The sequence below is a fragment of the Pogona vitticeps genome, chromosome 1, assembly GCF_051106095.1.
Source record: "Pogona vitticeps strain Pit_001003342236 chromosome 1, PviZW2.1, whole genome shotgun sequence".
NCBI classification, from domain to species: domain Eukaryota; kingdom Metazoa; phylum Chordata; class Lepidosauria; order Squamata; family Agamidae; genus Pogona; species Pogona vitticeps.
Genome location: NC_135783.1, coordinates 357,919,684 through 358,061,667, shown reverse-complemented (window position 1 = coordinate 358,061,667; position 141,984 = coordinate 357,919,684). Strand labels below are relative to the sequence as shown.

Genomic DNA, 141,984 nt, shown 5'->3' with positions numbered 1-141,984 from the left:
TTTCCTGGTCCCTGAGAGTACTTGCTGTAGGTTTCCTTGGGTTTTCCCACAGATTTCCCCTCACCTAAGGGCTTTCTTATCTGAGAAATAAAATCTGCGATTTCGGCCGCTTCGGCCACAGATTTCGGTTTCCTTTCCCTCACCTGGAACTTCAGTTCCCCATGCAGGACTGAATAAAACTGTTCCAGCGCTATCAGGTCTTTGAGCTGCTGGTAGGTCTCTGTCCCCTCCTGCGACAGCCATTTCTCTAGCAGCCTCACCAGTTGGGCCCCCACTTGGGTAAAAGTCTGCTCTGGTTTCTTGGTGAGTGACCTGAATCTCTGCCTCAGCTGTTCCGCATTTATCCCATGTCTGGCAAACACCAGTTTTTTAAACTCTGCAAAATCTTTCATCAGTTCCTCTGGCATCTCTGCATAGACTTCTGCCAGGCTGCCACTGATTAAAGATCGCATGATGGTCATCTTCTCAGTTTCCCTTACTGAGAAGTCCACAAACGCTCTTTCCACGAGGGAAAAGAACACCTCAGGGCAATCTCCCTTGTGGTATACAGGGAATTTCTTCAGGTCAGTTTTAGACAATTGGCCTCCCTCAGAATCCCTATTGTTATTGTTCTGATTCATCAGTTCCAATTTTCTTAACTCAAACGCCATTTTCTCTCTCTCCAATCTTTCTTCTCTTTCCATTCTCTCTCTCTGCAATTCCATTTCAAATTGTCTTTGTTTCTCTCTTTCCCTTTGCTCCATCTCCCTCACCCTCAGGTCATGCTGTTGGGCTATGAGCAATTTTCTGAGTTCTGGGTTCTGTTCTCCCGTGCTGTCACCCTGCACTGAGCCAAATTCATCCTCAGAACCATGGTCTACCTGGGGGTCTTTCACTTCACCCATTTCTGCCATTTGGCTTCGAGTCAAGGGCATAATCCCCCCCCATAACAGGCTGCTCTCAAAAGTCAAGCCTCAAAATAAAGCGACCACTTTTTTTTTCTTTTGCCTCAGAACCAGCCTTCGATAGATTGCTGCTGTTCTTCAGCACTAACTTGCAACTGTAGCCAGCCAGAGTCTACCCCCCTCTGCTAGGCCTCTCAGCAGGCAGGCTAGATCACTGCTACTTCACACAGTTTTGCCTCAGCCTTTTTCCCGCCAAAACAAGTTGCCTCAGAGCTCCCTAATCTAGTCTCCCCAGTTGGCACGTTCTTCCACTAGCGCACCTCCCCGTGAGGTACGCCTAGAAGATTACCTACGCGCCCTCAGATTGTCCCTGACTAGACCCCCCTTGCTCTGGGCACACTTGCCAAGGCTTTGCTGGACCACTGGACAACTGGACCAGTCGTATCCCACACGCTGGACACCAATCAATGTGACAAACCCAGACCTACTGGGATATGCCACAGTTTCACTAAGCTGCCACCAACCATTCCCTATAAGAAGTCACACAGACCAGGGATGGATTTTTAAACAAATAAAAGAACAAGGTTTATTTACATAACACACAGGGAAAATAAAATGATCAAGTGGATAAGATACAGTAACGTGGCTTAGTCTCAATCATACATACACACAGTTTGGTTCACACAGAACACTTAACTTGAAGCACAGACCCTGAACCTATCAGTTCTGGCTAACCATACAGACACCTGAACCTATCAGGTTGGTACTGACTGACACACAGTAGTACCCTGTCTGACACACAGACTCCCACACCAGCTTCTTCTTCCCAGCTGCTGCTTCTTCTAACTTCTCCACACAGGCTTCACATATATATACAGTACAGCCCCTCCTCCTGATGTCCCGCCTTCCACTCCCCATAGGCTGGAACTTTCCCTCCAAACCCATGACAGACAGGTAACATCAGTGCTGTATGTAACAGGAAGGAAGGAAGGAAGGAAGGAAGGAAGGAAGGAAGGAAGGAAGGAAGGAAGGAAGGAAGGAAGGAAGGAAGGAAGGAAGGAAGGAAGGAAGGAAGGAAGGAAGGAAGGAAGGAAGGAAGGAAGGAAGGAAGGAAGGAAGGAGCCAATGCTGGAAGGAAGGAAGGAAGGAAGGAAGGAAGGAAGGAAGGAAGGAAGGAAGGAAGGAAGGAAGGAAGGAAGGAAGGAAGGAAGGAAGGAAGGAAGGAAGGAAGGAAGGAAGGAAGGAAGGAAAAGAAAGGAAGGAAGGAAGGAAGGAAGGAAGGAAGGAGCCAATGCTGGAAGGAAGGAAGGAAGGAAGGAAGGAAGGAAGGAAGGAAAAGAAAGGAAGGAAGGAAGGAAGGAAGGAGAAAAGAAGAAGGGAAGGAGGGAAGGAAGGAGCTGATGATGGATAGACTGAAGGAAGGAAGGAAGAATTAAGAAAGAAAAAAGAGAAAGAAAGAAAGAAAGAAGGATGGATGGATGGATGGAAGGCAGGCAGGCAGGAAGGAAGAATTAAGAAAGAAAAAAGAGAAGAGAAGGAAGGAAGGAACCTGTTGGAGAACAGCTTTGCTGTTGATAGTTTTCTAACAAACCTTTCTAACAGAGAATGGACAAGTAAATAACCATTGATCTAGATGGGTGGGGTATAAATCTAGTTAAATAAATAAATAAATAAATAAATAAATAAATCCCTGATGTTGAGGCTGACATTGTTGGGCTCCTCAATAATCCTGGGGGGCCCCCGGATGGCACTGAGGTCTGTGGCAGGGCCTGGTTTGTGTTTCCGCCTCCCCGCGGCCCTTCCTGCCGCTTCTCCTCCACCAGAATGGCTGCTGTCCCTTCGTGGCCTGACCGGCAGCCCCCCCCCAACTCCTGGCAACCTGAGGTGGGCTTCACTGCCTGACTGATAAACGGGGAAATGATGGATGGCGGAGGCCCCTGCTCAGGGGCGGCCATCGGCAGATGGCCATCAGACGGGCAGGAAGCTTTTACGAATACCCTGGGATGATGATGATGATGATTAGGCTGTAAAGATTGAGGTGTATACATTTGGAAAAGAAAATGTATAATGTAAAATTAAAAAGACAGCCTCGGGGACTGTGGTTCTCCTCCTAAAGCCCCTTAGAGAGCAACAAGGTTTGCATGCCTCATCGCCTCCTCCCCCACCCCACCCCGGTCTCTTTGTGCGCTCAGTGGGGCAGATTCTGCCTACCCATTCATTCCCTTCCAGACGGTCCCCAGCCGGCCAGCTGCCTCCTGGGACGCAGGAAAAGGACGCAGCGGGCAAGACAAGGAAGAAGCAAGCAGCGCCTTGGGGGGCACCCCCCCCCCGAGGCTAAGCCTAGAAAGAGGCTCCAAATCACCGCAGGAGCTTCGAAGGGAACCTTCAGTCCAGGGAAAGGTCTCAAAGGAACAACTATGCTTAGGGTAATATCCCATCAGTGACTTTGCGGCCTCCCCCTCCCCTCCCTCTCCCCTCCCCTCTCCCTGGTGGGAAACTTGGCTCACCCCCCCCCACTTCCAGTGGCTCCCAGTGGCTGAAGAGCCTTTCATAAAAGTGGAAGAGCTGAACATGAAAGGAGACGGACAGGATCCCAGGGCACCTCATCTTGACTAAGACCCAGAGACTTTGTACATAATTGAAAATCTTTAATTAAAATCCACTTTTTAATTTTGGGCTTTTTCTTCAAGACTCCATTAACTGCACCGATTTGAGCGATGGCTGGAGAAGAAGCCTCATCAAAGCCAGAGAGAGGCCCCGCCGTGCTCAGCCACGCTCGTCCTCCTCCTCCTCCTCCATCGCTGCCGCAGCCGCTGCTCCGGTGCCGATTTCCCCCCCCAATGCCTTCTAACACCACCGATGCTGCTCCTCCTCCATTTTGCCAAATGGTTCCCTGGGAACATCCAGAGCCAATGGCCTGCATGTTATTCTTTGCAGGGGGGGGGAGATGGGGAAGGGTGGGAGGGATGACATCTGTTCAGGCAGGAGGTGGGAGGCTTCCTGGGGGCCATCGCAGGCCAGCAAAGGCCACCAGCCGATCCTGGGTCTGTCTGTGTAGCTGCGAAGAAGAGCAACTATTGCAAAGGGAAGGCCTCTTTTGGGGTGGGTGGTTGGGTGGGGGCCAAGCTGCAGGGATGGGATTCCCCTCTGGCGCACCTTTGCTGCACCAGAGGGGAATCCCATCCCTCCCTGGGGGGGGCCTCCCACCTCACCTGAGGGGAGAAGGGCCTAAGGGGGGAGGCCAACAGGCACCCCCTGCAGGCTACCTGGGACCCAGGAAGGAGCGAGAGAAACAGGCAGAGCAGCAAAGGACCTGGCTGGGGACGTGAAGCCTTTCTGGCCGCCCTGGACCTGGAAGGCCTTCAGACAGGAGCCCCCCCCGGGGGGGGAGCAGCAGACCCCTCCAGGGACCTGAAGCCGGCCAAAGGAGGACGGAGGCAGCCGCCCCCGCCCTGAGAGCACTCCATCCCCTGGTGCCGCCATTCACATGTGCCTCCATGGAGCCCCCTTGAGCGACCAGTGCGAGGGCTTTCCGAGGGCCAGGGGGCCCAAACTCGGCCTTGGATTCCGGACCCTGGGCCGGATGGAGGGAGGTCTGTCTCAGAGGTTGCTCAATCAGCACTTTCATTTTGAGGAGATGCTGGCTGTACCTTCCCCAGATTGCCGTACAAAAACCGAGCCAGCTTGAGGAGCGATCATCGCCACCGCTTGTGAAGCAGGGGCCCGTGAGTAAGAACTGACGAGAAGTGGGATTCCTCATGAGGCTCCTGAAGGGCCCACTTGACTGCTCACGCCCAAAGCCTCCCTTCAGTCTTGCAATTGGATTTTTACAAAGCAGACAAGCAAATAAAAGGCCAAGAAGAGCAAACAAGCCAAGGCAGCAGCCTCTCCTTGGGCCTACAAGGAGCGCTCAGCGGACGGACGCCCTGGGCCCAGCAGCAACAGTGCTTCCTTTCTGCTGGTGAAAAAGTGAAATTAATTGCATGCAAAAGGCAGTGCTTGACTTGGATGGAGAGACGGGGCCCTGAGAGGCAAGCCCTGCCTTGCCCAGGGACCAGGAGATGGCGGGACAGGAAATCAATTAATCTCCATCAACATTTTCTTCCTCTCGGTCTGAAAGTGGAGTTTTAATTATCTCTGTGTGAGTGGCTCACTGAAAAGGGGAGTGGGGGGCGGTGGCAGGGGGGAGAGAGAGAGGGAGGGAGAGAGAGAGAGAGAGAGAGAGAGAGAGAAGGAGAGATGGGGATGGGACGGGAGAACCTTTCTGCTGGTTTCCGACCTTTGCCCAAAGCTTTGCCTGCTTGTCCATTTTTTGAGCCAGAGGCATTTCTCAAAAGAGAGCATTCTTGGCAACTTGCCTATCCCTTGCCTATCCGTACCTGATGGAGGCAGGAGGAGGAGGAGGAGGAGGAGATATCACCTGACACCCCCCCCCTTTTCCCCTTGCTGGAGTCAAGTTTGGAAGGAGCCCTGCATTGATTCCACACCTGGAAAAACCACCCCCAGTTTCTGTGGTGTTTCAAGATGAGAGACATATTTAGCGGTGAGACAAGGTGACATGTTGACATGGCATGTTGACAACCACACTTCCATGCTAGATCCCCAAAATTAAAGCAGAAAGCAAATAAAATATCTTATGGAGATTTTACCAAAACCAGCATCCCCTTCCTTCGCCTTGCTGATGTGACATAAAAATTGTTGGATGGTCAAGCAATCTAGATGTAAATTTCAAAGGGGAAGGGCCTACAACACAAACTAACTTGTTTGCTTGTTTGTTTACATACTGACCAATTAGAGAGTTTGTTGTTGTGGGGCTAGGGTAGCTCCACCCCTGTTTCCGGCCCTCCTGGCCATGAGGTGATTCAACCACCATTGTTGGTAAGCATTCCTGCACACGCTCTTCACCTGGAAAGATGTAAAGGTTCCATGCCGGCCCACTGAGCCTGGAGACCTCTCCAGCCACGGGGGGCCAGACCAGAAGAACATTGTATTCGCTATTTTTATTCCTGTATCTACCTGAAACCTTCTAAATGCTTATCTTTGTGAGTACAATATAGATTTCTTTCTTTTATACAAAAAGGCCTCCTGAGTGTTATTCTTGAGTGCTAGTGTTTGGTGAGGGGTGGGTACAAAGGGAAACTTCTAGCTAAATTCTGCCTGAACCGGCTGGCACTTCTGCTGTGCATTTTGTACTGGAATTCAGTACAGTACCAGAACTCTCAACAGGTTATGGGCCCAGAGAGTGACTAAACAGCCAGCAAAAAAGGAAAAGATTAGCTAAGAAGTATTTTTCGGGCGTTTGTTGTTTTCCAAGTGCATCTTGCGCGTCTTGTTTCTCTCCCCCCCTCAATATACCAAACTAGCTGAAGAGAGTTTGCTATTGTTTGCTTGTTGATTTTGTGCTGAAAAGGAGGCAGGAATGGCAGAAAAGAAGGAAATTAAATTGCCAGCCTTAACCTCAGTTAATTTTGTAAGATGGAAACAAAGACTATTACTGGAATTTAAGGGCATGGAGCTCAATGATTGCTTAAATTCAGACAAACCAGAAGAAAGCAAAGCTAAAGTAGAATGGGAAAAGAAAGATATAACTGCACAAACAATAATTTTTCGCAACCTAACTGATGAACAATTGGCCTATGTTGCAAATTGTGAAACAGCAAAAGAAATGCTTAAAAATCTGGAGGAATCTTTTGGGATTGCAAGCCATCAAACTGAGGCAGCATTAATTAAGGATTTAACCAGGATCCGCTTAAATAATAAGAAGGATTGTGAAAAACACATATCTGAATTTTTAAATATTATAGATAATCTGATTGCATCTGGTCATCAAATGCCTGATAGGATGAAAAGGGGATTTCTGCTAGCATCCCTAGGAGAACGTTTTGATGCTTTTGCCTCAGTTGTAAATGCACAACAGTTGTCTTTTGATGCCAGTGTTAAGGCTCTGAGAGATGAATGCAGAAACCAGGCAGGAGGCTATTTCAGTTCCCAAGAGGCAAGTGGATCAAATTACCTGATTCAAAACAGGAGCCATAGAAAGGCTCCGCCCCACGACCAATCACGTATCAGCTGCTGGTCTTGTGGGAGGAGAGGACATAAATCAAGGGACTGTGACGCCCACAAGGAGGCTCCAGCCAATGGGAGCTCTCACCAAGTTGAACAAAGAGCTAGCAAAGGCAAGAATGCAGCTTCTGGTCACAAGAGGGACAGAGCTACAGAAAGGCCAAAGAAAGAAACTAAACAGAGTGCATTTATAGCTTATGAAGTTACACCGAGCTACCAGAGAAATAGAGGCTCATGGATTATTGACAGTGGATGTTCACAGCATGCTACTCATGACAAAACATTTTTTAAAACTTTTGATTCATCAGCCAATGGGCAAATTAAGGTGGCTGATGGGAACTGTGTGGAGGTGCAAGGCAAGGGGCCTGGGACTTTGATGTGTCTAACACCAAATGCAGTCTATGAAACTACTGTGAATGAAGTGGTCTATATTCCCAGCCTTGACTGCAATATGCTCAGCGTGTCAAGTCTTGCAAAAAAGGGTTTTGATGTACATTTTTATGGTGAAAAATGCACAGTTGAAAAGGACAATGAAATATATTTGGAAGCTTATGAATCTAATGGCATATATAAAGTCAGTCTCTTAGATGAACAGGTGCAGATCAACACAGCGCAGACGGTGCAAGAAGAAGTGAGCAGCCTGGACCTGTGGCATCGCAGATTTGCACATAGAGACACAAGTGCAATCCTGGAACTGCACAAAAGGAACCTGGTCAAAGGACTTGAGGTAAAGCCACATGACACAAACAAGACATCCAGGTGCGTAAGTTGCCTTACAGAAAAAGGGGTCAGACCCTAATTTCATTCAAGTACTGAACAAAGACGCACAAAAGTGTTAGACTTGATTCACACTGACTTATGTGGACCAATTAATGTACCATCGATGGGAGGCAACAGATATATTCTAATTTTTCTGGATGATTTTTCAAGGTACTGTGTCACCTACCTACTGAAGGACAAGAGTGAAACCCACAACCTTCTGAGGAAATACGTGGCCATGGTGAGCAACAAATTTGAAAGAAAACCTAAGGCATTTAAGTCAGATAATGGTGGTGAGTACATTTCAAACCACACACAGACATTCTTTGAGGAACAAGGTATCCTACACAGAAGGACTGTTCCATACACACCAGAACAAAATGGAGTAGCTGAGAGAATACTAAGGTCTCTTCTGGAGATGACTAGATGCATGCTTGCAGATGCTGAGCTACCCACCAGGCTGTGGGATGAAGGTATTATAACTGCTACGTACCTTCAGAACAGACTACCAACAAAAGCTACCACAAAAACACCATTTGAACTTTGGCATGGTAGAGTCCCAAACATCTCACACATTAGAGTTTTTGGAAGCATTGCATACTCTTACATTCCCAAAGAGAAAAGGCATAAGTTGGACTCTAGAACTGAACAAACAATTCTTATTGGGTATGCTTCAGGTGTCAAGGGTTACAGAGTCATGAATCTGAAAACTGGTGAGGTCAGTACGAGGCACGTGGTTCACTTTGATGAACAAAGGAAGGCTGACAAGAGAGGGACTGTGCTAGACAACTCTGATGAACAGAATCAATACAGCCAACCTCTCCTAGACATACCTATCCCAGTGCCCTCACAAAACGAACCAGAGGAAGAGGAAGATGAGGATGAGATGAAGAATGAGAGCAGTACACCAGAAGAAGGGGATACGGATGGAGCAGTCGACAACTCTGCAGAACCAGAGGATGGCACCACGCTGCCAGAGGTTCCAGAACCAGAGGTCAGACGCTCATCACGATCCAACAGAGGTGTGCCGCCGCTTCGCCTGTCCTACCTTGCAAGGTCGTCGCAGACAGACGAGCCAGCGACCTGGGAAGAAGTTGAACAAATGCCAGCACAAGAGGGCGCCAAATGGAAACAAGCTGCGAAAGAAGAGATAGAAGCCCTACACAAGAATGAAACATGGACATTGACAAAGTTACCAGCAGGAAAGAAAGCAATTGGATGCAAATGGGTATTCAAAGAGAAAAAGGGAGCAGATGGACAAGTGGAACGCTACAAAGCAAGATTAGTTGCCAAAGGATTTCTACAAAAGTATGGAGAAGACTCTGATGAAACCTTTGCTCCAGTTGTGAAACACAGCACTATAAGAATGCTCCTGAGTATTGCAGCATCCAGACAGATGCTAGTCAAGCATCTAGACGTCAAAACTGCATTTCTTCATGGAGAGATTGAAGAAGACCTCTACATGCGACAACCACCAGGCTTCATTGACAAGAAGCACCCCGACTTTGTCTGCAAACTGAAGAAAGGCCTTTATGGACTGAAACAGGCAGCCAGAGCCTGGAATGAGAAGTTGAACAAAATGCTACTTCAGCAAGGCTTCACGCAAGGAAGAGCAGATCAGTGCCTGTATACTAGGAACAGGAATGGACACTACACATATATTCTAGCCTATGTTGATGACCTCATAGTAGCAACCCATGAAGAAGGGGAGTACAGAGGTATAGTACAGAATCTGAGCAAAGAGGTAGAAATAAAGGAGTTGGGAAATGCAACATATTATTTGGGTATTCAAATTGAGAAAGCAGCAGATGGCTCATACTTATTGAATCAGAAACAAAAGATACTTGAACTGTTAGATATGCTAGGTATGCAGGATGCCCATGGTGCTGCTACACCAATGACTACAGATTTTTACAAAAGTAAAGAGAAAGGAGAACCTTTGCCCGACAATAACCAGTATAGAGCAGCTATAGGGAAGCTCTTATACTTGACAACTACTGCAAGACCTGATATTGCCACTGCAGTAGGAATATTGAGCAGAAAAGTCAGCTCACCGACACAGAGTGATTGGACAGCAGTAAAAAGAGTAGTTGGATACTTGAAAGGGACCATGGACTTTAAGCTAAGACTGCCAGCTAGTGACACTCCAAAACTTGTGGGAATGGTAGATTCGGACTGGGCTGAGGATCCAGAAGATCGTAAATCCACTAGTGGTTTCCTCTTTATGTATGGGGATGGTCCTATCTCATGGGGCAGTCGTAAACAGGATGTTGTAGCTTTGTCTTCCACAGAAGCAGAGTTCATTGCAGCGGCAGAAGCATGCAGAGAACTGCTATGGCTGGAGAAGCTGCTGACGGACTTCGAGATAAAAGGAGGAACACCGTTCCAGATGATGGAGGACAATCAAAGCTGCATTAAATTGGCGCACGGACAGAAGGCGAATGCTTGCACCAAGCACATTAGTGTGAGACATGAGCTAGCGCGAGACCTGGTCCAGAGGGGTACCATTCAGATGACCTACTGTCCATCCACGGAGATGACAGCAGACATCCTGACCAAACCTCTACCAAGAGATCGCTTCCAGAACCTGCGAAGCTTGATGGGACTTGTTGAAATTTAGCATGCTAGATTGAGAAGGGGTGTTGGATGGTCAAGCAATCTGGATGTAAATTTCAAAGGGGAAGGGCCTACAACACAAACTAACTTGTTTGCCTTTTTGTTTACATACTGACCAATTAGAGAGTTTGTTGTTGTGGGGCTAGGGTAGCTCCACCCCTGTTTCCGGCCCTCCTGGCCATGAGGTGATTCAACCACCATTGTTGGTGAGCATTCCTGCACACACCTTTCACCTGGAAAGATGTAAAGGTTCCATGCCGGCCCACTGAGCCTGGAGACCCCTCCAGCCACGGGGGGCCAGACCAGAAGAACATTGTATTCGCTATTTTTATTCCTGTATCTACCTGAAACCTTCTAAATGCTTATCTTCGTGAGTACAATATAGATTTCTTTCTTTTATACAAAATAAGGCCTCCTGAGTGTTATTCTTGAGTGCTAGTGTTTGGTGAGGGGTGGGTACAAAGGGAAACTTCTAGCTAAATTCTGCCTGAACCGCTGGCACTTCTGCTGTGCATTTTGTACTGGAATTCAGTACAGTACCAGAACTCTCAACAAAAATCATATCCCATATCCTTTACCAGCACAGATGGAAACAACTGTGGATGAAAAATAATCATCATAGGCCTTCCATAAGGACGTTCCATTAGCCTTATGGTAAGAAAGTTTATCAGATCTATTAGAAAATAATAATTGAAACTAATAACCACAATGGAACAACAGCAAATCAATCTATTGTTGCACAATTTGTTACAGGAATCTGAACATAAACTTACATGTACAACAGATCAAAACACTCAGTGGCAAAAAAACATGAGGCCACATGTACACAGACAATTAACAGAATAGATCTTCAGACCCTGACCTATGCAATTCTTGCCAAAATGCAGAGAGGCATCTTGCAAACCGTGAGGCCAAGGGCAGGGGGTCGGTGGCCTTCTCACCTGGCTTCCCTTTGTGGGACTCACCCCTTTTTAAGGAGGCATGGCCCTCCACGCAGGGATGTGTGCTCCTGGGCAGACCCACGTCACAGGCCCCTGCCCCCCTGGCTTGCCCAGGCCCTTGTGCTGTGCCCCACTGTGTTGCACCGTGTTCCTTGCAGCAGCAGGCAGCCCCTCATCTCGTGGGGCGGGTCCAGCAGCTGAGGCTGGATGCTACTGCTTTGGAGAGCCCTGGGGTGGGGGGGGCCCATAAGCCAAGCTGGAAGGCAATGGAAGCCGGCCCCTCCTGTGCTGCTCCAGCCTCTGGGCTCTTTCTGTTCTGGCAACAGGCTTGAGCCCTCCGAAAATTACAAAAGCAAAAGGCAAAAAAAAGCAAAGCAAATGGAAACACCTGAAGAAATGAACAAGCAGCTCCCCCCAGCATCCGCATGGAAGGGAAGACCCTGTATCTGCGTGTGTGTGACGGCCAGGGTGTGGGACCTTGGCTGGTGTCTCTGCCCAGGCTGTGCCTCAGCCCCTTCTTCTCTCACGCAGGTTGGCTGGTGGGGGGCAGGGTGAGGGCACGAGGGCACTTGAAGCTCCCGAGGAGGAAGCCTGTTCACCAGGGCAGCCCCTTGAGAGGGACGGGGATGGAGTGTCCAGAGAGGCCCTTCTGGAAGGGGCCGGGTGGCTGTGGAGAGAGGACTCTCTCTCTCTCTCTCTCTGTTTGTGTCAAAGACTCTCGGCTGCTGCATGGTGGGCAGAGAAAGCAGGCAGGTGATGCCTCCCCATGCCACGTGGCTGCATCCTCACGTGACCCGTCAGCCCACAGAATCCACGGCTGGGTGCCTTTGAGGCTCAGGGCCCTGGTTCCTGGCTCCGGGGCCCGGGCCTGTCTCATCCGGCTGGCTGATGGGCCAGCGATGCCTGGCAGTTGCAGCGGCTGTCAGTCCTAATGAAAGATCCGGCACCAGCCAACCATTCATTACCCGCAGAAGCAGTGGCCCTGAAGTCAGGATGGAAGTTTAGCATCTCCAGGACAAAACAAGGCTTAATTACTCATAAAATTATGCAGCGCTTGTGGGAAAACCATCTTGGCATCCATACCGATCAGAAACAAGGTGGCATCGTGAGCCTGGGGGTGGGGGGGGAGGTTTGAGAGGGAAAGCCTTCTGTGGTGGTTGGGGGCAGGGAGACAGCTCTGTTGGCGGTGTCTTAACTTGACCCCAACCCCCCCCCCCCAGAGAACGTTGAAGAATCAGAGGATTTCAGGAAAGGGATCCTGTTTTCATCCCAACCCTCCGACACCACCCTGTTGCTGGCGCTCCTCTGGTTCTCTGCTGCAGGCAGACAGTGTGGGTTAGGCATGAGACTTCTGTGTTTTAAAAAAAGGGGGGGAAAGGAAAGGAACTCTCTTTTTTTTGTTTTTGTGTTCTTTTGTTGATGTCCCACCACCACCACCAAAGAGCCTTTTAAACACAAATGCTTTGGGTTAACAAAAGAGGTGGACACAGCAGTTTCAGAGGGTGGTTTGTGTCTGTTTCCCTCTTTCATTTAACCTTTCCTTCACCACTTCTCTGTCAAATTACCTCGGAAATTCTTCCGTCACAACCAGGCAGATCGCAAGAATGTTGGGACATTAGTTTTTGAGTTGTCAAAGGGCTGAGATTGGCTGGAACTCAGTGGTGAGAGTGCTGGAGCCTAAATCTCAGATATCTCCTTGACTGCAGACCTCACTGCAACTCTTCTCTCCCCCTCCCTTGGCTGAAGATTTTGTAGTATGAAGACCTGGGAGAGATATGTGTGTGTGTGTGCATGCGTGCATGCACGTGTGTGCAACTAAATTTGAACTTGTTATCCTTTATGTTGCAAGCCGGCTAGAGTGGTCAAAATGACTAGATAGGTGGGGTATAAATACAATCAGTCAATCAATCAATCAATCAATCAATCAATCAACTTGAGGGCTGAGATTTAGGAAAGTGTAAAGGAGGGCAAAGAGGTCCAGCCTGGGAGGGAAGGGGATGAAGAAAATCAAGAGCAAGGATGGAACGGCTGGCGCATGTGTTGCCCTTTGCAAAGAGTTCCAGAGCCAGGAGCACCAGCAGCCTGTAGAAACGGGAAGAATTTTCCACGACACCTTCTTTATTTCAGTTTTCTCAACAAAACTTTCTTTCTTTCTTTAATGGATAGGATACTAAGTGGCATGGGTTGGAGGGGGAAGAAAGGAAGTGTGGTATGATGTGTTTGCATATATTCATATGATTAACAATGTTTAAGGCTCTGACACCAGAAGCTGCTGTCTGCTTGTAATATTTTGGCCATGTAGGTCTGTGAGCAATGTCTTGGCTCCCTCCCTTTTGTGCTCCCTTTCTGTCTGCCTGGGCCTCTGTTGTTGCTGATCATACTGTTCCCTGTCTTTACAGTAGATTGATCTCCATTGCCTTGCCTCTGCTCTTTTAGGGTAGTTTTTATGGGTTCTTGTGCGGAGGGGGTTTGGATTACTAGCAACAGAAAAACAAATGGGGAAAAATGAAATAAAGTTATCCCAAAGAGGTGCTCCCCCCTTTTTTTAACAAAGTGACTGGGTCATGAAAGTGATAAAAATGACAGAGGAAGCTCTCCTCAAAGAACCCAAAATGAAACAAAAATCAAAGACTTTGCCGTGCATGTGTGAGAAATGAAAAGTAGCACCACTGTAAAATTAAACTGTATTTTCCACAGTCACAGTGCAGAATGATCAGGACAACCCAAACAGTGACAACATCTGGAACGTATTATTTCTGCATGATCAAAATTAATGTCAAGGGAATAAGCTGAAATAATAACTATCAAAATTATAATAATCAGGGTAATCAAAGAGTGAGTCAGCAGCATTGCCTTTTCTAGATATAAAAAAATCTTGTCAGGGTAATCAAAATAAGAGTACCAACAGCCACAAATATATCCAGAATAATCAAAGAGAATGTCAACTTCATTTTTGTGATTTCTTTGCTGGTGGGAAAGAAAAAAAACCTGTTTTGGTTTCTTGCAAACCTTGGGTAACTTTAGAGGATCTGTTCTGGGTAGCCCATGCGCTGGAAGCCAGAAGGCTGAGAGTGGAGAAGGGGGGGGCACCGGGGTGGAGGGAAGGGTGGGTGGGTATGAGGAGGTCACATGGGGACGGTTTTGCTTATCAGTTTATTTGTTTAAAACATCTCTACCCCAGCATTCTCCTTAAAAGGATCCAAGGTGGCTTACATCATTCAAGGACAATATGGAAAGCAAAAAACAATAAGTACACAAATACTAAAAGGATCAACTATGCTAACCCCCCCCCCCGCAGTAAACAAAAGCAACACCAAAACACATTCAAAGCAACTAAGCACAATCATGCATTTAAAACCTTCCTCTTGTCAGTTATTAAGGAAAGCTTCCTTGAAGAGAAAGGTCTCTGCCTGCTTGCAGAAGGACAGCCAAGATGGGGCCAGTCTGATCTCCTGTGGGAGGGAGTTCCAACATCTGGGAGCAGCAGCGGCAGAGAAGGCCCCTCTCCTGTGTCCCCATCAAAGGCACCTGTGAAGGTGGCAAGACCAAGAGAAAGGTCCCTCCGATGAGCTGCATTCTGCACACTCGAGCAGGCTCACGAAGGGAGAGGCAGCCCTTGAGACAGCTTGGGCCAAAACACATTTAGGGCTTCATCACAAACACACGCAGACCCTGCCCTCCCCACCCTTCCTGAGAGGGAGACTTTAGGGGTGCAAATATGGCATGGGGTGGTGGTGGTGGGGGGCCATCAGGTGGAGAGACGGGGGCCTGTCCCCCCGCAACCAGATGCCCTCTTCCGAGTGTCAGTGGAGACAGGAAAGGGCTCAGGGCTGAGCGGAAGCCGCATCCCTGAATGACAGAGATCAGAATGGGGAAGCCATCGGGAAGGGCAGGAATCTTGTGGAAAGGGTAAGAACTTATTAATAATGCAAATTCCAATTGCCTCTGAATAAATCAGAGCAGCTTCATCTGCCCCTACAATTTGGCAGTTTCCTTTCGGGAGGCTGTGAAGGGTTAGGACCACAACCCTCCCTCCCTCCCTCCCTCCCTCCTTCCTTCCTTCCTTCCTTCCTTCCTTCCTTCCTTCCTTCCTTCCTTCCTTCCTTCCTTCCTTCCTTCCTTCCTTCCTTCCTTCCTTCCTTCCTTCCTTCCTCCCTCCCTCCCTCCCTCCTTCCTTCCTTCCTTCCTTCCTTCCTTCCTTCCTTCCCCCCTCCCTCCCTCCCTCCTCCCTCCCTCCCTCCCTCCCTCCCTCCCTCCCTCCCTTCCTTCCTTCCTTCCTTCCTTCCTCCCTCCCTCCTTCCTCCCTCCTTCCTTCCTCCCTCCCTCCTTCCTCCCTCCCTCCCTCCCTCCTTCCTTCCTTCCTTCCTTCCTTCCTTCCTCCCTCCCTCCCCCCCTCCCCTCCCCTCCCTCCTCCCTCCCTCCCTCCCTCCCTCTGTCAGTCCCTCCCCCCTCCCTCCCTCCCTCCCTCCCTCCTTCCTTCCTTCCTTCCTTCCTTCCTTCCTTCCTTCCTTCCTCCCTCCCTCCCTCCCTCCTCCCTCCCTCCCTCCCTCCGTCAGTCCCTCCCCCCTCCCTCCCTCCCTCCCTCCCTCCTTCCTTCCTTCCTTCCTTCCTTCCTTCCTTCCTTCCTTCCTTCCTTCCTTCCTTCCTTCCTTCCTTCCTCCCTCCCTCCCTCCCTCCCTCCTTCCTTCCTTCCTTCCTCCCTCCCTCCCTCCCTCCCTCCCTTCGGCCATGCAGGCTGATCCTTGCTCACCTCCTGCCCTTTCGTGAATTCACTCTGCCTGACCAAGCAGCAGTCACTGAAAAACACACACACGCACCCATGCTAAGCACAGTGGGGCTTTGGTACAATTGCCTTTTTAGAGTACAGTATATATTTTATTTGTTTTTTAATTGTCTTATTTTTTTTATTGTGTTTTAATTGTAAGCTGCCCAGATACCTTTGGGTAGTATGGGCAGCATATAAGTTAAATAAATACATAAATAAAAGGAAAAGGAATCAATTCTAAAGTGTTGCCCGTGTAATAAAAGAGGCTGCCGCCGCCTCCCTTTGGCCATCCCTGGGATGGCGGTGGCGGCACCAGCCACATGGCTGCTCAGTCGGTTGGAGGGCAAGAGACGGAGGGCAGGCCAAGCCCTCTCCAGAAGGAGCTCAGCAGCCGGGGTTTGCCAAGGCGGTGGCCCCGGCTTTGCCTCTCTTGGGGGCCTCCAGGTGTGTCCGCCTCCTTGGGCTCCTTGGGCATGTTGCTCTCTGGCTACAGCATCGGGTGGCAAGTCCCCCCCTCCTGCCCAGTTTCAGCATTTTAAACTCCCCCCCCCACAAATGCTGGTGATTTGTAGAGGCAGGCAAACCAGTTCCATGGCGACCAGGGACACCTGGGAGCGAGTGCCCTGAACCTAATCTGGAAGTGCCCAGATAACCCCTAGAGCGGGTGCAAATCCCACGTTAAACGTTCTGGGGATGTTCAGTGTAGAAAAAAGGGCCGGTCAAAGCGGGCCTTGGTGGGGGAGAGTGTACCAAACTATTCACCATGTGGAGAGGAGGTGATCCCCTTTCCTCGCCCTACGCCCACAGCCTCTCCGGCCCACCCACTGCGGTGGAATGGCAGGGGCATCGGGCCCTTTCTTCGTCTTCTTCATGCAGGGCATCGTGGTGTAATTTTTCTGAATTATTCCACACCACCCGTAGTGAGGGCTGCCAATCTGGACGGCGGCCGAAGGGGACGAATGTGTGGGGAAGAAGGACGTCAGGGTCTCCTTGCTGTCAGGACCAGGTCGGCCCTCCAGCCCCAGAGGCAGGAGGAGCGGGGCTGATGCCCTTCAGGCCTGTTGGCTCCTTCCCTGGGAGCTACCGTTGGTCACAGTGGGAACCAATGGCTGGAGGCATAAAATTAGGGCAGGGGATGGATCAAGTGGAAAGAGGGAAGCTCTTTTCCCTCCCACTCTCCCCACAATGGAGTGTGAGGAGAGTGAGAATGGACTAAATCAAACATTTCTTGACCCAGTGTGTGGTTAGTCTGTGGAACTCCTGGCCACAGGATGTGGGGATGGTCTCTGGCATCTAGATGCCTTTCAAAGGGTATCGGACAGATTCCTGGAGGAAAAGTCCATCGCAGGTGACAAGCCACGATGGGGATGGGGTAACCTACAGGCTTCGAAAGAAGGTCCCTCTGAAGGCCAGAGGCAGGGGAGGGGGATCAGGAGACAGGGATCTATCTGTCTCTCCTGGTCTCCCAGAGGCATCTGGTGGGGGCCCCCGTGAGATACAGGAAGCTGGACTAGAGGGGCCCTGGGCCCGATCCAGCGCAGGGCTCTTCTTCTTAGGTTCTTATGTTCTTATGATGACAGAAGCCTTGGGTCTGATGGTGAACGACTGATGGGAATCAAGGTGTTTCCAGGTGGAGGGTGCCGAGGACTGCCAGTCAAAAGATCCGGCCCGAGCCACTCCCACCTTTCTCTCCCTAACAGTGGGGCTCAGTGTGGGCGTGTGGGTGTGGGTGGATAGGGCAAGAAGGGCGAGAGAGGAGGCAGTGGCAAAGCTCCAGAGTCCTTCATCCCACGCAAGCTGGCACCTCAAAGCGCCCAAAGTCAGCCAACCCATGGCCACCCGTTGTGGGTAAGCTGCCGACCCAACCGAGCAAAGTCTGCCTGACTTTTTGCCTTTTCCAGTGGGCAGACGTTCTCTCTCCCGCTTTCAAGCTCAGGGAGAGGCTCGGGCCTGGCAACGCGGTGTTGACTGCCCAGGAGGCCAGGACTTGGTAGACGCTTCCGGGAAAGCAGTGGGCGTCTCCTGGAGGAAGACTGGCAGGAGACCCGAAAGGGCTGTCTCGAAAGGGCTGCCTCCTCGGCGACTGGCCCAAGACGTCATCGATTTTCAAGTTGTACAGCGGCGTCTCCTGGGATCTGGCCCAGGTTCTCTTCTTGCCTGTCCCCCAGATGCTCTCGCCCTCCTCCTCCCTCAACCCAGACAGAGAGAAGGGGGAAAGCTTCTCTCTCCAGGTCTTAAGAGGATCCAGACAAGGCGCCGTTTTGATCTAGCCTTTCCTCTCCGTTGGTTTTGCATCTTGGGGAGCTCAGCTCTTTTATTTGTAGATGAGTTCCACGATGTCTTGTGATTAATTCCTTGAATGAATGGGATGAGCTTCATTAGGCATGTCATGGGATGTGGTGATGAGAATAAGGAGGACCCAGACCTTCATCTGGTACTTTGGGAATGAAAATCATGGTGGGAAGGGAGGTGGGTCCTTCCCAAAACCACGGGCACCTCAGCCAACATGGTCTTCTGTGACAGCCTGGGGAAGGTTGGGTGCCACAGGCGTCCCTCCCCCTCTTTCCCTTTGTAGAGGCACTTCGCATTCTCCTCAACCAAGCACGGATTTTATCCCTTTAATGAAAACACAGTCCAGGTATTGGAAGTGCCCTCTGTTGTTGTTGTTGTTGTTGTTGTTGTTGTTGTTGTTGTTGTTGTTGTTGTTCTTCTTCTTCTTCTTCTTCTTCTTCTTCTTCTTCTTCTTCTTCTTCTTCTTCTTCTTCTTCTTCTTCTACTACTACTACTACTACTACTTCTACTTCTACTTCTTCTTCTTCTACTTCTTCTTCTTCTTCTACTTCTACTTCTTGTTCTTCTTCTTCTACTACTTCTACTTCTTGTTCTTCTTCTTCTTGTTCTTCTTCTTCTTGTTCTTCTTCTTCTTCTTCTACTTCTACTTCTTGTTCTTCTTCTTCTTCTTCTTCTTCTTCTTCTTCTTCTTCTACTTCTTCTTCTTCTTCTTCTTCTTCTTCTTCTTCTTCTTCTACTTCTACTTCTACTTCTTGTTCTTCTTCTTGATATGTGTTGTCAAGTCATCCCTAGTCCTTGGCAAATCTATGAAGCTGTGACTTTCCAGATGTCCTGTCCTGCCAGCCGCCTGGCTCAGCTCTTGCTGGCCCAAAGCTGTGGCTTCCTTTATTAAGGCAGAGGCCCCCTCGACATCTTGACAATCTTCTCTTTGCCAATGGAATCCTGATCCCGCCTTTCAATTTCCCTGTTAGTCCAGTAGGAAGTGAAGGGAATCAGCTTTCTGGAGGCCAGAGAAGGTGAGCTAATGTGGGGGTGGGGGTGGGGGTGGGAGGAAATCCCACCGAATAGAAAACCCCACAAAGAGCTGCTCTCCAAAGCAGGCATTTTATTTGAGAGGTATACAAAAACGGCTCTGTGCCATAGCTATTGCCTTTCCTCAAATCACAGGTTTTTATACCCTTAACAGCTGTCCATTGGTCTGTGTGTATATTAACAAATTGAGTTGTGGGATTTACAGATTGGGATTTTCCAATTTGAGTAGCAAATATATTTTGTAGTTTGCGTTTAACATCCCAGTTCCCAACAGCTGTTAGCAGTTCCATGTCTTCATGAATTTGTTTAATAAACATCGTAATTTCTCATAGTAACGGCCAAGGTTCCTTGGAGGGGAGAGGCTAGCCGACCGTTGGCCATCGCGACGGGGTGTGTGTGAAATGGCCATGATGACTCAGGCACCAGATGGGTTAGAATCACATAGAAATCATTTGATTTCAAGTGAAGTTGGAGGGGGCCTCCAAGGGTCCAACCTCGAGTCCAAACCACTGGCTCAATGCAGGAATACAAATCAAAGCAGACCTGCCAGGTGATGATCGGAGTCTTTCTTGAAGGCTTGGGTTCTTATTTTTCTGTCCACTAAACCATGTTGGTTCTCTTTCACTGCCCCCCAGCCCAACGAAGCAATAGATCCAGCCAGCGGGCAATGGCAAAACCAACCTGGAGCCTAGGGGCGCTTTCAAAGGCTAGCAAGGGTTGTTTGGCACGCGCAGTTGTGGACAGCAGCCACCACTTTTCTCAGATCTGGGGATCACAGAAAAAAAAAGCTTTACTCCTGCATGGCTGTTGAAATCCATGAGGTTGATAGAAAGGGGGGGGGAGGGAAGCTTCAGTCCCCTGTTGCCCCCTTCCAAGCTGTGGAGGAGACACTGGCGCTTTCCCGCCCCCCCAGGGAAGCTTCGGTCGGACCAAATGCCTCTGGAAACAGAGGCTCTTGCTCCTGCTGCTGCTGCTGTTTGTGAACGAGACTTACATGTTCATGGAGCACGGCTTAAAGCATGAGAACCTTGGCTGCGAAACGGCTTGATGCCCGGAATTTTAAGATCGTAGCCCTGGAACTGCTGCCAAGCATCCTTTCAGGTCAAGCCACTCTGTGACTCTGAGCGACTGTTGCTGTCTCTCAGCTGTAGACGCGGTGCTGAGGCACACCTCAGTCTCTGCAGCTGGACCGGGTGGCTTGTGTGGCGCCTCTTGGCTCTCCAACGGACTTGGACAAGGAACATCCCCAATGTGACGCCTGTATTTTTAAAAAGGCATTATTTATTAAGGGAAGTGGAGCGTAAGGAAGGAGGGATTTCACAAGGGAAATCACAAACCCTGGTTGATATTCACGGCGCCCTTTTGAAGCATTGCTGGGATCTAAGTCCATCTAAATCAGCAAGTGTCAGTGGAAAGACTCTTCCCAAGACACTGCGCTACCCACTCCTGCTTTCTCTCCCACCCACCCCCCACCCCCAGTTGCACATCTCCCCCAGGATATGATCCGTATTTAGCCCTCAGAGCTCACCTTCCTCTCTGCTCTGCACGCGGCCACCTGCTCTTTGCTCCTCGGTTCCAGACCTGTCAGGTCCGTAGATGTTCCACCCCAAGCTGCTCTCTGCAGCCTCCATGGTGACTTAGGGGGTGGAGGAGCTCCCCATGGCCGCCTCAGCTCTACCTTCCTTGGCCTCTCTCTTTATCTCTTCTGGCAGAGCAAGAGAATTACCCTATCACGGAAGTGTAGAAGTAGAAGGCACCCTAAGGGTCATCTAGTCCAACCTACTGCCAAGGAACGCGACAGCTCGAGCATCTGTGGCACAGAGGCCACCTCGCTTCTGCTTAAAAACCTACAAGGAAGAAGAGCCCACCACCTCCTGAGGCAGCCCCTTGCCTTGCGGAATAACTGATCCCATCAACACACTGTCCTTTATGTCCAGTCAAGATCTCCTTTCTTGTAATTTGGACCCCATTCTTTCAGGTTGCAATTCTCTGGAGCTGCAGAAAACAAGCTTACTCCACCTCCCATATGACAGCCCTTCCTTTGGATATTGGAAGATGGTTCTCTTATACAGTGGACCCTTGACTTACAGACGGCTTGACTTACAGACTTTTTGAGTTACAGACTTCTCTGGCCGCAAAATTTAGGTTTGACTTGCAGACTGAGATTTGACTTACAGACCAGAAAAAAACCAAAATGGAACAAAAACGGCCTGTTACGGGATTAATCGGTTTTCAATGCACTGTAGGTCAATGGAGACTTGACTTACAGACTTTTTGACTTGAGAACCGCCTTCCAATACAGATTAAGTTCTCAAGTCAAGACCCCACTGTACCTTTGCAGCCTTGCTTTCTCCAGGCTAAACATTCTCACTGTTCCTCACAGGGCTTGGTTTCCTGGACAGAACAAATTCCCTTCGCTTCCCATCACATTGCCTCGCATGGCATCAAGACAATCATAGAATCACAGAAAAGTAAAGTTGGAGGGGGGCCTACAAGGCCATCAAGTCCAACCCCCTGCTCAGCGCAGGAATTCAATCAGAGCAGATCTGCCAGGTGATGATCTTAAGTTTCTCTTGAATGCCTCCAGGGTTGGAGCGCTCACCAACCGCCGAAGGTCACTGGTTCCACTGTCATTTGGCTCTAACAGTTGGGAGGTTTTTCCTGAGATTCAACCGACATCCGGCTTCCTTTAACTTGGGCCCATTGTTGCCTGTCCTGCCCTCTGGGATGACTGAGAACAGATCTTGCCCCTCCTCTGTAGGGCAGCCTTTTGAGTCTTTGAAAGATATGCTATCATATCACCCCTCAAGTCTTCAGTCAAAATCCCCTGGGTGCTGTGTGCCCCCAAGTCATTTTAATATCCTTAAACTATGGCAGGCAAAAATGGACACAGTATTTTGGACGAGGTCTGACCAAAGCAGAGAGGTGCTGCGCATTGTCTTGATCTGGATACTAAATATCTGTGGATGCAGCCCTGAACTGCATTAACGTGTTTGTGTGTGTGTGTGTCTGTGTGTGTGTGTCTGTGCGCGTGTGCATCATATTGTGTTCTGCGACAGTTCCAAGAGCCTTCTCGCTTCTAGTATTACTGAGCCAAATATTGCTCAGCTTGTAACTGTGCATTTGGGTCCCCCTTCCCGCTTCCCCAGGTACCAAACTTTGCACTTCTCCCTGTTCAGTGCCAGTGCCGTTCTGTGATTCGGAGCCCAGTGCTTGAGCCTTTCAAGATGCTTTCGAATTTTGTTCCTTTCTTCCAAGGAATTAGCGATTCCACTCAATTTTGTGCCGTCCACAAATCGGACTAGCCTTCCGTGCACCCCCTGATCCAAGGCCTTAATAAACACGCTGAAGAGCACAGGGCCCGGGACTGAGCCCTGGGGGACCCCACTTGTGACCTCCTCCCAGTTTGAAAGCGGCTGGGGAAGAGGGGCCGTTGTGGAGGCTGGGACCCTCGATGCCAAGTTTGTGTGTGTGTGTGTGTGTGTGTGTGTGTGTGTGTGTGTGTGTGTGTGTGTGTGTGTGTGTGTGTGTGTGTGTGTGTGTGTGTGTGTGTGTGTGAGAGAGAGAGAGAGAGAGAGAGAGAGAGAGAGAGAGAGAGAGAGAGGCGGTACCTCTTGCTCTCAGTGCCAGAGGCAGCCTGTGTCAGGGTCTTGGTTGCTGAGTGTGTGTGTCCGTGAGAGACAATGCACAGCGAGTGGCTACGCCTCAAGCAGGTTTTTGAGATGGGGGAGGGGGAGGGGGAGGGGGAATTGCTGCAGAGCCTCCCCCCCCCCGGCCCCAAGTGTGTCTTGTGTGACATCCAGCCCGTTCTTCGGGCGGGGCTGCTGTACAACCATGACCGCCGCGGGGCCTGGAAGGGCAGGCGGTGCAGCTGCCCCCCCCGCCTTCCCTCCGGGCACACACACACACCCGTCCCCTCCCTCGGCTCCCAAACCAAGCCATAGGGCTTCAGGCAGGGGTCCATGAGGCCCCCCCAAGGGAGGGGAGGTGGGGTTAAAATGCGTTAAATTAAATGAATTAATAAAATTTAGAGATGACTAGTAGTTGATCCACTTGTTTTGAACTGTGGCGCTGGAGGAGGCTCTTGAGAAGGGTGGCCACCTGACACGCCCCCCCTCTCTCAGTCCTCCTCCCCCCGCCCCCGCCAAGCCTCAGGCAGCTGCTGACTCCGCCCCTCCAGTCCTCTCATAGGTTCATGCAAATCAGCTCTTGAATATATGAATATGACCCTGAGGAGCATGGGAAATCTCCGCACTCATGAAATTTGGAAGCCCTCTTAGGGTCACTGGAGGTAAAAACAACCACAACCACAAGAACAACCACAACCACAACAGAAGAGAAGCTCTGACTTGCTTCGTTTGTGCCACTGAAAACCCTCATCATAACTTGAGGAGCACCCGCTCTTTGCCAGGTCCTGCCTTGGATTTTTTCTTGTTTATTATGAACCATTGGGTCTCTTGAGGCTCCTTCTGGGCTGTCGGCTTCGGTAGTGTTGGGGATTTTGCTTTCTTACATACAGAAGCTCCTTTCATTTTTTATAAGCCCCCCAGTCACCTAAGTTCTTTTTTTCCCCTTTTTTCTGGTTCTTTATGTTGCCATCTTGGATAATATTTATTATAATAATTGCATTATGGTAGTTATTTTTCTACATTGTTTTAATGTGTTTTAATTTTTGTAAGCCGCCCTGAGTAGATGTTGTCTAGAGGGGTGGGGTAAAAATTAAATAAGTAAAACCTCCTTCACACCCATTAAGTGTGGCCTCTTAAGCCATCTCCAAGGAGGGCCCTTGTTTCCAACCCTAAGGCCCAACCCTGTTCAAGGAGTAGGAAAATCAGGCTGGCCTCTGACAGGGCAGAGAGAGTGGCTGGTATCAACATGTCAAGTCCCTCCATTCTTCCTCGGGGACTCTGAAAAGAGGGCCCCAGCCTATTGTAAAAAAGCAGATCTTTCTTACCCACAGAGGGTGACAGGTCAAAGATGATGGATCCTTTCCTCATTGGTTGTGCTCTGCAGCTACCAGCTGACTGGGTCACGTCTCAAGCTGATTTGTCCATGTTTGCATTCTGTACAGCAAATCTAGCACCTTCAGCGTACCTAGGGGGACCCAAAAGAAGTGGAAAGGAGGAAGAACAAGAAGAAATGTGATCAGGCATTTTGAACTTGCCCATTCCCACTCAGAAGCACCAGCACAGCAACGTCCAGCACCAAGCAAGCACATCCCTCACTTGCTCATAGTTTTCCCTAGTCAATCTATGGATTATAAAAATCATTCCCAATTTTGCCTCTCTTACATGCAAATCCACACATGGAATTTCCTGTAAGGCTGGAAAATTTTTATGGCTTTCTCTTTGGCCATCCATGGCTTCCTTTTTGGTGATGTGGAATGGCTTGCCTGAGGGTATTGTGGTGAAGAGCTCCATTCATTTCCAGCAGCCATGCTAGGAGGAGCTATCATTCAAAGAGAGCTCCTCCTTCGACCTCCAGGGTCAGTGGCACCAGGATGTGTGCAGGACCATTGGAATAGTTCAGCTAACATTTTTTAAAGGCTCAGCATCGGTCGTGCTGACCATTAGTCACATTCTTTCCCCACCTACAAAAAGGCAGGGCCACCTCTGGAGTCTGGAGTGTGTGTATTTCAAAGTATGGAAATCAAGCTCTCCACAGAGGAGATGGTGCTCCGTTTTTGACTTATCAAGAGACAAATCAAGGGGCACAGCTTTGGCCTGAGGACGCCAGGGGGCTACAAATGGCTCGGATTTGGCTACTTGCATCCTGTGTTTTCTTCTCTCACACATGAGGAGGTGAGTCCCACCACATGAACAACCAGGCTGGACCTGGTATTCCCCTCTCATCATCACCACCACCACCACCACCACCACCACCACTCTTTCCCTGTATAAACGAGATTTTTGCCCACATTTGTTACAATCTAAGCTGGTCAGTTAAATGGAACAAAATGGTTGTTTTATTAGATGTGTATCTATTGAAGTCACAATATCAGTTATGAAGGAGAATTTTGCTTCATCCAAATTATGGAGTGACATGACTTGATTGACTCTTCTGTTTACATTTTCTGTAAAGTCTGGTTAGTAACCTCTGAATAGGCCTTATCTCTTATCCTGATGTCCCTCACAGGGTGTTGAGAGGATAAAATTGGGAAGTATGGCTAGGATTGCCTAGAATTATCTAATGGGTCTTGTTTAACAATGCGTTGTTTCAGACCTGGCCTGTCCAATATTTTTGTAGGCTGGCCAGGATATGAACCTGAATACAGTATATGGTTGTGCAGACCCATAAAAGTCTTCATGTGTAGATGTTACCGTTCTGTCTCCTGTGTTTATTAAGTTCTGGCCTTTTAAGCAAAATGAGAGCTGTTCCACACCCACCCCACCCCACCCCACCACTTTTTTTGTGCTTCCTTGGTTTCAAAGGTACATATCTTTATGCGCATGTTTTCAGCTGTACATATTGCTTAAATGGACTGTTGCAACCAAAACATGTTTCAGTAGTGTGCTGTGTACATTTGAAAGCTGCGTATTTTGCTGTGGACATTTCCCACATATGTACAGGGTTTGGGGTTCAACCCAACGAGGATGCATCGTGAAGGCAGCTTCTGCCTTCCTACAGACAGTCTAGGCATGGAGCAGGGTCAGGCTGCTTCACAATTTCTTGTACAGTATGTCACCTAATTCTCATCTAGTTCTCATTGGACGGTGCCACAAGCAGCCCAAAATGTGAGCTATATCTTCATCTGATTACATCCCAAGTTACATTTTGATTGTTACTCAACGAGGAATGCTCCCCCCCCCCTTTGTAGTGCATCCGCTGCTTTTAAGCTAAGTTTTTTATAGTTATGGAAATGGTTTCATCAAGAGAAGGGTCATCATCAAAGAACTGCAACACTGGAAGGGGCCGATCGACCTGTCAAGGAGGCGCAAGTGGGGAATCGAACTCCCAACCTCTGGCTCCACAGCCAGATACCTAGACCACTGAGCAATCCAGCAGCTCTCGCATAGTTCATCTACCAGGTCATGCTGCTGCCTCCTGCCCACTTAATGGATGTTGAGATGACATGGGAAGGAAGCATGTCTTGCATCACAATCCAATGGCTTGAAGCATTCAGAAACCTTTGTTAAGTGACTAAAACTAATTACTCTAGCTGCTTTTAAGCAAAAGGATAAGAGAAGAGTTACCTTTAAAACAGTAACTATAATGGTAACCACTACTTTTAGTTTTATAGAACCATGATTGCAACTAATTATTTTTAAAAGTAGTTTTCTCAAATCTGGTTGTCATTTATAAGGAAAGTCCCACTCTCTTTTCATGCCAGATGCTGTGCTCTGTCGACAGTGTTTCACACTGAGGCCATGGATTCCATGCACCCACAATAAAGGAACATGTGCTGCTATAACAAATGAAATGCTTTGTAAGAACCTGAAAGGTAGCTGGGAGGCTACCTACTATATTTGTTGCATATTTTATTGTGCAGTACAACTGACATCCGACTGAGTGTGTACTCCAAAACCTATTCATTTCCTTTGCATCTGGTGTGCGGTCCCACCACCGCCCCTTGTTGTCGTTCAGCTCCCTTACTTTTTTAAACAATGGTTTTCAAACAGGAATTTCGGTGTGTTGGTATGCTTCTGTCAAAAAGGCTGTGGGTTTTCCGCCATTGAGGGTAACACAGTGCAGAAATAGGAAAAAATGCCCCAGATCAGTATGCGGCCAGCAAGGGCATTTTGCCAACACATTGATGTACCCACACAATTTTTTTAAAAAAAAAGTGGGGCAAGGGGGAGGAGAAATGCACAAAAAGTGGAAGGGGTATCTCCCGCTGCAGGGGTGTAGACAAACATGCTGCATCTAATTTAACTTAAAAATGCAGAACAGTTAAAAACTGTATGAACCGCTATCACAGGGTATATGTCACAGTACTGCAACATATGACTCTACAGGGAGCAGAAGATGTGGAAAGACAGATGGGCATCTCTCTAGTGTGACTACAGGCATGTGTCACTGTAGCCAGAGGAAAAGGTGCAGTTGGCGCACATGTTTTAACTGTGCAAATGCACTCCTGGCCACTGCTGAAACCTGGGCATCCAGGCTCAGAGACGATCATGTTGACTAAGCATGGAGTGGAAGGGCAATCGCCTAAAGATGGTTAATGCTAGGGCATGAACGGGGATGAGGCAAGGAACCTCCCAAGAGCTGGGGTGAGGAGGGGGCTGAAGTTTGAGCCTTTCCTTTCCTTTCTGCCTGTAGGCATCGTGATACTGGGGAACATGATGTCATGGGGGCAAAGGACCCAGCCTAGGGATGGGTGAGTGGGTGTAGTTCTCCTTTCATCCAAATTTGCCCAAACGTGCATGATCTGAATGCGGAGAAACCACCTCATCGCCAGCACCTGATCATTTCCACCTCCTGCCCCTCCTGCTTCTCTCTGAGCGAGGACATCTGCCAGTTCTTCCCAAAGTGGCAACCGGATGCCAGGCCCTCCCAGTTGCCTGAACAGCATGTGGGCTGAAGGGGCGGATGCCAAGTGGGAGTGATCTCCTTCTTGAAAGTAAAGGGGTGAGGGCTGGCCTCGGAGCCCTTTCTGCAGCTTCTCTAACCTCCTCCAGGATTCTGGCGGAGCTGAACAGCATCAGTCCACTCTCCACCAGATGGCCACACCTTTGAAGACAGATTTCCAAGGGAGACGGACGAACCCTGTTATTTGAGAGGTCCATTCCCCTCTCTCCTAGGCACGGGATAAGGACAAGGGCTCGCCATCTCCCTGGGCTTGTTAATGGGCTCATCTCTCCTGTTGACACCCATTTCAGAGGATTCTCCAGTTTTTAAACCGATGAGCCCAAGGGGTTCTGCCTCCTCTGTTCTCTGAATCAGCCGAGACTGACTTGGAGCCACTTAGAGCCCTTGTATGAATGGACGAGGGAGGATCAAGACACTTCCATCCCTGCAGTTTCCCCCTTCTCTCATTTGCTCTCTCCATGGAAAATGTCAGGTAAAGCAGTTTGGACTGTTAAAGGCATTTAAAGTGTATTGATTTTTCATATGAGGAATATATGTACAGTACTCATGTTCGTACCACTGAGAATTTAGCTTCGTTAGGCCAATCCAGCCTCCAGGGTCACATCAGCCAAGCCAGAATGAAAGGAAGTCAGTACAAACACACTGCCTCACTCACTCCTCCTCCTGTCTCAGCTTTCCAGAGACCCGTTTTTTCTGTCTGCTTCTCTTACAGAATTCTAACCGTAGAGTCAGGAAGCAGCTCCACATTCCGGCTATTCCCCTGTTCGCAGTGCTTCTGTTCCGTCAACTTCCTTCCCTCCGTGGCTTCCCCCACCCAGCGAACCCACCTGGGGATATTGAATGGCGCAGGTGCCATTTCTGTGTGAAAGGTAGGGCCTATGGGGTCTCCCAGGAAGATCGCAGAAGACCTCCATGCAGGATAGGGGTCAGGCGTGAGGCTCCCTCCCTGCCCTCACCAGGCCTCCCATCTCTTCTTCTTCGTGACACGGACCCTGTGAGGCAATTCGCTCTGCGTGTGGTTCGCTCTGCCCTTGTGGGTTCCGATCTCTCTCAGCCGCGAGAGTTCAGTCCAACTTGCCCTCCTTGGCTAGGATGGAGAGAGACCTTTTAGCCACCACCTACAGGCGGGTGAATCTGCGCGTGTGGACCAGGATGTCCTCCCTCCCCCCCCCCAGTCCCTCAAGGTCCACCATCCTTCTGCAATTGATCTGTGCCATACCTTTTGCCTTCCTCCTCCTCCTCCTCCTCTTCTCTCTCCCACTTCCACATGTGGAAAATGGATCAAAGGAGTTATGTGGGAGCTTCTGCCCAATAAGCCTTGTTTAGTGCGGAAGGCACTCTGTCACACCGAGGAAGTGGCTGTGTGTCCACCCCCCGCCGACACCCAGAGCCTGGGCCACGTTCTCTGGGCTCTTTGGAAGAGATCCCCCCCCACCCGCCTGCTGCCTGCCCAACCTGGTTGGCACCTCCTATGTTTGGTGCCTCGGGGCAGAGCGCAGTGCTCCTTCCCCCCCCATAGGGCTCCATCTGCTGGGTGCTTTGCAGGCTGGCCTTGGCTGTTTGGGGCTCTGGCCTCTCCTGGCATCCTCTTAGGAGAGGCCAGAGATGTTCCCTCCATCCGTCTAATGGCCCCTTCTGCCTCCTGGGGTGACCCCTGGCAACCGAAGCTCTCCGAGAGCCCCACGCGTCGTCGAATCGGTCTCATAGTCCAGGCATTGAGGCCAAGACATCTTCTTAAGCAGGAAAAGGGATTTCCTTTCTGAGGACCTGAAAGCAGGGACCTCCCCTCTTTTAATTCATGGTTTCTGTAATTGAGATTGAATCTGCTTTGTTTGCCAAGAAACAAACATTTACCATTCCCCATAAATTCCACTTGAATGACTGCATGCAAAGTGTTGATTTCTACATCTGCAATTATGCCGTCACATGAGAAAAATACCAAATAATCACCCTCAGCGTGAAAGTGAGCTACTACACACACATACTCTCTCTCTCTCTCTCTCTCTCAAAAGAGCCTCCCAAAATTCCAGAGGAGCTGGAAAACTCTCTAGAGGGGAACGGCCTCCTTTCCAGCGCGTGAAGCTGCCATGGGGTTGTTTCAGGGCCCGGTGGCCTTTCCTGGCCAAGATGCCGCCGCCGCCCTGGGCAGGTAGGGCTGTGCCTCCTAGGGTGCGATTCTGCTGCCCATGGAGCCCTTTTCATCCCTTCCTGATGGCTGCAAACCGGGGCTGGAAACAGGTAGACCTCTGTCAGAAGGTGATGGGGGAGAGAGACGGAGTCGGGGAGGGATGCGGACACCTCCCAACCGTGCCCGTCTCCTGGGTGAGGGAACACTGGGACCTTCCTTCCCATCCAGGCAAACCTGGCATGGCCACCACCGCCCTCCGCCCCCCCCCCCGAAAGCCCGTAGGAAGCATCGAGCGCATGGCAAGTTATGCACCCTTGCTTCCCAGCCAACCCCGTTCCCAGTCAGGGCTGAGCGGCCCGGCTCCTGCCTCGGGGACCTCCTGGCCACCAACAGGCCTGCCCTCAGTACGTAGGAGGGAAAGGCCAAGGGACGACGGGCACCATCCTTGCTGGAAAGGAGGCCGTTCCCCTCTAGAGAGTTTGGGGCTCCCTGTTGGCAGAGCAGGCTGGGGGGGGGGCTGGTTCCTCGTGGGGAAGCCCACAGAAAAGGCAAGTCCTACCAACCTTCCCCCACCCCCCACCCCCAGTGGGGCCTGGAGAACTCCCTGCAGAAGGCTGGACCCCCAGAGCTCATCGACTGGGCGGGCTGTGCCACCCAAGAGCAGGTGCGCAGGAGGGGGAGGCAAGAGCACCTGCGGGGGGGGGCGTGTTTCAGAAGGGGCCACCTGCCCGGAGACCCAGCCGGTGCCTCTCATGCCAGGCAACAAAGGCTGACTGGGAGGGCAGCCAACCTGGAGGGGGGGCGGGTGGGGGGGGAAGATGCTGTTCCAAGAGCATTCCAGGAGTAGTAGTTTCTTCCTGCCTGCCTGCCTGCCTGCCTTTCTGCAGACATTCTGTATGGGGAGCCCCCCCCCACCAACGTCATCGGCCCTTCCCTCCTTCAGCTGACCAGCCTCCCCACTGACTGCTCCATCTGGGGGCCAGGCCAGGGCACAGGGCACTTCCCAAAGCGGGGGGTAGGGGGGTAGGGTAGGGCTCCTCTGTGTGCTTGTGTGAGGGAAAGCATGGCGGCCCCTGCCAACGCCATTGCAGACCAACCCCACCCCCACCCCTACCGGTGTGTCTTGCCTGCACGTTTTCAAAGCCAAAAGTGACTCTGGAATTGTTTATTTATTTATTACATTTATATCCCACCCATCTAGACTGTGTCTACTCTGGGCGGCTTACAATAAAATATCATAAGGACTGTTAAACAAAAATTTTAATCAATAATATTAGTACTCATTCAAGATGGGGAAAGAATAAAGCAAGATTAAAACAGAAAAATGAAAATCAAGTATTTACAGGATTGTCTTTAACTCTGGATTGGCTTTAGCGGGCAACAACCTCCTGGCCTCTGAGACGCCCAAGCTGCAAATCTGTTGTCTTTTTAGGGTGAGGATTTCCATTGCAGACTGAATTCCTATTTCCCAAAATGCCTTTTTGGTGGCTAGGAAGCAACATTTCTGTTTGTTTGTTCTCCTTTACCTATTACTGACATCATATAATAAAAGAGGGGTCCAAGGACGACCTTGGGTCCATCACCCGAGGGCCTGCTCGACCTCACAGGGCTGTTGTTGTAAAAAGACCAAGTGGAAAAACAGGAAAGCCCCACGAAGGCGGGACAGAACTAAGGGATAATAAGGAGGACGAATAAACAAAATCTGCCAAAGCAACATCCCTGAGAAGGCGAAGGGTGTATAAAAGAGCTGGTGCTCACACATAGCTTCTCTCTCACACACACCCCGACCCACATAAGCCCCCCTCACTCACACACACACACACACACACACAAACACACACACACACACGGGGAAGGCGAGCGTGCACGGCCCAGCCTCGCGCACCACCAGCAGCCGGGAGCCGCGTGGGCGCGCGCTCGCCCTTCCCTCCATCCCAACCGCCGCCACCACCGCTGGTCCCTTTCCCCCAGGCGGCCCCCTGACCACCACTCCGCTAAGGTGCGCCTGAAACCAACGGTCAGGGTGGCATTTGGCCCACGAACCCTGACCGGAGGCTTTTCACCTTGGGGACAAGAAGGGAGGGAGGAAGGGTTGACTTGCCATTTTGGAAACAAAAAAGCAGGCTTCCCCACTCTAAAGCCAGGCCTCCTTCCAGGGCCGGATCCGTGCTCCTGGAGACTCCCAGGACAGGGGCATTTCCATCTTCTGTCAGGAAATAGCTTTTGGGAGTGATGGGTGTGGGGGCAGCCTGGAAGCCAGAGAAAGGGCCCCAAACACAACACAGTCCCCCCCCGGCACCCGACATCCCTGCCCTGGCATTCGGCCCCTGCCTTAAAAGTGCTCCAGCTTCCACAAGAGAGCAGAACAGTCAGGATCCCTGAGGGCAAAGAGCCTCCTCCCTCCCTCCCTCCCTCCCTCCCTCGCCAAGGCGGGCACAGCCAGCCAGAGTCAGCAGGACTGATTCCTCACCTTGCCAAAGCCATCGTGCCTAAGCAGCGTCCTGCAGTTGGATGCCAGGCTCTTGGAGACACCCAGAGTGGACAAGGGATGCCAGACAATATGGGCCTTAAAATATCTTAAATGATAGGGTTTATACATCATGCATTTCTGTGGAGCACTTTGTGTTGCTACAGGTTTGTTCCCTTGTGGGTTATAAATTGAACATAAAAACCGAATCAATAAATAATGGAGGAAGATGGTCTCTCTGTTTCAGAGACTCTGATGCCATCCTTCCCTGAACGTTTAATCAAAACCTCTTTAAAACCCAAAGATGAGGCTCTTTGTATGCCTTCCTAGAAAGAGTCTGTGGTGGAACGAAGGGCGATGCTTGTAGGAGGAGATCAAACTTCCATGGGGGCTGAAGACACAGGGGAGGAGGGCCGTGGTTCAGCGGGACTGGGAGAACCCCTTCCTCACTCATCTCCCACTCCCCATATTCCACCCACACCCACACCCGCCCCTCTCCCTGTGCCCACAACCCAGGTCTGGAATTTCCATAATTCCCATTAGGCATCAATTCGATGGCTGCTGCTGGCCTCTATTTTTAGAAGCCATCTGTTTTTGTCAGAGGCCTGGCTCCTATTCAACGCCAGCTTTCTGTCTCTCACCCGTGCCAAGATCATGAGGAGAGCAGCTCTACCATCTAGCAATGGGCAAGTGGGCTGAGAGAGCGCATGGCGACTGGAAGAATCCACTGCAGCGGCCGCCAGCATTTCATCCCAAGCTGGCTGGACTGACTCAGGTATGGGGAAGGCTTGCCCGTCAAGATCCCTCTTCTCTTCATTCCTGGGTCCTTCCCGTTGGATGGGCAAAGGTGCCTCCTTTCTCTCCACAGAGCCGCTCCTTGGATGGGTGGGGAGAGAAATGGGGTGTGTGTGTGAAGGGGAGCGAGCGAAAAACTCTGCCTTTTGGGACTTCCAAGAATTTGAATAGCATGGGAAGGAGAGAGCTTGTCAGAACATGCAAACCTCGGCAACCTGAGCTTGTCCAAGTTTTCCAGCTGCCACCCGGAAGATCCTTTGGGTTCATGCCTGAATCGGGTTGTGAGGCTGATTCTTCCCACATAAAAGTGGCAGGCGGCACTGAACAGTCAGGTCCCCGATGGAGGTGGCTGTGGGCCCAGTGGCTGTTGACTGGGAGGCTGCCGCCTCACAATGGGTGGCCCCCGCACTCAAACACAGGCCAGCTGGCGTGGTTTGCAAGGCTGGTTTGGCTGGGTGGCCCACCGGCCCCTCTTCCCAGCTGCTGGAGACCTGGCCCATCCTGGGTGTCATCAGACGGACTCTAGAAGAGTGGAGAAGGCACAGAGGCGCCACCAAGCACACACCCAGCCACTTTCAAGAAGCAACCTCGTGACCCAACCACGCCTGGCCTTCGGAGGGAGGAGGCACGGCCAGGTGTCTCTGAGCTGGCCAGTGGGCGGATCTCCTTTCCCGGAAGGACCCGCAAGCGATCCATCAGTCCCTCTGGAGAGCTCAGCATCACCCCAAGACCCATGCTCCACATGCAGCACCCGACAGGTGTGTCACTTCCGCAACAGTGGGGGAGGGGAGGGGACCCCCTGTCACGCTTTGAGATGTGAGAGGGGGTTCCGAGACAAGTCAGTCTTCCAGCTTGACAGCGAGGAGACTCACAGAGAGAGTAGGTTCCTTCCCCAGCAGTGTATTTGCCGATGATGATGAGCAACAGAACTACGAACATCAGTCAACAGACTCCATGATACACTTTCAGCAAATGAATGGACAGCACTTTGTGCACCAACTCTCCAACACAAGACTCCACACTTCTGTAGTTTGATCAGCCCATCCCTGGGCACATCACCGGATGTCTTCTCCCAGACATTACCTCGTGTCCAACAGACATTTCATGGATTGCACCTGTGATGAGATGGGTTTTGGAGTTAAAATCTTTTAAGTCATATGGGTTTTGTAATTAAGAAATAAGCCAGAGAGGTTCCATCTTGTTTCTTTGTATAAAGTATCTTTGCTATGCTGACAAGTGTTTTCCAGGCGAGCCGAGAGAATGTTATTCTGAGAGCCTGAGAAAGGACTCTGTGTGATTAGATAGATGGGAATTGTTGTGACTCTTTGGGAAACCACCGTAACCCAAATAACATCTGCTGTGTATGAGAAAGAAGTCATGTGGTGCAACAGGACTGTTTGCCTAGTAACGAACTCTGATTGGATGACATCGTGGGAAGGTGCATTAGGCCCTTGCCAGTTACTCTTGAAAAAGGAACTTTTTGCCTATAGACATTGTCTTTCCAAGACCGACCTTTCATTCATTCGTGGCCTACCTACATGGACTGGTTCCTATGCTTTGCTGGATTACTTTTGGACTTATGGGATTTTTCCTAAGGACTGTGCATGGACTATTTCCTATGGACTGTTCTATGGAATATTCTTTATGAACTTCTTTTCTTGGAATACTCCATATGGACTATGCTCTTGTAATGTTGTAAGGGACTATGGTATATTTACTGGATTTTTCTTTTCTAAGGACTATGGGACATATAAGGGATTTTTACTTTTGTTTAGGGGTTTTTATTCTATAGGATCACTGAGGACTATAGCCTTTTGATAACCTACTTGGATTATTTTGTTTTACTAATGATTTCCTGGACTGGAACTGTTTTGATTCTTTTTAATGTCTTTTTGTATTTTTAATAAGGTTTTGGAACTCTTTTATATCTTTCATGTTTTCTTTGCCTCACTACATCTTTGTAACTAAACAGCACAATGCTAGATTATTTGTTTTAGTTTAATTTGGCTTAGTAACATGCTTTTTCTTTAATAAAATAAAGATTATAAAACTCAATTGGTTTCTTGAACAGTACACTTGTCATAGGGTCATCTGAGAGTGCTGCCTCGGCCTAGCTTACTTAGAGTCCTGTCAGTGGTGCAAGTAAAGTCTAAGGACTACAAAGCCCACTTGACCTTTTCACAATAATATCTGAGAGTACCAGGGTGTTCTTATGTGGGCAGACCTGCGAGAAGGAGTGTTGTATCATGGCTAGCTGAATTTGGACTCTTCAGCCCATTTTAGCATGTGCAAACTCCTGATTGCTCTCTGTCCAAGCTTACACGTGTGTTTTCAAAGCCGTGTTCGCCACAGCACCAACTTCCTGTGCTGACTCTGTGGCTGCACACCTGTTTCAAGATGAATGGACGTCGGCAAACTTGGGTTCTTGGACAAAAGAGTAAATTCTATATTGCGGGTCACGATATCCTGGCACGCCCTGTCCACAGCCTTCCCAGGCCTGGAACCACCATGTACTCCCCCAAACCTGGCAACGAGCAAGCCAGTCCCCAGGGAGACAGAGCTCTCTATCCTGACCCACTTTTAGCCACCTTGTGTGGCTGCCATGGTAGTGATGCCCCCAGGTGGCGGACCTTGCCTTCGATGCCCTCCCTACACAACGGCCTTGGTAGGGCAGGCGGGGGAGGGTTTGCAGAGCCTCTCTGGACGGGGTGGGGTCGGGGGGGGGGAGCCTCACCGCCTCTGCCGATGCCAAAGTTGAGAAGAGGACATGAGAGCAGCCGCTTCTCCGAAGAGTCACACCATGGCGTGTACAGAGCGGCAGTTAGCAAAAATGGAGGCAGGAGGCAGAAGATGTATTATTTGTTTTTTTAATCCTAACTTTAATGAATAAAACTTGTCCATAGTGTAGTTCTAGCTGTAGAGACAAAAAACTCTTTTCCACCTGCAGAAAGGGGAGGAGGGGAGGGAAGAGAGACAAATCTTGCAGAAAAGATGGGCATTAGGAATGCTTAGAGCTTGCTTACGCTGAAGGTCAAGCTAGAGCTCTCTTCTTCCATTTTATAACGCCTATGACCTGCATCTACTCTTGTGCTTGAAAACAACTTACTATATTACGGGAAAGTCTATAAACCACAAAATGTAAACACAGAAAGAAAAATTATGAAAGGGAGGCTGTTCCAAGTTGGGCTGTCGGATCCTGATAAGGGAGCCTGGCTCCCTCGGGATGCCTTGACCTCTCCGGGCAAGGAAACGAAGCCTGGGACTGGTCACAGCTGACACTGTGCTAGCAAAGGATGAATCCAAGAATGAACCCAGACAGTCAATGACAAATGTCCAAACTCATCAGGGTGTCCCATTATGTGACGCCATTGTGGCCTTGTTATCTTATCAGTAGCTTTGCTCCAAAACAGAATGTACTTATTTTGTAAACAATGAAAATCAAGCCATGCTTGTGCCTTACTTTCACTTTCTCAGCTACCCTGTGAGTCACTTTTTTTTAAAAAAAATCACACTTTTCATTTTTAGGGCAAGACCTCCACCCCATAAACTCTTTTTTTAAAAAATTTATTGTCAGGGCACATCATGAAGAGACAAGACTGACTGGAAAATACAGTGATGTTGCGGAAAGTTTCAGGGAGCAGGAAAAGAGGAAGAGCCAATAATACAAGATGGATTGACTCCCTAAAGGAAGCCATGGATTTAGGTTTGCAAGAGCTGAGCAGGGCCGTGGAGGACAGGACCTCTTGGAAGCAGATGATATGTTGGAGGGACAGCAACAGAAAAACGGGAGGATTTGAAAGACGGAAACCCTCTCCTGGTCTTATGCAGTTCTTCCCACCTTGTCTTCATCTGGGTTCTTTTCTCTCTCTCTCTCAGATTCATTTTTCTCATCTAGCGGTAAAAAAGTGGATGTGGAAGCCTTGGGTTTTCTTGGATTGATGTTCTCACTTTGCATCTCCAGGGTGGGTGGTGGGAGAACCGAAATAGAAGAGGAGGGGGAAAGCTTCAGGTCCCCCTTGTTGGCCTCCCAGACCGGCTGGTCTGAACTGCCCCCGGGGGGGGGGCGAGGAGATGATGAGGGGGTTTCGGTCCCCATGTTCTCCTTCCACTCACCCACTGAGAGGAGACCGGCTGTCATTTCTAGATTTTTTTTCCCTCTCTTAGCATTCGATGGCAAAAGGTTAAATAGTTACACTAACTCCTCCTTAATTATTCAAAATACAGATAATTATATGAGTCATTTACATGAAATTAACTCAGAAGATGTGCCACCATTCTCATTAATTGTCAAATATCTCTGTTTCCCCTAATTAATGGCTGTTCCTCATAGAACATCACAACTTAATCTGGCAAGAGAAATCTCTGTCTCTGAAACAGCTCCAGTTCGTTTCTCAGCCCCTGTGAAGGCAGCGGGTCTTCTTTCCGCTGTAAGGCTGGCAGGAAAGTGGGGAGGAGGAGGAGGAGGAGGAGATGAAGAAGATGAAGAAGGAGATGAAGGAGGAGGAGGAGGACAAGGAGGAGGAGGAGGAGGAGGAGACGAAGAAGATGAAGGAGATGAAGGAGGAGGAGGAGAACAAGGAGGAGGAGGAGGAGGAGATGAAGAAGATGAAGAAGGAGATGAAGGAGGAGGAGGAGGAGGAGGAGGAGGAGACGAAGAAGATGAAGAAGGAGATGAAGGAGGAGGAGGAGGAGGACAAGGAGGAGGAGGAGGAGGAGGAGGAGATGAAGAAGATGAAGAAGGAGATGAAGGAGGAGGAGGAGGACAAGGAGGAGGAGGAGGAGGAGGAGGAGGAGATGAAGAAGATGAAGAAGGAGATGAAGGAGGAGGAGGAGGACAAGGAGGAGGAGGAGGAGGAGGAGGAGGAGACGAAGAAGATGAAGGAGATGAAGGAGGAGGAGGAGAACAAGGAGGAGGAGGAGGAGGAGGAGGAGGAGATGAAGAAGATGAAGAAGGAGATGAAGGAGGAGGAGGAGGAGGAGGAGGAGGAGGAGACGAAGAAGATGAAGAAGGAGATGAAGGAGGAGGAGGAGGAGGACAAGGAGGAGGAGGAGGAGGAGGAGGAGATGAAGAAGATGAAGAAGGAGATGAAGGAGGAGGAGGAGGACAAGGAGGAGGAGGAGGAGGAGGAGGAGGAGATGAAGAAGATGAAGAAGGAGATGAAGGAGGAGGAGGAGGACAAGGAGGAGGAGGAGGAGGAGGAGGAGGAGGAGGAGGAGACGAAGAAGATGAAGAAGGAGATGAAGGAGGAGGAGGAGGAGGACAAGGAGGAGGAGGAGGAGGAGGAGGAGGAGACGAAGAAGATGAAGAAGGAGATGAAGGAGGAGGAGGAGGAGGACAAGGAGGAGGAGGAGGAGGAGGAGGAGGAGGAGGAGATGAAGAAGATGAAGAAGGAGATGAAGGAGGAGGAGGAGGACAAGGAGGAGGAGGAGGAGGAGGAGGAGATGAAGAAGATGAAGAAGGAGATGAAGGAGGAGGAGGAGGACAAGGAGGAGGAGGAGGAGGAGGAGGAGGAGATGAAGAAGATGAAGAAGGAGATGAAGGAGGAGGAGGAGGACAAGGAGGAGGAGGAGGAGGAGGAGGAGACGAAGAAGATGAAGGAGATGAAGGAGGAGGAGGAGAACAAGGAGGAGGAGGAGGAGGAGGAGGAGGAGATGAAGAAGATGAAGAAGGAGATGAAGGAGGAGGAGGAGGAGGAGGAGGAGGAGGAGGAGACGAAGAAGATGAAGAAGGAGATGAAGGAGGAGGAGGAGGAGGACAAGGAGGAGGAGGAGGAGGAGGAGGAGATGAAGAAGATGAAGAAGGAGATGAAGGAGGAGGAGGAGGACAAGGAGGAGGAGGAGGAGGAGGAGATGAAGAAGATGAAGAAGGAGATGAAGGAGGAGGAGGAGGACAAGGAGGAGGAGGAGGAGGAGGAGACGAAGAAGATGAAGAAGGAGATGAAGGAGGAGGAGGAGGAGGAGGAGACGAAGAAGATGAAGAAGGAGATGAAGAAGGAGGAGGAGAACAAGGAGGAGGAGGAGGAGGAGGAGACGAAGAAGATGAAGAAGGAGATGAAGGAGGAGGAGGAGGACAAGGAGGAGGAGGAGGAGGAGGAGGAGACGAAGAAGATGAAGAAGGAGATGAAGAAGGAGGAGAAACAAGGAGGAGGAGGAGGAGGAGGAGACGAAGAAGATGAAGAAGGAGATGAAGGAGGAGGAGGAGGAGGAGGAGACGAAGAAGATGAAGAAGGAGATGAAGAAGGAGGAGGAGAACAAGGAGGAGGAAGAGGAGGAGGAGGAGGAGGAGACGACGAAGAAGATGAAGGAGATGAAGGAGGAGGAGGAGGAGGAGGAAGAGGAGGAGGGGGCTGTGCAAAGGATGTCACCGGCACACACAAGCTCAGTGAACGGGTCAACCTAGCAGGAGGTGGCAGTGAAGAAGGCCAGTTCCATGCCAGGTCTCACAAAAAAAGGGGCTGGAAAATAAAGCCACCAACATTATATTGCCCTTGGAGCATCGCATATAGTTCTGGTTGCCACACCTCAAAAAAGACAGAGTGGAATTGGAAAAGGTGCAGAAGAGAGAGACTCAAATGAGGGCACCTCCCTGAGGAGGAAAGGCTACAGCATTTGGGGCTCTTGAGTCTAGAGAAAAGGCGCCTGGGGGGGGGGACATGACTGAGATGTATATAATTACGCAGGCGATGGATCAAGTGAAGAAAGGGAAGCTCTTTTCCCTCTCACACAATACTAGATAGAGACTTAGGCATATGTGTGTATATATATGTCTATGTATGGATATGTGTATATATATAAAAAAAATTTAAAAAGGAAAAAAAAATACTAGAACCAGGGGACATACACCCCAATGGAGGGTTGGGAGAGTGAGAACAGACCAAAGAAAATCATTCTTGACCCAGCGTGTGGTTACTCCTTGCCACAGGATGTGGTGATGGCATCAGGCCTAGATGCCTTTAAAAGGGGATTGGACAGATTCCTGGAGGAAAAGTCCATCATAGGTGACAAATCATGATGTGGATTTACCCTTTCCCCCCGAAAATAGGACCTAACCTGAAAATAAGCCCTATTATGATTTTTCAGGATGCTCGTCATATAAACCCTACCCCCAAAATAAGTCCCAGTTAAGTGAAACCCTGCCCTCCGCCATTGTGCTGGAACCAGAAGATGACATGACTGTATTTGAATAAATGTATATTGTTGTACATTAAAAATAAATAAATAAATAAAACCTCCCTTGAAAATGAGTCCTAATTTGTTTTTTTGAGCAAAAATTAATATAAGACCCTGTCTTATTTTCGGGGAAACGCGGTGCAATCTCCAGGCTTGGAAGGAAGGGACCTCCAAAGGCCAGAGGCAGGGGAGGGGGGTCAGGTGACCGGGATCTCGTGGTCTCTCGTGGGCTCCCAGAGGCATCAGGTGGGGCCACGGTGAGATACAGGAAGCTGGACTAGAGGGGCCCTTGGCCTGATCCAGCACAGGGCTTTTCTTCTTAGGTTCTTAGGTTCTTACGCATGTAGGCATCCTTCCGTCTCGAGAGATGATGGTCATGTGCTCTGAATAGAGGTCTTGGAACAGCGTCTAGTGTTCCTGAGAAGGCCAATTCGAGAGTGACCATCCCTTCTTATGTAAGCACCTGCCATTCCCGAAACAGAAGGAGGACAAACCCCTCTCCTGGGCCGTGGTGCGGCTCTACAGGGAGGGGCCTGAGACAAGGCAGGAGCTGTACCTGTGCCTGTGCCTGTGCCTGTGCCTGTGCCTGTGTGCGTGCGTGCGTGCGTGCGTGCGTGCGTGCGTGCGTGCGTGTGTGTGTGCACCGGACACACAAACCCCTGCAGGGGCCACGACCTGCACGATGGGCTGGGCAACGTGGGAGGAGGGGCAAGAAGCCAATGAGGACCTAGAAAAGAAACCACAGACCTTGCACTTCTCCAAAAACCACAGGTTCTGGGCCGCTTGAGCAAAATAAAATGTAGAGTTTGAGAGAGAGAGAGAGAGAGAGAGAAATCAGAAGACATGTTGAAGTTCAGTTGGCAGAAAGTTACGAGAAAATGGCCGGCCAGTGCCATGAAGTTGGAAGAAAAAAGGGCACCTGCCATGTGTGGCAGGCAATGGTGGGCAGGCGGGGGTCTGCCTTCATTGTTTTGGGCAGGGGTGGGGGTGGGGGGTTAGGGTTGGCAAGAGCACACTGACCATCAGCGTGTGAGAGCAGGAGGGTCCTCCAGGGACCATCAAGTCCAGCCCCATCCTGAAGCTGAAAAACCCACACCTGCAGCATCCCACAGCGGTGGCTGCCCAGCCTCTGCTCAAAGGCTTCCACCACCTTCCCGGGGAATCCGTTCAGTTTTCAAAGTGCTCTGAGTCTGTCAGGAGGTTCTTGCTCCTGTTTATTTAAAACCTTGCCTACTGCAATTTCCATCCGCTGGCCCCAGTCCTGCCTCCCGGAGCTGCAGAAGATGCCTTTGAGCCATCTTCCACACGACTGCCTTCAACTACTTAAAGATTGCTAAAAATGGAGTGTTAAGTGCCCAGACGCCTTCTTTTTCCAAGTCTAGACATACCTGCCTCCCTCAATGGCCCTTCAGAGACAATTGGTTTCTAGGCCTTCCACCATCTTAGTCGCCCCTTCTTCAGCTTGTGGATACATATCTTTCTTAAACTGTGGTGCTCAAAACTGGATGCAGTGCTCCAGACGAGGCTTAAACAGAGCTGGATAAAATGATGCTGCACATGCCCTTCGGCAAGACACGGTATTTCTTTGGATGTAGCCCTCTATCACATGTGCTCTCCCCCCCCCCCACCCGCCGGCTGCATCACACCGTTAACTCACATCTACTTTCAGGTCTCGGAAGGCACTTGCTGCTACCAAGCCCCGCTGTCAGCTGTCGTAAGAGTGGAGCCTCATATTTTCCTCCCTAAATGGAAGGCTTTACATGATTCCTGTCAATATTCATCTTGTCTGCTTTGGCTCAGTTTCCCAATACGCGAGGGTCGTCTGGAATCCTGATTCCATCTTTTGACATCTTAGCTATCCCTCCCGGTTTGGTGTCATCAGCAGATTTGACAAGTGTCGCCTCTTCTCTTTTATCCAAGTCATCTGTAAAGATAGTGAATAACCCCTGGCTCAGAACCACACGATCCACCCATGGATCAGTTCCCTCCAGGAAGTCAGGGAGCCGAGGGGAGCCCTCTTTGGGGGGCAGCCCTCTGCCTGGCTACAAGTCTGCCTAAAGGCATCATGATCAAACCCAGCTTGGCCACAGGAATACGTATTATGGGGGAACCGGCCAAAAGTCTTCCTGAGGTCAAGATGCACTCCATCCACGGTGTTTCTCTCAGGCACAGGTGGACTGTTTCTGGTTTTATTCTAGGAATGATCTAGGTGTCCGTGTCAAGTTTAATTGTTGTAAGCCGCCCAGAGACCTTTGGGTAGAGTGGGCGGCATATAAATTAAATAAATAAATAAAAATTAAATAAATAAATAAATAAAGTTGACGGGTTGGTTGTTGCCCAACTGCTCTCCGCACCCGGACATTTGAAGGTCATTTGCCCAGTTTCCACGGAACTCTTATGTCCTGGGATACCTTTTCAAGGATCCATGTCCAAGGATCCAGCACAGCTGGACTTAACGAGAGGCTGGCCCCTGCGGCTGACCTGCCCACTCATGTGTCCGGTGGGGGCAGCTGCCTCGCTCCTCCTTCCCATCGCTCCGGAGCTCCGTTCTCTTTCTGATTGGCTAGTGACTCAGCAGCAACGCAGGGAGACTGGTCCTCCTTCCCACTGCCTGGCTGGGGGAGCAGGAAGAGAGCAGAGCTCCGGGAAGGATGGGAAGGAGGACCAGTGAACACGGGAGTGGATGGGCCAACGGCAGGGGCTGGACCCTCATTAAGTCCAGCTGCTGTGAATATCCCCATCTCTAATGTCCAAATTATCTTATTTAGCACATTTTGTGTATTTGCCCTCTTTACATTAGTTCCTAGACCTTTAACATTCCAAGTAGTTAATTTCATCCGTTTAACCTTTATTCATTATACTTCTTCCTAGTCCCAAGTATCCTGTGCACACTTCAAATCTCCCTATAAACAACATTAAGTGACCTAATATTGCTACCCCTAAGTTCCCTCCCTTTCACCACCCCCACCTACAGTTATTGCCTTTGACTCCCCCTCTTCTGAATCAGATTCTACTGGCCTATTGGCCTGGGGGTGGTGGGGTGGTGGCAGGGGCTGCTCCATTTGCTCGGCTCCCTCCCCTTGCTCTTGCCTTGCTTAACCTGTTTTGAAGCCTGATCCCTTTGCTTCTTCTACCTGCTTTGCAAGCTATACAAATCCTAAATCTAGTATATTGTATTTTTAATACTGATAACCCACATTTTAAGCCCAGTTCTCTTTTTCCCTTATATTAGTCGGTCCTTACCACAATATGTATACCAGAAACCCTCAAGCTTCTATATTATATTAAACAAGCCTTAACAGAATAATTTTTTTACCATTAACCCCAAAGTTTCTATATTTTGTTACCTCATTACTGGTATTTCCCCTTGCAAAATTTTATTATTTTTCCCTTCTGGATCTTGTTTGCTTTTATTACTTTTATCTGGACTTCACCTTATTAAACCCTGTTGTGGCCCATGTTCGAACTCTAATCCCCTGATCTTCCTTTGCCGTCTCCTCCTCTTCCTCCCTCCGTTGCTCTGACTCCTGCTCTTGGATCTCCAGCTTAATTATTTGTTCACCCCATTCTTCTTTAGTTATAAGTCCAGTATTCATCAAAAAACCCAAAGCTGCTATTACCGAAGTAACGTTGTAATATTTCCCATTATGAGGAATTTTCATATTAACTGGGTGACCCCATATATACTTGATGCCCTTTGCAATTAAAATAGCTGTGATAAACTTGCATTTTCCTTCTGTATGTCATTGTTTCATTACAATAATCATGGAAAACTGTAATGTCATCACCTTCAATTTTAAAATTCCCCTGGTTTATTTCTTAGTTTCTTCATAAGACCTTTTTTCCTGTAATTTGCAAATCTGATCTCTGACCTTCTTCGAAACTTGATACACTTCTTCCAAATCATACAGAGTCCAAGCCATTTCCAGAGATATCTTGTTTAGCCAATCTAGTGTTAATTTTGGTAATTCTTTTTCTTTTTGGCCATTTTCAGATAATCCTTTAATACATATGTTCAGTCTTTGTGAAAAGTCCTGTTGCGTAATTAACTGGGTCTTCAGATCCACTATGTCTCTTTCTTCTTCCATAAGTCTAAAAGTTTTCCACTCCACTGATGCTTTTACCCCCACAATCTGGTCATCAATACATTTTACTTGAGTCCCGAGTTTATCAGTTTCTTGTAATCCTCCTGCATTTTAACAACTTTCTTGTCAAGATCTAAAATATTTTCACTAACTTTTGCTATGGCTTTCAGTATTTTCTTTGTATCCATATATTCTATGTCTGCTCTGGGAGCCTCTTCTAGTGGTTTTTGTGATTTCCGTGACATAATTGTTTCAAATGAGGCTTCTGACAACCTCTTTAAATTATGATCAGAGGGTTTAGAAAGTTTAGATCCAGACCCAGATGCTGATCTTGGTTCAGAGTCTTCTCTTTTCCAAACAACTCTACCTACTCTTATATTTTTAATTGCTTTCCCTCTGTTCCGATCTTCTTTGTCTCATTAATATTCTTCTTTAGTCCAATCTTGTACCCAATTGTTTAGGAAGAGCCCCCAGCAGAATACTTGAATCAAAAGAGTAGATTGAGGAGAAAACCAAACCAAACCAAACCAAACATCCCAGGGTGAAATTGCACAAATCACCAACAGATGGAGCTTAAGAGCACTTTATCAGTCCTGCATAGCAAAGCATTACGAAACTTTGCTGCCCATCTCGAGGTTTCGCTACTTTTGCTTTGGCTTTGGCTTATTAATCTAGTTCGTTTTGTTCTATTAATTCACTGTTTTCAAACACTGAGCTGGGCTCAGGAAGCAGGCAGCAATCATTTTAGGGAGATCATCTAAACATCATGATTTTTTTTGGTCCATTACTCTATCAATTTCCCAGTGTTGGTAAATAGAGTAATTTATTACATTCCATTCAGCTTAATCAGTGCTGATCAGGTAGCCGGATAGTTCTCTTTTCACCTGGCATCCAGCAATCAGGGGGCAGGGGGATGGTTCCTCTCCCTTCCCTCATTTTTCCACTTTGTCACTAGGGCTCCACCTTCCCCTTATTCCGACTACTGCTGCAGGTGATCCACTTCACTTTAATTCACTCCTTCTTCACTCCTACTCCCCCAGGATTGTACACTTCATACAGAATAAGAATTTACTTATCCATGAGTCACCAGAGCCTTCTTTTCTCTGCCTTCTATTAGGACAGGGCAGGAACGCTCGGGAAGTTCACCATATTGTTCCAGGTTGGGTTTCAAGCAAGCTCCTGAAACTGACTGGGACCTCTCTGTTCTCCCCCCCCCCAAACTGGGGGAAGAAAGGTTCCGGTAGGAGAACTGACGTCTGAAGCAGCAGAGATGACAAAAGGGTGGAATGGGATCAGCAAAGGCTGGTTCCCCTCCGAAGTCACATCTGAGTGCATGGAAACGAGGAGAAAGCCATCTTGGTAAAGATCTGGGAACCACCCAAGCAGAGAGTGAGAGAGTGCAAAAGGATGTTGGAAATATCTCAACCAGAGACTTAAAATATCTGTTCATGTAAGGAAAGGCTCCAAGGACCCAAATAACTACACAGAAAAGAGATCTTATGGCAGAAGTGAGCCCCCCTCAGCCTGAAACAGGAGAAGAGAGAAAGGGAGAAGGGGGAGAAAACGACCTTGTCGGAAAAGGACATCAATCTAAGATAAAAGCTTCACTCCTGTGACTATCTGAAATATTGACATCAAATCCTATTTACTTCAAAGCATTGCGGATCTTTTAAAATTTTTATTGTTGTGACTTGGTAACTGAGAATGTTTAATTCTGAGGAAAGCTCCACCTGCCCTCTTGGATTGGGCATGTAAATAAGACTAAGAAAGAAAAGTAAGGTTGCAGCAACATCTGCTGACAGAAGACTTAAACAGCGCCCCTTGAAGAAAAATGAAACAGCTGCTGACGGAAGACTTAAACAGCATTCCTTATTTATTTAACTTAAGAAGAAGGGGAAAAATCAATATGGTGACAAAAGGTGGAAAAGAGAGAACTCAAAGAGGCTCACTGGCACAGGAACAGAATCTCAGTGAAATACTGGGGCAAGAGTCATTTAAGGACTGGCAACAGAGCATTCAAGAGATGTTATCAACAGGGCTACAGCAACTACAAGGAGGGATGGCTCAGCTATGTGTACTAATGAAAGATTTAGGGATGCAAATGACTGATATTAAAAACCAAATTACAGAAAATAAAAAACAAATAGCCAGAATAGATGGGACATCAAAAAGAACAGACGAAAGACTGGAGACCCTGCATACAGAGATGGGAGAGCTAAATTAGAAAAGAAAGCAAGATGAAATTACTCTGTTAAATCTATAAATGGAAAGAGCCAATGCCATACTTAGATTCCAGAATCTACCTAAAAAAAAAAAGACATTGTGGAAATGGAAAGGGTGCAGAACAACTAAAATGATGACTGGGGCACATCCCTTATGAAGAAAGGCTACAGCATTTGGGTCTCTTGGGTCTAGAGAAAAGGCACCTGAGGGGGGGACATGACTGAGACCTATAAAATGATGCAGGGGATGGATCCAGTGGAGAGAGGCAAGCTTTTCCCCTTCTCACGCAATACAAGAACTGGGAGACATCCCTTCCAATGGAGTGCTGGGAGAGTGAGAACAGACCAAAGAAAATCTTTCTTGACCCAGCATGTTGTTAGTCTGTGGAACCCCTTGCCACAGGATGTGGTGAGGGCATCTGGCCTGCATAGGCATCCTTCAGTCTCGAGAGACTATGGTAACATGCTCTGAATTGAGGAGTGTCCTCTCCAGAGCATGAAGCCCGGGTAAGGTAATATGGAGGATAGGCTGTTACACAAGCAGCAGATCCCCCCTCTCCACATTGCCGAAATGGTCCAATGGAAAGGCAAGAGCCAATACAACTGGTTCCAGCAATGTCGCAGGAGTTGGCAGAACGACACATGCTGCCTTCGGGACTCCAGCTCCGGATTTTGCCTTGAGGTTAACTCCTGAAGCCTTTTCCATGAGTGGATATAGCCACAAGGCAGTGGAGGTTTGAAATCGGAGTTTTGCTTCTCCTAGATGGGCTGCCAAGTTGAGTCATAGCAACTGGACTTTCTTGTTAGGTTGAAACGTTTCATTCCTCATCCAAAGAGCCTCTTCAGTCTGAGGGCATCTGGCCTAGAGGCTTTTAAAAGGGGATTGGACAGATTCCTGGAGGAAGAGTCCATCGCAGGTGACATGCCACAATGGGGATGTACAATCTCCAGGCTTAGAAGGAAGGGACCTCCAAAGGCCAGAGGCAGGAACAGAGGGGGATCAGGAGACAGGGATCTAGCTGTCTCTCCTGGTCTCCCAGAGGCATCTGGTGGGGGCCCCTGTGAGATACAGGAAGCTGGATTAGAGGGGCCCTTGGCATGATCCAGCAGGGCACTTTTTAGGTTCTTATGTAGAGGCAGAAAGTAGCTCGACTAAAGCAGAAGAGCAAGCAAGAAGTTCTAAAGGAAAGCGCTCTATAGAAACAAGAGGAGGAGGAAAGAAAACCTCAACAATAAAAATGGACTAAATGAAGCAAGACGAGAAGGGGCCGACAGAGGATGAGACAGTTAGACAGTGTCATTGAACCTACCAATATGAATTTGACCCAACTCCGGAAGGCAATGGAAGACAGGAGGGCCTGGCATGCTCTGGTCCATGGGGGATCACGAAGAGTCGGACACGACCTAACGACTAAACAACAACAAATTAAAAAAAAATGCAGATAAGATGTTTTATAGATTATATATGATTTACTGCTGGCACACAATGCCAGCAATGTTTTTTTTAAAAAGAAAGATATAAAATGTTTTTAAATAGTGTGGGAAACATAAAACACAGGAGGAGACTATTATGTTTGGTGGATATATAGGTGGAAGTTTCATAATTAGACTCAAAAGATAGCCTGGAAAGAATACAGTGGGGTCTCTACTTAAGAACGTCCCTAATTAAGAACAAACCAACTTAAGAACAGCTCTATTTGCTAAATTTTGCTTCTACTTGAGAACAGAAATCCAAGATAAGAACAGGAAAAAAAAACCTTTCCTGCTCTTTTTTTAACCTTAGGTCATCTTAGGTTAAAAAAAATTCTCCCCCTAGTGGTAGAGTACGTATTAACCAGCTTTGCATTAGTTCCTATGGGAACTAATGCTTCAATGTACGAACGCACCTCTACATAACAAAAAAAACAGCCAGAACGGATTAACTGGTTTTCAGTCCATTCCTATGGGAAATTTTGCTTCAACTTAAGAATGTTTCAACTTAAGAACACCATTCCAAAACGGATTAAGTTCTTAAGTAGGGGTTCCACTGTAGATTAAAGAAGAATGTGAAGGTCCAATCAGTGAACAGATAAACTAGTAACTATAATAATACTGGACAATCTGCTATTTTTCTTTTTATCTGTCTTTTTAGTATAATTGTACAAGTTGATGTAAATGTACTATCTCACCCTATGGAATTTTGTTTGTTCAGTTGTTTAGTCGTGTCCGACTCTTCGTGACCCCATGGACCAGAGCACGCCAGGCCCTCCTATCTTCCACCGCCTCCCGGAGTTGTGTCAAGTTCATGTTGGTTGCTTCGATGACACTGTCCAACCATCTCATCCTCGGTCGTCCCCTTCTCCTCTTGCCTTCACACTTTCCCAACATCAAAGTCTTTTCCAAGGAGTCTTCTCTTCTCATGAGATGGCCAAAGGATTGGAGCCTCAGCTTCAGGATCGGTCCTTCCTTTTTATTTATTTATTTATTTATTTATTTTTTATTTGGATCTGTCCTTCCAATGAGCACTCGGGGTTGATTTCCTTTAGAATTGATAGGTTTGTTCTCTTTGCAGTCCAGGGAACTCTCAAGAGTCTCCTCCAGCACCACAATTCAAAGGCATCAATTCTTCGGCGGTCAGCTTTCTTTATGGTCCAACTCTCACTTCCATACAACATGGAATTTTATGGAATTTTATGGAATTTTACCCTTTCCCTATCTATAACTCCCTCCCTAACCCTAAATTCCTTTCCCCATAATCTTACTCCCATTGAAAACAATAAAAAATTGAGAAAAAAGTAATGTCTTTGATGGAACAGTCTCCATGCAATGAAAGAAATCAGAACTTGATCTCATTAGGTGCCAGAGGGAGATGTGTGTCAAATTCAGACAAATCCAGCTAACTTTAAGAGGTTTGGAATTTATCCAAAGTGAAGTGATGACCTCAAAATCATTGTAGAGTAGGTAGTATAAATATATATATTTATATAAACTCTGATTCTCACCTATTTGCCATGACAAAGAAAACCCACACTGAGGGTCCCCTACAAAACATAAACATTTCCCGTGTCCAACTCTTGAGAGGGTGTTAGACTTCCCCAGGGATTCTACATAGCTATATAGACGTCCTGGGCAAGGATCAGAAACCCATGATCATCATAGCTGGCAATTAAAGTGTTAATCTCAGAATGAAAGCAGGCAATCAGTGAAAAGCATTTCCAAATTCATCTGGGTATCTCATTATAAGCCTTTCCTTTGTGGTAACGAGACCAAACAGTTCCAGCTTTACCATTATTATATGCTTTTATTTCTACATTACTTCTAGGTTTCATATTTCAAAAGTACCAAGTTCAAATTTATTGAGGATAGTCTTACAGTTGTGGGGGAAACTACAGGCACAAATACTTAAAACCCTTCCTTGTAACATATGAGAGGTTACAGCTGTTCAGTGGAGGGCATGACAAAGTATTTAAACCTTTAAAAGTAAAAATGTATAAAGTAAACAAAACATTATTTAGCTCTAAGGAAGTTAAAACACATTTAGGAAAACATTTCTATAAAGAAAAAAGCTCACCCATCCAGTTAAAAGTCTATGTGAAGGCCATTGTTGTTTGATGTGATAAAGGTGCCAGGTTTTGATGAGATGTCTTCTGGAAGTGTGTGATTTATTCCTCATATTTATACTCTCTGCTCTCAATAAAACCCAAACAATTTCCCTCTCTTACCTGGCTAGTAACGCGGACGGCTGTGAGATGTATCAGCTGTCTGGGCTGATAAGTAATTACACTAGCCATCAAATGTACCAGCAACCAACTAGAGTAGCTGGCTCCCAGCAATCCATTTTAATGTCACTGGATGATGCTACAGAGTTCTATATAAATTGTATACTTTCACAATATAATGTTATTCTCACCTGTCAAATGTTTACTATATTCATATCTCTGTTTACAAATTGAAAAACAAAACAAACAGGCAGTTGCCAAGAAATATTATGATTTCAGTGACCTCATTCTGCCGGAACTGGTTCACTGTTTTAGAACACTTAAGGTTCATGCTGCAAGTTTAAAAGTGCTGTAACTTAAGGGAAGGTTTTTTTTTTTGCATGCACACACTCTCCAATAATCTCTCAAATACTCTTAAATAGACAAGGCACTAAACGATGTGTCAGTGTGATTTCCTGGTCTTGTTCCTTCCTTGGTTTATTTCCTTTTCAGCTTTTGGACTACCAAATCCAAGCAGTCCCTACAGGGAAAAATGCCTATGGGGAACATGGGGTTGCAAATTTAATCCACCCTAAATAATAATAATAATAATAATAATAATAATAATAATAATAATAATAATAATAATAATAATAACAATAACAATAACAACAACAACAACAACAAAACAACAAAACAACAACAACAACAACAACAACAACAACAACAATAACAATAATAATAATAATAATAATAATAATAATAATAAGAAGAAGAAGAAGAAGAAGAAGAAGAAGAAGAAGAAGAAGAAGAAGAAGAAGAAAACAGCTGCCATTCTCTGAGAGGTCCCTTTTCAGAGTCAAAGTAGAAAGACCTTGTGGTCACCCACTACAAATCTAGTAGGTGTTATCTGCTGGAACTGGTTTTCTTGCTGGTTCCATTCAATTCTCTCATCAAAGAACAACGTTACAACTATATTCGCGAAGGCTTTCACGGCCGGGATCTAATGGTTGTTGTGGGTTTTTCGGGCTCTTTGTCTCTTTGTTCTGAAGGCTGTTCTTCCTAATGTTTCGCCAGTCTCTGTGGCCATGGGCATCTTCAGAGGACAGCACTCTGAAGGACCAGAGCACAGGTTGCTGTCCTCTGAAGATGCCCATGGCCACAGAGACTGGTGAAACGTTAGGAAGAACAACCTTCGGAACACGGCCAAAGAGCCCGAAAAAACCCACAACAAGCAATGTTACAACTGTTTGTGGGTTTCCTAATCAAGAGAGGCACAAGGCTTTGCATCCCCCAAAGTGAGGTTCTGGTATGGGCCTGAATGGAATTGTATGGCTTCCAAGAAGTCTCACCTCAACTGGGCTGTTCACCAAATGAATGCCCAAGGTGTATTTATTCCCATTAGGTCTATCCTGGCCTGACCCTGCCAAGTCTCTCTGTGTGCAGGGCCTCAAGCCCTCTCTTCTTCCCCTCTTTGCAGCTGCAAGTGCAGCTGTCCATTGGCACACACCTGCCACCCTGGGATCTCCTGAATCTTGGCATGCGCCCGTCTGTAAAAGGCCTGGTTTGTGCCACTTGGAAGCGCTGGGCTGCGGTGCATTTCCTCTGTGGCACTGCAGCTACATCCTGAGTGTCACACAACACTGGGGTGGATTCTGCATCACCAGGAAAGTCTCTCCATCGGGGAAGGACGGAGCAGCTTCTCAGGACGCTTGGGTGGCGCCCTGAAACCCTGCCCATCGCATCCACTTCTGGAACTGATCTGGTAGCATGACATACCTCAGTGGGAACTCCTCTCTGGAAGGTGTTCCGACAGGGGTGTCCTCTGTCCTGGAAGAAGACGAAGGAGGAGCAGCCAAAAGGCTGGTGAGAGGCACCAACAGGGTTGCCTCAGAACCCCAAGTGTTTGCTCTCTCTCTCTCTCTCTCTCTCTCTCTCTCTCTCTCTCTCTCTGTGAGATAAGTCCCACAGGGACCCTCTTCATGCTATCCAAGTTTCTGCTCCTTGTTGGTGCCCCTGCAAAAGACGTGGCCTTCCTGCCCCCCCTTCACTCAGCCTCTAGAGAGGCCTTCTCTCCCCACGTCTCTCCCGCCCCCTCCCATGAGAAGGTGCTGGGAGACGAGGTGCAGGGGGAGGGCTGGGGGCCAGACGGTCCTTTCTGGTGAAAATGGGGAGGTTTCTAAGCCCCCAGGGAGTGTCCGAGAAAGGCAAGGGGGTGGAGGGAGGCCTTCTCCAGGTGGCCCTTGCCTGTTGCTGCTGCTGCTGCAGACCCTCCAGCTCCACCTGTCCTGAGGACCATCACCACGTCTGCATCGCTTCCTGAACTCTCCTTGTGCAGGTGCTTCAGAGCATCGGAGAAACACGCCCTGGGAGTGACCTTCTCCTTGGATGGTGGCCAGATGCAGCTGCTGTGGGTCCGGTGGGAGGGCAGAATCCACCTCCCTCCCTCCCTCCCTCCCTTCCAGATCCCCACAGGTCTTGGTCCCATCCCAAGGTCCTTTTCCCTGGCACCAAAGCGGCTGCCAGTGCCTCAGTTTCCCTGGCAGGTTGGAGCCCCTTCTCTGCCTGGGCAGCCGTGTTTCAAGGGTTCCTCCACCTGCACCAGCGGCAACTTCTGTCCCCTTCCTGCCTGGTCTGTGGGCCTCCCAAAGAAAGGTTTTAGTCAAAAGTGTTGGGAATTGCCTTATCCTTTTGCGACTCTTCAGCCAGAGGGGCTTCGGATGGAGCCCCCCCCCCCGACCGGGGGATTGGCGGGAGGCTGTGGGAAGACAGGACAGATCTAGGCCAAAATTGTGGCCTGGCTCTCCTGGCTTCGTAAGGTGATGGCTTTGATGCTTCCCACCCCCCCACCCCCCACCCCCTCATCCTGGACTGGCATTCCTTGGGAATGAAGAGTAGACAGACGAAGGAACAAGCGCCTAGAGAGCCTTATTCTCCCTAAAGAAGGACCGCCCTCCCTCCCTCCCTCCCTCCCTCCCTCCCGTGCTCTTTTTTGGTCTTTTGGAAGAACGAGGCCCCTCCTGCGAGTCCAGGCGCCGCTCTCACCCACAGAGAGCGGAAGGAGGGCAGGAGGCTCCGGGAAGTGAGGAGATCCGCCAGGCCCTGCGCTCAGCCCTAACCGCGGGCAGGATCGAAAACAGCCCCCTACCCGCACGGACGACGGTCGGATGCAGCCCAAGGCGCCCTCTCCCCCCCCCCCGCTTGGGCCTTCTAACACAAGAGCCGCGCCCCTCCCTCGGGAAGGAGCGGCCCCAGCCAGGCCTGCAAACGTGTCCTCTCTGCTAGCCAAAGAAAGGCTGGATCCGGCTCCTGCAGGAGGGCGAAGGGGAACAGTGGAAGGGGGTAAAATCCTTCCCCACACGCACTTCTCTCTTTCCCTCCCCCCTCCCCGCTCTCCTCTGATGGGGGAACGTCTTGGGTGCCTGAAAGCCTTCAAATATGTTTTTATTTGGACAAAACGCGCCCACAATGAGCCACGTGGAGGAAAGAGAAGGGGGACGAGCCGCGGGGGGGAGGGGGGGAAGAGAGAGGGCTGCTATGCACGCCGGCCTCCGAGGGGGGGCGCTCTTGCCCGCACCGGCCGGGGAAGTCCCCGCGCGAGAGGCCAGCCGGCCCACAATCGAAGCGACCCACTTCGGCCGCCGCTGCTCGGGCCCCTCCGGCCTCTTGAGTGTCGGGCGAGGGGGGGGGCAAGGCTGCGGGCGGGGGGGGGGGGTTGGTGACTTCCTTCCCAGGCAAGGCCTGAGCGCAGGCCTCTCTCTCTGGGCACCGCCTGGCCAGGGTCTGCGGACAGGTGGAGGGGTCCGCCGGTGTCCTCTCGGGGCCAGGTGGAAACCTGGAAGGGCTCGGTGTTTGGATCGGGGCCCTGTGCAGCTCCTTGCCTTCTGGCCCCCTCGCTCTTCCAAGGGCGGCGCCCCCTCCAGCTGCCCCGCGTCCTTGGCTGAGCGGTGGGGAGCAGAGGGGCCGCACTCGGCCCTTGATTCCCGGGCAGGAGCACCGCTGTCTTTCCCGCTCCTCCCTTCATAATCTTGGGGCCAGGCGGTTTCTCTCTCCCCCCCCAATTCCAACGCGCGCAACAGGCTTCCCCGCTGGCCCAACCCAGCACCGGTTCAGACGATCCCCCTCGGGCGGCGGCGACCTTGGGGTTTCCACGAGTTTCTCCCCAGGACGATCGGCAGCCGGCGCGACTTTTGCCGAGGGCCCGGCGGAGAGACTCGGCCCGCGAGAGGCCGGGAGGCCCCGGGCGCAAGGGGGCTGGCGACCCTTTGAGAGCCAGAGTTGCCTGGAAAACAGGGGGGGGGCTCGGACCCTCCCCCCGCCCCGAAGTTTCCTGCCGCTCCGAGAGAGGCTCACCCCCCGGCGTGTGTGTGGGCGAGCGAGAAAGAAAGGGGTGGTGGTGGTGGGGTGTGTGTGTGTGGAGGGGGTGCGAGGCTGGAGGCGGAGGCGACGCCCGGTTCAGCACCTCGGAGAGCGGCGGCCCCGGCGGGACAGCAGCAGCTGCCGAGGCGCTTGTCCCGGCCCTGCCCGGCCGGCGGCCGCTGGTCCTCTCCAGGCGCCCTGGGCTGGGCTTGAAAGCAACCGGCCCGCCCGGCGCGCTTCTTCCCCGCTGACTTGCCGGTCTCCTGCCGCACCCCCGGGGGAGCGGGCTCTCCTGCCAGGCTCCCAGGAGCATCTCCGGGCTAGAGACGCCGGCAGCTGCCTCCCGCCCTCCGATCGTCCCCAGGGCGCTTTCCGAGAACAGGCGCCCGGGAAGCGATCGTGCAGCTCCGGCGCACCCCTGGCGGGCGGCCTCCCGGAGCAGAGCAACCCCGCAGGCGGTCCCCTCCCGAAGGGCCGGGCCGGGCAGGCAACGCGCTCGCTCGCGGGTCCAAACCCTCATCTCCGGAGAGGCGGAGGGCGGGAAGGCGCTGCTGGACAACAGCCCGAGGAGGTCCGAGACTCCTCCTGAGCCAGACCTTGGCAGCCTCTCCGGCAGGATCCTGCCCTCCTGCGCTTCCTGGAGACCGTCCCCCCCCCCCCGCGGGCGGGCTGGGATCTCCGGGCCGCCTTGCGCGCGCCCTTGGGCTCCCCCCAGCCCACCCCCACCCCAACCCCCGCCGCTCCCCTGCCAGGCAGACCAATTCGCTCCCGCCCGGCTCCGCGGCTTGAGTCTCCCGGATGCCTCCTCGGGAAGGGCTGTCCCGTCGGGGCCACCCGGTCTCTTCCCGACTCGCTCCTACCCCCGACGCCGCCGGAGAGGAACCGTTTCCGGCCACCCCACCGGAGGGCCTGTGGCTCCCGCCCCGCCGGAGACGCTGCCCCGAGAGCTCGCTCGGTCCTGCTGCCCTTCGTTCTCCCATCGGGGCGAGGAACCCCGACGGGGCGGCGGGCTGTGGCTCGCTTGCGGCGGAGAATGCCCGCGCTCGGTGCGCGGAGGAGGAGGAGGAGGAGGAGGGCGCCCTTCCCGGCCCCACCCCTCCGCCCTTCAGGCTCAGCTCCAGTCCGACGCCACTCCGGCTGCTGGTGGCGAACTGGAGAGGCCGGCGGGCGCCCCTTCGGCGGCTCCGGCAACCTTGAGCGGAGGCCGGCCAGACTCAGCCAGCGGGCGAGGGGCGGGCGGAGGGAGGGGCGGGCGGAGCGTCCCCCCCTCCCTCGTCTTTCGGGTTCCGCGCCCCGCCCTCCAATGCCGCCGCCGCCGCCGCCGCTTCCCCATTCGGCCACTCGGGTGCGCTTCTGACTGCGCAGGAGGAGGAGGAGGAGGAGGGAACGCTGCCGCCGCCGCGCAGGGCTGGATGCGGCTGGGCTCGGCCGGGCGGCAGCCGCCTCCTCGTCCCGCTCCCGCTCGCCTTCCTCCCGCGCCCGGGGCGCCGGCGATGGGGCTGCCCACGGCGGGGGGCTCTTCCTCCTCCCGCTGGTGCTGCTGCCGGTGCCGGTGCTGCTGCGAGGCTGGGCGGAGGGCGGCCGGGGCCCCGTCGGAGAGCGCCGCCCAAGGTTCGGGGCTGCAGTGCCGCCGCCTCGGCTCCGCCTGCCGTAGCTGCGCCCTCCGCCTGCGCTGAGGACCCGGACGAGGAGGAGGAGGAGGAGGACGAGGCGGCGCCGGCGCCTGGCTGCTGCTTGGCCGGCCGAGCGAGCGAGCGAGCGACCGGCGGAGGCTTCGAGGCTCGCGCCCGCGACCGGCGGGGAGGATGTGAGCGCGGCCGGAGGCGCTCCCGTCCCGCCGAGGGGCTGCGTCGGTGGCGCAGGAGCCGCGCGCCCGCGGCCGGCATTGAGGCGGACCCCCGACGGACGGACGGGCGGACGGACGAAGGGAAGGCGGGCGGGCGGCGGGAGCGGGCAGGGGCCGGGCGGCAAGGTCACCGCCGCCGCCGCCGCCCCCGCTCCCCACCCCCCACCCCCGGGCTTCGGCCCTCGCCGGCCGGCCCGCCCGTCCGCCCGCCGCCCCCGCGCTTTCCATGGGGCGAGCGGGGCGGCTGGAGCTGGAGCGCCCGGGCCCTGAGCCGAGCCGCCGCCGCCGCTGCCGCCTCTCGCCTCTAGGATGCGGCTCCGGCTCCGGCCGCCGCCGCCGCTCCTGCTGCTGCTGCTGCTGCTGCTCTCGCTGGGGCTGGGGCTGCTGAGGACCGCGACGCCGGAGGAGCGGGCAGGGACCGGGCGCGGAGAAGGAGCGGCGGCTGAAGGCGCCCGAGAAGGCGGCGGCGGCGGCGAAGAGGAGGCGGCGGCGGCGGCGAGGGAGCGCCCCGGGCGGGCGGGCGGGCGGATTCCCCGGGAGGCGGCAGGTAAGGCAGGGCCTGCCTCGGCGCCCGGCAATCTCTCTGCATTGCAGCCCCCGCGCAGAGGGGGGGAGGGAGGAAAGAAAGAAAGCGGGGGGGGGGGGGCTCCGAAAGGCCGGGCGGCGGCCAGGGGGAGGGGGAGGGGGAGGGAGGCGGCGATGCCTGCGGCACGGGGGAGGGGCGCCTCCCGGCGGGGGCGGGCGGGCGGGCGTGTGTGTGTGTGTGTGTGGGGGGGGGGGTGTCTGCTTCCTTCCCACCGCCGCTTGCGGGGAGGGGGTCAGAGAGGAAGCGGCTCCGGTCCGTGGGCGTCGTTGTTGTGGGGGGGGGTCGGGGGAGCTCGCCCGGGGGCGGATGCTGCGACTGGCGGGCGGTCAAGCGGAGGCGGACGAGGGACCGGGACCCCCCCCGCGCCCCAACCCCCCCACTCCTCCTGGGGCGGGCGAGGGGCGAGGAGGCCTGGCTCGGTCCCGGTCTCGGCGCTCCGGATTCTCTCCCTCTTCCCCCCCCCCCAGTTTGTCTGCCTTGTCGTCGCTGCTGCTGCTGCTGCTGCTTTTCCGGCAGGTTGGGGGAGCTCCAGGGCCGCTTTTGGAAGGGACGGCGGGGTGGGGGGGGGAGAAGGCGGAGACCAGCCCTCCTCTCCCCCTCCCCATCTGGCTGGCGCGGGGCGGGGGGGCGCGGGGCGGGGGGTGGGGGGGAGGCGACCCGGCCGGGGAAGCTCTGCCTCGCTCCCACCCCCACCCAGGCGGCTCTCTTTGCCGGCGCGGGGGGGGGGGGTTTCTTTGCCCGGAGGGGAGGCGGGGTCCCTCGGGGCTCTCCCCCTCCCGTCTCTCCCGACGCCCCCACTCCACACCGCCCGGGGTCTGCGCGGGGGGCTCTCTGGAGGCCCCCGCCCTCCCCGGCCCGCCCCCGCCCCGGCTGCCTCCTCCGAGTCCCGGGCACCTGCCGGGGCGGGAGCGCTTGGCACGGGAGCCCCTCGGGGAGCGCCTGGGGGCGGAGGAGGCTTCGGAGGCTCTGGCGGTGCTTGCCTGCCCGGGGGGGGGGGGGAGCAGAAGGGACGTTTTCCCCCCACCCCCACCCCGCCGGCCGCGGCCTCCGTCGCCTTCAGGCTCCCCCTCCCGCTGCGCCGCTCCCCCCCCCCCCGCCGACATTTGGCCTCGTTTTGCTGCATCTCGCTTTCCCTCGGGGTGTCGATTTAAGGTCGGTTTAAGCCCCTTTGTTGGGGTTTCCCCCGGGAGGCGAAAGGGGGCGCCCTGGGGTTGGGGTCTCTCCCCCACTCCCTGACTTAGGGGGAGAGCTCTGCCCCAAGGAAAGGGATGTGGGGCTTCCCCCAGACCCACTTGGGGTCGCCTCCCCTTTCCTTGGGTGGCCTGAGGGGTGGCAGGTGGGCTTCTGGGGCTGCTGCTGCTGCTCTGCCTGTTGCACCAGGTGGGGGGGGGCTGCCTCTTGGAGAAGGCGGGGGGGGGGTCTCTCGCTTGGTCCCCCCACGGGCACTGCCTTCCTTTAAGCCTTCTCCAGGTGGGCTCCTTGGCAGTGGGCACGCTCCGGGCCTCCGCTGACATAAACAAGGAGGAGCAGCTGCAGATTGGCTTCCCAGCAGGAGAATCCCAAGGCCCTCCAGGGCCGGATCCTGACCTCAGTGATGCTGGGGCTCCTGGGGTGGATCTTCTGAAGCGCTCTGCCTACCTCGCAAGAGTCTTAGGAAGGCTGCTGGTGAAGGAGGAGGAGGAGGAGGAGGAGGAGGAAGAAGAAGAGGGCCCCTGCAGGTGAGGGCAGGGACACCCGTCCTCATTCCCAGCCTTGGCTTGCTTGGACTGCAGCTCCCAGAAGCCCTAGGCCAGCACAGTGGACAGTGAAGGCTTCTGGGAAGTGCAGTCCGGGACACCTGGGTGGCCCCCGGCTGGGAAGCATTTGCTGTAGGGAGGAGGTACTGGTTGAGGAGGTGGGGGCTGCTTGGGGCCAGTCGGGAAGCTGAAGCAGCTGGAGGAGAGGAACGGGGACGGGCCTGAGGCCCTGGTCTCGGCCCCTCTGGCCAGGGAAGCCCCCCCCCCCCCGGCTGCCCAGCGGGCTCAGGGACCAGCCTCTTTTGGGGACCCAGATCACCTCTGCGGGAGGAGCTGACTGCTCATTGATTTGTTTATTCATTTCAAATATTTTAAGCTGCCTTTCTTAAGAAGGACCCAAGACAGCTTAGAATGATTACAAGGCAACGTTTAAGGAAGTCACAAGGAGTATACGGTGCTAAAAGGATCCATGAGAACAGAATGGATAATCATAAGCAACTCCCAAAAGCAGCAAGGCACAACCCTCCATTAAACAACCCCCCCCCCCCGTCAGGCAGCCAGTCACTGAGGGAAAGCTTGCCTGAAGAGAAAGGTCATTGGCTGCGTGGAGAAGGGGCCGTGAAGATGGGGTCAGCCGGGTCTCCAGTGGGAGGGAGTTCCAGAGTCTCTGGGAGCAGCCACAGAGAAGGATTCATTTTATGGGAAAGTTTTTGGGGGAAAAATGGGAATAAATGGCCTGATCAGAAGATTGTTAGAACTCCGCCTCGGCAGAGCCAAGCAGACCTGTCAAGGCTGGAGGGTCCGCCCCCCCCCCCCCACCTTCCCTTCGCTGCCTTCCTTCTGGATGCATGTGTTGTGTTCCCAGAGCCAGGGGCTTGGCTGCATTCAGGCCTGGCAGGTTTGAGCTGTTCTTGAGCAGCCTCCCCACATCCAGGCCTTCCCTGGTTGGGGGGGGGGGCGGCAGGGCCTGTGCCCTTGGAGGACCAAGGGGGGGGGCTTCAGTAGGGCCTCTGCTGGGCTGCCCCACATTTCTGGATGAGGCCACTCCATGGGAGCTGCTTTGTACTTGAGAGAAGGGCTTCTTTTTTGTGGGGGAGGGGTGCAGGGGGGAGGCACCAGGTTTTCTTCCACCCGTGGCTGTTGGTTGGCCTCCTCCGCCTCCTGCAAAGCTGAAATAGATACTGCTTCGATGCAAAACCTCCGCGCCCCCCCCCCCTCCCCGGGCATGGACTGCTGATGCAGTGCTGGAGCAGGTGGCTGTGGGCAGGAGGGGAGGGGAGGGGAGGGGGTGTGGGTGAATGGCTTGGGGTTCTCTGGGACCCTTGAGCCTGCTCAGTGCTCCCCCTGCCCACCTCTGTCTGCGGTAGTAACACCTCCCCCCCCATGGGTGACAGACCCCTTGAGTGGGGAGGTGAGCCCTTGCCCGGCCCTGACGCTTTCAAGGGTCAGCGGTGGGAAGAAGTTGGCCCCGGAAGGAGCCCAGCCTGGCCCGAGGAAGGAGCAAGGAAGTGCAGGAGTTCTGGAACAGCCCCCTCGCCCGCGCCCCCCCCCAGTGCTTCACCCCTTCCCACGACCCTCCTCAGCAGAGCATCTCTATACCTTTTGGAGCAGAGGGGGCAGCTCCTGTTTCCTGGAGGGTCAGGAAGGCTGGCTGGAGAGAGGCTCGGCCCAGGCCTTGCCGGGCAACGGTCCGGGCAGCTGAATTCCCGAAGTGGGACGGAATCCAAGCGCCAAGGGCCCGTGGCCTTCAGGACTGATTTCCGTCACCACCTTGCGCAGCTGACCTGATCTTTTTTGGGTTTGCCTCTTAATAATGGGTGCACTGACACGAAGTTGCCCACCTCTTCTTTCTCTTTTCTTTTCCCTGCAGACTGGAGGGGTGGGGGGGCCCCTGCTAGACTATGTAGCTTCTGGCCGATTAGGGCATAATGGATCCCCACCAGGGGTGGAAGGCCGTTGAGCACCACCTCCTTGGAAGGGACCTGCCTTCTAAGGTCGCCACCCCCTCCCACCCTGGAACAGAAGAGCCAAGAGCTTGCGGGGCCTTCGGGGGGCGGCGGTGGGAGGGGGGAACCACCTCATTCTGTCCCCCCCCCCGCACGACACATGCCTGCACATGGGATCAGGGCTGCCCTGGGACAGATTTGGCTTAAGGTGCATTCCTCTTAAGCAGGGGTAGGCAATTAATTTCTATAGGGGGGGGGGTCACATGAAAAATCTGAACTGTGTTTGGGGGGGCCGAACCAACTTTACTTAAAAATAAAATGAAACAGTGATGTTATGATTGTTTTTATTTTAAACTTGTTAATCTTCACAAATACTAAAGAGGTTTTTTTGCGGTATGTTAAAGATCAGCAACTGATCAACTTTAGACAAAAAGCTATAAATGGTTTTGATGTTCAAAACTGTCCGCGGGCTGGACGGGGCGGCTCGCGGGACCGTATGTGGCCCTCGGGCCGCACTCTGCCCAGGTCTGGTCTTAAGGTTCGTTCAGTCGAGGAGGGCAGCTGGTATGCAGGTCATGCGTCAGTCAGAGCTCGGCCTGCTTTGCTTTTGATGTCATGTGCATAATTCATCTCGACAGCTGAAAGAGGACTGTGCAAAATGTTATTGGGCAGGACGGAGAATTTGACTCTCCCAGGCCAGTACTGTGTTGAAGGCTGGTGTGACTCTGGCGGCTGTGGCGCTCCGGGTTGAAGTTGCGCCTGAAAGCTCCCCCCCCGCCCCGCCCCCTCCGGCAGTGTGTTCAGGGGAGGGGAGGAGGTAGAGGGAGGAGCAGGCCTCCACTGGCCAGACCCTAGCCCTCGTTTCTTGCTTTCATGGTGTAGAGAAGGGATGCGCTTGGAGTGGGGTCAGCCTCCAGATGTGTGGATGTTGTCTGGGGGGGGGGCGCAGAGGGCTGGGCCCTTACTTGGCACAGAGGCCTGTCCTTCTATGCCTGTTTTACCAGCATTTTCCATTTTCCAAAGGGAAAAGGGATTGAGGGCTTCTAGACAAGTAGCAGGGAGTTTGCCACGGACAAGGAAATAACATGTTTCTCTCTCGGCAGGAGGCAGGGAATATTTTTTTTTTAACTTTATTTTTGTTAATAAAAGGGAAATTACAAAGAACACAATTAAAGCTAAAACACAAACTCAGTGGTGACTACACACAATACACATTGAACTTTCCCCTCCTGTGCCACCTTCATCCTTGGGTCCAAGTGACCAATAATATCAATGTATGCCCCCTTTTCACCCCATTTTTCTCCAAATGTACATTGATTCTTTGGCTGGCCTATAACTTTCTCCTTCAAAAAGACATATTCCAAGTTTAAAATGCATACATTTTTGAAATTGTTAGAGTTTACCCTTCCTCTTCTTATTTTCATTTCACATGTTCATTAGTTGCTAAACTGCACATTCCTTTAAATCAGTCTTCAAAATTGATTTGTTTGTCACTTTTCCAATTCTTTGCAAATACTGTATCAATCTTTCTACTGTAGCCATTGTAGCAGCTAAGTCTTTATGATCTTTTTTCAAATGATCATTCTTAATTTTGTTCAGGAGGGCATATAATATGTCACCTCTGAATATTGGTGACATCTGAATATTGCATCCAATAATTTCTCTAATTTCCTCAAAAACCAGGGCCTATTCTTTCTTTCTTATTTCACAACTCCCCCACATATGCTTAGGGGTCCCTTTTCCCTTTTTGCATCTCCAGCATTGAGACGGTATGTTTTTATTCTTTATGGAGGCAGGGAATTTTACAGAGCCACAACGTTCCCTGTGGAGGGGTCTCTCCTAAGGAGAGGGCCTGAATCCGTGGGAAGCGTTTTTTCATCCTTAGGATCTATTCAGTGGCCCATGTCTGAGCAATGAGTATCTGTCTAGCGCAAGAGCAGCAAAATGACCCTCCTAGGACTGGCAGAAGGCCACCCTCTTCAACCCTGCTGCTCCCACGGTGGCCAGCCAGGGGCTCAAGGGAGGAGGGCTGTGGTTCACCAGCCACTGCGTTCGGGAGGCACCCAGCCTCAGGTACAGAAGGAAGGAGACCATCGCCAGGAGAGTGTAACCCTCTGAAGCTTAACATCTTCCTCCATGTGTTGGTCTGGATCAGTCCACCTTGGTGCCAGCAGGCTCCCGAGCTTAACTGTGCACTGTGTGAAGAAAGACGTCCGCCCTGCCATTCCCACTGTGGGTTCTAATTTTTATTTGTTTGTTTATTGATTTATTTGGCTTCTATACCACCCATCTGGCTACTAGGCCACTCTAGGCGGTTTACATATTAAACAAATAAAACATACACAATTCCAAACAATGTTCATAATATAAAATCAAAATAAAGATGAAACAACCAACAATTTAAATAATTATGGATCAACAGGGCTGATTGTATAAATGTTGAGACCACTCACTATAATTAGGCATTGTAATTAAGTTGTTGTACGGTCCGGGAAGGCCTGTCAGAAAAGCCACATTTTTAAGTGTTGCTTAAAAATTCCCAGGGAAGGGACCAGGTGGCCTCTGAGCAGGAGGTTGTGTCAAAGCTGAGGAGTGACTGCCGACTTCTGGGGTGGGGGTGGGGGTGGGGTGGGGGGGAATGGTTTCCATCCCTCAGGCCTTTGGGCTGCCCCCCTTTTGCATCTCCTCCTCCTCCTCCTCCTCCTCTTCCTCGTTCTCCTCTGAGAGGTGTGATTGTGGGAAGTGTGCAGAGTGTTCTGAGGGCTGGTTCCAGCCACAGCTTCAGAGGAGGAATGAAGGTGCCCGTTTCTTCATGCACTCTCCTTGGAAACCAGCCTTGGTGACAGCAGCCAGAAATCAGGTCAGATTTTTGGCCAAGGGCAGGTTTGTTGCTTTTGTGGGACTTCTGGGTGGCTTTGAGGAGAACTCCCTGGCGGATCTGTCCAGAATTCTCGGCCACTGGGGGACCCGGAGGCGCTGTGTTCTGGTCCTCCTTCTTTGGTTGAGTGTTGGCAAAAGGTGGTTTTGGAAGGCAGGCGGGACGCTGCTGATTCTTTAGGCTGTGGAGTCCTTAGAGCTCTGCCCCCTTTCCCCCCACAAAGCTGTTTAATGCCAACATAGGGAGCTGTGGGGAGAGGCCGCCCAGACTTTGTTGGCTACGTAGGCTTCCCACGACCGACGGCTCTGTCTTTCTCATCCAGCTGGTGTCAAGGAGGCGGCAGAAGTCTTGGGCTGCTGTCTGGATTGGATGTAACAGGGAACTGAGTGCGGGCAACTAAACCGAGGCTCCATTCAGACCAGGTGAAGGTCCTGGGAGTCGAAAGGATCACCCCTGGGGCTGGGATTGTAGGCCTGTTGGGGGTTAGAGTGCCTTCCTTCCAGAAGGGACTGGGCGTCGTCCGGGATCTCGGGACAGCTCCCAAGGGCCCAGGTTTGACCAGAGGTGGCCAGAACGTCGCTGGCAGGCCTTTTCAGTGAAGGTGGATCTGGTTGTGCCCTAATTGGTCTCACATCGAGGTTATCATTAGGGACTAGAGATGGGCACGAATTAAAAAAAATTAATGGCAAGATTAGTCAAAAATCACAAATTCATAGATTGATCTTTGTCCAAAGTGATGCCCCCGATGAATACGAATTAACGGATTTTTAGTGATTTTTGATTTGCCAATTCGTTGGGATATAAAACACCTGCTCCAAGCGCCTGGAGGCACCAACATTGCCAAAAAAGGCTTCCCCCAACTCTCCTCTGCAATCCCTCTAAGTTTGGGAAGGATTGAATTTCTGGCGTCCCCCAAAGAGGCCCCCCTGGTTCACCCCACCCCCGGCATCATGGAGAGCCCGACTCTCTTTTACTATCCCTCCAAGTTCCATGAAGGTGGGGGTTTTCCCAAGCCAGCTGCTAAAGGGCGCTTTCCTGGGGCATCCCATTTCGTGCCTGTGTAATTCAGATGTCCAAAACCCGTCGCCCTTCACCAAACCTCCCTGTGGTGCCCTCTCAGATTCCCACCTGGAGTGGGTGTCAGGTGGAGGGGCTTTGGTCTTCGTTCCAAGCAGTGGTGCCACTGGACTAAGGCACGCCGGGTCGAAGCCTTGGACTTTTCTGGAGGGGGGGCAGGGGGGAGGGCCCTCCGCGTTTCCCTTTCCCTCCCTTGTGGTTTCCTTCAGGAATCCTCTGTTGGGCTCATAGTAGCTGGGAGAGGGAGAGAAGGAGGGAGGGATTCCCCAGGGAAAGAGGGGTTAATTCTGAGATATACCCATCAGTGTGTGCAAGGTTATCTTGAGGGTCGTTTGGTCTTGGGCTGGGGAGTGGTCCTCTCAGGTTGGTCACCAGCACCACCCTTTTGGATTGGGGCCAGTGGCACACAACCCTTCTTCCATCTGCCCATGGGTGGGGAAGGCAGCAGCAGGGTGTGTGTGTGGGGGGAGGTGGCCTAGCTGTTTCCCAGAATCCTTGATGAGGAAGGGATGTTGGAGGAAGCAACGTCTTTGGCTTGTCTGTCTGTCCACTCCTCACGTCTTTTGTTCTTAAAGTTGCTCTTCAGGCAGTCCTGGAGGGTGACAACTGCCCCCCCACACACACACACCTTGTACTGTATATCTGTGAAGATTCTCAGTCTTCTAGGGGAGGTTATCTGGAAGTGGAGTCATGGCAACTGGACGTCTTTCCTATGAGCTTGAGACGTTTCGTTTCCCACCCAAGTAGTGCTCATCAGTCTGAGGAGAGTTGGTAGGAGACCCCGGATAGATCCTCCACCTTGGTTTCGCTTCCCCCTGGTCTGAATAGGCTTGTCAGAGGGGCATGAATTTAAAAATGAAATTAGCTTCCCCCCCCCCGGATCTGTTTTCGACTCCATCGTCATATTTTAGGGATGTGTCAACTATTTCCCTTAAGTTACTATTCCAGTTAAAGAAACCAACTCCTCCCCCCCCCCCCAATATAACAGAAAGTAAGTTCTACGGTGTAGTCCAAATTTTAAAGCAGTGGGTTTTTGTTTTTGTTTGAAGGCAGCCAGTTTTTGAGATGGCTCAGCAGCAGATATTGGCCACTGTTGGAAATTTCTAACTTAGCGCTAATCTACTGAAGCAAAAGGGAGGGAAGAAGAACCCATCTCAAAGGATTGTTGGCAGGGCTTTAAAGCCTTTTCTTCAGAAGTTTTGAAAGTTTTTTGACTCATTTCTTTGTTGTTGTTTAGTTGTTAAGTCGTGTCCGACTCTTCGTGACCTCATGGACTAGAGCACTCCAGACCCTCCTGTCTTCCACTGCTGCCTCCCAGAGTTGGGTCAGATTCATGTTGGTCGCTTTGGTGACCGTGTCCAACCATCTCGTCCTCTGTCGTCCCCTTCTCTCCTCTTGCCTTCACACTTTCCCAACATCAGGGTCTTTTCCAGGGAGTCTTCTCTTCTCATGAAAAGTATTGGAGCCTCAGCTTCAGGATCTGTCCTTCCATTTCTTAGACATGGCAATTTCTTAAAGGAGAAGAGACCTCGGGTTTAGGGTGGGCAGAAATCCTGGTAAGATCTGCACTTAAGTGTCACTTAGCAGCTCCTGCAGTGAGGAAGAAATGCTCCATCTGGGCAAAATCGAAGACAAATGGTTGAGGACTAGACAGGCCATCAGGTTTACAGTGGGGTCTTGACTTGAGAACTTAATCCGTATTGGAAGGCGGTTCTCAAGTCAAAAAGTCTGTAAGTCAAGTCTCCATTGACCTACAGTGCATTGAAAACCAATTAATCCCATAACAGGCTGTTTTTGTTCCATTTTGGTTTTTTTCTGGTCTGTAAGTCAAATCTCAGTCTGCAAGTCAAACCTAATTTTTGCGGCCAGAGAAGTCTGTAAGTCAAGCTGTCTGTAAGTCAAGGGTCCACTGTATTAACACAAAGCAGGTGGACCAGGGCTCGGTGATTCTGGTAGGTTCGCTTCCCGGTCGGATCGTTTTTCGAGAGCTCAGGCCTAAGGTCCTGCAAACAACCGTGGCTGTGGTCTCAGTGGCTGGACTCACCGACTGCTGGCTGATGATTAAAATGGAGTGTGGAATGCCATGCTCTCCGGCCTGCACGGTGCATGAGGTGTGAGTTCTCCTATTGGTTTCTCTCTCTCTCTCTCTCTCTCTCTCTCTCTCTGTGTGTGTGTGTGTGTGTGTGTGTGTGTGTGTACAACATGTGAGTGCTGTTTCGGAGGAATATGTAAAGGGTAAAGGCATTGTAGCTGGTTCTTCAGAGTTGATTCAAAAGAAAGAAGAAACCAATCCAAATGTAAATTCAAACGAAACCATTGGTGGGCGACGTAGAAGAGCTCAAACCCAGTTTAGGCTTAAAACCACCCAGTTGTTCGACACAGCAGAGAGGGCAAGGCCGGGCAGGGCATTCTCACCCCAGGAGCTGCTTGCTTTTAGGTCAACAGGGAAGGTGAGCGCTTCCAGTCACAAAGTCCAGGAACTTTAGCGTAGATGGATCTCCTGGAGAGAGCCTCTCTAGAACCTGGGGAGGATAAGGCCGTCTCTCTCTCTCTCTCTCTCTCTCTCTCTCTCTCTGAAAAGTAGGGCAGGAAGGCCTTCTCAGTGGTAGCACTCAGTCCCCCTTTTTCTCCCCCTGGAACATTTGGGACCAGCTTAGCTTCAGCACCAGCAAAGCTAACACATTCTGATTGAAAGGAAACTGCAATGAGATGGTGTTGCTCATCAGATGCCAAATCCTGCAGGCTTCCAATATTAAATTGCCGTGGAGTCCTAGAAACATGGAATGGGAAGGGGACTCTAAAGCCCTTGAATCCATTGCCCTGCTTAATGCAGGAATACAAATCAAAGGAGATCTGCCAGGTGGTTGCCTGGGTTCCTCTTGGATGCCTCCAGGGTTGGAGCCCTGCTCACCACCTCGGTTCTGTTGTCCTGCTGCTCTAACAGTTGGGGAGTTTTTCCTGGTATTCAACAGAAATCTGGCTTCCTAGAACTAAGAGTTCATTATTACATGTTTTGCACTCCAGGATGAGTGAGAACAGATCTTGCCCCTCCTCTGTATGGTAAAGGTAAAGGTTCCCCTTGACAATTTTTGTCCAGTCGTGTTCAACTCTGGGGGGGGGGGCGGTGCTCATCCCCGTTTCCAAGCCATAGAGCCAGCGTTTTGTCCGAAGACAATCTTCCGTGGTCACACGGCCCGTGCGACTTAGACACGGAATGCTGTTACCTTTCCACCGAGGTGGTCCCTATTGATCTACTCGCATTTTAACATGCTTTCGAACCGCTAGGTTGGCGGGAGCTGGGGCAAAGTGACGGGCGCTCACTCCGTCGCGTGGATTCGATCTTACGACTGCTGGCCTTCTGACCTTGCAGCACAGAGGCTTCTGCAGTTTAGCCCGCAGCGCCACCACGTCCTCTGTATGGACTACCTATCAAATCTTTGAAAAGTGCTGTCCTATCTCCTCTCAGTCTTCTTTTCTCAAGGCTTAACATGTCCTTTTCTTTCAGTCTTTCCTCCTCAGAGGGCTTGGTTTCCAGCTCCCTGGTCGTCCTTGTTGCCCTTCTCTGAATTTGCTCCAGTTTGTTGGCATCCTTCTTGAAGTCCGATGTCCAGAACTGGACACAGTGCTCTAGAGGAGGCCTATTTGAAGCATGCATTTGCAATAAACACATTGTTGGCTTCACAGAATCCTACAAGTCATTCTCCTGCTTCATTTCTGTCCCCAAGGCCAAATTTTCCAACAGCATTTCGTTCTGTTTTGTTTCCTTCTTTTGTGTTCCACTTTCCTATGATGATATGCCTGCCTTGTATTGGTGTGTGATCAGTTTCTTCCTGGATACTTGCATAAACGCTTTCCATTTCATCTTCAGCATCAATAGCTGGAGCACAGACAGAAATCAGGATTATGTCGATGGGTTTTTTCCTGGAGTTTGGTGAATATTATTTGGCCAGACCTTATGTTCTAGCTCCTAAGTACTTCATGCCTCAGTATGAGAGCCACTCCATTTTTTCCTCAATTTGTCATTTCCAAAGTAAAACACATTTTGGAATTGTCTCACTGAGATGGTCCCACAGCAGCATCTAAATCTGGATTTTGCTTTCTGCAAGGGTAAACCAGGGCCAAGCAAAATTAAAAGACCATGGGGTTGGGGTTGGGGGTGAGGAGAAGGGACTTTGCTGGGGTTGTGTGCATGTGCGGAGTTTTCTCGAATGCTTTTGGATTAAACAACCACCACCACCCCTGGATTGGCGCCCAGGAAGCACTTCTGCTGTGACACCTGACTCACAGGTCAAGGTGGGCTCCTTATCAGTCCTGACCAGGAGGCAAGCTCCTTCCATGAAAACTGCCACGGTTTGATCCAAACTGCAGGCTAGAGGTAGGCAGACCCTCAGGGTGGGGGGGGGGACGGGGGAGCTTGCTTCCCCTGGGAGGTGGCACTTTCTGGAATCTGGGCAAAGTCCAGGGTCTGTCTGGGAAGGTCTGGATCCAGCCCCCTTCCACTGTACCTGTTCCCCGTGGTGGGTTGCCACAGGTGGCAGCCGGCACACTTCTAGGGGTCCAGGGAGGGACTGTCCTGGAATTTGCTTTGGCCCTGCTGGTGTGGGTTGCTTGCCCCCCCCAGCCATCTCTCCCCCCCCCCCGGAGTATGTGCAGAAGAGTGTGTGCTGCTGAGCCCCCCCCCCGTGCGTCAGCTGCACGTGGGCTGCCGTCCCCACCAAAGCCTGTGCCGAACACAATGTGCTAATTTGTAAGACACTCTAAAGGGGCTTGGTTGTCGGGCTGCAGTTGCTGCCATCCACACACACACACACACACACACAAAACACACACGTGCCCACACACAAAAAGCCATAATGGGGTGGTGGTGTTCAAATTCCCACAGGCTTGGCCCAGTGGCTTCCTTTCACTGGCTTGTCTTTATTTTCAACGTGATCTCCAGAACACAAGGAGGCGGAGGCGGGAGAGAAGGAGGCAGGCAGGCAGGCAGGCAGGCAGGCAGGCAGGCAGGCAGGCGAGCGAACCAGGGAGTCTTAGTCAGAAACCGCACTCTTTTCCCAAAGACCTCGAAAGTGGCACAACAGGCTTTGCACCACGGAAGGCACAGACATGTTTGGAAGAGTAAAACGTATGTCTGGAGAGGAACCAGGGCTGGCTGCGCGGATGTGGGGAGGCAGGAGAGTGGAGAGCATCAGCCACCCCACACACACACACCCACTGGGACACCCCAGAGGCTTGGTGGTGGTGGCGGCAGCAACGGCAGCAGCAGCTACGAGGGATGCGAGTGTGGAGGCATCGCAGAGCAGGGGCCAGTCCGTGATTCAGTCTCCATCCTCCCACTGTGCTGGTTGTGTGTGTGTGTGTGTGTGAATGTTCCTATGGTATGTGACCCCTGGGATAGCAGAGATTCCTACAGCCTGCCGGGGGGGGGCTGCTCTCCTGGGTTGCCCCCTCCCCTTTAACCTGATTCAAAGGTTGTTACCTGGAGTGCTCTTTCGGGAGTCGGGACTCTGCACACCGTTGGCAACCAGCACCCGGCCCCACCCCCAGGAATCCATGGCTACCTGGTGTGGCAGTTGTTTGCCCAGCTCAGAGAAAGACCTTCCTTGCCCGATGGCCAACCTCTGGTTGTCTGGTTCCCAGACCGCTCCGGCTCCGTTCAGAGCCGAAGGTCTCACTGGTCGTTGTTGTTGTTGTTGTTGTGGGTCTTTCGGGCGCGTTGGCCGTGTCCTGAAGGGCCTATTTGCCGAGGGGCTCAAATGGCTTCCCTTCTCCCTGAGCCTTTGCCCCCCCCCAGTTCTCCCCCGGGGAGGGGGCTCCTGCTCCAGCCGCCTTGCAAGCAGCCGCATTGTTGGCGATGCCAGGTGGCGAGGGAGGGCTCCTCTCGGGCCCAGGAAGCTTCTGGTGGCAACTCTGGGACAGACTCCCAAGGGAGGGAAGGTGGGTGTTCATGGGGAGGGCAGGCCAGGGACGGGGCAGCCTCCAAGCCTTCCCCTTGTGGGGAAGGGCAGGCAGCTGCAGGTCAGTGTTGTGGGTGGATGGGCTTGGCCCTCTACTGCCGCAGAGGATGTGCGCCTGTGTGTGCGTGTGTGCGTGCTAATAGGCCCACGTGCTGGAAGAGCTACTTAAGACATGCCATTAGCCTGAGCCAAGATTACGCTTGTGTAAGTTACCGCAGAGATAGATCAAGGAACTGGGCCGCTCCTTGGCTCCTTCGCCTGCCCCCTCCTTTGGGCCACCCTGCCTTCTGGCTACAGAAGGAGCCTGGAGGGAAGCAAGAGGAGCGACCTGGGCTGCGTCTTGCCCTCCTCCTCCTCCTCCTCCTCCTCCTCCTCCTCCTCAGGGCTCATTCGGAAGGGCAGTGGCACTCCCCCCTGGCTGTGGGTGCCCCTCCTGCTCATGGTGGTGAGGGACTGATTCTTTCCCTCCCTCCAGGCCCCTTGAGTGTGACTGGGAAGGTCCGCCTCTGCTTTGGAGGGAGACGGTCAGCCCCCCCCCAGTGGGCTCGCCCTCTCTCTGCCGCCCCCCATCACCGCCAAGACCACCTGCGGCCCTGAGGGTGGATCAGGTGGGAGAGGCCGGGCATGGCCGAGCCGCTGGTTCAGCTCCGAAGGGTGCTTGCTTTTGACCCACTTGGGTCGCTGCCCTGAACTGGCGCCTCTCCCTCCAGGCTAAGCGGCCGAGAAGGCAGCCCTTGGCACGGGGACTCTGCCCTGGCCGGCCTCTTCAGCCCTTCCTAGGGCAGCCCTTCGTAAAAGTGTTGGCACACGGCATCCACTGCCCACCGCCCACCCGCCCTTATGGGCCTCTTTCCCGAGACGGTTCTGTGTGGCTCTGAGGACATTCCAGGAGACTTTTGGACCACAAAAGGAGATCATCTGGGGAAGTCCTACCATGTGATGAGGGGTGGAAGTCGGTGCTGCCGTTCCAGAACTGGAGATCCGTGGTCCCTGCTTTTACGAAGCTGGCTTCATAAAAAGACAGGCTCTTGGGGATCCTGACCTATTTTTCCTCCAGGAGTGGCCGACACCTTTAGCCTCCTTGCATGACATGGGGCAGTTTATTTATTTATCTCTTTATGTATTTATGGCTTATTTCCGTCAATGAGCAACAAGGTTGCCTTGTTCCACCTCTGGTTGAGACATTGTAGCCTCCAAGGGCTTGCCTTGTGCACTTGCCTCCCATCCGGCCCCTCCTTTTACTCGCCCTGAAGGTGCGCTTAGCCGCCCGAAGGGAAAAGGCGGCCTGGAGACACTTCGGACAAATTGCAGGAAATACCTGGGAAGAGGGTGCTTGGTGCCAGGCCTTTGCCCGGCAGGTGGGTCTCCAGTGGCTTTCTTGCCATGTTGAGGTGGCCCAATTTGGCTGAACGCTCACCAACCGCGGGGCCCTTTCCTGACCCAAATGGATCCCTCCTTCCCTCCCTCCCTCCTCTGCTTCCAGGGCTCAGGAGAGGAAAAAAGCTTCCTGAACCAAAGAGGCCATGGGTCTTTGCCTCAGCTTTCTTCTTCATCTATTTTTTATGGGACAATTCAAGACAAGGAGGAACTTTTGTGCTCCAGGGCCAGTAAATGTGGTTCTTATCTCAAAGCAGAGAATGCTGAGCTACGGACCTTTGGACAGAGAGATACCTGCAAAGACCTGCATCGCGCTGCGGCTGGTGTTGCACAGAGAAAAGTGCCACCATCCCCTTCTCCCTTGGGCGGCTGAATCTCTGGCAAGAAGCGGAGGCCGAGGTCCTCCCTCGCCCCCCGGGGAGCCTTACTGTGTTCCGGGAGTGTGTGGGGCGTGTGTGAATGAACCAAGAAGGGTGTGTGGAGTCATAAAATCATGGAGTTAGAATGGGCCTATAAGGCCATTCCCTTGCTCTGCGCAGGAATAAAAATCAAAGGATATCTAACTGTTGGTTGTCTCTTGAAGGCCTCCAGCGTTGGGGCACTCACCACCTCCCAAAGTCATGGGTTCCAATCTTGTATACCTGTAACAGTTATCTGGAAGCTGAATCATGGCAACTGGACTTCTTTCTTATTTTCTCCTTAAAAAGATGTTAGAAAACTGGAAAGGTTTAGCGGTACAGTGGTGCCCCGCTTGATGATTACCCCGCTTCACGACGAAATCGCTTCATGATGAGGTTGTTGCGATCGCTATTGCGATTGTAAAACGATGATTGAATGGGGAAAATCCGCTTTACTACGATCAGTTCCCTGCTTCGGGAACCGATTCTTCGCATTACAATGATCAAAAACAGCTGATCGTCGAGTTTTCAAAATGGCTGCCCGCTGTTTTCCGGACCTATTTCTGGAAGACAGCGACCGAAAATGGCTTCCCCTATGGAGGATCTTCGCTGGACGATGAGGTATTTTGCCCATTGGAACGCATTGAACAGGTTTTCAGTGCATTTCAATGGTTTTTTTTTCTTTCGCGTAATGACAATATCACTTAACAGCGATTTTAACAGAATGGATTATCATCGTCAAGCGGGGCACCACTGTATATTGAGCCCACCAACCTCTCCTTTATCCCAGGTGGTGGATTTAAAGAATTTCCCAGAAAATCTTTTTAAAAAACTCTTAAGAATATATTAAAAGATAAAGGGATAAATAGGATAAAAGACTGGGTGGAGAAGAAGAGAGATAAAGGAAATATAAAAGAGATTTTGGGGGGAGAGGAGCTTTCTTGGTTTAATATCATTCAAATAGAAAGGTGGGCAAGGGAATGGAATAGTAAGGAAGGGAAAAGTAGAAAAATGACAAAATTCAAAGAGATTTTTGAAAAAAGATTGAAATTAGAGGAAAATACAGAAAGAAAGGGAACTGTAAGTCAAATATATAAATTATTAATTCAGGCCGAACAGGATACACAAGGATTAAAAACCCAGTGGCAGTATGATTTGGATAAAGAAGTAATAGGAGAAAAAATGGGATAAAATGTAGGACCTAAGAATTATGAAGAACATGTCTATCAGGATAAAAGAAAATTGTTATAAGGTAATATGCAGGTGGCATTTACTGCCAGTAATGCTGAATATAATAAATAAAAATGTATCATCACTAAGCTGGAGGTGTAAAAAGGAGAAGGGGATTGTTGCATGCCCTGCACTCTGGGAGGATTGAGAACAGATCCTGCTCCTCCTCTGTGTGGCTACCTTTCAGGTATTTGATCATTTTTCTTGTCCTGCTCTGAACTTCCTCCAATTTAGGGTTAGGATAAAAGGGAGAGGGGGCACCCTGATCTCCCGAGGGGGAGCGTCCCATGAACTGGGAGTGGCCACGGAGAAGGCTGTGGCTTGTGTCCCCACCCGCCTTGCCTGTGCTGGCCGTGGGGCCAATAAGAGGACCTCCTCCGAGGACCTTAAATGCTGCAAAGGCTCATATAGGGAGATCCGGTCCTTCAGAGGTTTGTCGGCATCCTTCTTAAAGTGCGGTGTCGAGAACTGGAAACAGTAAATGAGATGAGACCTAACCAGTGTTCGTCTCTTGTGGGAGACCAATATAAAGCCTGCCGGCACCAATGTCGCGGCAGTCCTTCTTCACCCCACAGAACCAGTCCAGTCCACTTACTGGGCTCCTCAGTGTATGCGTGCCTGGCAGTGGCGACATCGCATCAATCATTGTAGGCGTCCTTCAGTCTCGAGAGACAACGGTCACGTGCTCTGTAAGGAGAACGTGGAACAGCGCCTAGTGTGGCTGAGGAGGCCAATTCGAGAGTGACAGTCCTTTCTACACTGAAGACAAATCCAATCTGTCCCCTGTCCAGCTCCCTGGTTTTGCTGCTTTTGTGACTTCCTCTTTGCCTCAGCCTGCTGAACGAGTGTCTCTTCAAATTGGGAGAGGCCGTGATGCAACGCCTGCCTCCAGGCTGAACGGTCAGAGGTCAGGGTTTCCCATCTGTTGAGGTCCATTCCTAAGGCCTTCACATCCCGCTTGCAGATGTCCTTGTATCGCAGCTGTGGTCTCCCTCTGGGGCGATTTCCCTGCACTAATTCTCCATACAGGAGATCCTTTGGAATCCGACCATCAGCCATTCTCACGACAACCAATTATCTTGTAACTATGTATGTGGTCTCTTTTTCCTAGGTGCAGTACTTTACACTTATTTCTGTTAAATTTCATGTTGTTTTCAGCCCAGTGCTTGAGCTTATCAATATACTTTTGAATTTTGTTCATATCTTCCAAAAAATTAGCTATTCCACCCAATGTTGTGTCATCACAGTTTTTATAGTATTCCCTGCACTCCCTCATCCAAGTCATTAATAAAAATGTTGAACAGCACTGGACGCAGGACTGAGCCCTGGGGTACCCCACTTGTTACCTTCTTCTAGTTTGTAGGAGGAGCCACTGATAAGCACACTTGGAGTATGATTCTATAACCAACTATGTATCCGCCTGACAGTTGTTCTATCCAGCCTACCCCTAGTTAGCTTGCTAATCAGAATTTCATGGGGCACTTTATCAAAAGCTTTGCTGAAGTCAAGATATATTACATCTACAACATTCCCACTGTCTACTAGGGATGTTGTCCTATCAAAAAAAGGAGATCAACAAATCCTGGCAGGGTTTGTTTGCCAAACCAGTGTCAGCTTCTAATTATTGCTGCATTGTTTTCAAGGTGCTTGCAGAGTGACCCCTTTATAACCTGTTACAGAATTTTCCCTGGGAGTGATGTCAAGCTGACTGGTCTGTAGTTCCTTCTCCCCCCCCTTTTTTTTTGGAAGATTGGGACAATTGTAGCTTTTAGTAACCAAGTAATAAGGTGTTCCTTGAGTGTTTGTTCATCAATCTGAAGCTAATTAATAATTAGTAACTAATAATTTCCTGGGAGGATTTTGCCTTGAGAACAGAGGGAAGGAGAGCGGGCTTTTCCCTCTGTGGTGCAGCTTTGTTCCTGCCTCGTTGTCAAGGCGGCTTCGTTTTAAGGCTCTTTCTGGCTTCACGGCTAAGATGCTTGATGTGGCTCTTTGAAAAAGGACATGAGGAGATAAAGTCCTTCAGGGCTCTGGGATTAATTAAAGTGAATCTAGTAATAATTAGATTCAATCATAATTTGTTTTAAAATGTAATTGAATATGTGATTCATGTTCTCAGCGAGCCCCCGTCCTCTCTTCTCAGGGGATGGGCCAGTCTCTGCCTGGATGGCTTTCGGGGGGGGGGCATTGGGGAGACCAGTGTTGCCTTCAGTGGGGAAGTGGGGACCCTCAGCAGATCAATCCTCCCCACCACCCTCCAGGCTAATGCTGGCGACAGGCACCCGTTGTGTGGGGAGGATGTTTCAGAAGGCCTTGCCTAATGGCCCCTATTTTGGCTCATTTGAGGCGAGGGAGCAGGGTTTGTGATTCACACCTCCTTGTGTGACCGTTTTACTGCCCCCCCGCCCACCAGATGTGGCCGGAGAGAAGGATGGAGAAGGGGGGGGCAGAGCAGAAAGGCTGCTGCTCTCAGTCCGCCCTCCCTCCACTCTTGCCCTGGGGAGTGAAACAGCATCGCCTCCCCCCCCCCACGGAGTCAGCCTCTGGGTCCATCCAGCCTGGTGCTGGGGCGAGTGGCATGTCCCAGCCTGTCACCCAGAGAGAGGCATTGCCTTCCCTTTCTCTCATTGTTGGGACACTCTCGAGGCCCCCCCCCCGAGCTGTCGTGGTCAAAGGGGCTAGAGTTGGGGGATCTTTGGCCAGGTGGCCGACAGCACAGCTGGGCAGCTGGCTTTGCTGCGGCGAAGCCCCGAGGAAGCTGTGTGCCTGTGTGTCTGTGTGTCTGTGTCTGTGTGTCTGTGTGTGTGTGCGTGTGCGTGTGTGTGTGTGTATGAGAGAGAGAGAGAGAGAGAGGGACGAGGTCAGTTTCTCGCTCTGCTGGAGCCCGAGACGGCCCGCCTGTCTTGGTAGCTAAGAAAGTCCTTTTCTTTAACAGATTTTTCTTTTAAAGAACATTAATATTGTAAGATATGTATTCCTATTAAACTGTAAGCGCTTACGCATTTAGAATGTAGTTGAAAGATTCTCATGATTCATTTTTATTCTTAAAGGTTTATATTTTAACTGTATTTTGGATTAGATTCTGGCTTAAGTATTTGTCTACAACTTGAGGCCTGGGTCCTCTTTAACGAGAAAGGCGGGACAGAAATATTTTAAATAAATAAATAAATAAAATAAAAAGTAGTGTTCATATATTTTAAAGCCCGTATTTTGCCCATTGTTTTCTCCACTGCTGTAAGGCTTCTGGATATCTTTAGAACAACTTGTGCATATACGGAACAGAGAAGCGATGCAGATAAACAAAAATTGTAGACGGTGATAAAAGCTGATGTTGCCTGGAATCATCGCAACAATGAAAAGACTTGGAGAGCACACAAGACTTGATTGTTGTCATTTAGTCGTTCAGTCGTGTCCGACTCTTCTTCGTGACCCCATGGACCAGAGTACGCCAGGCCCTCCTGCCTTCCACTGCCTCCCGGAGTTTGGTACCAAATTCATTCTGGTAGCTTTGATGACCCTGTCCAACCACCTCGCCCACTGTCGTCCCCTTCTCCTCTTGCCTTCACACTTTCCCAACATCAAGGTTTTTTCCAAGGAGTCTTCTCTTCTCATCAGATGGCCAAAGTATTGGAGCCTCAGCTTCAGGATCTGTCCTTCCAGGGAGCACTCAGGGTTGATTTCCTTCAGAATTGATAGGTTGGTTCTCCTTGCAGTCCAGGGGACTCTCAAGAAGCAGGCGTCTTTTAATTTCTGGGAGTTCTCGGTCCACATATTGCTGAAGCCTAACTTTTGAGCATAATGTTGCTAGCGTGTGAAATGAGTGCAATTGTACGGTAGTTGGAGCATTCTTTGTCACTGCCCTTCTTTGGGATTGGGATGTTGACTGATCTTTTCCAATTCTGTGGCCACTTCTGAGTTTTCCAAACTTTCTGGCATATTGAATGTAGCATCTTAACAGCGTCATCTTTTAAGATTTTAAATAGTTCAACTGGAATGCCATCATCTCCACTGGCCTTGTTGTTAGCCAGGCTTTCTAAGACCCACTTGACTTCACTCTCCAGGATGTCTGGCTCAAGGTTAGCAACCACACTATCTGGGTTGTCTTGGATATCCAAATCTTTCTGGTATAATTCCTCTGTGTATTCTTGCCACCTCTTCTTGTTGTCTTTTGCCTCTGTGAGGTCCCTACCATTTTTGTCCTTTATCATGTCCATCTTTGCACAAAATGATCCTTTAATATCTCCAGATTTCTTGAACAGATCTCTGTTTTTTTCCTTTCTATTATTTTCCTCTATTTCTTTGGCCTGTTCATTTAAGAAGGCCCTCTTGTCTCTCCTTGCAATTCTTTGGAAGTCTGCATTCCATTTTCTGTAGCTTTCCCTATCTCCCATGCATTTTGTTTCCCTTCTCCTCTCTGCTATTTCTAAGGCCTCGTTGGACAGCCACTTTGCTTTCTTGCGTTTTCTTTGGGATGGTTTTTGCTACTGCCTCCTGTTCAGTATTACAGGCCTCCATCCATAGTTCTTCAGGCACTTTGTCCACCAAATCTAGTTCCTTAAATCTGTTCTTCACTTCCACTCTGTATTCATAAGGGATTTGTTTTATATTATACCTGAGTGGCCCAGTGGTTTTTCCTACTCTCTTCAGTCTAAGCTTGAATTTTGCTATGAGAAGCTGATGATCAGAACCGCAGTCAGCTCCAGGCCTTGTTTTTGCTGACTGTATAGAGCTTCTCCATCTTTGGCTGCAGAGAATATAATCAATTTGATTTTGGTATTGCCCATCTGGTGATGCCCATGTGTAGAGTCGCCTCTTGTGTTGTTGGAAAATGTACCTTGATACCAAGATGAATTTTGGTACGATTGCGAATAGTGGCCTGGCTTCATTCTGGGATGAACCCTTTCTTGGGATAAATGCCAGCTGTGAAACCAACAGAGGCTTCTGATTTCCCCCTGGAGTTCTATAGAGGGAGAGGTTCAGGCCTCAGTTGACCTGACCTGCCCTTGACCGCCTCGGGAGCTCTTTGCACACAGGCAGGTGGGCTGGTTGGGCAGCTGGATGGCCGGCCGGAAGTGCATCAGGGCGGTGCCAGGACAGAAGTGCCTGGAGGCTGGACAGGCTGGAATTCAGCACAGAGGTTCTCCTGTATCTCAGGGTGCAAGAAATGGGAGAAGGTGCTCCAGGCCAGCTACGGCTCAAACTGGGGTCACGGATCCTGCTTGCTTTTCCTGGTTTCTTTGAGAGTCACACTGACCTGCCCTAGTGCTGACCGTCTCTGATGGTAACGTGATACTCAGTCCGGGCCCGAAGGAAGGAGCAGGTGATGAGCTTCAGAAGAGGAAGGCTCTTTGGCCGGTCCTGAGGAAGGCTCTCGAGGGGGCTCCGGGGCAGTGGCCAGAGTGGGACCCTCGGTCTGCCTTGCTTATTATCTTAGCAGTGACTCTCCTGCCTTGTGCTTTCTTTTTTTGCGGGGGGGGGGGGCTGGCTTTCCACCCCTAGCTGGAGATGTCCCCAGAAACGGGAGCAATCTTCTTCCCCTCCGCCCTCCGCCCCCTGCACCGCACTGGGCCCTTATTTCCTTTTGCATCTTTTAAATGCAACATTGAGGCTCTTGCGTGACTTGGAGGTTGAGAAGCTGGGCTTTGAATAATGAACGCGATCACTTAACTCTGCCTAAGGAACTGGGAGTGGCTTGGCTTCATTCATTTACTTCACAGAGGAGTATACAGTAATGCCTTTTCCTGCAAATACGTCTAAGGTGGCTGTCAGAACAGGAAGAGCCACGAGACCGCTCACAAACACAGCCGCCTGGGTGCCCTGTGCATGTGTGGGTCTCTGGCCCTGCTGGCTGGCGCTGGCACTGGGGAGAGGGCTTGGGGCCGGGGAACGCAAGGGCCCAGCTGGGGCAGGGGTACAGCAGCACCTTCCCTGCGAGGAGAGCCCCCCCCTTCTCTTGTCAAGCAGGGAGCAGAGGCTTGGGACTTCAGGGCGCCCTCCTCCACGGAGGACACCTACCACAATGCCCCCTTTCCATGGGCTGAGCTGGCCCAGGCTTGTGGGAATGGATCTCGAGCCTTGGGGGGGGGCAAAGCCAAGGTCCCACTTGCCCTGTTCAGGAGAAGAAGCCCCAGAACTTTCCTGGCTTGGGACCTCAGTGCTTCTTTGCCCCTAAAAACATCTGCCCGCACCACCCGATCCTCTGGGTTGCTCCTCCGAGGGAGGCCAGGAAGTCCTCAGCCAGAAACGGGGCCTTCTGGGTCATGGCCCCCCACTCCTTTGGAATGGGCTCCCAGTGCGGCTGCGCCTTCGAAAGGATGCTCAAAGCAAGGCTCTTAACCGGAGCCTTTGAGAGCCTCCATTCTTCAGGTTGGATGGACTGGCCGTCTTCACCTTTCCTGTTTGCCATTGTTTGATTTTCGTTCGATTTATCAGCAAACCATCCCTTCATTTGTTTTGACTGGTGTTTATTTCTCAGTCGATTACTAAGGATCTATTTTATTTTATGTTTGTTTTACTTTGGAGGTTAACCACCCGGAGTAGTGCCTATCACTAATTGGGCAGTTTAGTTAGTTAGTTAGTTAGTTAGTTAGTTAGTTAGTTAGTTAGTAAGAAAGAAAGAAAGAAAGAAAGAAAGAAAGAAAGAAAGAAAGAAAGAAAGAAAGAAAGAAAGAAAGTGGCTCACCTTTGCTGGTGGCGTCTTGTGTCCCAGATCAGGTTCAAGGTTCTCACACGCGCCTAATAAGCCGTCCACAGTTTGGGGCCACCCTACTTGTCGGGGTGGGTGTCTCTCCCCAAGGCCATCTGCCCACCTCACCAGATCCTCCCAGGGAAGGCTTCTCCAGGTAGCCCAGTGGAAGGAAGCCTGGACCTCCTCCAGAAGGGGGCTGCGCCTTCTTCACTGCGCCTGGCGCCCCCTCCCTGCGAATGTTTAGAGGACAAGTCAAAATGTTGTTTTTCAAGGGAGGCCTGGCCCAACGACCCTGCTTGACTTAATGCCTCATGTCCTGCTTGTCACAGAGATAATATGCTTTTTGGCTTCATTTGTGTTTATTTATTTGACTATTTATAAGTTTATTGTTCTATGTCTGTTTATTTTATCATGTTGTAAATCATTCAGAATATACATTAAACCAATGGGGTATGGCCACACTACCAGCAGGGAGTGAGGTAGGGTGAGCCACTTTGAGACATTTGGACTGGATTAAATTTATCTAACCAAGCCTGACTGTTCACGTGGGAATGGCGCCTGACAGTATGGGGAAGTGGCTTGATAAGAGAGCCACATCAGGATATTGGCAAATGGGTCACTTCCCCTGCTCCACAGAGGCAAGGGGAAGTGGAAAAAAATTATTTGACTGTATATAGACTATTGCTGATGCACTGGATCAGTTATTTAAAAAATTTTTTAAAAATATTTGGCTTTTCTTAAAGGACTACTCAAGAAATTGTTTGCAGGTGAAGCCACCACTGTAGAGTCGACTGTGGGTGTTTTTAAGTTGAGGCAAAGAAAATATTTTTAAAATAACTGATGTAATGCTTCAGTGATCGTCTACATACAGTCAATAACATTTTTTTTTTGGCCTTCTGTTGAGTCAGGGAAGGGATTAATTTTCCAGTTACCCTGAGGTGTCTCTCTCATTAAGCCACCTCAGAAAATTAGCAAACTGAAAGAAGAAGACTTGCTTTGGATCAGTTCCAGTGATCACATGCGCTGGAACCTGTCGAAAGCAATGCAATTCTGCCTACACCAGAGTAACAGAAGCCCCTTGACAGGGCCCAGAAAGGTAGAGATGGAAGTGTTCTGCGGGGAAACTGGCCCACCCCAGCAGAGACGTTGTTTGGTCGCCATCTTTAAGAGCACGCCAGCCCATAAGCAGCCCGTGCCGTCAGCCTCTTTATCTCTTCTGGGGGAAAAGATCCAGTGGTGAAGGGCCGTGTTTTTGTGTCGGGCTCCCTATGGAAGGCCAGAGCATGCCACCTGGATTTCACAGGTCTCCTTGCAAGCACATTGTCCACATGTAGGCCTCAGTCTGCTGGTTTTCTTTGGCTTTGATCTTAATCTGCTGCCCCGTGGAGAAGAAACGGGGTGGTGGCAGTTTGCCTTAGGGTTGCTATTGTGGGCGATGCCTTTGTTCAACAGGCCTTCTGCCAAGTCCAAAAGCCTCAGACTGCATTTCGCCCTGCAGGTGCGGGTGTGGGTACGGTTCAATGAGGGGCTGCCCCTCTCCAGTGCATCAAGCTGGGCCTCCTGGGGTGAGCCAGGCCACCCATCCAAGGGAGAGTTTGTCTTTAAAGGGCAGGATGTTCTTACTGTCGTGTTTCCACCCTATGCCCCTGCTGCGCTGCCTCTTGGTTTACATGGCACACCTTGCCGGACTTGCTGGCGCTTACCTGTGGATTTATCCAGCTGTTCATCCGGGATTAAATGGCTTTAATTGAGCGACAGCTCAATTGACATGATCCCAGAAGACGGCCATGTCACCCGTGATTCTGCCCTGCTTCCACGTTGTCAGATTTCAAGGCTCCTGTGAGTTAACCAAATCCTTGATCTGAGCAGAGAGTGCCATCGGAATGGAGGCCACAGCTCCTCAAGGGCCTCACCACGCCGTGTCTGTAGCAAGGAGCAGAAAACTGTGGTTGGCTGTATTTGCGAAAGCTTTCACGGCTGGGATCTAATGGTTGTTGTGGGTTTTTCAGGCTCTTTGGCTCTTTGTTCTGAAGGTTGTTCTTCCTAATGTTTCGCCAGTCTCTGTGGCCATGGGCATCTTCAGAGGACAGCAACCTGTGCTCTGGTGTAGCTGGCCTGTCCTCTGAAGATGCCCACGGCCACAGAGACTGGTGGAACAATAGGAAGAACAACCTTCAGAACAAAGAGCCAAAGAGCCCGAAAAACCCACAACAACCACTGTGGTTGACCTTGGCCTCACGGAAGCACCATGCTGGCTGGCCATCGTGGTGGTGGTTCCTCTTGCACCTCATCTTCAATACAGATAGTGCTTCTCTGTTGCTTTCACAGATTGGTGTGGCCAAGAACGGTACCTGTCAGGTGACTGTCCACAGCAAAATAATTTGGAATTCCATGAATTTATTCTCCAGAGAGGTGTGTTGTTTTCAGGAATCCCAAGGGCCAGCTATGGGACTTGCAAGAAAAATCAGTTGCAGAAATAGACATGAGGTGCAGCTGGCTTAGGAAGAATACCTGTGAAAAGGACCTGCTTTTTTTGGGGGGGGGGCAACCCTTTGATCCTGATCCAGCCGTGGGATTTGTTAGGAAAAGAAAAAGAAAGCAATACTCAGTTGTACCACCAGATTTATAGTGCGACACCACTTTCCTTTTGATGAGGCCTCACTTCGTATCCTGTGTCCAATTTGCATACGAGAATATAAGAAGGAGAAAAGACTTGAGAGAAAAAGACAGAGGGGATAGATGATAGCACTTTTCAAATAAGAACATCAGAAGCCCCCTGCTGGATCAGGCCAAAGGCCCCTCTTGTCCAGCTCCCTGTCTCTCCCAGTGGCCCCCATCAGATGCCTCTGGGAGCCCAGGAGAGACCATGAGATTCCGGTCTCCTGACCCCCCCCTCTTTTCCTGCCTCTGGCCTTTGGAGGTGCCTTCCTTCGAAGCCTGGAGATTGTACATCCCCATCATGGCTTGTCACCTGCGATGGACTTTTCCTCCAGGAATCTGTCCAACCCTCTTTTATTTTTTTGTTAAAGAAAAATAACAACACTAACAAAATGTGGGTACATACATATCATACAGTACTACTAAATTCCCCCCCCCCCATGCCACCAACACCCTCAGGACTGGATAACCAAATATATTATTTTAATTTCTTTTCACCCCATTCTATTCCAAAAATACATCTGCTGGCTTATGACCTCTCCCTTTTACACAAGGCATCTGGGCCAGTTGCCATCACCACATCCTCTGGCAAGGAGTTCTATAGACTAACAACATGCTGGGTCAAGAATACTTGAAAGGCTGTCCTACAGAGGAGGAGCAAGATCTGTTCTTGGTCATCCTAAAGTGCAGGACACCATCATCATCATAGGCATCCTTCAGTCTCGAAAGACTATGGTAACATGCTCTGAATTGAGGAGTGTCCCCTCCAGAGCACGAAGCCTGGGTAAAGTAATATGGAGGATAGGCTGTTACCCAAGCAGCAGATCCCCCCTCTCCACATTGCTGAAATGGTCCAATGGAAAGGCAAGAGTCAATACAACTGGTTCCGGCAATGTCGCAGGAGTTGGCAGAACGACACATGCTGCCTTCGGGACTCCAGCTCCGGATTTTGCCTCGAGGTTAACTCCTGAAGCCTTTTCCATGAGTGGATATAGCCACAAGGCAGTGGAGGTTTGAGATCGGAGTTTTCCTTCTCCTAGATGAGCTGCCTTCCATGGCTGACGAGCCCCACCTACCCGGCAGGACACACAACCATGGGCTCAAGCAACCGGAAGCCAGATTTCGACTGAATATCAGGAAAAGGGTCCTAACTGTTAGAGCAGCAGTAGGACAATGGGACCCATGACCTCGAAGAGGTGGTGAGTGCTCCAAGACTGGAGGCCTTCAAGATAAACTTAAGACAATCACCTGGCAGATTTCTATTCCTGCCTTGAGCCAGCGGGGTTGGACTTGATGGCTTTATAGGCCCCTTCACTATTCTGTGATTCTATCTTGATAGGTTGGATTATGTCCAGATGAGGCTAACAAGGTCCCGTGAGGAGCAGTGCGGGGGGGGGGAGTTTGGGAGATAGGGTAGCCCACTAGCCATCTTTATACATTATTCATTTTTCTTATTTCATTTACATGCCATTCTTCTCTTCCCCAATAAATTTATTTATTTATTTTATTATTTATTTATATTATATATAATATTATATGTTTACCCCGCCCCCCTAGACAGCATCTACTCGGGGTGGCTTACAAATATCAAAAAAAATCATAAAATATAATAAAACATTGTAATCATTAAACAGTTATGTGGAACAGTGCACAATACGAAGGCTCTCATCACGTGGAAGATGGCACAAGTCCGTTTTTTGTAGCTGCAAAGGGTTGGGACTGAACCGGTGGATTCAAATACCAAGAAAAGAGATCTTCGTGATGGCAAGAGTTGATCCAGAGTGGAAAGGAGGGTGGTGGGGCTCTCCCCCGTTGAAGGTTTTTGGATAGAGGCTGGAATGGCTGCCTGAGAGAAGCACTTTAGATGCAGATTTCCTGCATCATAATGGGGCTGGACTTGATGATCCCTGGGGGTCCCTTCCCACTCTGTAATTCTCTGGTTCTGTTCTAGGATTTCCTACAACTCTGCCAACATTGATGGTTGTTGTAGGTTTTTCGGGCTGTTTGGCCATGTGCTGGAGAGTTTTCTTCCTAATGTTTCACCAGTCTCTGTGGTTGACGTCTTCAGAGGACAGGAGTTAGAACTCTCTCTGTGTTCTGGCCAGGATCATTGACTGTGTGGTATTGAGATGACAACTCCTATTGTATTGGTACACATCCCGTCGCTTGTCCCAACTCCTGCCAACCTAGCAGTTCGAAAGCATGTAAAAATGCAAGTAGGAAGGGAAGGTAACGGCATTCCATGTCTAGTCACACTGGCCACATGATCATGGAAACTGTCTTCGGACAAACACTGGCTCTACAGCTTGGAGACAGGGATGAGCACCGTGCCCTAGAGTATATGTTAAATATCGGCGCAGTATATACTTAGATACCTATCTGTTAAATATCGGCGCAGTATGTATGCTGTTCCAAATATTGCCATTTTTGTAGCTCTGATGGTGTGAATTCTGAGATCTCTAACTGCTTGTAGCACTGTGTGAAGTTTCTTGATATTGTTCCCAAAAGCCCCAATGACTCCAGGGACCACTGAAGTATGTTTCATCCACAAGCAAGGTGTTTGGATTGCCAGGTCTCTGTACTTTCTAAATTTTTCCAGTTCTTTATTTTCAACTCTGGCATCCCCTGGAATTGTAACATCAATGATCCAGACATTTCTTTGTTCTATTACTACTATGTCTGGTGTGTTATGTTCAAGTGTATATCCGCTTGGATCCAGAAATCCCACAAGATCCTGACTTCCTCATTTTCTGACACCTTCTCTACCTGATGTTCCCATGGGTTTTTGGAGGCTGGCAAGTTATATTTTTTGCATAACGACCAGTGCACTAACTTCGCCACTCTATCATGTCTAAATTTGTAATCTGTTCAATCTTTGGACATTCACAGATGAGGTGTAATATGGTTTCATCTTTTTCTTGGCAGAGAAAAAGATGCTGTTAGCACTAATGTTAGTGTTAACATTTGCTGTTAGCGCTAATTCCTTGGATCTTAGCTTTCATCACATTGGTTTGGAGGGCTTGATCTCATGCAGCAAAAATCAAGCCTTTGGTTAATTTCTTAAGGATCCCTAGTTTTAGCCATGGCCATGTTGAATTATGATCATACTTTCCATCAATATTTCTCAGGTGTTGTCCATGTAGTGGTTTATTTTTCCAGCTGTTTAATTTCTTTTCAAATTTTTGTTTCTTATATTGAGTCTTTGTTTCTGTTGTTTTCAAAATATATTCCATTTTCACTGCTTTCAGTAAATTTTCTCTGCTTGTACTGATGTAATCATTTAGGCTTCTTTTTTCTTCCTCTATTACCTGCTGTATTTGCAGTAATCCACGGCCTCTGGTTTTTTTCATGGTAAATATCAACTATCTGCATTGCTTTTTGGATGTAGTCTGTGATGCATGTTAATTAGTTTCTGTGTTTTTTGACCCAATTCTTCTAATTTGTTTTGAGTCCAATATATTATTTCAGCTGTGTATCTAATTACTGGAATGGCCAATGTGTTTATGGCTTTGATTGTATTTCTCCCATTTAATATTGATTTTAAAGGTTTTCCACAGTCTTTTTATAATATATTTCTTTCTAGCGATTCTTTAACTTTTGTGTGCATGATATTGTCTGCTTCTAGTATTCCAAGGTATTTATAATTTTCATCACTTGATAGTGATTTTATATTATTACAATTTTTAATCTCTATTCCATCAGGTTTTGGGATCTTGCCACAGTGTATAGAAAGAGCTGCACATTTGTCAATTCCAAATTTCATTTGGATATCTTCACTAAATATTTGCACTGTGTTTCGCAGTGATTCTATCCCTGTGGAACTTTTTGTACTACAACAACAATCGTGGCTTCCTATTTCTATTCTCTCTCTCTAGCTTTTTCTTCTTCTTTTTACCTCCTGTTCCTTTTTTCCCCTTTCTGTTTACTTGAAAAAATGCCAGATTAATGAAAACAATTCTGGAGCCCTGGAAATCTCAAGGGCCTTTCAAAACTAACGATTTGAGTAACAAATTGATAATACTACTTCAGTGGCTTAAACATTTCCTCTTTTAAATATTAATATCAAATATTAATATCAATTAGTTTCCCAACACCTAACAAGAAAACAGTTAACTTCCAAACGAAGCATTCCAGCAACCACTGGTCTCCCGAGAGGCCTCTGGCCGTCGTCTCCCGAGTGGCATCAAGAAGCTTTTCTGTTCTGGGTGGATCCTTGACTGGGTTCGGCTCAGCCGTTCTCAGGAGCCTCCGTGGCGCGGGGGGGGGTGGATGTGTGGGTTGCAGTGGAACCCACACCGAGAGGTGCTTCTGAATTGGCGCCCTCCCAGGGGGAAGGTGCAGCTCTTCCACTTCTGCTGACAGGTGCAATCTGCCCCTAAGACAGGGAGTTTATTAAAACTCTTCTCTGTTTGCTTGATTAATTTTTCATGTCTCTCGGATGAATTGAACAGTACCCAAAAAATAAATTAGAAAAAAGCCCCACTTACAAATCACTTACCGTTCTTGGCTTCTGCAAGAACTGTTTCTCTTACAGTGGGAACCCGTTTGTTTGTTTGTTTGTTTGTTTGTTTGTTTGTTTGTTTGTTTGTTTGTTTGTTTAGAGCCATTCTTATTCTCTGACTTTTGCTGTAAACATTCCTTAGGACGTCAATGATAAGAATACGATGTCTCTGAGAGATCCCAATTGCTTGCAGAAAGATTTGTCAACTCTGCAGCATCCCAGTCCGTATTGAATTAACCTCTTTATGGAGTGAATTCGTTGCTTCAGGATTATGGATGAGCGATTCTTTAGTAGAAAATGCTCTGCATTTGTTTGTAGCCGAAAGCTCCTTGTTCTTCTCTTGCCAGAGGTTGGGTGTCACAGTCATGATGTGGCAGCTCTAAAGAGGGATGTTGTGTTGCGCCCAAACCTGTTCCCTGCCTTCTTCAGCCAATCCCTCCTCCTTCTCTTCTTATTTATTTTATCCAGAAGGGTCAGCTGTAACAACCTGTACCTTTTCTTTCTTATTATGTGACCAAAGTATTCACGTTTTCTGCATTTTATGTGTCGTGAATTCTTTGTCTTTAGTCTTTTGCTCTAATGCTTTATTGATCCCTCTCTTTTTTGCATTCTTTGGTTGACCCACACTCCAAACATTTACATTTCACCCTCAGGTTTCCATAATTAAAAGTCCTCCATAGAATTGAGAAAGCATAGCATAGCATCCCTTCCCTGCACAGTTCTAAAGCCAATTTAGAGTTTTTGTTGTATCTTAGTTAGGTTCATCATCTTCACGCCAGCTGCTAGAGGCTATCTCTGTCGGGAAACTTTATTGTGTGGCTGGGGTCTCAAAAGTTCATCCCACCAAATGAAAAAAAAAAATGAAAATATCTGAATCCACATGCTCCACAATTTTCTTTTGGATATTTAACTGCATTTCCTGCAGCATTTGCTTGCTGTCTGCTGTCAACTCGATTTCCTTAACATTCCTTTGCCGGCTTTTGCCTACTTGACTTTGCTGAGTCACCCTTGCAGACCATCTAATTCCTCTCCCCCCCCCCTTCCCGGTCTTTGTTATAAAGATTTTCATTGACATTGAAACACCAGTTTGAATTGGCAAGGGCTTCTCTAAAGCTATGCTGGCATTATAAACTGGAACATCAAATCATTCTTCTGGCTGTGTCCTCCTCTGTCATCTGATGGGTGACTTTGCTGTACCTTTATGTTGCCTGTTTCAACATCTCTTTGTTATAGTTAAGGAAGCCAACATATGCCTCTCCCACACTTATATGAAGGACAGCGTCCTTCCTGAAGGGACACGTGGGTGGAGTGAATTCGTTGCTTGTTCCAGGTCATCCCCTGAATTCAAGTGGCATGAACTCCAGCCCTTCATTCATGGTTCTTGCAAATTCGCTATTCTCTTTTTGAAAGCCTTTAGCAAATGGACAGAGTTCCTACTCCAGTCCTCTGAAGATGCCGGCCGCAGAGACTGGCAAAACGTCAGGAAGAACAACCTTCAGAAAACTGCTAAAGAGCCCGAAAAACCCACAACAATCTTTAGCAAATGTTTTATTAAGCTTATTATGGTTCTGTAGTAGGCATCCTTCAGTCTTGAGAGATGATGGTCACGTGCTCTGTATGGAGGACTTGGAACAGCATCTAGTGTGGCTGAGGAGGCCAATTCGAGAGTGACAATCTCTTCCACACTGAAGACTAATCGGTCCCCTGTCCAGCTCCCTGGTTTTGCTGCTTTTGTGACTTCCTCTTTGCCTCGGCCTGCTGGGCAAGGGTCTCTTCAAATTGGGAGAGGCCGTGATGCACCGCCTGCCTCCAGGCTGAGCGCACAGATGTCAGGGTTTCCCATGTGTTGAGGTCTATTCCTAAGGCCTTCAGATCCCACTTGCAGATATCCTTATATCGCAGCTGTGGTCTCCCTCTGGGGCGATTTCCCTGCACTAATTCTCCATACAGGAGATCCTTTGGAATCTGACCATCAGCCATTCTCACGATGTGCCCAAGCCAACGTAGACATCGCTGTTTCAGTAATGTATATATGCTAAAAATTCCAGCTCGTTCTAGGACTACTCTATTTGAAACTTTGTCCTGCCAGGTGATACCAAAAATGTGTCTGAGGCAACGTATATGGAACGTGTCCAGCTTCCTCTCCTGCCGTGCACAAAGGGTCCAGGACTCACTGCAGGACAGGAGTGTGCTCAGGACACAGGCTCTATAGACCTGGATCTTGGTATATGCTGTCAGTTTCTTATTAAGTCATACTCTCTTTGTGAGTCATAGGTTATGGGTTAAAATAGAAATTTCCAATAGATATCCTGCAACGGCAGATGTAATCAAAGGACAAAAATCACTCAGGAAAAAAGCTAGGGAGTTGGGAAAGAAAGAAAGCCACGGTTCAAGGCAAAGCTTTCTCAGGGAAGAATGAGCCAGGCAGTGAAATAAAATATGATCCAGGGAATCTGGTAGAGTATGACAGAAAAAACAGAGCCTATTTGCACGGGGAATCTTGGAGAAACGGCCTACATGAGTCTAGAGAACATGGTAGTTGCTTTGCCAATGCGTTTATCCAGCTCCACATCTAGCGAGAGGGTGTCAGAGATCATTGAGCCAAGGTACCAAGTCATGAACCTCCAATTCTTTTGTGATTATGGTTCTGAAGTTACTACAAATGTCAGCATTTCCTTTTTTGAGTAATGCAGTGAAGATTGACATCTGAATTTGAAAAATTATTAGTGTTCTGTAGATTTGATTTAGAAGATTCATTAAAATATCTGCATCACCATCCTCTGTGAAAACATTTGTGTCCAGGAGCGAGGCCGTAGGGGTGTCTGTCTGTCTGTCTGTGTGTGTGTGATTGTGTAGCAGTTTGCATTCTTCTGATATGGTACTGACATCTGGTACAATAAATTCTGTTGGTGTGTTATCTTTAAACATCTTGTTGACGTGCTCACTTCAGACTAAGATTTTATCCTTGGTGTCGAGTATCAGACAGTTACTACTATCCATCAGGAGTGAGCATTGCCATTTTCTAAATACGCCTCTGACACCTTCTTGATCTTTTTGCAGACATTAGAGCAGTCCTGGCCCATCTCTCGGTTTTCACTTTCTGTACATTGTTTGTACTCTTGTTTTCTTTTTCCTTTTGTGGCTTCCAAATTGTGCTCTGACGCTTTTCTGTCATTCTCTGCATTTGATGTCATCTTTATTTTCCCACGTTTGTCTGTCTTCTGTTAGCTTTAACATTTCTTTCTGTCATCTACTTCCTTTCACACACACACACACACACACACACACACACACACACACACACACACACACACACACACACACACACACACACACACACACACACACACACACACACACACACACACAGAGTTACATTGAGGCTGCCCGTCACATCTACTAATCCTTCTGTCAGTTTGGAGCGAGTAGCACTGTGAGTGTGTGATTTTATCGATGCCTTCTTGAATTCCTTCCTTACCAACAGTGTACATACACGGTCGGCTCGCTTACTTGTTTGATTCTCATGCTGCTTCTATTTTTACTTGTGTGTGCGCGGTTTTTAAATTTATTTAAATTTAAATACATTTTAAATTTATTTTCTTTGATTCAAGGTATACTGAAGAGATGACGGGATTACGATCTGACTTTATGTCAGTTCTGGGACAGGCCTTCACTGACTGTTCCGGTACCCAGTTAACCAGCATGTAATCAATATGGCTTCTTATGACAAGGATTGTTAATGATTGGTTCCAGCTTGTGGAGATGCGCATGTATGCAATATCCTTGGTGATAACCTGTGTTTCACGTTGGAAAGAATGAGTCTCTGGAAGTCGCCTTTCATATTTAGGCGGCTATTGCATCCTGGGGACCATGTGGTCAAGACACAGGGTGCAAGGTCATGACCAGCAAGAGGGCCTTCCAGCTCCCCAGACGGAGTCGTGGTGGCGGCCCCAGGCTGAAATCCCTTGCCCGCTACCAGGCAGGCAGGCAGGCAGGAGGAATCCTGTGCTTCTGAAGGACCGCTTTTACTCTCTGTAAGCTCTGGAAGAGAGCAATCTCTCGTCCTTTGGGCCACCGGCATCCACAGAAAGGCCATGGCGAGTCATCCCCCCACATCACATGTTTTTAAATGCTTGACTGGAGAGGCGTCTCTCGGAGGGAGTTGGGGATCCTTAGCGCCTTCTGTTTGGTCAGAGGTGGCAGGGACGGCAGTGGGGGGAAGAGCCCCAGAATGATCTTCATAAGCACTTTTCCCTTGGTGATGGCAGTGGTCATCCTGGCTTTCCTCCTTTTACAAAGGTGCAGTTGCTTAATAGCCGGCAGTTGCAGTGTGTGTCCAAGTGGATGATGACTGGAACAGGTGGCAGGCCGGTCACATCTAATATCGCTTGCTTTAATCAAGAAAGTAATTATCATTTTGAGATTACTGTTCCTAGGAAGCATGCCTTTATGGGCATGGCTCTTCAAGCATACTAAAATAAAAAAAATGCTAATAGTATCCCATGCCCCTTCAAATAAGCTGAGGGGTGGGTGTGCTGTCGAGATGCCGTGTCTTAAAATAAGCAAAACCATTTCAATAAAAAGTGGTTTCCAACTAAGTTCATGCCATCAGGTGTTTTGGTCCTGCAGGGAGAAAGACAGTGAAGAAATTAAATAAATGAATAAGGAGACGAATTTCTGTGTATATAACATTTAAATCATGTTATCTGCACTTGGTGGAACGCACACGCCATCAAATCGTCCTGTTCAGCGCCTTCTGTTAATTGGGCTTTGGGTAGGTTTTTGGATTCCTCTACATTTGGTTACTGTATTTAAAGCCAATAAATATCCTAAACTGGATTGCCTTCGATTTTAGGTGAAGAGATGTCACTTCAACCACAAATTTCCTGCCAGAGCCGACCGACCCAGTGTGACCAGTTTGGGGACTCTTGAGTGTCTAGATTTGTGTGACATCCCTGCAGTCTCACCACCCGATGGCTCTGAATCCACCCGATTGCGTCAGATGGCGGAAGCTTTTTAAGCAGGGCTCGGGGGTGGGGGTGGGATCCCTGTCCGGGCAGGAGACTGCCAGAAACTGCCTGGGATGTCTGGGAAGGCCTGGGAATGAAACTGGCATGCACCCCCCCCCCCACCGGAGAGCTATTGCTGAGCCAGATGAATGAATGGGAGGGGGCTCTGATGTAGGGGGTCAGGCAGCTTCCAAGGCCCTTTGCCCCTTCCTCGCGTGGTCTTTTTTTGGCCACTGAGGCCTCGTGTCCAAGGGCCTGGCATCCCCTCCACACAGCATCTGGAACCTCCCTGGGGGGTGGCTCTCCCCCTCCCTCCCTGGGACCACCTCCGCCGCCAGCCAAGGGTGGTTTTGGTGCGCCTCAGACTTGCTGAGGCTGCTGGGAAAGGCCCATTGGGGTCATATCATGTGCAGTATGTGTGGGGGTGGCGGGGTGGCAGGGGCACCTGCCGCTACCCGCCCATGGTGGGCTGAGATCCATCTCAGTCACCCAGTGATGCCCGGGGAGGGGGCAGCTGGTGCCCAGAGGGTTGTGTGAATGAGCTCGGTGGCCTTTGCTGTCAGCAGCCGAGGCGAGAACACACGCATGAGAGTCATCAGGAAGCCAGGCCCGCTCTACTTAAGGGGGAACCGGTGGTCTCCTGGAGAGCAGGCCTGACCCCTCCGGGCAGGGAAGGAAAGCCACCCAGTGCTGAGGGAACCAAGGTGGAAGGGAACGGTCCCGTGGCTTCCCCACCGGATCCTCTCTGAGCCGCCCGCCTAGCGGAGGGAGCGGCATTATTGCTTTTGGCCCCGAGAGCTGACTCGGAACCCCCCCCCCCCCTTGTTGTGCCACCCCTGCCCATACAAGGGGCCGTGACCCATTTGGCAGGCCCTGCGCTTCGCGGGCGGTTTCTCAGAAGTGTATCTCCAAGGCCATGTCCCTGCTCAGAAGGGAAGGTGGGCCAGGGCCCTGCCTGGATTAATTTTGGGCGAATCCTGCCTTCCCCTCAGCACCAGGCATTTTCTTTGGAGAACACTGGTGGTGATTACGCTCCGTTTTATGCATATTCTGAATTCTGGGGATTATGTTTCTTCCTCAAAATTGTTTCTATCCAGTTGAACATTTATGAGCTGCTCGCCACGCAGGGGAACCAAGTGCAGGAATAACAAAGTTTGCTGACTTGGGCCGAACTGAAGCCCTGCAATTGCCCTGGACTCTGGGACCCGCCCCCCCCCCCTTGCCCCTCTCCCATTTTTCCTTCTCCTGTTTCAGAAATGGAGGCATTCACGTGTCGGGACACAAGAGAATTGTGCGAAATAAGGCACCGGGGGGGGGGGGGAGAGAAAGCCGAGAGACCCGTTCCCCTTTTTCCTTTTGGGGTCCATATACTGTATAACCCGTACATATAACCGTAACTAAAAATACCAGTGCTGGCAGGAGGGCTCAGTGAGTTTGGTAGAGGTTGGGAGTCCGGTCCCGTCCGTCCCCCCCCCCACTGTATGCCCCTCCTAGAAGAGAAGAGCCAGCCTAGGTGGCCTTGGGCCAATGCGCCAGAATCCCAAGGGGTCCCCAGAGGAAGGGAAGGGCGAGAGCCACTTCTGAGTACGCCCTACTTAGAAGATCCTGAAGAGGGGTTGCCAGAAGTCGGGACTGAATTGACAGCGCATCATCATCATCATCATCATCATCACCAAAAGTCATGAGAGTATCCAGTCCCTGCTTCTGAGTCACTCAGGACTCAACTCTGCAGGCCGTGTCCGTCCCACAGGTTTAAAAAGGTAAAGGTTCCCCTTGACAATTTTTGTCCAGTCGTGTTCGACTCTAGGGGGCGGTGCTCATCCCCGTTTCCAAGCCATAGAGCCAGCGTTTTGTCCGAAGACAATCTTCCGTGGTCACATGGCCAGTGCGACTTAGACACGGAACGCTGTTACCTTCCCACCGAGGTGGTCCCTATTTATCTACTTGCATTTGCATGCTTTCGAACCGCTAGGTTGGCGGGAGCCCCACAGGTTTATGGCCCAGGAAATCCTCTGAGCTGAGAGGAAGAGAAGGACTTCCCAGCTGGAGACTTACTTCGGTGTCCCTTGTGCAGAAATCCTGTTGTCTGAAGAGCGGGACCCGGGCGAGGAAAACAAAGCTTCTGGGGTGGGATTTTCTGGCGCCAGCTGGAGTTCAGGTTGCTGGCCGTGTCCTCTCAGCGAGGGTGCTGTTGGGCGTGGGCTTTGGGTGAGCAAGACAGACGCACTCCAGGCAAGGCACAGGAAGGGCTAAACAGCCAGAGGTTCTTTCCCTGTTCATTTGACTGATCTTGCTATTATTATTTGGTTAGGTTCCCCCCCCCAAAAAAAACACACACACTCCCTTTCATCTTTCTGCTGACGGTAGAAGACCCACCTCTTCAGGCAGGCTTTAAATAACTTTAAAGAACCAGAACTGAGTCCTGGATGCTGCTCTTATGCCATTTAAAGTTTGATTTTATAGTCTTAATTTTTTTAAAAAAATATTTAATGGATTAGTTTAATTGTTTTTAAATCAGTAATTTTTTGTGTTTTTAGTTTTATCTGTTTTAATGTTATGAGCTGCCTTGGATGCCTTCAACTGGGAAAAGGCAGCCTAGAATTATACAAAAACATTAAAAGAAAAATGTATTCTTTTGAAGGTGTATATTTTGATGAGGGTTTGGGGGGCTGTTTTGTTTGCTTCTGTAGGGGTGGGGTGGGCCAAGGGGTGGATTTCATAACTGTGCCGATGTGTCATTTGGCTGTGTGAATATGATAATACAAAGCAGCACATGCGTAGGCCTGATGCTGATTTTTCTTTCTCAGGCATGCTGCTTGATTTTGCAGTAGATTGGTTCTCTGCTTCCTTGCCTCTGCTTTTTGGAGTTGTTTCTAAGGGTTCCTTAGGGTTTTCAGAGTGCCAGAAAATATGAACTGGGGGAAAAAATGTGAAATCTGACATATGCTTTCTCTTTTGTATAAAAATGAAAGGACTGGTATATGAAAAATATGAAAATGAACCCTTGAAAGAACCCAAAGTGAAAGACAATTTTTGGGGGGAGCCGTGTACATCTCTATACAAAATTTCTTTGGAATCCCTGTTGCTCATGTGGTCTCACATCTCATCAGCAGGATGACTCCCTTTATGGAATGGGCAAGTGTGTAACGCTGTACTCTGTGCATATGTGTGTGTGTGTGTGTGTTTCCCATCACATTTCTTCTTGTTCTTTCTCTTTTCCATTTCTTTGGACTGGATGGCCCTTCACATCCAAGAGTGGTTCCTAACCTTGGGTCCCCCCTAGATAGGATGAAGGACCTAGATTTGTGGCTGAAGAGCACAACCAATGAGGAAACGATCCCTCAATCTTTGACCTGTCACCCTCTGTGGGTAAGAAGACCCTGTCAGATCTGGTTTTTTTACAACAGGCTGGGGGCTTCTTTTCAGGGTCCCCATGGAAAAAGGGAGGTATTTAAGAATCCCTCAAAAAGTAGGCCTCAATATTGTATTTGAAGCCCTGGAAAAAAAGCAAAGACATGCCACTTTCTCTGCCCCATCAGGGGAACCAGCTTCCTTTTCTTATTCCTGGAAACAGGGATGGCAGGAAAGCAAGCAGGGCAGTCCCAAGAGGCCCCCCTCCCCATGCTAGTGAGAAAGGATAAAGATCAGGGGTTGGAAACAAGGGCCCTCCTTGCAATGGCCTCAAGAGGCCCCACAACTCATGACAAGGAAAAAAAATCCATGGCAGTCCCTGGCGCAGAGTGGGTGACCCTTAAGTCATGGTGTTTTCAGAGGCACAAAGGAAGCAAGTCAGGGCTTCTACTCTGTTGCTGTTGTTGTTTTTATTGACCACTAAGTCAAAACCGACCTCTAGTGACCTTAAGAGGGCTTCCAAAATTCAGGAGTGTGGCGATTTCCCATGCTCCTCAGGGTCATTTTCATATATTCAAGAGCTGATTTGCATGAACCTATGAGAGGACTGGAGGGGCGGAGTCAGCACCTGCCTGAGGCTTGGCGGGGGGGAAGGAGGAGGACTGAGGGGGGGGAGAGGCCCGTGTCACGTGGCCACCCCTCCCCCCCCTTTGGGCAAAAAAAGGCGGGGGGGCTGCAGAGTCGGAGATAATGGCGTTCCTGAGGGAAAAGAAGAAGGGCCGTCCTGTCTGCATGGCCTCCTCCTTGGGGGGGGGAGCTGCCCAGTCACAGGCCACCACCCGCCCCCCTAAGGAAGGGCCTGGGGGGAACCCCTGAGGAGCCCCCCCTCACCTCCTGAGAAGGGTCTCTTCCCCTCCCCCCCCCGCCTCAGCCAGGATGGACTTCTTGAGGGAAGAGGACAATAACGGTCAATGGATGAAGGAAGGAATCCCACTGCATTGACTGAAACAACCTTCAGAAGATGGAAGGATTTTTCAATATCCTGATTTTAAATTGCATCAAAGCCAAGCATAGTTGTAGATTTATCAATTGCTACCTATTTTTAAGTTTGGATGTTTGACAGAGTTTGTTGCTGTTTAGTCGTTCAGTCGTGTCCGACTCTTCGTGACCCCCCCCCAATGGACCAGAGAGCACGCCAGGCCCTCCTGTCTTCCACTGCCTCCCGACATTGGGTCAAATTCATGCTGGTCACTTCGGTGACCCTGTCCGTCCATCTCGTCGTCCTTTGTCGTCCGCTTTCTCCTCTTGCCCTCACACTTTCCTACATACAGCCATTCCCCCTCCCCCTCCCCCCTCTCAAAAACCTGCTTGAGGCGTGCAATTTGTTCCCTGGCAAGCTGAGAAGGTCCGGGATGTGAGGTGCTCCTTAAACCCACAAGGCAACCTGGCAAGCAGCACTCCCCCCCCCCCCCCAGCTGGAGCCCGGCTGTCCGTGGCCGGATCCTGAGGGGACTGAGGTCGTGTTACAAAGGCCAGCGTGGAGCCCCAGCGGCGGCCCCTCCCGGCAGGCCCTCCCACCCCTTCAGCTGCATCGGAGCTGGTCCCGGGGGCGGCAGCCCACTCGCTGTGCATTGTCTCTCACGGACACACACACGGACACGGACACACACGGACACACAGACACACACACATGGACACACACACACACACACACACAAGGCCTTACCCAGATTTTATTTTCAAGTTCTTTCTGTTAGAATTGTCTGCTCAATTGGTAGTGGGTGTTTTGTGTGTGTGTTTTGTCTGTTTCTGAGTAAACCAGTTAACCTGCAACAAATTTGCCTGGTGTCCTTCCTCCGGTGAGCGTCAGAGTTCTCCCGGATTAAAACAAGCATCCCTTCAAGTCCTGCCTCCCCTTTCCAAGCCGGTCCCTCCAGTGAGGTTGGAGAGTCCCCCCCCCCCCCGCTTGTGGGTCTCAGACCCTCAGCTCAGCTCTCCCGCCTGCCTGCTGTCCGACACCCCCACATGCAAAACGGACTCGGGGTGTTGATTCAGCGCAGTCCCTTCATAGCAGCTGATGGGAGGATTTGGCCTCCGAAGGGTCTGAGCTGGCTTTCGTCTGTTTTGCTAAACGAGTGGTTGTGGCCAGAGAGCAAGGACGACGCTGCTGCCCTTTCGGCTGACCCATTTCTCCAGGGGTTTCTAGCTGGCGTCCCTTTTAAAGTGCGGCTGACAGAGGAGATGGTCTCCTTCCTCAGAGACCAGCACCCCCCCCCGTCCCATCCCTCTGGGCGCTCCTTCTTTGGCGGAGTGGCGAGGTTCTGCAGGTGGAGATTGCGGAGAAGGAAGAGGTGGATGGGCTCGGAAGCCGCACCTCCTCAACCTCTCGGGAGAAGACGGCTGTACCGGTGGTGGTGGTGGTGGTGGTGGTGGCGTCACCTCCGTGGTTGCGCTCCTGATGGTGAGGAGGTGGCCTTCTTCAGCCAGGGGTCCCTTTGGGGGGAGGCAGGGTGTGACTGGCGCATCTCCATGTAGGAACTGGAAGCTGCTTGGGGCTGACCCAGTCGCTGGGTCCTTTGCTTTCCCGCCTTGCCTGCTTGGACTGGCACCCGAAGCAGAACCGGTGCCTTCCCTGCCTGCAGCTGCCCGGGGGGGGGGGGAAGGAGGGGGGTGTTCCCTGGCCCTCCTGTTTTCAGCTGTAGCAGATCCTGGGCCCTGGGTTGTCTGTGTGCTCGGCCTCCCTCCCTCCCTCCCTGCTGGCCCCATTGAACCCAGGTCTGGGCTGCCCCTTGGATTGGCTGGCATTTGCCCTCCGGAACCCTCTGCTCAGCGCTGCCCCTGCTGGCAAGGGGGGAGAAGAGTGTTGTTAACCCCAAGGTCATACATATGCCAGGCTTCAGTGAACAGCTTGCCCTCACCTTGGGAGATTGTCCCCCCCCCCCACTCTCTGGCTGGCTGGCCAATCTACACTTGAAGCACAGGTGCTAGTTGGGTGTGTGTGTGTGTAGGTTCATTGCGGTGTAACTTTGTGTGCTCCTTTCTATTCCTCTCCCCCCCTTTTCTTTTTGGGGGCCCATTGGGAGCCCTGTACGAGACTGGCGTTGTGGTGTGTGTTTAATTGGTGGCCAGACATTGCCTCTGACACCCACGGTCCCCGGCCTGTCAAAATGACCTTGGTAGGATGGAGCACTGGGCCAAAAGCAACACGATGAAATTCAACAGGGCTAACTGCAAAGTCCTGCACCTCTGAAAAAGAAACCAATTGCACCGCTATAAGATGGGGGATGCCTGGCTCAGCAAAACTATGAGCGAGAAGGATCTTGGAATTGACATAGATCACAAGCTAAATATGAGCCAACCGTGTGATGGGGCTACAAAAAGAGCCAATGCTATTTTAGTCTGCATTAATAGAGGTATAGTTCATAAAATCCCACAAGGTGCTAGTCCCTCTCTATTCAGCACTGGTTAGGCCTCATCTTGAGTCTTGTGTCCAGTTCTGGACACTGCACTTCAAGAAGGATGATGACAAATTGGAGCAAGTTCAGAGGAGGGTGACAAGGATGATCAGGAGGCTGGAGCCTCTTTCTTGGCAGAGCCACGAGGGGGACTCTGGTGATCTTGCTTCACCGACAACGGTCCAGGGTGACCCCCCCCCCAGGAGTCTCCCTCCCTCCCTTGCTTCAGTGGACTCAAGAGCCCCCCCCCCCGTACTAAGAGGCTATGGAATATTCCACAAAAAGAAAGAGGGATTGGATTACCTAATAATATACGGGCCCGTTCTTGTTGTCCCTCACCCAGACAAGCCGTCAGGCCCTCGGTCCGCTCCCTCGTTCAAGTCAGAATGGCTGGTAGCATTCTAGCTGCAATGGATTGTTTCCTTTTTTAAAAAAAAAATGGTGCAGCTGATGCTGTTTTGCATCACAGCAATTAAAAATGGGTGGAGGTGGTGTAATCTGAAATACATAAAAAATTCATAGGCCACAGCAAATTAATATCAGATCAGTGATGTGTACTGGTATCTGGAATTAACACTATTATGCTAATAACTAATCTGAATTCAAATTAGACAACTGAAAGCACAGAGACATTAATAGCATCTTAAATCAGATTGGTCAAAACCTGGTAGTTTAACCACAGCCCTATGATTTCCTCCTGCTGTCTGAGAGTGATGGGGGTGGGGATGGGGAAGGAAGCAAGGAGCTGATGATGGAAGGAAAGAAGGAAGGAAGGAAAACTGAGGAAAGGTTTTCTGATATTAGCAGGAGATTTTAACATGGTAGGGGATATGAAGAAGGATAAATCAAAGTTGTGAATTGGGGAAGGGAAAATTAAATGTACATTATTAAATAGATTAATTAATAAAACAGATTTCAAAGATGTTTGGAGAGAATTAAAGGATGAAGAAAGAAAGTTCTTCCACTCACAGGTGTATAATACATGTTCAAGAATAGATTATATATTTGTCTGTAAAGATTTACTGCCAAGGGTAAATGATACAGCCATTGAAGTCATCCAAATATCAGACCATGCCAGAGTGAATATGGAATTGATTTTTAAATGTGATTATAAGGAGGCAGTAAGATGGAAAATTGATACAAATATTTTTCGGTATCCAAACCTGATTGAAAAATTTCAAGAAGATTTAGAAGAGACATGGGAAATAAATGAGAAGGGAGGAGGTCAGCCTAAGATAATCTGGGACAGTGTGAAGTCTGTGGCAAGAGGGTATGTATGTAAAGCATCTTATATACTTAAAAAAAGCAGGGGAAAAGAATACAGGACTTAGAAGATAATGTAAAAGAATTAGAAAAAAAGTTATAAAAACTAGAGATAAGAAAGCTATAATAGAATTACAAGTAAAGAGGAAGGAACTGGAAGGGATTCATCTGGAAAAGATACAAAGAAACTTAATTTATCTAAAAACAGATTTTTTTGAATTTTATTTATTTATTTATTTATTTATTTATTTATTTATTTATTTATTTATTTATTTATTTATACCCTGCCTATCTGGTCATTTCGAATTTAGTAACATGATCTCCAAGTTATTAGCTAAAGCGTCTTCTTTAAAAAAGAACAAAAGCAATATAGGAGTAATACAAGATTTGAATGAAAAAAGATGTAATAAAATGAAGGAGAAATTGGAAGCATTTCAAACATTTAATAAAACTTTATATACTAGTAAAAATCTTTCTATAATGAAAATTGAAGATTATATAAAAACAATTTAAATAAAAAACTGTTAGATAATGATAAAAATAAAATGGAACAGTTAATTACTGATAAAGAAATAGAGGATTTTATAAATAACTTAAAGACAGGAAAAAACCCCAGAACAGATAAATTAGACCCAGAATAATATGAAGTATTTAAAAAGATTCTTATACCAAAGTTAAAAGTGTTATTTAATAAGATATTAATGGGAGAATAAATCCCACAATCATGGAAAGAGCCATTGATTATTTTAATATTAAAACCACATAAGAATCCAATAAATATAAAAGCATATAGATCCATATCACTGATAAATCAAGATGCTAAGATATTCACGGCAATAATGGCAAAGAGATTAAATACCTTTATGGGGAGTTATATTGAAAAGACCAAAATGGATTTATACAAGGCAGACAAATGTCAGATTTAAGGAGAAGGGTACTTAATTTAATGCATTTAGCTAAAGAGACTAACTCTATTGTTAGACATATTTAAAGCATTTGATTCAGTGGAATGGGATATGTTAAAGACATTGATTAAATATTTAGGTTTTGGACCTAATTTTAGGTAGACAATTCACCAGTTATATTCACAAAATACAGCTAGACTAATAGTTAATGACGGAATAACTGAGACAATACACCTAGGCCGAGGTACAAGACAAGGTTGCCCTTTATCTCCAGTATTATTTACAATGAGAATAGAATTATTGGCACAGATAATTAGAGATGATAAACAGATTGTAGGGATAGAACATAAAGAAAATGGTAAGATAAACTTGTTTACTGATGACACGTTACTAATAGTTAAAAACCCAATAGAAGCAACAGAAAGGCTTAAATCACATTTGGAGGAATTTGAGGGTATAACGGGATTAAAAGTAAATTGGGGAAAATCAGAATATTTATTGTTAAACCACTTGGAGAGGTGGTTCTCCTTTTGGTAGCAGCAGAGAAGGTCAGTGGCGGAGGTCAGGGCCCTCTGCCTGCGGCCCTCCGGCTGCCCCTTTGGTTCAGTGCAAGGGGTCAAAGGCCGGCCGCTGGCCCATTTCCCTGCCAAAAGGAATCAGGGTGCCATTCGGACAGTGTCGCCCACCCTGAATTGTTTGGCCTCATGCTGGCCGTAAATGTCAAGGGCTCGTGAGGTCCACCCCGTGTCTCTGCAGAACGAGGATGCCGGCTTGAGCCTTGGCCTCGGGAGTCAGGGAGGGTTCCTGGGCTCTCCCGGAAAGTAAGAAAAGTGCACTGGGTAGCCGAAACGAGGACTGGATTTGTCCCTTCCAGCTGATTGTGGAGGTGATGATGATGAGCTTGAGGGGAGATGTCCCTCAGGAGAGCGCAAGGGGTGTCAGGCAGTGCATTGGGGGGGGGGCTCATTTTGGCCACATTCTCCCAACCTCTCCCCACTTCCTTTCCGAGGCTGGACGTCTCCCCACCTCCCCACCTGGATGAGGCCTCCTGGAGGTCCCTCTGGTTTGGCTTTCTTGGGGCTTCTCTGGGAGGGTTTCTCCTCTCGGTTTCGCTTCCCAGGAGCCTCCATTCCCGGGAGCTTCTCGGTGGGTCTGTCTTTCTCCTCAAAGAGGAGGACGAAGGGAACCGAGAGAGTGTTTCTGGCGGCTGCTGCCTGCGCACGAAAAAGGCCCGTACGTGCGGCACGCAGGCTCAGCGCCTCTTCTTCCCTCCATCAATTATTCACCAGCAGCTGATGTGGCTCCAAGGAGACTCTCTGGCTCTCCACCCATTAAGAGAAGACGGGGGGGGGGGGGGATCGGACAGCAGGAACTGAAGCGCCATGGAAGGAAGGAGAGGCGGGCGGCAGCTGCTTCTGCTTTTGCTGCTGCTGCGTGTGTGTGTGTGTGTGTGGGTGGGTGGGTGGGTGGGTGGATGATTTGGCAGCTGCCAGAGTTTCTCTTCCTGTCTGTCCGGTTAGGATTCACAGGAGTGACCCCCACAGGGAGACCCTTTCCATCTTGTCCACATGGTGTGAGCAAGGGGAGGCTGGCCGGCCAGGCACTCCCCCCATCACAGCTGCCCACCCAGCCAGCCTTCTGCTGGAGGTGCAGATGGTGGCACTGGTTGCCACTGGGAGCAGAGCGCTGATAAAAAGATGCTGGGAAACAGCAGCATTGAAGACACATCAGTGTGGGTGGGTGGGAAAACATCGTTCCCCCCCCCAGTCCCAGTGAAGCGATCGATGGTGCTGTCCTGGGGAGGGGGCTGTTTGGCTCTGGGGGGAGGCATCCCCGCCGACCCATGGCCTTGCCTGTCTGGCTGTCCGGCCCCTCGCTTCCCAGTTCCCTCTCCCTCTGAGCATCATGATTCTCTTTGAATCTGCCAAGGGACTGTCTCGGGGTGTCGTGTGCGTTGTTTCGGTACATGGTCCTGCCCCAGCTACAAACATCATCCTCAGGAGAGAGTCCACCCCCCCACCCCACAAGTGGCCTGGACAAGGGAGCCCCTGAAGTGGAGCTGCAGGCAGGGCTGCCCCCCCAAAGGCCACCCCCCCCAGGGCAGAGGCAGTGCTGCCCCTGCACCCCCAGCAGGCACTCCTTGGGAAGTAGAAAACATCTTCTTGGAGCCTCCAGTCTGGATTCTTGGGGGGGGGGGGGCAACAGAGCGGGGGGGGCTACAGCTGTTGCTGAAGCGCAGCCTTCTGGAGAGCAGAGCCTTTGGCTGGGAGACACGCACACACGCGCGCGCGCGCACACACACACACACACACACACACGGCCTCAGAATCCTTCTGTGGGTCTTCGGGAGACTCAGGGGAGCTGCTCCAATACGCTCTCCCCCCCCACCCCCCACCGCATGCTATTGATAACTCTTCAGACAGATTTGGGGAGAGCAGGGTTAAGGAATTGGTTTTTTTGGGGGGGGGGAGATGGAGGAGGAGGAGCAGCCTTGGGTTTTGCACAGCGAATAATGGCTGGGGAGGAGGAGGAGAAGGGGGGCCAGCCTTCTGTCTGGGGGGGGGTGGCTGAGCAAGGGGGCCTCAACTCTGCTGCTCTGGATGAACGCAGGGCCCCCAAGTGGGTGAGCTAGCTGTGAGACCTCTCCCCCCCCCCTCGAGGTGGGGTGGCTTCTCCAGGCTGGCTTTGGAGGAGCCGGCTGGCCAGGCAGCGGACAGGCCTCATCCTGGCGTTCTCCGTCGAAAGAGGCCGCTCACTGCACCCCTGGGCTGGGGTGGGGGGGCGGAGGGGTGCTCTGAGCAGGGCCAGCCCGAGGGAGGGAGGCTTTTCCGTGGGGTGGGGGAATCTTGGAGGGTGCTTCAGACCAACCCAGCTGACAGACAGGGTCAGGTGGAAAAAAGCCCTGGCGCCTAATCCTGACAGATGTGCTGAAGCATCCTTCTGGAAGTTGGCTTCCTGCCGGAATTAATGCAAAACTGATGGTGGCTTGGGGGGGGGGGAGCGGGACCCCTCTCCCATGGCGGCCACTGGGAAAGGTCTCCCTCCCTCGAGCTCAGGGTCAGTCACCCCTCCCCCCCAAAGAGCAGCTGTTTAATTGGGTTTATAGCCCGGCTGGCTGGCCGGCCTCGCCAGGATCGGCCCCCGCTGGCTTCCTTTTTAGCTGTACATATAAATTGGAGCAAGATTGGCTTCTAGAGAGAGGAGATTACCCTCTCAGCTGCCTATAAAAAATAAATTTGTTTTTATGAGCCTTTCCCCCTTCGTCCGAAAAGCACAGGCTCACTTGTGGGGTTGTGATGGAGACGGCAAGAGACGCAGCAGGAGAAGGCAGAGGCAGCCACGGGGTGGGGCCCCCCTTCTCTTGCTCCCCAGCTGCAAAGCAGAAGCAAGAAGGGGGGGCAACCCAAGTGTGGGAAGGGCCCCCAAAGTGTTGGAGGCCAGCACCCATTTCTGCCACCTTAGGGGTCCCCATACAAGCCTCCTTCCCTCCCCCCCCCTCTCTGTGACGTTGTCTGCGTGGCTGGTGGGTCGAGAGCAGCAGGAAGATGTTAAATAATAAGGCAGCAGGTCTTAAGAGTACGGAAGAATCCAGGATTTAGAAGTGGACACAGCAGCAAATCTGCTGTAAAACAGCAACGAAGCCTCCTCCAGACGTAATAAAAAGCACTTTCCCATAAAACAGCCTGACTGTGGCATGAAAACCAAGGAGAAGGAAGAAGGAAGGAAGGAGGGCGGGAGGGGGAGAAGAAGCACGGGGGGGGGGAGAAGGTCCTCCTGGCGCCTGCCCTGCAACCCATCTCTTCCTAGTGACCCTTTTGCCAGACCTTTGGGGGGACGGCGGGGGGGGGGGGAGGATGGCTGACAGCTGAGTCCCAGGGGATGATCTGCCTAGGAGCCAGCTCAGGCAGGAGGGGAGGGTTGATGGGGTGGGGTGGAGGGGAGCACTTCCAGAGACCTGCCCTTCCTAGGCTCCTGAAGCAGCATCTCTTTGCTTGGAGGTTCCTCCGTCTCACTGGAAGGTGCTGGGGGGTGGGTGGGTGGGGGGTGGAGGTGGGGCTGTGTGTGCATTTATGGACCTGGCCCTTGACTCCCCTGCGGTCCTGCTTCTGCTGCCGCCGGCTGAATACCTCCATAGGCGGCAGGACCCCATTTGGGCTTGGAAGGAAGCTGCGTTGACTTTCGGTCTGCCTTGGGCCGAGGGCTCATCTCTTCCCTGAAATCCACCCCCACTCCCACCCCCAGTTCAAGCCGTGACTGCCCACAGGTCCCCCCTGCCCTCGGGGCTTCCAAACGGTGGGTGGTCTTTGAGCGTTGGCTTCCCATCCCCAGGCTGGCTGGCTTCCCAGTAATGTTCTCCCATCCTCTCCTTGTCGCTGCAGGATCCTGACCCCACTGGTCTACCATGGAAAGACTGCTTCTGTGCCTCTTGTGCATTGGCGTCGCCGTGAGAGCCCAGATCTGCCCGAAGCGCTGTGTCTGCCAGATCCTCTCTCCCAACCTTGCCACGCTCTGTGCCAAGAAGGGGCTCCTGTTTGTGCCCCCCAACATCGACAGGCGGACGGTGGAGCTGCGGCTGGCCGACAACTTTGTCACCAGCATCAAGCGGAAGGACTTTGCCAACATGAGCAGTCTGGTGGACCTGACGCTCTCCCGGAACACCATCAGCTTCGTCACGCCGCACGCCTTCGCCGACCTGCGCAACCTGCGGGCCTTGCACTTGAACAGCAACCGGCTGAGCAAGATCACCCACGACACGCTGAGCGGGCTTTCCAACCTGCACCACCTGATCCTGAACAACAACCAGCTGACGCTGATCTCCTCCACCGCCTTCGACGACGTCCTGGCCCTGGAGGAGCTGGACCTGTCCTACAACAACCTGGAGACCATCCCCTGGGAGGCGGTGGAGAAGATGGTCAGCCTGCACACCCTCAGCCTGGACCACAACATGATCGACCACATCCCCAAGGGGACCTTCTCCCACCTCCACAAGATGACCCGGCTGGACGTGACCTCCAACAAGCTGCACAAACTGCCCCCGGACCCGCTGTTCCAGCGGGCGCAGGTCTTGGCCACCTCGGGGATCATCAGCCCCTCCACCTTCGCCCTGAGCTTCGGGGGGAACCCCCTGCATTGCAACTGCGAACTCCTGTGGCTGAGGCGCCTCTCCAGGGAGGACGACCTGGAGACCTGCGCCTCGCCCCCCCTCCTCTCCGGCCGCTACTTCTGGTCAGTGCCCGAGGAGGAGTTCCTGTGCGAGCCCCCGCTCATCACGCGGCACACGCACGAGATGAGGGTGCTGGAGGGCCAGCGGGCCATCCTGAGGTGCAAAGCCCGGGGCGACCCCGAGCCCACCATCCACTGGATTTCCCCCGAGAGCAAGCTGATTTCCAACGCCACCCGCTCCCTGGTGTACGAGAACGGGACGCTGGACATCCACATCACCACCATGAAGGACACGGGAAACTTCACCTGCATCGCTTCCAACCCGGCCGGGGAGGCCACCCAGTCGGTCTATCTCCACATCATCAAGCTGCCTCACATTGTGAACAGCACCAACCACATCCACGAGCCGGACCCGGGCTCCTCGGACATCTCGACCTCCACTAAATCTGGGTCGAACGCCAGCACGAGCAACGGGGAGGCCAAAATTAGCCCGGACAAGAAGGTGGTGGTGGCCGAAGCCACCTCGTCCACTGCCTTGCTTAAGTTCCATTTCCAAAGGAACATCCCTGGGATACGTATGTTCCAAATCCAGTATAACGGGACGTATGACGACTCCCTGGTTTACAGGTAAGGGGACCCCAGACCGCCTTTCTTCGTGGCTTTCAGGGAGGAGTAAAACCTTCCTCCGTTGCCGAGGAAGCGCCTCCCTCCCTCCTGCCTGGCCTTCCCTCCCTCCAGGGGCCTCTGTGTGTGTGTGTGTGTGTGTGGGAGGCATTAGGGATCGGCTCCCATCCCTGTTGACCTTCCTCCGGATGCAGTTCTGGGCGCAAGGGCCAGCGAGCACCTGGACCTGACGGGCAAGCCCTGAAAGGGCAGGAGGGGCAGCGGAGCTGGCAGGGGGGCAGGCCATTGGCACAGGGGGTTGGGGGTGAGGGCCAGGCTGGCATACTTATCTGGCAATGTCCACCAGATAAAGGCAGCCCAGCCACTGGGGCAGGCACAGCTTGCCTGGCTTCCTGCTGTACCCCCCCCCCGATTCCCAGACCAGGGTGCTTTCCGAGCGGCAGTGAGCGAGAGTGCCAGCCTGTGTGCCGGTCATTCTGTCCTCCACCCAGGGCTGCCAGGGCGGGCCCAGGCCCTGACCTGCAGAGCTTCTGGCCTGAGTGCCAGAGGGGACTTTCCCCTGTCCTTGGGAGACCATGTGGCCAGCTGAGAAGGTTCAGTAGCTCTTAATGGCTGACTGGCCAGTCGGGTGCACTGGGAGGAAGGCCTGGGTGGGGGTGGGGTGGGGGAGGAGCGAGTCTTGGGCAAAGGGATAATGAGTTGGACATGGAAGGGTGTCCCGGTGACCCCCACCCATCTCTTTGTCCCCGGAGAAGCCCCTGCCCTGCTGAGGCCCATGTGAGGCTGGAGACAGAACGGGCCATCCAGGGCTGGTTCCCCGGATCACTCTGTCCATTGGATGGCGCCCCGTTGGGTGGGGAGAACAGCAGTGCAGGGGGAAAAAAAGAGAGACTTTTCTCCTTGTGTGGCAGAGAGTGGCCTCGGTGGCCCAAGGCTGGCCTTGCTAGACACCTGTCAGGGCCATTCAGCTGCCCCCACCCCCAAAGTGGGAACAGGCAGTGAGTGCCCTGAAGAAGTGGGAGGGGGGCAGCCCTACCCCCTGGCCCGACTCCTGGGTCCCTTGGAGATGGGGAGTCCGTGATTGCTGGGACCCCCAGGCCTGCCAAGAGAGGGCAGGATGAGCTCCCGGCTCCCGGCGTGTCGTTCTTGGGGCCCAGACGGCCTGCGTGGCTGTGTGGCTTCATAAGCCGTTGCCCGAGCCGTGGGGTCAGCCCTTAGAGGCGAGGTCTGGATGAGTCCCCCCCCAGCAAAGAGGACCTTGTGGGTAAGGGGGCCACGAGGGTGGCACCGCCTCCCTTTGAGGTTCACCTGGCATCGCCATGATCATCTCTGAGATGCCACACAGATAGAAAGGCACATGAAGCCAACCCTGGACCGAAACGGGCCAGTCTGGGTTCGTCATTTGTTGTTTCACGATCCAGTTCAGGGACCCTGTTTTGCCGAAGCAAAGCGAAACGCTGAACTTTTTCCCCCTTTGGCATTTCATTTCTTCAGCAAGAGAGCCTCTCCGCTGGCCCCCATTCTGCCACCGCTGCCTCCCTCTTTCTGCGGCCGCCCCGTCGCCCCCCATGGCTGCTGTGGGTGCTGTCCTCGGAGGCTGCTGGCCCTCCCTGCTTCCCTGCCAGGAGCCGGGGGGGGGCTGCCTCTGAGCGTGCACCTGCAGCAGCCAGAGGAGCAGGGAAGGACCCCCCCCCCAGGCATGCCCTGGAAAAACACACTGCAAACTGGCTCATTTTTTTCCTGGGAGTTTGTGGTCATTTCTGGTCTGTGGTTAGCCACAAGTCAGGAGTCGTCACAAAGGACGGGTTTTCCAGGTCCTGCCCATCTCGACACCCCCTTTGTGTCTGTTTCGAGTCATTCTGGAGTCATTTTTGAAGTCAAAGAAACATATATATATATATTTGCCTTAACGCTTTGGCCTCTGCCTCTGTTTGTGGTGTGGCTGCGTGAAGGTTTCTTGGGTTGGGGGGGGTTTGACCCTATGGGAACAGCTTCAAGGGTTTCAGTCCCTGGCCGGTCGGGTGGGTCATAAAAGCCGAAGAGGAGGAAGAGGGGTCAGCCCCAGCCTGGCTTCAGTCCACCTGCGGATCTGAGCCTGCAGACAAGACTCAACCCCCGTGCGAGGGCAGGCAACGGGGGGGGGGGCAGGAGCGTGATTTGTCTTTTATTTTTGGATAATCCTTGCTGACCTTTAATCCTTCAAGGTAATCTGTTTAGCGGAAGAACTGGAAGACGGTCACTACAACAACTTCGCTGCCCCTCAGGAGACATGAACAGCCTTCCCCTGGCAGGGAGGGCAGGAAAAGGGAGCTCCCCAATTAACCACTTGTCCCAGATTAACGGGGCGGGGGAGGGAGGGGGAGTGACGTGAAGGTGTGGGATTTGCTAAATGGATTTGCTGCGAAGCCCTGCTAATGAATGGTCACACCTTTCCAAAAGGATTTATCCTACACTACACTCCCTCCTTTTTTGAAATAAAGAGCCCTGTCCTTCTGGGGGGAGCTCCTCCCACAGATCAAAGCACTTAGTGAGTAATCCCTCTGCTCCCCCACCCACTCACCCTCCATTCACAAAAAAAAGAGAGAAAAACCCTTCTCAATGGTTTCCTTCCATGGTCTGTGTACGAGCGATCAATCTCATGCAAGGATAGCCCGGCTGGAGACGAGGGTGGCCTTCACGGCTCCTGTTCCATGTGCTGTGCCCCCTCGCGGAGGGGGGGGGAGAACAGCTTGAGATTAAAAGGGTCTCTCTGACGTCTCCGAGGAGCCCCCAGAGAGGGGCTGGGAAGGAGCCCAAAGGAAGGTTTTCAGGCCAGGAAATGGGGCTGCCCCTCCAGCTCGCTCGTGAAAGCCCGGTGGTTGGGGAGCTCTGAAGATGACCCACGCGTGGGGCCTGCTCCAGCACAGGGCATGGAAGGGAAGAGTCCTGTCTTGGGCACGCCTGCCTGCTGCCCTTCGGCTTAGAAAGGTTCCTGTCCCACTTTTTCCTACTCATCCCACAAGCCAAAGAAAGAAAAGAGGTCTCATGCAGACCCTTTTCCGTAGCAACCAGTCAATGGGGCTATGAAGTCATGGTGCAAAACAGAAGGCACAAAGGGGGGGCTCCCAGGATCTCTTTAGCCCCCCCCCCCCCCCGGAACTGGCCTCAGAGAGCAGGAAAGATGCCTGGCCTGATTGTATTGTGGGGGGGGGAGCAATGCAGGGGGGCAGAAGAGTTAGAGTGGCTGGAGGGAAAGCCTGCTCCCCGTTTTTGCTTGTCGAACCCTTGGGAGCCGGTGGGGCCCTCGGGTCGCTGTGTCATACAGCAGGGGCTGTCTTCTTTTCCTGCTGGCTTCTGTCCCAACCGCCTGGAGAAGGAGGCAGGGGGGCCATATCCGGCTTTCTCGCTCTCAGAGGGAGAAGGTGGGACAGGAGTCCAGGCATGTGGCTGCTCAGAGGGCTGGCCTTGCACCACAGCACCGGTGTTTTTTGTCCCTGGGTTACAGTGAGGTCTCCTCTCCCTCTCCAGGATGATCCCCCCCACGAGCAAGACCTTCCTGGTGAACAACCTGGCCGCCGGCACGATGTACGACCTGTGCGTCTTGGCGATCTACGACGACGGCATCACCTCCCTGACGGCCACCCGCGTGGTGGGCTGCATCCAGTTCACCACCGAGCAGGATTATGTCCGCTGCCATTTCATGCAGTCCCAGTTCCTGGGGGGGACCATGATCATCATCATTGGTGGCATCATCGTGGCCTCCGTCCTGGTCTTCATCATCATCCTCATGATCCGCTACAAGGTGTGTAACAACGGCGGTGGGCACCAGAAGGCCGCCAAGGTCAGCAACGTTTACTCCCAGACCAATGGGGCCCAGGGGTGCAGCGGAGCCGTGGCCCAATCTGGGTCCAAGCAGGCCATGGGGCGCGAGGAGAGCCTCCAGTGCTGCAAGGTCGGCGGCGAGGGGGCAGCCCCCTCGTCCTCAGAGGCCGGCTCTTCCCGCCAGGACTCCTCCTTTCCCTCCGCCGCTACCTCCGCCGCGTGGACTTCCGCCCCTTCGGCTTCCCAAAAGCTGAAGCGCAAGCCCACGCCAAAGTCCAGCAGCGAGCCGACGCCGGCTGGGGAAGGGGCCGCCGCCAGCCTGGAGTCCCACCAGAACACGAACCGCAACAACTCCACCGCCCTGCAGTCGCCGTCGGCTGGCGGGGTCCCGGACTGTGGGGCCACGGGCCCCCCTCTGTACAAAAGAGCACAAGCCAAGCCAAGTAAGTTCCTCACTTTGCCGGCCGACCCGTCCCGGGCAAAGCGCAGGTACTCCCTGAACGGAGAATTCATGGAATACCATTGTTACATTAACTCCTCCTCGTCTCCGGCTGGATTTTGGTCTAAGAGGAGTTTGTCTATGAATGGGATGCTGATGCGGAGAGACGGTGGCGGCGCTGCCGGCGAGGCGGGGAGCGGCCGAGCGACTTTCTCGAGTTCTGAGTGGATATTGGAGAGCACTGTGTGAGAGCTACGGTGATGATGGTGGTGTGTGTGTGTGTTTGTTTTTTCTCTTTTTTTAAATTAAGAAAAAGAAAAGAGAAAGAAAAAAGAAAGAAGCACGGAGAAACCCTCTCCCGTCAAACACTGTCCGAGAACTCCTCTCCCTCTTAAGCCGTTGGCGTTTCTCACCCTCTCTCGTGTGTCCACGCAGAGTTAAGCACACAACTTCTACACGGTCTTCTTGGGTCTTATTTGATTTTAAGTATAACATCGGAAGGCAAATCCTTTTAATGAGCTCATTCAAAAAAAGAGTGGGGATTAAGGGGGGAAAAAGCATGAAACGACACCCGTGCGGATTGGCCTTCTTGGCCCACGGTAGCCGGCCAGCCGATGGAGGACAAAGGAGGAAGGGGCGGAAAAGGCCCTTTGTAAACAATCTGGCTGCTGCCTTCACACTGACCACAACAGACCACTTAATGGATTTGGATGCAAAAGTGAGAGCGAGAGCGCGCGAGAGAGAGAGAGAGATTGAAAGAGAGAGAGATAGAGAGAGAATTTTTAAAAGTGATCTGAGTGTTCTTTTCCTTTCCTCACCCCCTCCCCTCCCCGTGACCATGGTGCTGCCTTCGTTTCAGGCAAATACTGTACAAAACCAACAACTCTGTGTTGTTACGTTGTGTAAAATAAAATATTCCATCTCTATACTCAGTATGGCGGCAGCGGCGGAGGTGGTGGTGGTGTTTCCCCTCGGTGGTTCAGGTGTTCTGGCTGGCTTCATGACTGCCCCACCTGTGTGGAGGGGGAGGGGGGAGACCTGGAGGGGGGCAGGTGCTCAGGGCAACGGCCAGGTGGGGTTCATGGATGCTCCAGCTGTTTTCTGTTTGTCGCCCGAGGAGGCGGGCCCGTCTCCCGTCTGGACCCTGCCTCTCTCCGTCCGTCTCTCTCTCTCTTTGAGTGCCTGGCCTTGGAGGCATCTGCCAGGGAGGGCAGTCCTCCAGGCAGGAGGGTGGGGCACGTGAGGCCTGGTGGGCAGGCGGGAGAGCCCGCGAGCTCCTCGGGCTGCCAGTTTCCGAGGAGCGCGGTGGTGGCTGGCTTTCCCTGGTGTGATGTGTAGCTGGGTGCGTGAGGCTGAGGTCTTGGGCTGAGTCAGCAGAAGCCTGGCATTGAGGGTGACGGGGTGCCCTTCCCTTGCCCTGAAAAGTGGCGAGACCTCTGGCCCAAGGCCATCCTTGAAAAGGAATGGAAGGGAAAGGTGGAAAAGTGGCAAAAAGGCCCGAGATGAAGGCCTGGGCAGGTATCTCCGGGTGCCTCTGGAGGTCGCCCTGGAAATCGGGGTTCTCAGTTATGCGATCGTGGGGCTCCTGGACTATGATGCCTCTGAGTGAAACGGAGGCTCCTGTCTGTGCCAAAAAAACATTGTCCATAGGCACCATTTGGTGGTTCTTCTTTGTGGCCTCTGTGAATCACACTGTGGGTGATCTGTGGCTGTGCGGAGCGTCTTTGGAATATTCCAGAGCTTCTACGGTAGCAAAAAACACATTAGAATAGACCTCTCCCTCTCGGTACAAGTACCTTGGCGCCAGGACTCTCCCTTCAGTTTCTTTCAACTGCCGCGTTGAAGAGCCTCGCACATCTATCTTCTGTGATTCTGAAAGTGAAACAAGTCCTTTTTACTGCTGAACTTAAATGTTTTTCCTCTTGATTATTAATCAAAGATGCATATACGAACTGTTTTTAGTTTTCTTCGCTGTGCCTTGGCCTCTGGCTGTGACACCCCCTTCCCTCTCCCTCGCTCCGATTTTTCTTTTTCTTCTCTTTATTGTTCATGGCCCCTTTGGGCCCATTCAAGCACTGCATGATTTGTGATAACAAGATCCTGCTATCGGATGGTCACGCAAAGTGCCTTTTTTGTTTAGGCGAGGCGCATCAAACCTCCTTGTGCCCTCATTGTAAAAATTTCAAACGAGGAGTCCTCCATTCTCGCCTATCTCAACTCAAACTCTGCCTCCCGGGACAGTCTTTGCAACCAGCAAAACCTTTGGCTCAAACTACTGTACGTGTAAAACCACATCACAAGCCAAAGCCATGGAAAAAGCCATTGCAGAATCATTGAAACATAGTTCCTCCACTACTCCATCTCACTCTGATGTGCCTTCCACTTCATCAAAAACGTCTAAGATGCACAGATCTAAACAGCTGACATCGAAAACTTCAACATCGAAGCCTTTCGGAAAGCAAAAGCCTCCTCCCAATCCGGTTCCTGGTCCCCCGCCACCAAAACAATCTAAACAAACCAAATCAAAGACTCCCGCAGTCCCTCCACAGCAGGTTTCCGAACCCAGCGATTTAATTTCTGTAGGTTCACGCTCTGATGATGAACTTCCATCTCATCAACTGGCTTCTCAGTCACCGCCATGAGACGAGCGAGTAGACCATCTTATTTCCTCGCCTAATAGTCCCCAGCATTTTATCTGTCCTCCTAATCCGTCCACTGATGCCTCCCCAGAGAGAGAGAGAGGGGAACCTGAGCCTCAGCCAGACAGAGTGCCCTGTTCTATGCCAATTTCCTGGCCTCCACTGCCACCGGTATGCTATCAGGCCCATCCAGCATATGAGGCAATGCCACAAGCACGTGTTGATCAATCCTGTGCACAGCACGCTCATTGGGTAGACATTTGCCCCAATCAGTGCTTCTGTAACCTGCCAGCTGCGGATGCTCAACTGGCTGCCTCCCCCAGTCCGTTATTAGCATCATGCCAAAAACCTCCATCTCGACAACCTTCCATATCGAAGAAACCTTATCACTCAGAGGCACGTAGTCATCATATGACTGTTCATCAACCATCGGCGAAAATCAGGGCATTCGAGAAACACACTTCCACCTGCGAAGCATTCGCAGCCCCTGTTACTACATATTTTCCAGCTCAAAATGATGGAAATCACTCCTCTCGCTCAGCATCCCCAGCCTTGATTTATTCTACAGACCTACCTGTGCATCCACCAAATCAGCCTCTGCTGCCTTTTCAACACCATAGAGATACTGGTTCCGATATCAATGACCCTTGATATCCATCCTGGCTCATGGACGCCCCACTTCAATCTTTCTCAGTTGCTACCCCTAAACAACGGCACCAAACTAGACACACGGTCCGTCAATATCGAGAGACAGACTTCGACAACGAGATCCCATCTGGTTTACCTCCATCCATGGACGCACCTTCAACATTGATACCGGTTGACAAATTTCGACATCGTCAAATGTCCATGGACATGCCACACTCTTCAGTGGCAGACCACCATCAACATTACTGTGATCAACATCCTCTCGTCACCGAGGTTGATCAATGTTCTATCGACTCCAGGCTTGGCCCTGAGGTCTCAGAACATGGTTCTCGACCTGTGCTTCTCACATCGCCAGATTCCGAACTCGCAGATGTAGCTCCTCCATCCTCAGCAGAGGATTTCCAAACTTATGCTCAATTCATGATTCGCATGGCTAAGTCATTGGATCTTCAAATCTATTGGCCCACAACCGAACCAGTGGATCACCTTTATGATCCTATTTCTAAGGACACAACTACCCCAGTCCGTATTTCCATGTTACCATCTGGTCATTGCGACCATCATCTCCATCAACCCCTCCCACAGACAGTTTCTTCGATTCCAACTTGGACCCCAAGCCTACCAATTCAAAAGACTTCCTTTCGTACTTGCAGCAGCCTCAGAGTCTTCATCGTGTGCATGGCCCCAGTGGCCTTTCTCAGTCTTCAAAAGAGCCTTGTCTTCCCATACATAGACGACTGGCTCCTTGTAGCTTGTTCCCGCCACAAAGCTCGCCGAGACACCCTTTTCACCTTATCCCTCTTTCGTGATCTTGGTCTCATGGAAAACATGCAAAAGTCCAAAATGAGCCCTACAAGGATTATTCATTATATCAGGGCTTCCATAGACTCCACCCAAGCTCACGCATTCCTCCCACTTGACAAACAACAAAACTTCATCTCCCTCCTCCAAGGTTTCACCCCCCCCATGCTTTGGTTCCTGCCATCCTCATCCAATGTGTACAACATGTACGCCTGACGATAAGGTCTCTACAATCGTGTTTTTTCGCACTTTTAGACTCACTGACAGATCCTCCCAATACGCTTTTAAGAGTTACTCCCGAATTCGCCTCACAACTCCAATGGTGGCGCTTCATCTCAAATCTCTCTATGGGACGCCCTTTCCAGCAACCACGTCCTCAAATACAGGTCACAACCGACGCCAGCCTTACCGGCTGGGGAGCACATTGTGGCTCCCTCAAAATACACGCCAATTGGTCCCGCAGAGAACGTTCACTCCACATCAACTAGTTAGAACTGTTAGTGGTAATAAAGGCATGCAAAGCATTCAGAAACATTCTAGCTGGCAAGGTGGTTCAGATTGCCACCGACACCACCACAGCCAAGTACTATATTCTCAAACAAGGAGGCACACACTCCCCAAGCCTCCTCTGTTTGGCAATCGACCTATGGGAATGGTGCTTCTCGCACCACATATGCCTCACAGGTCTGCACATCGCAGACCAGGACAACGACTAGCCAACTCTCTCAGCCGCACAAACTCACAACCTCATGAGTGGGGATTAGATCAAGCAACTTTCCTCCACCTGTGCAGAAGATAGGGAAAATGGACTGTAGACCTTTTTGCCTCCCGCAAGAATTGGAAATGCAAGTGCTATTGCTCCTGTGCCAGGATCGGCAAAAACTAGAAAAGCTTACCTGTATAAATGGGGAAAAAATTCAATCTTTTAGTACAGCTCTTTTCCTTCCTGCCGTCAACCCATCTCTCTCCACGGTTCTCTGATATTTGCTCCATCTCAAACCTTCTGGTCTTTCTCTCTCGTCTATTAGAGTCTATCTCTTGGAATTGTTTCGTACCAACCACCGACCTCTCCAGCAGCTCAATTTTTCAGACATCCCATGCTCAAGCACTTTCTTAAGGTATTGTCACACGCTTACCCAGACGTTCACCTGCCCTCTCCACAATGGTCCTTGACCTTAGTCTTCCGACAACTCACTAAACCTCCGTTCGAACCGCTGGCCTCAGCAGATCTTCTTCTACTTTCCTTCAAAACATTCTTTCTCATTGCAATTACTTCAGCTCGCTGAGCAAGCGACCTTGTGGCCGTATACCGTGATTATCCTTATATACTATTTTATCCTGATAAAGTAAAGCTGTTCCTCCATGTCTCCTTCCTCCCTAAAGTTGTGTCTCAGTTTCATCTTTCTCAACCACTGGTCGTCCCATCTTTCTTTCTGTCACCACCCACAACCCATGAACGACTGCTTCATACTTTGGACACGTACGCAACCCTTACGATGTTCCCCACGCCTTGTTGTCACTCATCAACTTCCTAACAAAGGCCTACAAGTCACCTCCCAGACAATTTCTCACTGAGTTGCCTCTACAATTTGCCTTGCGTGCCAGCTTGGTTGGCAGCCAGTCCCTCAAGCTATTCGCCCTCATTCCACCAGGGCGTTGGCAGCCTCTGCGGCATTCCTACATGGTGTGCCTCTCCATGACATCTGCGCTTCGTGGGCACAATAATCTGCCTTCGTCCGATGTTATAGACTAGAGATGCTCGACAGAAGTCTGATGCGGCATTCGGACGTGCTGTTTTGGCCTCCGCCTTGGCGTGACACCCTGTGTCCGGGTAAGATAGCTTGCCAGTCACCCACAGTGTTATTTACAGAGGCCATGAAGAAGAACAGCAGGTTACTCACATGTAATTGTAATTCTTCGAGTGGACCTCTGTGATTCACACATCCCACCCGACCTGCCCTCTATCACGCTATACAAATTTTTTTTTCTTGTGGTGGTTGACACAACTGAAGGGAGAGTCCAGGCACCAAGGTACTTATACCGAGAGGGAGGGGTCTATTCTAATGCTCTAGAATATTCCGAAGAGGCTTCGTGCAGGCACGGATCAGCCACAGTGTGAATCACAAAGGTCCACTCGAAGAACTACAAATACAGGTTACTAAACAACAGCAAACTTGCCAGGTTTTTTTTTCAGTCTGTGCTTGTGTTGGTTTCAGAATTGTTCCGATAAACCAGCAAATGTGGGTCGCCGATTGAATTGCAGTCGCAAAGGAGCCCTCCTGAGGTGGATCTCAGGCCGAAGCTCCCAACTCTGGTCAGCCACGCGTGGCCCGGATCATGAGCGGAAGAGGCCCCAGGCTCTGTCTGGCGCCCGGCATCAGATCTCCCTGGCCTTTAGGTGGTCTCCAGGCAGCGGCTCTGCCAGCCCTACCGCAGGGAAAGGCTAGGGGAGGGTCCCGGCAGGGAAGGCCTGGGCTTGCCCTCCCCAGAGGTGGAAGCCGCCGTCCCTGCTGGCCCTCTCAGTTCAGATCAGGGTGGCGGCGGACGACCTGGCACCACTGCCGAAGGAGCGAGGTCTGCTCTCACGGGCAGTTGTTGCTGAGAGGGTCAGCGGCCAAGGAGCAGAGAGCTCTCCCCAGGGGCAGACGGCCGCCCCTTTCTGTCCAGGAGGGTGACCCCGAGAGGCCGAGGGCGGCTCCAGCACCTTTTTCAAAGGCAGACAGGCCATGCTGGTGTTGCTGGTGGGGCGGGGGTCGGGGGAGTAGAGGAACAGGGTGGTGCACACATGGCATGAAAATGGTCCAGGGAGAAGGTTGGCCGTCGTTGGCTGCAGGCCGAGTGTGGCTTGGCTTGGCTGGGGAGGTCATGAGATCACCAGGAGGGGAGGCTCCCGAAAAGCCACCGCTCTGCTGGCTCTCTTCTTCTATTTGTGCCTAACCTTCAGTCAGTGATGGACATTTGCTTGCAGACTTCGTATTTTTTTTTGGGGGGGGGGAAGAACAACTGAGGACAGAAAGAGGCCCATTCTTGGCCCTTCACCTGAGGTGGTCCTTCTCTCTTGCCTTGGTGCACCAGTGCTCCAGCAAACATTCCCACCTGGCCTTTTCTCAGGAAGGAGGGCGCCGAGGTGGGCCCTGGCCTTGCCCTTGCGGTTCGGGAGAATGAGGTGGCAAAGGAACTGAGGTGCCTTGTTTCTGTGGACGCGGCTCCTGCCGGCCCTTCCTCAGCAGGGGGGGGGGCCCAGAGGTAGACCTCCAAGCCCTCCCACCCAAAAGGGCTTGGCTCTGCCCATCCCGGGATCTCTCCAATCTCTCCTTGTCTTCACGGGGTCCTGGGACTCAGCCCTTCTTCTCCTCCGGGGGGGGGGGGGAGACACACAGCCTTGCCCCCCTTTCCCTCCTGCCCACCCTCCCAGCCAGCTGTGCATTTTGCCAGACCTCCTTGGGAGGGGGGCATGGGGGTGTGTGGGGAGCCTTGTGTTCCAGAGGCACCCTGTTGCCTCGTTCCGGCCTCGGAGGTCTTCCGTAGGGAACAAAATCAGGCCTGAGGGACTCCCCGCTTCCCCGGCACCAGGTGCCACAGGAGACCTTGCCGAGATGGAGGTCCAGCAGCTGGCAAAGAAGGAGGAGGAGGAGGTGTTGTTGCAAGGCGTGGCGAGGCGATGATGCCCGGAGGCTGTCCCTCTCTGGCCTGGCTCTCCAGACCCTCCGGGCACTTCCTTGTGGAACATGAAGAGGAGGGAGGGGCACCCACTCCCCCCCGCCTTCCCTCCAGAGGGGGGCATAGATTAAATCTAAAATGGAAGGCCGCTCCTTCTGCCCTATGGGACCCAATGGCTTGCCTGGCAGAGAAGGGTTTGCATGGTGGTTGGGGGGGGAAGAGGGGGTGAAGGGCTCCCTCTCTTGTCCAGGGCGCCCGGCTCCCCAGCTTTCTCTTAGATTTGGGTTTCTGGTCAAGCCTTCTCATGAATGTCAGAACGGGAGGCTGAATGAGACAGGCTTCAGGGGGTGGGTGGGGGGTGGTCTATAGTGACTCCTCTATTCAGCATTTTAAAAACAGATATTTATGGAAAGCTGCAGGTGCTGCATATTATACAAGGCTTGAGTGATGGACCTGGAAGGGGCCTGCAAGCCCATCAAATCCAAACTCCTGGTTATCGACCGCCGGCCATTCTGATCCCGGCTTCTGCCTCTTGTCTGGCCTGGTTTGCTTTGCTGATGGGCACCTGCGCACGTTGCCCCTTTCCAGTCCCCAGTTCAGACACCTGGCGTCCTTCTGCACCTGACTACCTGTGTACCTTTGTGGCACTGACAGGAATAGGAAAGCTTTGGCAATGAATTATACATATTCACGGCTGTCCTCCCCTCGTGGAAGGGAGAGCAGCTCCAGGATTTCTAAAGGACCGTGTTTTCTGCCAGATGGACCGTCCCTATAGAATAAAGGCTGGCGGTCATGATGTGTGCAGTGTAGGGGACACACAGACACACACATACAATACACACAAGTTCAGCCACTTCCTTCCCCCTGGTAGAGCCTGAAGTCATCTGGTGTTGTCCTGTGCATTTGTTTGTTCTCAGGGTGGACGGGTTCACACTCCGGCTGTCCATGGTCAGGGTTGACTCTCAGAGAAACTGCACCCTGGCCTATTATTAGGCATCCTTCAGTCTTGAAAGACTATGGTAACGTGCTCTTTATGGAGGACTTGGATCAGCGTCTAGTGTGGCTGAGAAGGCCAGTTCCAGACTGACAGTCTCTTCCACTCTGAAGACAAATACAATCTGTCCAGCTCTCTGATTTTGCTGGTTTCGGGACTGCCTCTTTGCCTCGGCCTGCTGGACAAGGGTCTCTTCAAATTGGGAGAGGCCGTGATGCAATGCCTGCCTCCAGGCTGAACGCTCAGATGTCAGGGTTTCCCATCTCTTGAGGTCCATTCCTAAGGCGTTCAGATCCCACTTGCAGATGCCCTTGTATCGCAGCTGTGGTCTCCCTCTGGGGCGATTTCCCTGCTCTAATTCTCCATACAGGAGATCCTTTGGAATCCGACCATCAGCCATTCTCACGACATGCCCAAGCCAATGTAGATGTCGCTGTTTCAGTAATGTATATATGCTAAAAATTCCAGCTCGTTCTAGGACTACTCTATTTGAAACTTTGTCCTGCCAGGTCATACCAAAAATCCGTCAGAGACAATGCATATGGAAGGTGTTCAGCACCCTGGCCAAGGAGTAGGATTTCTGCTCCTCACTCTTCCCAGGCAAGCCCAGCTTTGCAGGGCTACCCAAAAGGACTGTGGTCTGGGAGAGCTGTGATGTTGGAGGCCTGCAAGGAACTATGCATGTGCATCTAGGTATGAAGCTGTGGAGGGGAGGGGGAAGTGCAAGGAAGATTATCTTGGGCACAGACTGCAGGTGAGCATTCTCAGCTGCCCCCTCTCTTCGCCTTAAAAGCAAGCAGAACTATCAGTCCATCACACAGAGCCTTTACACAGTGGTAAGGGAATAAGGATCAGATTCTGCTTCTCCTGGGTGCATGCTTCACATTTGAAATCTCTTCGGTCCAAGAACTGCTTCCTGGGGCTCAGTCCCACAGCTCTTCTGTTTTTTAGAGGCTTCAGCCCTTTATGGAACAGACAGAAGACCTCTCAGAACCATTGTCCATTATTTTCTTTAAATCTTGGAGGATGGCTGAAGTGCCGGATGATTAGAGGTCAGCCAACATTCTTCCTATCTTCAGAAAGGAGGAAATGGAGAACAACAGGCCGGTCAGCCTGACATCCATCCCAGGGAAAATTGTAGAGCAGATTATAAAGCAGTCACTCCAGCACCTTGAAAACAAGGCAGTAATAAATAGAAGTCAACATGAGTTTGTCAAGAACAAACTACTGCATCTAGGAAAAAGAAACCAAACATGCAGTTACAAGATACTTGGCTCAGTAATATTAAGAGTGAGAAGGCTCTTGGAACTATTGTAGATCAAAAGCTGAATATGAGCCAACAGTGCGATGCAGCTGCAAAAAAGGCAAACACTTTCTTAGACTGAAGTATAGTTTTCAAATCCCATGAGGTACTAGTCACTCTCTATTTGGTACAGGTTAGAATTCACTTGTAAAAGATCAGTCTACATCCCAATCCCAAAGAAAGGCAGTGCCAAAGAATGCTCCAACTACCGTACAATTGCACTCATTTCCCACGCTTGCAAGGTTATGCTCAAAATCCTCCAAGGTAGGCTTCAGCAGTATGTGGACTGAGAACTCCCAGAAGTACAAGCTGGATTCCGAAGGGGCAGAGGAACTAGAGACCAAATTGCTAACATGCGCTGGATTATGGAGAACACCAGAGAGTTCCAGAAAAACATCTACTTCTGCTTCATTGACTATGCAAAAGCCTTTGACTGTGTGGACCACAGCAAACTATGGCAAGTCCTTAAAGAAATGGGAGTGCCTGACCACCTTATCCACCTCCTGAGAAACCTATACGTGGGACAGGAAGCAACAGTTAGAACTGGATATGGAACAACTGATTGGTTCAAAATCGGGAAAGGAGTACGACAAGGCTGTATACTGTCCTCCTACTTATTTAACTTATATGCAGAATACATCATGCGGAAGGCTGGACTGGAGGAATCCCAAGCCGGAATTAAGATGGCCGGAAGAAATATCAACAACCTCTGATATGCAGATGATACCACTCTGATGGCAGAAAGTGAGGAGGAATTAAAGAACCTTGCAATGAGGGTGAAAGAGGAGAGCGCAACAAATGGTCTGAAGCTCAACGTCAAAAAAACTAAGATCATGGCCACCGGAGTGCTCCCTGGAAGGACAGATCCTGAAGCTGAGGCTCCAATCCTTTGGCCATCTCATGAGAAGAGAAGACTCCCTGGAAAAGACCCTGATGATGGGAACGTGTGAAGGCAAGAGGAGAAGGGGACGACAGAGGACGAGATGGCTGGACAATGTAAAATAGTGTTTTAGGTCTCTGGCTATGGAACCAGAGGTTGGGAGTTCGATTCCCCGACTGTGACTCCTTTACAGGGGCTGGACTTGATGATCCATAGGACCCCTTCCAGCAGTGCAGTTCTTAAGGTTATTAATAGTATTTATTTAATTTTAAATTGATTGACTGACTGATTGATTGATTGCCTATCCTGCCCATCTGGCTGCCAAGTCCACTCTACTTCCTGGCTGGGAAAGTGTCCCATGATGTCTTTCAAGCCAATCTTGGTTCTCTGAATGGTTTGACCCTCTACCATGGGGCCACTTCCATTTTCAACAGATTGCCAAGAATTTTGCCTCGCGTTGTGACAAGTCCGACAAAGGTGGGGTCCGTCCGTCCCCCCACCCGAGCAGGCCAGTCTCAAGCTCTGCTGCTTTGCCCGAGGGCATCACTCGCCCAGCATGGCCCCCGGCAGCCGGACGGATGGACGGACGGATGGCCCTTCTGCCTGCAAGCTTTCCCTCAGCAGTTTCTCTGGAAAGGGTCCAGGGTGAGTTTCCTCTTCGGTGGCTTGGCTTTCAGGGCAACCCTTTTCCAGCTAACTCAAGAATCCCAGCTAACTCTCTGACACGTGTGGTGTGGAATGATGATCCATCAAGGACCGTCTCGCTCCAAACTTTGGCTTTGTTGGCACTCTGCTACAACAACGGCACCAAGCAAGGCTTCTGATCAGCAGCCGAACATCTGCCAAGCAGGGCAGCATCCCAGCCACAGACTCTCCTTTTTCTATTACTGTAGTTTGTTTCCTTGCTTGCTTGTTTTGCAGTCGTTCCTTCCTTTGGGCAGCTCGTTCTAGGCAGCATGTTTTGAAAACACAAGCACCCTCTGCAGCCCCTGGGTGATTCTAGGTACAAAATAGGTCAAAAGTGGCTACCAGGCAGCTTGCCCCAGGCTACACAGGCCGGCTCTTCTCCTGGGAAGCCCAGTGAGGGATAGAACTCCCAACCTCTCGCTCCGCAGCCACAGACCTGCCTGCCTGCCTCACTGATTTAACTCAGTGGGCGAGGCTTTCTTTCAAATAGGCACGGAGCTAATTGCTTGTTACACTGGCATTCGCTCAGTTTCCCTCCATGCATGAAACCAAGAGTGCGTGAGATGGAATGGACACAGAGACTCCGCAGAGTCAGGCCGGCTAAATGCCAAGGTGCCCCAAAGTCAGAGGTTGGAGGTGCCGAAAAATACCACTGCCCTAATCAGAGAACCTCCACTTTTTTGGAATTGCCTGCAGAGACCTTTTGGGGAGGGACCATAAACATCACCTCAGCATCTTCTTCTGTGCCAGCTGCAGCTTTTGCTCCAAATACATCCATTTTCTTTTCAAGGTTCATCCAGGAGAACGAGTCCCTCCCCGCCCCAAATCGCCTCTCTCTTGTGGAACTGTGTACCTGTCCTGGTGGGATGATTATGGGTGCAAAAGCAATAGGGAAAGGGAAGGTGAGGTGGAGGCAAGGCTCTGAAGAAGACCCACCCGCTCCGTGAAAGCTTCTGACCACCTTGGACTCGGCTGGAAGCACTCGGACTGTTGCTGGCTCTGTGTGGAGCAATGATTCTTGGACTGGAACTGTCAGCAGCCCCAAGAAAGGCCACAGAGAGAACCCTCGGCGATGCTAAATCGAGGTGTCTGTGTGGGATGATAGGGTCCATTTCCAGGACCAACGTGGGAGCTTTGTTGTTTAGTCGTTAAGCCGTGGCCGACTCTTCGTGACCCCATGGACCAGAGCACGCCAGGCCCTCCTGTCTTCCACTGCCTCCCGGAGTTGGGTCAAATTCATGTTGGTGGCTTCGCAGACACTGTCCAGCCATCTCGTCCTCTGCAGTCCCCTTCTCCTCTTGCCTTCACACTTTCCCAACATCAAAGTCTTTTCCAAGGAGTCCTCTCTTCTCATGAGATGGCCAAAGGATTGGAGCCTCAGCTTCAGGATCTGTCCTTCCAGTGAGCGCTTAGGCTTGATTTCCTTCAGAACGGATAGGTTTGTTCTCTTTGCTGTCCAGGGGACTCTCAAGCGTCTCCTCCAACACTGCAATTTAGAAGCATCAATTCAATTCCTTTTATACCAACTTGGGAGCTACTTAATATAAAAGGAGGTACCAGTGCTTTTTCCCTTCAGGAAGGAAACAACTGTGAATGGACATAGCCCAATGCTTTTAATGAGTGAATCCCACATTAACATGTTGTTTAAAACAAAATAATTAGATTTTTAGAGGCTCTCCCTCCTATTAGTCCAGCAAAAAAATTAATGACTTGAACATTAACACATCAAATCTAATATGTGATTTCCAGCCTGTGCTCCAAGTTTCCTGCAAAGTTCAAAAGTCCCAGAAAAAGTCTGGGACTGAAAATCTCAAACTTGCAGCCTCTGTTGAAGAGCCAAAAACACAGGCGGATCCTGGCATGGAACTCTGCAGCAAAAACCCAATATTAAAATCTAAAACCAGCAAATTATTCAAGTATAAAGAAGAATTAATAACATATTAAAATGTTGTGTAAAAGCATGACTAAAAACAGATTTAGAAAGAACAAAATATAAACCATCGCATTTATTATCTGTTAAATGGTCAGTCACTAAGGGAAGCCTGAGTGAAGAGGAAGGTTTCGTTAGAATCAGATGGTTAAAATATGCATTTTCTCTTTTGCTATTTGCCTTTTAAAATCAAATTTAAACTGAAGTTGAACTGCAGCCTCTTAGGAGAGAACTGAGTTCTCTAAAAGAAGCAGCTGGCTTCAGAAGGACAGTTTCCCTCCTGGCACAGCCGTAATGTTCCGGAGGGAGGAGGACACTTCATTCTGTCCCTCCCTTTAAAAAGAAAAAGAAAAGAAAAGGAGTTTTGAAAGAGGGAAAAGACACCTTCACTTCCATTGGAGCCCAGGGTGTTTTTCTGCTCCCTCTTTCTCCAGCATGACCACAAGGAAGCAAGCAGGGGCCCACTCCCCTCCCCTCGCCTTGCTAAACAAACTGGAGCCTCTTGCTTGCTTCAAACTGGGAGGTCTGGCTCATGAAAACTGTGGCTGGTGAAAACACGTCAGGATCAGAAGGGGCTGTTTGATGGCGGCTTGCTTCAACCAAATTCGCCACGGTTTGTTCTCCTCTGGGGAAACAATACACTGCAGTTAGTTTGAAGCAAGAAGGATTTGTATCTGGTATCTTCCTTGCCTCTGTGGGGAGGAGGGAGAAGGAGAGAAGGAAGGTCCCCGCACGGCCCTGTTGGTGTCTCACGGCTAGAGGATGGCTCAGCATGGCCACACTTTCATCCTGACATGCACGGTGCCATCATCTCAAGAGTGGGAGCAGGAGTAAATCCAGCGGGGCACCCAGTTCAGTCATTGCCAAACATGGCAAAACAGCAAAGACCGGGGGGGGGGGGGGAATAAAGCATCCTGAAACAGCATAAGATGCACACCTAAAAATCACTGTAAAAGAGCATAAAACGATCCTTGCTGATAGTGCGGAAAAACAGGGGACTCGGGATCTTGAGAAAGGTGCATGAAAGGTTCTCAGTCCAACAGGCGGTTCTCAGCTGGGCAAGGGCTCTCCAGAGGTGGAGGCCAGGGCCAGAAAAGGCCTCCACTGGGTCTCTGCCTCTCCAGCACTGCCTGCCAAAGGTCTGCCAAAGGTCATGCTTAACACCACAGGGACCCTCTTCCCCAGGGCCAACCTGCCCAGTTCCTGGAAGGGAAACCAAGCTGTTTTGTTTTTTAAAAAGAGGCTTTGATTTAAGGTGGCGGCGGCTGCTTTCTGTTGTCGATTTATTTATTTATTCCACTTGTCTCCCACGCCCATGAGTGTCCCCAGCACTACTCTGGGAGTGGGTTACAACTCATAAAATAGAGAACAAAAATAGAAATATTAAATCCAATACCAATACCTTTTTTAATATATATATTAATATATTTTAATATATATATATATTTGATTTATAAAGCCTTTGTGTGAATAGTCTAGGTTTTGATGGGTTTTTTTTTTTTTGGCTGCAAACCAAACCTGAGTCTTGTGGCATCTTAAGTAATAAATGGTCTTCATTTAGCCAAAGCTTTCATGGATGGCAGCTCGCTTCATCAGATGCATCTGAGCAGCTGGGCTGCAGTCCATGAGTAATAATGAATACAGTGGTGCCTCGCTTAGCGATGTTAATTGGTTCCGAAAAAATTGCTGCTAAACGAAAACATCACTGAGCGAAATTAAAAAGCCCATAGAAACGTATTAATGCGTTCCTGTGGGCTTAAAACTCACAGTTGAGCAAAGATCCTCCATAGCGCCGCCATTTCTGGTGCCTCTAAAGCGAGGAATCCGTCCCCAAAAAAAGGGGGCGGCCATTTTGTTTACCCGGTGGCCATTTTGAAACCTCCGATCAGCTGTGCGAAAATGGGGGCTTTGCGATGATCGCTTCCCTGCGATCATCGCAAAGCGAAAATACCTCATAGGGACCATCGCAAAGCAATTGCTTTTGTGATCGCAAAAAATGCATTGCAAAGCAATTTCATCACTAAACGGAGTGATCGCTATGCGGGACACCACTGTAATTGCGTGCTGTCAAGTCAATTCTGAGATGAGGTGACTTTTTCAGGATTTTCTAGGTAGAGAGGACTGAGGAGGAGATTCCCCTCCCCTTCTTTTGAGTGTGTGGGTGTACCCTGGGACTGTGTGCAGCTTGCCCAAGGCCACGCAGCCTGGCTCTATTCACAGGAGGCACAGCGTGGAATCGTACAGCCACATAACTAAATCACAGAGTTGGTGCCAAATACAATTTAGACTGACTTTGCTGCATAGGGCAAAGATGAATCCAGCTATTGATGTTCAGTGTCTTCAAAGCTGTTTCAGTTTACGGTAACCCTATGAATTAATTATGTCCCAAAGATCTTGCCCCTGATAGCCCTGCTCGGCTTTTGCAAACTGAAGGCTATGGCTTCCGTTAGCTAGTCAATCTGTCTCGTATTGGTGTTCCTCTTTCCTGCTGTCTTTTACCTTTCCCGGCCTGGTTTTCTTTCCAGAGAATCCTGCCTTGTCACGAGGTGCCCAAAGTAGGACAGCTTCGGTTTCAATATTTTTGCCTCCGGGGATAGTTTCAGCTTCATTTGCTCTAGGACCCACTTCTTCATCTTCCTGGCTGGCTAAAGTATCTGCTAAGCTGTCCTCCAGCACCATATTCCAATTGAATCCATTTTTTCCCTGTCACCTTTCTTAACGGTTCAGCTGTCACAGCCATACATCATAATCAGGAATACAAGAGTGGTTGATTCTGGTCTTGGTCTCCAGTGACACATCCATATGCTTGATGAGCCTTGTGGCTCAGTGGTTGAACGGCTGCCCTGCAGCCCAAACTGTGCTCACAACCTGGGTGCAATCCCAGGTAGCGGGCTCAAGGTTCACTCAGCCTTCTATCCTTCTGAGATCAGTAAATTGAGTACCTAGCTAGCTGGGGTGGGTATGTGCCATGTGTAGCCTGCATGATTCAATTGTAAACCACCCAGAGAGTGCTTTAAGTGCTGTGGGGCAGTATCTAAGCAGCACACTTTGATTTTTTTCTTTTCTCTGGCTCCTTTATTGCCACCTTTCCTAGTCTCCGTCTAATTGGCTCCAGTCTTCATTTGGACGGATGATTGGACCAAGATGTACGAAATCTCTAACCATTTCAATTTCTTCACTGTCAGTTTTAAAGTTGTCTAGTTCTTCTGTAATCATAATTTTGATCTCCTTTATGATCAACTGTGGTCTGCCCTTGGCACTGCCTTCTTTCACTTTTCCCCCCTAAAAGTTCTTTCAAGTCCTTGCTGCTTTCTACCTGTAAGTTGGTATAATCTGTATGTCTTAGATCAGTGGGTCACCTTGGGTCTCCAGATGTTCTTGGACTACAACTCCCAGAAGCCTTCACCAATACCTCTGCTGGCCAGGACTTCTGGGAGTTAAAGACCAAGAACATCTGGAGGCCCAAGGTTGGGGGACCACTGTCTTAGATTATTGATTTCCCACCACCACCAGTTTTCACTCCTCCTTCATCTGAATCTAGTTTAGCTTTCCATATGATGTGTTCTGTGTCCAGATTGAACAGAGAAGGGGACAAAATACACCCTTGTCAGACACCTTGGCCTAGAGGAAACCCTTCTGTCCCTCCATATTCTGTCCTAACCGTGACTTCTTGTCTGCAACACAAGTTACTCATCAGGACAATTGAGAGCGGAGCCACACCTTCTTTAAAAAATAAAAGGAGAACAGCCCATCCCTGTTCATGATTGACATGGAGGCAACATGCCGGGGTGCTTCTGGATTTAGGGTTGTTTTGGTTTTTTGTTTGCCTATTTGCCACGGATTTGACACTCCTTCAGGGTTTGTTTCTCAGCAGGAAGTTGACCAGCAGGCTTAGCCACTGAGTTCTTGCTGGAGGAAGGCAGGAGGAGCCACCACCACCACCACCACCACCACCACCACCACCACCACCGTGTCCTTCTCCTCAGCTGGTGATGCTGGGAGTGGAAGAGACAAATCTGGGAAGCAAACACCAGCCTTGAAGTCCCTTTTGATTGCCGCCCACCCTTAAAACACACGAGCAGTCTTGGGGTTTCTGGACTGGCCTGGCAGAAGGTGGGAAATAAAAGGCCACCAGGTTATGAATCTGGCAAACTGTGGGTGGGCTTGCAGTCGAACACCGTGGATGCCCTTGATTGCTGATGGAATGTCATTCCCAATGGAACGCGGGCACCCTCCTTCCTCTCCCTCCTCCTCCTCCTCCCCCCTCAACCCTGACTCTCCTGGATGTCTTTGCCACCCAGCTCTCTTCAGATGTGCTGGAAGGGCCCGGGGGGGGGGCTTGAGGCCAGCGGCCCCCTCTCCATCTTTGCCCCAGACAAAGCTACAGTCTAGAGCTACAGGATCAGACACACACACACCCCAAGCTGTCCTGCTGCTCCTGAGAGCCTTTCCTTTGCAAAGGACCCTTTCCGCCTCCTGCCTCTGCCCGAGAAAGCCACAGGTGTGCAGAGAGAGAGGCCTTGTATCTGCCGGGATTGGTGTCTTTTCCAGGGGTTGAGGGCTTTGGGGGGGGGGGTGTCGCTGGAAGGCCGCTGGCTCCTGGCCTGCCTTTCTCCTTCTGAATCCCCTTGTCGTTAAGGCAGGGTGGCCTTGGGGAGCAGTCCTCTTCAGGTCTTCCCTGCTCCTCTTCTGGAGGCTGCGGTGGGTGCTGAGCAGTGGGGGGGGGGGCGCTGGGCCCCCGCTCTCCTGACCGTTCTCTCTCTCCGTTTGTGTTTTCACCACGCAGAAGCCGGCAGCAGCCTGAGCAGCGCGCGCCCACCACCGGAAAGGGCGGCTCCTCGCGTTTGCCCACGACAAAAATCCATCCGATTTCAGCTCACCGAAGAAGAAGACCGGTAGGGCCACGATCTGTTCCACCAGCAGGAACGTCACACCTGGTGCCTCAGACCTGCATCCAGAAACCACAGAGACCAGAGAGGCTGAAAGAATAGCTGTCCCCCCCCCCCCGACTCCTTTCCCCCTAGTTTTCCCGTTGTGGCATCCCCCCCTCCTCCCCCCGCCCCATCCGCTCCTTTGTCCGTTCCCCCCCCCCCAGATCCTCCCCCAGGCATTGCAAGTAGTCTCTCTTTCTGGCTTGCAGTACCTTTCCGTCCGTTCTTTCGTTGGGCATGGCAGCCGGGGCTCCCCCCACCCCCCGCCCTCCATCTTTGCCGTTGCTGGTGGTGCTGGTGGCCGAGGAGTTCACCAACTGTACAATGCCCCCATTCCGTTTCACCACCCCCTCAAAATAAATGTTTTAATATGAGTGTTGGGACCTTGTTTCCTTGGGTCATTCGGACCCCTTTGTCAGCTACGACCTGCAATAATTCAGACCGAGCCACGTGCTGGGAGAAGACATCCGGGGCTTTGGGGAGGGGGTGGGGGGGTTGAGCAAAGGCCTCTTTCATTCCAAGGTCATGGGAAACACCTCAATCAATCCAAGACCCTTTATCTTTTGACCGTATAACGTGTGAGGAGGGCCAAGTCCCCAGACGCCCCACCCGCACAGAGGCCCGGAACCGCCAGTGGCTCCGGCCACGAGACTCCACGTGCTGCTGGGAGCCCCTTTCAGAGGTTGGGCTGCTTGTGATTGAGGGCTGGGCTGGAAGGTGGGGGCCGCTCTGCCAGGTCATGAAGGGCAGGTGGGGGCCCAGGTCCTTTCACAGCTGGCCCATCCTGACTTCACTGGCCACATGGCCACCCAAAACGTCTGGGGACCTGGGGGCGGGGCGGGGCGGGAGGAGGCCCTGGGGTTCATCCAGCCCTTTCTGGAAAGGTTGCGTGAATGCAGCTCACCTACCTGGAAAGGGCCGCCTGACCTTGTTTTCCAGGAGGGAATGCAGCGGCACAAGAGCCCTGAGGTTGCCCCCCCCCCCCGTGTTCGGACTGTGCAGCTGAGGCGGACCAGGTTCCTGCTCTGGGAAGCCCGCAAGCTGATGTGAGGGCCAGGGCGCTTTCAGCCCTTGGTTTAGGCTTGCCGTCCTTTGCCTTCAGGCTCTCAAGGCACGGACACTGGGGACACATCTCCGTTGTGGCCAGGAAGTGGCGTACGCCCAGGCCATGGAGCCGGTCTGGCTCCGGCTCAGAGCAAGTCCCATTTAGGCTTCCCAGGGGAGCGCCCAGGCAGTGATTCGCCGGCCTCTGTGCTGGCTTGTGGCCCAGGGACCTCCCTGTTCCGGTTCCTCCTTGCCCCAACCCCAGCCCCCTGCAGCCGCCGGAGAAGCCAGGGGTCCCTCCTGGGAAGATCTGCTTGAGGCGCTTCGTGTCGTCTGTCTGCGTCGTCTCTCGCCCTGCCTCCTCTCTGAATGGCTGCAGGTGCCAAGAGGGAAACCCAACATCCATGCATTGTGCCAACTTTCTTGGGCTCTGCTGGGGGCCCTCTTGGTGCACGGTGATAGGGTGGCTGTCCTTGATGGCTGGGGCTGTTCTGCATGCCATCCCCCCCCCCGGCTCCTTTTTATGCAAATCCTTTATGAGATTTGCCTGGCATGAAGGCCTGGAGTGTTTCTTGAGAGTAAACCCAGCTGGTTGGATTGGCAGCTAAATCCAGGTCTCGGTGGCCACGTGAAGTCTGGATCTGAAGCCTTAGCAGTGGGCCAAGCCATATCCCATGAAGACGGCCGTGTTCCCAAGTGATGGGAGGAGGGAAGTCCAAGGATCGTGGGAATGGCTCTGTGTGTGTGTGTGTGTGTGTGTGTGTGTGTGTGTGTGTGTGTGTGTGTGTGTGTGTGTGTGTGTTTCCTCCGAAGCCCCCTTGGCCCCCATGTGCATGGGAGGGCTGGCACACCTGTGAGCTCAACAGACTCTCTTCTTCTTTCGTATGCTTCCCCTGGTGCAGGATGGATGGGAAGGACCTCGGAGGCCATTCCTCATGGAGAGGACTCCGGCCCTCTGGAGACAGGACATCCGAGGAGCCACGGAATTTGCCTCAGGCTAGCGGGCTCGCCCTCACCATGATTGTGACGGCCACACGACCAACAGACTCTTCCATCTCCATCTTTGCACTTCTTCCAATAATAAAAAAAAAACACAAGCATCCTCCCCGGTGTCCGATGGGTAGCTCAAAGTCTCCAGTTTCTATGTGTTCAGGGTGGGACCCACTTCAAGTGGGGCTGCTAAGGTCGCCCCCTCTCCCAGGGTCTCCCTTTGAGAGCCTTCCGACTGGCCAATGGCCCCAAGAGAAATCTGGTTCTGGACCAGGTGGGTTGTGGAGACTTTTCCTCTTAAAAATCTGCCAGGAGGTGCTTTTAACTTGTGAGGCTTCAGGAAAGCGTTTATGAATGCCAGCCGGGAAACCAACGCTGCGCCAACGTGCCCTGAGGTGCCAGGCTAGGCAGTCCAGCGCTCCAGAATGCACAGGGGCCCTTTTTATAAGGTGGTTCCACAAACCATCGTAAACCAGTCGTTCGGCCCTGGTCTTCCTTTCAAGTTCTCTCTTGTGGTCTTTCTCTTTCAGGATGTTTCTCAAATTGTAACCGTTTCCTTCTGCATCTCTGGCTTGCCCAGCATGAAAATGAGGGCTAGGCCTGATCCCTGACCTTTCGCCGGGGTTTTATTCAAAGAACACGGTGCCCGGGTTGATTGTACCCGGAAGCTGCTTTGGTTCCTCTCTTCGTGAGGAGGGCCTCGTTAAGGAAGGGCTCTGTTTCCCATCAGATATTTCACTCGCTATATTAAGGCACACTGGCTATTTCTAGCCCCTTTCTATGTTCACTGGCTAAATTCCAAGGCGAATGGCCATGGCTCAAAAGTTGACGGCGGGGAGGGACGGGCGGATGCGGTTTGGAAGCCATCGGTCAGGGGCAAGCCAGCTCCCTCGCCAGGTGGGCGCCCGCTGGGGAGTCCAGTCACCTGTGCTGTGACCTCCGTGTCACACACAGAGCCATGTCCCCCCCCCCCAGGGGGCTACGAGTGGTCCTTCCAGGCCCCACAGGCCTTGGCCAGAAGCTGTGGGAGGGCCTGCCCCCCCCGGCCCAACCTGTGCCCCAAGGGGGGTGGGGGTGGGCGTGGGGGTGGTGGTAGTCGTGAGGAGAAGGCAGCGGCCCAAGGCGGCATCTCTGCCCCTTTCTGCCCCCTGGCGCAAGGCAGGCCAGGGGGCCTCCTGGAGGCAGTGGCAAGACGGGCTCCCCCGGCCGGTCAGCTGGCCGGAGGGTCTCGGTCCGCCTCATCCTGTGACCTCCACTGGCTGCTGGGCCTGGGAGATCACACCCGGGCCTCTTCCGGGGTGGGGGCAGGCTGGGGCCACAGGGGGCGGTTGGGAGGGGGGTGCAGGGAGGAAGAAGAAGAGGGACTCTGTGTGTGTGTGTTTGTGTGTGAGAGAGAAAGAGACAGAGAGAGACTGTGTCTTAATTATTAGGAATTATTAATTATTAATTATTAAGAACTGAGGGGATGGGCTGATGCCCCCCCACTTCCTCCTGCCGTGGGGTCGTCCTTTCAGCCACACCACTGCCTGACCGACCGATTGACTGACCAGCGGCCCGTGCATCTTCAGGAGACTTGGCGAGGGAGGGGAAGGCTTCTCAGGGCCCCACCTGTGGAGCCTCACAACCGAAGGGGCAGGAGAGAGGCTGGCTGCTTTTCCATCTGGAAAGTCACGGTACCTGCTCAGCTGGGGGTGTGTGTTTCCTCCACCAGCCCCCCAACAAAGGCTCGGAGGGTTCCCAAGACTTGGTCTCTGCAGGGGGACCCACTTCACCCTTCCCTCCTCAAACCACACCTTTCCAAGCCAGCCGGGTGGAGGTGTTTGTAACACCCCGCTCTCCCCAAGGGACCCTGGAGGGCAAAGTTTTCCTCCTCCTCCCAACATCTGGCCGAGGTATGGGCACACACGCGCGCGCACACACACACACACACACACACACACACACACAGAGAGAGAGAGAGAGAGAGAGAGAGAGAGCAGCCAAGGGACTTTAGCTTTGCCTGGAAAAAAAAGTCATCAAAGCAAGAATGCACTTAATTACCCAACAATTAGGAGCAGATTGAAGAGAAGCTGCCTGAACAGTGTGAAATGTCAGCATTGTGAGGACTCACAATTTCCTGTTTACTCATCATCCACCTGGCCTATTATTCTAAATGTTCCTCCCTCATTAATTAAGACAAAAGCTTTGCAGGCGGAACAGGAGGGCTGTTTTGGACTTGAACAAGTGTTTTGACAATATTTAACTTCCCTGCATCAGGCTTGCCTTGGCGGGGGGAACTTTCCTCCATGGTGGTGGCCTTATTGTCCTGAGAGATCCTGGGTGCTCAGAAAGAGGAGGCATCTGCACAGCAAGGATGATGGTGATGATGACGAAAATGATACAAGGCCCATCTATGAGGAGGCAGCACCAGCGCCTACCCAAACGGATGGTCTGGCCTTTCTGCTCTTCGTCCTCCCCCCCCTGCTTCTGCTGGAAAGTCTGGAACTGGGGAGGGGCTGGGGGGTCAAGGGCAGGGGTTTGATGGGGCCGAGGAGGGCTGGGCCAGAGGAGGGGTTCGGCGCCTCCCTCCCTGCCTCCCACCCAGGCAGGCAGATCCCTGTGGGCACCTGGGAGCCCTCCCCTCCCCTCTGCCCCAGTGAGGAGGCAGGCAAGAGAGGGAGGGCCCAGGGACCCCCCCTGCCCCCCTCCTCCCATGTGGGGTGCCATCCCTCCTCACTCACATGGGAGAACCAGCCACTGATTTCAGCTCGCTCCCCACTGTCCAGTGGCTGCTTCTCCCATGAGTGAGGAGGGATGGCACCCCACATGGGGGGCATTGGGCGTGTAACCCCCCTGCCCTGCCCAGCGCTCCCCCCAACTGGTCACCTGTTAGTCCAAACTGGATTGGTCAAAGGGAGCAAGGGGCAGGCTTGAAATAGGGAGGCAAAAAACGTCCCTCTCCATCCCAAGCCACTGGCGGGGAATTCCCTTCTCCCAGAAAGGGTTGCCTGTGGTGGAAAAGATGAAGGGCTGGTGGGCAGCGAGCGAGCGAGCGAGAGGGCGGAAGAGCGGGTTGCTCGCTGGGCACTTTTGGAGCTTTCCCTCCTTATGGCAATGCTCTCCTCTTGCTCCTCTCGGACTCTGGCAATCCTCTTGGACTGGAAGGACCGGTGGGGCGACGGAGGCTCTGGCCTTGCCTAGAAGATGCTCGGCAACGTCTTTATGAAGGGCTATGGGTGGAAGAGCATGGTCAAAAGGGCTGAGATTGGCTGGCTCGGGGAGGTCGCTCAGACTCCGGAAGGACAGAAGACGCTGAAACAAACAAAATGAGTTTCAAGAGGGGAACACGCAAAGTTCTTTGCTTCACTAGGAGAAAACAGGCGCCACAATATAAGGAAGTGACAAGTAGTTTATGAGTCGCACATGCATGAAGGATCCGGGGGTCTGAATGGACCACGAGCTGAAGAGGGGAGGTTGATGAGCTCTATAGGTAAAAAAAAAACACAGGATATTGGTTGTTCCATCGAGAGCACCTGAATTAATGTGGAGTGAAAAATTGAGGAAAACGGTAGGCCTCTAATAAAATGTTGGGGTTTTTGGAAACAGTTATATATTAGTGGATATCTCAAGCTGCATTCAAAGTAATATGTAGGCATCCTTCAATCTCAAGAGACTATGATAAGGTGCTCTGAATAGAGGTCTTGTAACAGCGTCTAGTGTGGCTGAGAAGGCCAATTCGAGAGTCACAATCCTACTGAGGACAAATAGAATCTCTCCCCTGTCCAGCTCCCTGATTTTGCTGGTTTCGGGACTGCCTCTTGGCCTCAGCCTTCAAATTGGGAGAGGCTGTGATGCACCGCCTGCCTCCAGGCTGAGCACTCAGAGGTCAAGGTTTCCCATCTGCTGAGGTCCATTCCTAAGGCCTTCAGATCCCGCTTGCAGATGTCCTTGTATCGAAGCTGTGGTCTCCCTCTGGGGCGATTTCCCTCCACTAATTCTCCATGCAGGAGATCCTTTGGAATCCGACCATCAGCCATTCTCACGACGTGCCCAAGCCAACGTAGACGTCGCTCTTTCAGTAATGTATATATGCTAAAAATTCCAGCTCGTTCTAGGACTACTCTGTTTGGAACTTTGTCCTGCCAGGTGATGCCAAAAATCCGTCGGAGGCAACGCATATGGAAGGTGTTCAACTTCCTCTCCTGCCGTGCACAAAGGGTCCAGGGCTCACTGCAGTACAGGAGTGTGCTCAGGATACAGGCTCTATAGACCTGGATCTTGCTATATGTAACATTTTGTTATCAAGGTAATAAAATAAAGGGAAAAGGTATTCACAGGCCAACAGATCAAAGCAAAAAGCTAGCAGGGATTATGGAGGGAAAGGACAGTTCAGTTGTGGCGACATGCAAAGTTGGTGCGATGTTTGTGTTTGTGCTTGAATGCGATGTGGTGTACTCATGCAGCAAGGGCAAACTGGTGCCATGGTTAGAAGAAAAAGTGAGAGAACTGGAGCAGCGAGTAGCAACACTTAAGGCTATACGGGAAGATAGAAACCAAGTGTGCTGCTTATGTACCACCACACAGTGCTTTGAGCATTCTCTGGGTGGTTTACAATTATTATGCAGGCTAAACATTGCCCCCCTCCCCATTAGCTGGGTACTCATTTCACTGACCTCAGAAGGATAGAAGGCCGAGTCAATCTTGAGCCAGCTACCTAGGATTGAACGCTGTGCCCTGAGCACAATTTTGGCTGCAGTCCAGCTGTTTGACCACTGTGCCATGAGGCTCCTCACCACAAAGTGTACATTGACAGAACTCTTGAGTAGCAGCAGCAGCAGCGGTCAGTGGAGGAACAGGAGGTGGAAGAGCAACAAGGGAAGGCAGAGGAAGAGGATGCTGAGGAGAGAGTGGGGGAAGCACCATGGAAAAGCGTCAGAGTGAGGAGAAAAACAAGGAGAAGACTGTCTTCACCGGTGGAATTGTGAAACCACTTTCTTGACGAGGAGTTTGGCAGACAGCAAGCAGAGAAAGTCAAAGAGGAGACCACGCAGGAGTATATGAGAGGGACTGAAACTCAGCCAAGTAGAGGCATTGAACCCACACCCTACAAAAAGAGGAAGAGAAGAGTAGTTGCAATAGGAGACTCCCTCTTGCGTGGGATGGAAACTGAAGTATGTTGGGGAGATCCATGGACCCGCCAGGTATGCCATCTTCCTGGAGCACAGATTAGGGATGTGACAGAAGGACAGCCGTCTCTCATAAAACCCATGGATCCATCTCCCTTTCTTCTCATCCATGCAGGAATGGATGACACAACCAAGAGCAACTTTGAAGAGATCACATCAGACTTTGAAGCTCTGGAAAGGAAACTTAAGGACTTTGGAGCCCAGGTAGTTTCCTCATCCATCCTAGCACTATTCAGAAGAGGAATAGAAAAGGAAAGGGAAATACTCTGAACGAAGGTAGTGTCAAAGTGAGGGATTTGGCTTTTGGGACCACTGGCTAAACTTCCTAGAAGACGGACTGCTAGCAAGAGATGGCTCACACATCACAAGGACTAGGAAGAACATGTTTGGCCACAGCGTGAAGAATTTCATCAGGAGGGCTTTAAACTGAATTGGAAGGGAGAGGGAGATGCAAGCACAGAGGTAAGGGTAGATGAAGCCTTACATACAATAAGAGGAATATACCAAACAATTCTAATGGGGGTCAATAATAATAATAAGATTAATAATCATATAAAAATGAACAAAGAAGAGCAGGTCACAAATCACATAACCTCCGATGTCTGTATACAAATGCCAGGAGTATGGAAAACAAACAAGAAGAACTGGAAATCTTAATTTAGGAGGGAAAATATGACTTGATAGGAATAACTGAAACTGGTGAGATGACTCCCATGACTGGAATACAGTAATTGAGGGATATAATTTATTCAAAAAGAACAGAAGGAAAAAAAAGGGAGGTGGAGTTGCAGTATATGTCAAAAATACATATTTCTGTACAGGAATACAGAAGGTGGAGTTTGGCCGTCCCATTGAGAGCATCTGGACCAATGTAGTTGGGGCAAGAAACAAAAGGAGCATGGTTTTTTGGAGTCTACTACCAACTGCCCAATCAAGGAGTGGATGTGGATGAAACTTTTTGAAAAATAAATTGCAAGGATGTCAAAGAAACACAATGTAGAGATTTCAATTATCCTGATCTCCAATGGGAGATTTCAATTATCCTGATATCTGTTGGGAGACAAATTCTGCCAAATACAGTGGGGTCTCTACTTAAGAACTTAATCCGTATTGGAAGGTGGTTCTCAAGTTGAAAAGTTCTTATGTTGAATCTGCATTTCCCATAGGAATGCATTGAAAACCATTTAATCCGTATCTGCTCTTTTCCGTCCATAGAAACTACAGTGGAACCTCTACTTAAGAACTTAATCCATTTTGGAATGGTGTTCTTAAGTTGAAATGTTCTTAAGTTGAAGCAAAATTTCCCATAGGAATGGACTGAAAACCAATTAATCCGTTCTGGCTGTTTTTTTTTTTGTTATGTAGAGGTGCATTCGTACATTGAAGCATTAGTTCCCATAGGAACTAATGCAAAGCTGGTTAATACGTACTCTACCACTAGGGGGAGAAATTTTTTTTAACCTAAGATGACCTAAGGTTAAAAAAAAGAGCAGGAAAGGTTTTTTTTCCTGTTCTTATCTTGGATTTCTGTTCTCAAGTAGAAGCAAAATTTAGCAAATGGAGCTGTTCTTAAGTTGGTTTGTTCTTAAGTAGGGACGTTCTTAAGTAGAGACCCCACTGTGATGATTTGGATGCCCAACCTATTCAACAGTTAGTTGTGCCTACTGAATATAGACTGAGAATACTAGAAATGGCTCATGACCATCCGAGTAGTGGGCACCAAGGAATACAAAAAACCCTAAAGAGGATTTCTCAACATTTTTACTGGCCTGGTATTTCAAAACTGTAAAGGACTATGTCAGTTCTTGTGACTATTGCCAACGCACAGGCCATCAAACTGACAAGGTAAAGGCCGAAATGCAGATTATGGAGATTCCTGACCAAGTGTTCCAGTGTTTGCAAATGGATGTGCTAGGACCTTTTGTTCCTACTAAATCTAAGAAGAAATACATCATTTCTTTCATCTGTTCAGCCAGTAGGTGGATCGAAGCCTATGCTATTAGCAACCTTACAGCTACCACCATAGCTAGAATCATCGTGGACTTGTGCTCGCGTATTGGAGTACCATCCAAAATAATTTGTGATCAAGCAGGAGCCTTTACAAGTGAACTTATGCGCAAGATATGCGAGATAAGTGGAATAACCATGAGTTTTAGTACGGCCCATCATCCTCAATCTCATGGTATGGTGGAAAGAGGTCAACAAACTTTGCTTAGGATGATTAAAACCTTGACCCAAGAATATGGAAACATTTGGGATGAACTTTTGCCTTTTGCTTTGTTTGCTTACCGTAGCTCAGCTCATTCTTCACTAGGTGGCTTTTCTCCAAGTGAGGTGGTGTTTGGAAGAAATCTACAAGGACCATTGGACTTCCTGAAATCTGATTGGGAAGGTGTGGTTAAAAGTAGTACTGTGCCAGTTGCTGATTTTGTTAGAAAACTTCAAGAGAAACTCTTGGCTGTCCAGGAGTTGGCCAGAGACAATTTGTTGGACGCTCAAGCAAGCCAGAAGTTCTTCCACGACAAGAGATCCAGACACAGGGAATTTTCTGTGGGTGATTTGGTACTTGTTCTGAACCCACTCAGACCTTCTAAATTAGAAGTTGTCTGGGAAGGTCCAGGTGAAATTGTTCAAAAATTGGGAAATGTCAATTATCTTGTCAAAATGTTGGATTCTAATAAGAAACCTGTTCTTTACCTTGTCAATAGTTTGAAACTGTACAAAGATAGATCTGCAATGGTTTTTCAATGTCATGCTGAATATTTTCATGCTGCAAATGAACCTATTGATATGTTGTCTGAATTGCAAGATGCAGGTACATGGTCTGATAATCTTGTTTTAACAGGTACCGTTGATCAGAAAGAAAGGTTGTTTCAAATTGTAGAACAATACCAAGATGTGTTTTCAGATAAACCAGGTTACACCAAATTGATCAGTCATGTGATAACTACTGAGAACAATGCCCAGCCCATACGGTCTAGCCCATATAGAGCAATTGGTAATCATGCTACCCAGATTGAACAAGAGATACAAAAGATGTTGTCTTTGGGGGTGATTGAACTGTCATTCTCCCCTTGGGCTTCTCCGGTGGTACTGGTGCCAAAACGTAATGCTCTGGGTGAAATTCTCGAGGAAGTAAGATTTTGTGTTGATTACAGAAAGTTAAACAGTGTTACTGTTCCAGATCCATACCCATTGCCTAGAATGGATGATTTAATTGAACATCTTTCAAAGGCTAAGTTTATCAGCATTCTCGATCTAAAGAATGCTTATTGGCAGCTCGATTTAGCTGAAGATTCACGAGATAAGACCGCTTTCATCACGCATGTGGGAACTTTCCGTTTCCGAAGATTGCCATTTGGTTTGAAGAATGCTGGTGCTTCATTTCAAAGGATGATAGACAAACTTTTACAAGGTTTACCTTTTGCAAGTGCTTATCTTGATGATGTTGCCATTTTCAGTTCTGATTTTGATTCTCACATGTCTCACATTGAAACTGTTTTGTCCAGACTTCAGCAAGCAGGACTGACAGTCAAAGCCAGCAAATGTCAATGGATGCAAGGAAAAGTCATGTACTTAGGTCATTTGATTGGGCAAGGAGAAATTCAGACTCTGCAAGCCAAAGTACAATCTATTAATGATTGGCCTATTCCAAAAACTAAGAAACAGGTACGCTCGTTTTTGGGCCTAGTTGGCTACTACAGAAAATTTATTCCTGATTTCAGTCATTTGGCTTCACCTCTGACAGAGCTCACTAAGAAGAGACAGCCTGTCAAGGTAAAGTGGACACCAGAGTGTCAAGGTGCCTTTGATGCTTTAAAAGCTAAGATTATGGATGCACCTATACTGAAATCCCCTGATTTTGACAAACCATTCATTTTACAAACAGATGCCTCTGAATTAGGCCTTGGAGCCGTTTTGTTACAGCAAGGAGAAGATGGGAACCTTTACCCTATCTCATACTTCTCTAGAAAACTCTTGGATAGAGAGAGAAATTACGCAGTACCTGAAAAAGAGGCTCTTTCTATATTTTGGTCTCTAAATTTACTTAGACCTTACCTATGGGGGCGTAAGTTTACACTCCAAACAGATCACAGAGCTTTAGTTTGGTTGCAGAAGATGAAATCTCACAACCAAAAATTGTTGAGATGGAGTCTAGCATTGCAAGATTTTGATTTTGAAGTTCAACACATTCCTGGAAAATTGAATGTTGTGGCAGATGGTCTTTCTAGAATGTACTGTGAAGATTCTTATGAACCTGAACGTTGAAACAATGTATTCAACAGTGTGCTATGTTTCAGTATTGTAATAGTTGATCTGTAGTTGAATTTCGAGATATAACCAGTTAATTACTTTGAATTACTTTTTAGTGACTTTTGCTTGATTTCCTAAAATTAGATCAGATTAACTGCTCTGAATTTTAACGATAATCAGGGGGGGCATGTGATGATTTGTGTTTTTATGTGTATTAGAATGGGATATGTAGTCCTAAGATTGTCCCAATAGCATCCATCTTGATTTAAAGTCTGCTCTGTAGTAGGAAAGTTTTTCATGCTGTTTCAGAGAAGCTTCGCTCTCTGGTTATCTTGTTGCTAAGATGAGCAGAGAGCAGAGACTTTCGTAGTCAAAATAATTCT

The 141,984-nt window shown here is 50.7% G+C and overlaps 1 protein-coding gene across 5 annotated transcripts; it reads left to right on the top strand.

The window, feature by feature from the left end:
* Nucleotides 1-56,867: 56,867 nt before the first annotated feature.
* On the top strand, nucleotides 56,868-130,522 carry LOC110091170 (leucine-rich repeat and fibronectin type-III domain-containing protein 5). Of its 5 annotated transcripts, none has more exons than XR_012082748.2 (4): nucleotides 56,868-57,180; nucleotides 106,028-107,438; nucleotides 110,943-112,393; nucleotides 130,004-130,215. XR_012082748.2 is itself a non-coding variant. In XM_072986979.2 (4 exons), exons 2-4 carry the CDS (start codon nucleotides 106,051-106,053, stop codon nucleotides 130,114-130,116), a joined length of 2,238 nt encoding a protein of 745 aa, XP_072843080.2. In that variant the 5' UTR covers nucleotides 56,868-57,180; nucleotides 106,028-106,050; the 3' UTR covers nucleotides 130,117-130,522. The 5 variants fall into 5 exon arrangements, 4 of the variants coding, with proteins under 4 accessions (XP_072843080.2, XP_072843078.2, XP_072843081.1 ...); XM_072986979.2 differs by having other exon boundaries at nucleotides 110,943-111,679; nucleotides 130,004-130,522; XM_072986977.2 differs by having other exon boundaries at nucleotides 110,943-111,920; nucleotides 130,004-130,522.
* Nucleotides 130,523-141,984: the final 11,462 nt, after the last annotated feature.

Bases quoted from the DNA above. Each gene is read 5' to 3' on its own strand.
- LOC110091170 (XM_072986977.2), top strand. From the start codon at position 106,051: ATGGAAAGACTGCTTCTGTGCCTCTTGTGCATTGGCGTCGCCGTGAGA. The intron at 107,439-110,942 runs GTAAGGGGACCC...CTCCCTCTCCAG, and splicing joins GACGACTCCCTGGTTTACAG to GATGATCCCCCCCACGAGCA. The intron at 111,921-130,003 runs GTGAGAGCTACG...TTCACCACGCAG, and splicing joins TGGATATTGGAGAGCACTGT to AAGCCGGCAGCAGCCTGAGC.